Source organism: Protomyctophum parallelum, assembly GCF_964188405.1.
Source record: "Protomyctophum parallelum genome assembly, chromosome: 6".
NCBI lineage: Eukaryota > Metazoa > Chordata > Actinopteri > Myctophiformes > Myctophidae > Protomyctophum > Protomyctophum parallelum.
Window position 1 is genome coordinate 21,453,430 of NC_139701.1, and position 144,179 is coordinate 21,597,608.

Consider the following 144,179-nt stretch of genomic DNA (forward strand, 5'->3'; position numbering starts at 1 on the left):
AAAATGAAAAAATGAAAAAAACGATGGGTTATAGCCCATGTTTTTTGAAATTTTGAAAAAAATAAAAATCCTCGTTTTTCATCATTTTGGACCATGGGCTATAGCCCATATGGTACGGCATACTATAGCACGCCGTTTTTCATCATTTTTGAGGATTTGAAAAAAATGAAAAAATGAAAAAAACGATGGGTTATAGCCCATGTTTTTTGAAATTTTGAAAACAAAAAAAAATCCTCGTTTTTCATCATTTTGGACCATGGGCTATAGCCCATATGGTACGGCATACTATAGCACGCCGTTTTTCATCATTTTTGAGGATTTGAAAAACATGAAAAAATGAAAAAAACGATGGGTTATAGCCCATGTTTTTTGAAATTTTGAAAAAAATAAAAATCCTCGTTTTTCATCATTTTGGACCATGGGCTATAGCCCATATGGTACGGCATACTATAGCACGCCGTTTTTCATCATTTTTGAGGATTTGAAAAAAATGAAAAAAACGATGGGTTATAGCCCATGTTTTTTGAAATTTTGAAAAAAATAAAAATCCTCGTTTTTCATCATTTTGGACCATGGGCTTTAGCCCATATGGTACGGCATACTATAGCACGCCGTTTTTCATCATTTTTGAGGATTTGAAAAAAATGAAAAAATGAAAAAAACGATGGGTTATAGCCCATGTTTTTTGAAATTTTGAAAAAAATAAAAATCCTCGTTTTTCATCATTTTGGACCATGGGCTATAGCCCATATGGTACGGCATACTATAGCACGCCGTTTTTCATCATTTTTGAGGATTTGAAAAAAATGAAAAAATGAAAAAAACGATGGGTTATAGCCCATGTTTTTTGAAATTTTGAAAACAAAAAAAAATCCTCGTTTTTCATCATTTTGGACCATGGGCTATAGCCCATATGGTACGGCATACTATAGCACGCCGTTTTTCATCATTTTTGAGGATTTGAAAAACATGAAAAAATGAAAAAAACGATGGGTTATAGCCCATGTTTTTTGAAATTTTGAAAAAAATAAAAATCCTCGTTTTTCATCATTTTGGACCATGGGCTATAGCCCATATGGTACGGCATACTATAGCACGCCGTTTTTCATCATTTTTGAGGATTTGAAAAAAATGAAAAAAACGATGGGTTATAGCCCATGTTTTTTGAAATTTTGAAAAAAATAAAAATCCTCGTTTTTCATCATTTTGGACCATGGGCTTTAGCCCATATGGTACGGCATACTATAGCACGCCGTTTTTCATCATTTTTGAGGATTTGAAAAAAATGAAAAAATGAAAAAAACGATGGGTTATAGCCCATGTTTTTTGAAATTTTGAAAAAAATAAAAATCCTCGTTTTTCATCATTTTGGACCATGGGCTATAGCCCATATGGTACGGCATACTATAGCACGCCGTTTTTCATCATTTTTGAGGATTTGAAAAAAATGAAAAAATAAAAAAAAACGATGGGTTATATAGCCCATGTTTTTTTGAAATTTTGAAAAAAATAAAAATCCTCGTTTTTCATCATTTTGGACCATGGGCTATAGCCCATATCGTAAGGCATGCTATAGCACGCCGTTTTTCATCATTTTTGAGGATTTGAAAAAAATGAAAAAATGAAAAAAACGATGGGTTATAGCCCATGTTTTTTGAAATTTTGAAAAAAATAAAAATCCTCGTTTTTCATCATTTTGGACCATGGGCTATAGCCCATATGGTACGGCATACTATAGCACGCCGTTTTTCATCATTTTTGAGGATTTGAAAAAAATGAAAAAAACGATGGGTTATAGCCCATGTTTTTTGAAATTTTGAAAAAAATAAAAATCCTCGTTTTTCATCATTTTGGACCATGGGCTTTAGCCCATATGGTACGGCATACTATAGCACGCCGTTTTTCATCATTTTTGAGGATTTGAAAAAAATGAAAAAATGAAAAAAACGATGGGTTATAGCCCATGTTTTTTGAAATTTTGAAAAAAATAAAAATCCTCGTTTTTCATCATTTTGGACCATGGGCTATAGCCCATATGGTACGGCATACTATAGCACGCCGTTTTTCATCATTTTTGAGGATTTGAAAAAAATGAAAAAATAAAAAAAAACGATGGGTTATATAGCCCATGTTTTTTTGAAATTTTGAAAAAAATAAAAATCCTCGTTTTTCATCATTTTGGACCATGGGCTATAGCCCATATCGTAAGGCATGCTATAGCACGCCGTTTTTCATCATTTTTGAGGATTTGAAAAAAATGAAAAAATGAAAAAAACGATGGGTTATAGCCCATGTTTTTTGAAATTTTGAAAAAAATGTAAATCCTCGTTTTTCATCATTTTGGACCATGGGCTATAGCCCATATGGTACGGCATACTATAGCACGCCGTTTTTCATCATTTTTGAGGATTTGAAAAATATGAAAAAATGAAAAAAACGATGGGTTATAGCCCATGTTTTTTGAAATTTTGAAAAAAATAAAAATCCTCGTTTTTCATGATTTTGGACCATGGGCTATAGCCCATATGGTACGGCATACTATAGCACGCCGTTTTTCATCATTTTTGAGGATTTGAAAAAAATGAAAAAAACGATGGGTTATAGCCCATGTTTTTTGAAATTTTGAAAAAAATAAAAATCCTCGTTTTTCATCATTTTGGACCATGGGCTTTAGCCCATATGGTACGGCATACTATAGCACGCGGTTTTTCATCATTTTTGAGGATTTGAAAAAAATGAAAAAATGAAAAAAACGATGGGTTATAGCCCATGTTTTTTGAAATTTTGAAAAAAATAAAAATCCTCGTTTTTCATCATTTTGGACCATGGGCTATAGCCCATATGGTACGGCATACTATAGCACGCCGTTTTTCATCATTTTTGAGGATTTGAAAAAAATGAAAAAAACGATGGGTTATAGCCCATGTTTTTTGAAATTTTGAAAAAAATAAAAATCCTCGTTTTTCATCATTTTGGACCATGGGCTTTAGCCCATATGGTACGGCATACTATAGCACGCCGTTTTTCATCATTTTTGAGGATTTGAAAAAAATGAAAAAATGAAAAAAACGATGGGTTATAGCCCATGTTTTTTGAAATTTTGAAAAAAATAAAAATCCTCGTTTTTCATCATTTTGGACCATGGGCTATAGCCCATATGGTACGGCATACTATAGCACGCCGTTTTTCATCATTTTTGAGGATTTGAAAAACATGAAAAAATGAAAAAAACGATGGGTTATAGCCCATGTTTTTTGAAATTTTGAAAAAAATAAAAATCCTCGTTTTTCATCATTTTGGACCATGGGCTATAGCCCATATGGTACGGCATACTATAGCACGCCGTTTTTCATCATTTTTGAGGATTTGAAAAAAATGAAAAAAACGATGGGTTATAGCCCATGTTTTTTGAAATTTTGAAAAAAATAAAAATCCTCGTTTTTCATCATTTTGGACCATGGGCTTTAGCCCATATGGTACGGCATACTATAGCACGCCGTTTTTCATCATTTTTGAGGATTTGAAAAAAATGAAAAAATTAAAAAAACGATGGGTTATAGCCCATGTTTTTTGAAATTTTGAAAAAAATAAAAATCCTCGTTTTTCATCATTTTGGACCATGGGCTATAGCCCATATGGTACGGCATACTATAGCACGCCGTTTTTCATCATTTTTGAGGATTTGAAAAAAATGAAAAAAAAAAAAAAAACGATGGGTTATAGCCCATGTTTTTTGAAATTTTGAAAAAAATAAAAATCCTCGTTTTACATCATTTTGGACCATGGGCTATAGCCCATATGGTACGGCATACTATAGCACGCCGTTTTTCATCATTTTTGAGGATTTGAAAAACATGAAAAAATGAAAAAAACGATGGGTTATAGCCCATGTTTTTTGAAATTTTGAAAAAAATAAAAATCCTCGTTTTTCATCATTTTGGACCATGGGCTATAGCCCATATGGTACGGCATACTATAGCACGCCGTTTTTCATCATTTTTGAGGATTTGAAAAAAATGAAAAAAACGATGGGTTATAGCCCATGTTTTTTGAAATTTTGAAAAAAATATAAATCCTCGTTTTTCATCATTTTGGACCATGGGCTATAGCCCATATGGTACGGCATACTATAGCACGCCGTTTTTCATCATTTTTGAGGATTTGAAAAAAATGAAAAAATGAAAAAAAAGATGGGTTATAGCCCATGTTTTTGGAAAGTTTGAAAAAAATAAAAATCCTTGTTTTTCATCATTTTGGACCATGGGCTATAGCCCATATGGTACGGCATACTATAGCACGCCGTTTTTCATCATTTTTGAGGATTTGAAAAAAATTAAAAAATTAAAAAAAACGATGGGTTATAGCCCATGTTTTTTGAAATTTTGAAAAAAATAAAAATCCTCGTTTTTCATCATTTTGGACCATGGGCTATAGCCCATATCGTAAGGCATACTATAGCACGCCGTTTTTCATCATTTTTGAGGATTTGAAAAAAATGAAAAAATGAAAAAAACGATGGGTTATAGCCCATGTTTTTTTAAATTTTGAAAAAAAAAAAAATCCTCGTTTTTCATCATTTTGGACCATGGGCTATAGCCCATATGGTACGGCATACTATAGCACGCCGTTTTTCATCATTTTTGAGGATTTGAAAAAAATGAAAAAATGAAAAAAACGATGGGTTATAGCCCATGTTTTTTGAAATTTTGAAAAAAATAAAAATCCTCGTTTTTCATCATTTTGGACCATGGGCTATAGCCCATATGGTACGGCATACTATAGCACGCCGTTTTTTTATCATTTTTGAGGATTTGAAAAACATGAAAAAATGAAAAAAACGATGGGTTATAGCCCATGTTTTTTGAAATTTTGAAAAAAATAAAGATCCTCGTTTTTCATCATTTTGGACCATGGGCTATAGCCCATATCGTAAGGCATGCTATAGCACGCCGTTTTTCATCATTTTTGAGGATTTGAAAAAAATGAAAAAATGAAAAAAACGATGGGTTATAGCCCATGTTTTTTGAAAATTTAAAAAAAATAAAAATCCTCGTTTTTCATCATTTTGGACCATGGGCTATAGCCCATATGGTACGGCATACTATAGCACGCCGTTTTTCATCATTTTTGAGGATTTGAAAAACATGAAAAAAACGATGGGTTATAGCCCATGTTTTTTGAAATTTTGAAAAAAATAAAAATCCTCGTTTTTCATCATTTTGGACCATGGGCTATAGCCCATATCGTAAGGCATGCTATAGCACGCCGTTTTTCATCATTTTTGAGGATTTGAAAAAAATGAAAAAATGAAAAAAACGATGGGTTATAGCCCATGTTTTTTGAAATTTTGAAAAAAATAAAAATCCTCGTTTTTCATCATTTTGGACCATGGGCTATAGCCCATATGGTACGGCATACTATAGCACGCCGTTTTTCATCATTTTTGAGGATTTGAAAAAAATGAAAAAATGAAAAAAACGATGGGTTATAGCCCATGTTTTTTGAAATTTTGAAAAAAAAAAAAATCCTCGTTTTTCATCATTTTGGACCATGGGCTATAGCCCATATGGTACGGCATACTATAGCACGCCGTTTTTCATCATTTTTGAGGATTTGAAAAACATGAAAAAATGAAAAAAACGATGGGTTATAGCCCATGTTTTTTGAAATTTTGAAAAAAATAAAAATCCTCGTTTTTCATCATTTTGGACCATGGGCTATAGCCCATATGGTACGGCATACTATAGCACGCCGTTTTTCATCATTTTTGAGGATTTGAAAAAAATGAAAAAAACGATGGGTTATAGCCCATGTTTTTTGAAATTTTGAAAAAAAAAAAAATCCTCGTTTTTCATCATTTTGGACCATGGGCTTTAGCCCATATGGTACGGCATACTATAGCACGCAGTTTTTCATCATTTTTGAGGATTTAAAAAAAATGAAAAAATGAAAAAAACGATGGGTTATAGCCCATGTTTTTTGAAATTTTGAAAAAAATAAAAATCCTCGTTTTTCATCATTTTGGACCATGGGCTATAGCCCATATGGTACGGCATACTATAGCACGCCGTTTTTCATCATTTTTGAGGATTTGAAAAAAATGAAAAAAAAACAAAAAACGATGGGTTATATAGCCCATGTTTTTTGAAATTTTGAAAAAAATAAAAATCCTCGTTTTTCATCATTTTGGACCATGGGCTATAGCCCATATCGTAAGGCATGCTATAGCACGCCGTTTTTCATCATTTTTGAGGATTTGGAAAAAATGAAAAAAACGATGGGTTATAGCCCATGTTTTTTGAAATTTTGAAAAAAAATTAAATCCTCGTTTTTCATCATTTTGGACCATGGGCTATAGCCCATATGGTACGGCATACTATAGCACGCCGTTTTTCATCATTTTTGAGGATTTGAAAAATATGAAAAAATGAAAAAAACGATGGGTTATAGCCCATGTTTTTTGAAATTTTGAAAAAAATAAAAATCCTCGTTTTTCATCATTTTGGACCATGGGCTATAGCCCATATGGTACGGCATACTATAGCACGCCGTTTTTCATCATTTTTGAGGATTTGAAAAAAATGAAAAAAACGATGGGTTATAGCCCATGTTTTTTGAAATTTTGAAAAAAATAAAAATCCTCGTTTTTCATCATTTTGGACCATGGGCTTTAGCCCATATGGTACGGCATACTATAGCACGCCGTTTTTCATCATTTTTGAGGATTTGAAAAAAATGAAAAAATGAAAAAAACGATGGGTTATAGCCCATGTTTTTAGAAATTTTGAAAAAAATAAAAATCCTCGTTTTTCATCATTTTGGACCATGGGCTATAGCCCATATGGTACGGCATACTATAGCACGCCGTTTTTCATCATTTTTGAGGATTTGAAAAAAATGAAAAAATGAAAAAAAAGATGGGTTATAGCCCATGTTTTTGGAAATTTTGAAAAAAATAAAAATCCTCGTTTTTCATCATTTTGGACCATGGGCTATAGCCCATATCGTAAGGCATACTATAGCACGCCGTTTTTCATCATTTTTGAGGATTTGAAAAAAATGAAAAAATAAAAAAAAACGATGGGTTATAGCCCATGTATTTTGAAATTTTGAAAAAAATAAGAATCCTTGTTTTTCATCATTTTGGACCATGGGCTATAGCCCATATGGTACGGCATACTATAGCACGCCGTTTTTCATCATTTTTGAGGATTTGAAAAAAATGAAAAAATGAAAAAAACGATGGGTTATAGCCCATGTTTTTTGAAATTTAGATATTTTTTTTATCCTCGTTTTTCATTATTTTGGACCATGGGCTATAGCCCATATCGTACGGCATACTATAGCACGCCGTTTTTCATCATTTTTGAGGATTTGAAAAAAATGAAAAAGTGAAAAAAAAACGGTGGGTTATAGCCCATGTTTTTTGAAATTTTGAAAAAAATAAAAATCCTCGTTTTTCATCATTTTGGACCATGGGCTATAGCCCATATGGTACGGCATACTATAGCACGCCGTTTTTCATCATTTTTGAGGATTTGAAAAAAATGAAAAAATAAAAATAAACGATGGGTTATATAGCCCATGTTTTTTGAAATTTTGAAAAAAATAGAAATCCTCGTTTTTCATCATTTTGGACCATGGGCTATAGCCCATATCGTAAGGCATGCTATAGCACGCCGTTTTTCATCATTTTTGAGGATTTGAAAAAAATGAAAAAATGAAAAAAACGATGGGTTATAGCCCATGTTTTTTGAAATTTTGAAAAAAATAAAAATCCTCGTTTTTCATCATTTTGGACCATGGGCTTTAGCCCATATGGTACGGCATACTATAGCACGCCGTTTTTCATCATTTTTGAGGATTTGAAAAAAATGAAAAAATGAAAAAAACGATGGGTTATAGCCCATGTTTTTTGAAATTTTGAAAAAAATAAAAATCCTCGTTTTTCATCATTTTGGACCATGGGCTATAGCCCATATGGTACGGCATACTATAGCACGCCGTTTTTCATCATTTTTGAGGATTTGAAAAAAATGAAAAAAAAAAAAAAAAACGATGGGTTATAGCCCATGTTTTTTGAAATTTTGAAAAAAATAAAAATCCTCGTTTTTCATCATTTTGGACCATGGGCTATAGCCCATATGGTACGGCATACTATAGCACGCCGTTTTTCATCATTTTTGAGGATTTGAAAAAAATGAAAAAAACGATGGGTTATAGCCCATGTTTTTTGAAATTTTGAAAAAAATAAAAATCCTCGTTTTTCATCATTTTGGACCATGGGCTTTAGCCCATATGGTACGGCATACTATAGCACGCCGTTTTTCATCATTTTTGAGGATTTGAAAAAAATGAAAAAATGAAAAAAACGATGGGTTATAGCCCATGTTTTTTGAAATTTTGAAAAAAATAAAAATCCTCGTTTTTCATCATTTTGGACCATGGGCTATAGCCCATATGGTACGGCATACTATAGCACGCCGTTTTTCATCATTTTTGAGGATTTGAAAAAAATGAAAAAAAAAAAAAAAACGATGGGTTATAGCCCATGTTTTTTGAAATTTTGAAAAAAATAAAAATCCTCGTTTTTCATCATTTTGGACCATGGGCTATAGCCCATATGGTACGGCATACTATAGCACGCCGTTTTTCATCATTTTTGAGGATTTGAAAAAAATTAAAAAATTAAAAAACCGATGGGTTATAGCCCATGTTTTTTGAAATTTAGATTTTTTTTTTATCCTCGTTTTTCATTATTTTGGACCATGGGCTATAGCCCATATCGTACGGCATACTATAGCACGCCGTTTTTCATCATTTTTGAGGATTTGAAAAAAATGAAAAAATGAAAAAAACGATGGGTTATAGCCCATGTTTTTTGAAATTTTGAAAAAAATAAAAATCCTCGTTTTTCATCATTTTGGACCATGGGCTATAGCCCATATGGTACGGCATACTATAGCACGCCGTTTTTCATCATTTTTGAGGATTTGAAAAAAATGAAAAAATGAAAAAAACGATGGGTTATAGCCCATGTTTTTTGAAATTTTGAAAAAAATAAAAATCCTCGTTTTTCATCATTTTGGACCATGGGCTATAGCCCATATGGTACGGCATACTATAGCACGCCGTTTTTCATCATTTTTGAGGATTTGAAAAAAATGAAAAAAAAAAAAAAAACGATGGGTTATAGCCCATGTTTTTTGAAATTTTGAAAAAAATAAAAATCCTCGTTTTTCATCATTTTGGACCATGGGCTATAGCCCATATGGTACGGCATACTATAGCACGCCGTTTTTCATCATTTTTGAGGATTTGAAAAAAATGAAAAAATTAAAAAAACGATGGGTTATAGCCCATGTTTTTTGAAATTTAGATTTTTTTTTTATCCTCGTTTTTCATTATTTTGGACCATGGGCTATAGCCCATATCGTACGGCATACTATAGCACGCCGTTTTTCATCATTTTTGAGGATTTGAAAAAAATGAAAAAAAAAAAAAAAACGATGGGTTATAGCCCATGTATTTTGAAATTTTGAAAAAAATAAGAATCCTCGTTTTTCATCATTTTGGACCATGGGCTATAGCCCATATGGTACGGCATACTATAGCACGCCGTTTTTCATCATTTTTGAGGATTTGAAAAAAATGAAAAAATGAAAAAAACGATGGGTTATAGCCCATGTTTTTTGAAATTTTGAAAAAAATAAAAATCCTCGTTTTTCATCATTTTGGACCATGGTCTATAGCCCATATCGTAAGGCATACTATAGCACGCCGTTTTTCATCATTTTTGAGGATTTGAAAAAAATGAAAAAATGAAAAAAAACGATGGGTTATAGCCCATGTTTTTTGAAATTTTGAAAAAAATAAAAATCCTCGTTTTTCATCATTTTGGACCATGGGCTATAGCCCATATCGTAAGGCATACTATAGCACGCCGTTTTTCATCATTTTTGAGGATTTAAAAAAAAATGAAAAAATGAAAAAAACGATGGGTTATAGCCCATGTTTTTTGAAATTTAGATTTTTTTTTTATCCTCGTTTTTCATTATTTTGGACCATGGGCTATAGCCCATATCGTACGGCATACTATAGCACGCCGTTTTTCATCATTTTTGAGGATTTGAAAAAAATGAAAAAATAAAAAAAAACGATGGGTTATAGCCCATGTATTTTGAAATTTTGAAAAAAATAAGAATCCTCGTTTTTCATCATTTTGGACCATGGGCTATAGCCCATATCGTAAGGCATGCTATAGCACGCCGTTTTTCATCATTTTTGAGGATTTGAAAAAAATGAAAAAATGAAAAAAACGATGGGTTATAGCCCATGTTTTTTGAAATTTTGAAAAAAATAAAAATCCTCGTTTTTCATCATTTTGGACCATGGTCTATAGCCCATATCGTAAGGCATACTATAGCACGCCGTTTTTCATCATTTTTGAGGATTTGAAAAAAATGAAAAAATGAAAAAAAACGATGGGTTATAGCCCATGTTTTTTGAAATTTTGAAAAAAATAAAAATCCTCGTTTTTCATCATTTTGGACCATGGGCTATAGCCCATATCGTAAGGCATACTATAGCACGCCGTTTTTCATCATTTTTGAGGATTTTAAAAAAAATGAAAAAAGGAAAAAAAACGATGGGTTATAGCCCATGTTTTTTGAAATTTTGAAAAAAATAAAAATCCTCGTTTTTCATCATTTTGGACCATGGGCTATAGCCCATATCGTACGGCATACTATAGCACGCCGTTTTTCATCATTTTTGAGGATTTGAAAAAAATGAAAAAATGAAAAAAAACGATGGGTTATAGCCCATGTTTTTTGAAATTTTGAAAAAAAATAAAAATCCTCGTTTTTCATCATTTTGGACCATGGGCTATAGCCCATATCATAAGGCATAATATAGCACGCCGTTTTTCATCATTTTTGAGGATTTGAAAAAAAAAAAAAAAAGGAAAAAACGATGGGTTATAGCCCATGTTTTTTGAAATTTTGAAAAAAATAAAAATCCTCGTTTTTCATCATTTTGGACCATGGGCTATAGCCCATATCGTACGGCATACTACAGCACGCCGTTTTTCATCATTTTTGAGGATTTGAGAAAAAATGAAAAAAAACGATGGGTTATAGCCCATGTTTTTTGAAATTTTGAAAAAAATAAAAATCCTCGTTTTTCATCATTTTGGACCATGGGCTATAGCCCATATCGTAAGGCATACTATAGTAAGCCGTTTTTCATCATTTTTGAGGATTTGAAAAAAATGAAAAAATGAAAAAAACGATGGGTTATAGCCCATGTTTTTGGAAATTTTGAAAAAAATAAAAATCCTCGTTTTTCATCATTTTGGACCATGGGCTATAGCCCATATCGTAAGGCATACTATAGCACGCCGTTTTTCATCATTTTTGAGGATTTGAAAAAAATGAAAAAATAAAAAAAAACGATGGGTTATAGCCCATGTATTTTGAAATTTTGAAAAAAATAAGAATCCTCGTTTTTCATCATTTTGGACCATGGGCTATAGCCCATATGGTACGGCATACTATAGCACGCCGTTTTTCATCATTTTTGAGGATTTGAAAAAAATGAAAAAATGAAAAAAACGATGGGTTATAGCCCATGTTTTTTGAAATTTAGATTTTTTTTTTATCCTCGTTTTTCATTATTTTGGACCATGGGCTATAGCCCATATCGTACGGCATACTATAGCACGCCGTTTTTCATCATTTTTGAGGATTTGAAAAAAATGAAAAAGTGAAAAAAAAAACGGTGGGTTATAGCCCATGTTTTTTGAAATTTTGAAAAAAATAAAAATCCTCGTTTTTCATCATTTTGGACCATGGGCTATAGCCCATATCGTACGGCATACTATAGCACGCCGTTTTTCATCATTTTTGAGGATTTGAAAAAAAATTAAAAATTAAAAAAAAACGATGGGTTATAGCCCATGTTTTTTGAAATTTTGAAAAAAATAAAAATCCTCGTTTTTCATCATTTTGGACCATGGTCTATAGCCCATATCGTAAGGCATACTATAGCACGCCGTTTTTCATCATTTTTGAGGATTTGAAAAAAATGAAAAAATGAAAAAAAACGATGGGTTATAGCCCATGTTTTTTGAAATTTTGAAAAAAATAAAAATCCTCGTTTTTCATCATTTTGGACCATGGGCTATAGCCCATATCGTAAGGCATACTATAGCACGCCGTTTTTCATCATTTTTGAGGATTTGAAAAAAAATGAAAAAAGGAAAAAAACGATGGGTTATAGCCCATGTTTTTTGAAATTTTGAAAAAAATAAAAATCCTCGTTTTTCATCATTTTGGACCATGGGCTATAGCCCATATCGTACGGCATACTATAGCACGCCGTTTTTCATCATTTTTGAGGATTTGAAAAAAATGAAAAAATGAAAAAAAACGATGGGTTATAGCCCATGTTTTTTGAAATTTTGAAAAAAATAAAAATCCTCGTTTTTCATCATTTTGGACCATGGGCTATAGCCCATATCATAAGGCATAATATAGCACGCCGTTTTTCATCATTTTTGAGGATTTGAAAAAAAAATAAAAAAGGAAAAAACGATGGGTTATAGCCCATGTTTTTTGAAATTTTGAAAAAAATAAAAATCCTCGTTTTTCATCATTTTGGACCATGGGCTATAGCCCATATCGTACGGCATACTACAGCACGCCGTTTTTCATCATTTTTGAGGATTTGAGAAAAAATGAAAAAAAACGATGGGTTATAGCCCATGTTTTTTGAAATTTTGAAAAAAATAAAAATCCTCGTTTTTCATCATTTTGGACCATGGGCTATAGCCCATATCGTAAGGCATACTATAGCACGCCGTTTTTCATCATTTTTGAGGATTTGAAAAAAATGAAAAAATGAAAAAAAACGATGGGTTATAGCCCATGTTTTTTGAAATTTTGAAAAAAATAAAAATCCTCGTTTTTCATCATTTTGGACCATGGGCTATAGCCCATATCGTACGGCATACTATAGTAAGCCGTTTTTCATCATTTTTGAGGATTTGAAAAAAATGAAAAAATGAAAAAAACGATGGGTTATAGCCCATGTTTTTTGAAATTTTGAAAAAAATTTAAATCCTCGTTTTTCATCATTTTGGACCATGGGCTATAGCCCATATCGTACGGCATACTATAGCAAGCCGTTTTTCATCATTTTTGAGGATTTGAAAAAAATGAAAAAATGAAAAAGAAACGATGGGTTATAGCCCATGTTTTTTGAAATTTTGAAAAAAATAAGAATCCTCGTTTTTCATCATTTTGGACCATGGGCTATAGCCCATATGGTACGGCATACTATAGCACGCCGTTTTTCATCATTTTTGAGGATTTGAAAAAAATGAAAAAATGAAAAAAACGATGGGTTATAGCCCATGTTTTTTGAAATTTAGATTTTTTTTTTATCCTCGTTTTTCATTATTTTGGACCATGGGCTATAGCCCATATCGTACGGCATACTATAGCACGCCGTTTTTCATCATTTTTGAGGATTTGAAAAAAATGAAAAAGTGAAAAAAAAAACGGTGGGTTATAGCCCATGTTTTTTGAAATTTTGAAAAAAATAAAAATCCTCGTTTTTCATCATTTTGGACCATGGGCTATAGCCCATATCGTACGGCATACTATAGCACGCCGTTTTTCATCATTTTTGAGGATTTGAAAAAAAATTAAAAATTAAAAAAAAACGATGGGTTATAGCCCATGTTTTTTGAAATTTTGAAAAAAATAAAAATCCTCGTTTTTCATCATTTTGGACCATGGTCTATAGCCCATATCGTAAGGCATACTATAGCACGCCGTTTTTCATCATTTTTGAGGATTTGAAAAAAATGAAAAAATGAAAAAAAACGATGGGTTATAGCCCATGTTTTTTGAAATTTTGAAAAAAATAAAAATCCTCGTTTTTCATCATTTTGGACCATGGGCTATAGCCCATATCGTAAGGCATACTATAGCACGCCGTTTTTCATCATTTTTGAGGATTTGAAAAAAAATGAAAAAATGAAAAAAACGATGGGTTATAGCCCATGTTTTTTGAAATTTTGAAAAAAATAAAAATCCTCGTTTTTCATCATTTTGGACCATGGGCTATAGCCCATATCGTACGGCATACTATAGCACGCCGTTTTTCATCATTTTTGAGGATTTGAAAAAAATGAAAAAATGAAAAAAACGATGGGTTATAGCCCATGTTTTTGGAAATTTTGAAAAAAATAAAAATCCTCGTTTTTCATCATTTTGGACCATGGGCTATAGCCCATATCGTAAGGCATACTATAGCACGCCGTTTTTCATCATTTTTGAGGATTTGAAAAAAATGAAAAAATAAAAAAAAACGATGGGTTATAGCCCATGTATTTTGAAATTTTGAAAAAAATAAGAATCCTCGTTTTTCATCATTTTGGACCATGGGCTATAGCCCATATGGTACGGCATACTATAGCACGCCGTTTTTCATCATTTTTGAGGATTTGAAAAAAATGAAAAAATGAAAAAAACGATGGGTTATAGCCCATGTTTTTTGAAATTTAGATTTTTTTTTTATCCTCGTTTTTCATTATTTTGGACCATGGGCTATAGCCCATATCGTACGGCATACTATAGCACGCCGTTTTTCATCATTTTTGAGGATTTGAAAAAAATGAAAAAGTGAAAAAAAAAACGGTGGGTTATAGCCCATGTTTTTTGAAATTTTGAAAAAAATAAAAATCCTCGTTTTTCATCATTTTGGACCATGGGCTATAGCCCATATCGTACGGCATACTATAGCACGCCGTTTTTCATCATTTTTGAGGATTTGAAAAAAAATTAAAAATTAAAAAAAAACGATGGGTTATAGCCCATGTTTTTTGAAATTTTGAAAAAAATAAAAATCCTCGTTTTTCATCATTTTGGACCATGGTCTATAGCCCATATCGTAAGGCATACTATAGCACGCCGTTTTTCATCATTTTTGAGGATTTGAAAAAAATGAAAAAATGAAAAAAAACGATGGGTTATAGCCCATGTTTTTTGAAATTTTGAAAAAAATAAAAATCCTCGTTTTTCATCATTTTGGACCATGGGCTATAGCCCATATCGTAAGGCATACTATAGCACGCCGTTTTTCATCATTTTTGAGGATTTGAAAAAAAATGAAAAAAGGAAAAAAACGATGGGTTATAGCCCATGTTTTTTGAAATTTTGAAAAAAATAAAAATCCTCGTTTTTCATCATTTTGGACCATGGGCTATAGCCCATATCGTACGGCATACTATAGCACGCCGTTTTTCATCATTTTTGAGGATTTGAAAAAAATGAAAAAATGAAAAAAAACGATGGGTTATAGCCCATGTTTTTTGAAATTTTGAAAAAAATAAAAATCCTCGTTTTTCATCATTTTGGACCATGGGCTATAGCCCATATCATAAGGCATAATATAGCACGCCGTTTTTCATCATTTTTGAGGATTTGAAAAAAAAATAAAAAAGGAAAAAACGATGGGTTATAGCCCATGTTTTTTGAAATTTTGAAAAAAATAAAAATCCTCGTTTTTCATCATTTTGGACCATGGGCTATAGCCCATATCGTACGGCATACTACAGCACGCCGTTTTTCATCATTTTTGAGGATTTGAGAAAAAATGAAAAAAAACGATGGGTTATAGCCCATGTTTTTTGAAATTTTGAAAAAAATAAAAATCCTCGTTTTTCATCATTTTGGACCATGGGCTATAGCCCATATCGTACGGCATACTATAGCACGCCGTTTTTCATCATTTTTGAGGATTTGAAAAAAATGAAAAAATGAAAAAAAACGATGGGTTATAGCCCATGTTTTTTGAAATTTTGAAAAAAATAAAAATCCTCGTTTTTCATCATTTTGGACCATGGGCTATAGCCCATATCATAAGGCATAATATAGCACGCCGTTTTTCATCATTTTTGAGGATTTGAAAAAAAAATAAAAAAGGAAAAAACGATGGGTTATAGCCCATGTTTTTTGAAATTTTGAAAAAAATAAAAATCCTCGTTTTTCATCATTTTGGACCATGGGCTATAGCCCATATCGTACGGCATACTACAGCACGCCGTTTTTCATCATTTTTGAGGATTTGAGAAAAAATGAAAAAAAACGATGGGTTATAGCCCATGTTTTTTGAAATTTTGAAAAAAATAAAAATCCTCGTTTTTCATCATTTTGGACCATGGGCTATAGCCCATATCGTACGGCATACTATAGCACGCCGTTTTTCATCATTTTTGAGGATTTGAAAAAAATGAAAAAATGAAAAAAAACGATGGGTTATAGCCCATGTTTTTTGAAATTTTGAAAAAAATAAAAATCCTTGTTTTTCATCATTTTGGACCATGGGCTATAGCCCATATCATAAGGCATAATATAGCACGCCGTTTTTCATCATTTTTGAGGATTTGAAAAAAAAATAAAAAAGGAAAAAACGATGGGTTATAGCCCATGTTTTTTGAAATTTTGAAAAAAATAAAAATCCTCGTTTTTCATCATTTTGGACCATGGGCTATAGCCCATATCGTACGGCATACTACAGCACGCCGTTTTTCATCATTTTTGAGGATTTGAGAAAAAATGAAAAAAAACGATGGGTTATAGCCCATGTTTTTTGAAATTTTGAAAAAAATAAAAATCCTCGTTTTTCATCATTTTGGACCATGGGCTATAGCCCATATCGTAAGGCATACTATAGCACGCCGTTTTTCATCATTTTTGAGGATTTGAAAAAAATGAAAAAATGAAAAAAAACGATGGGTTATAGCCCATGTTTTTTGAAATTTTGAAAAAAATAAAAATCCTCGTTTTTCATCATTTTGGACCATGGGCTATAGCCCATATCGTACGGCATACTATAGTAAGCCGTTTTTCATCATTTTTGAGGATTTGAAAAAAATGAAAAAATGAAAAAAACGATGGGTTATAGCCCATGTTTTTTGAAATTTTGAAAAAAATTTAAATCCTCGTTTTTCATCATTTTGGACCATGGGCTATAGCCCATATCGTACGGCATACTATAGCAAGCCGTTTTTCATCATTTTTGAGGATTTGAAAAAAATGAAAAAATGAAAAAGAAACGATGGGTTATAGCCCATGTTTTTTGAAATTTTGAAAAAAATAAAAATCCTCGTTTTTCATCATTTTGGACCATGGGCTATAGCCCATATCGTAAGGCATACTATAGCACGCCGTTTTTCATCATTTTTGAGGATTTGAAAAAAATGAAAAAATAAAAAAAACGATGGGTTATAGCCCATGTATTTTGAAATTTTGAAAAAAATAAAAATCCTCGTTTTTCATCATTTTGGACCATGGGCTGCCTATAGCCCATATGGTACGATGGTAAAAAACGGTGTGCTATAGTCATACTATAGCACGCAGTTTTTCATCATTTTTGAGGATTTGACAAAAAATGAAAAAATGAAAAAAAACAATGGGTTATAGCCCATGTTTTTTGAAATTTTGAAAAAAATAAAAATCCTCGTTTTTTATCATTTTGGACCATGGGATATAGCCCATATCGTAAGGCATACTATAGCAGGCCGTTTTTCATCATTTTTGAGGATTTGAAAAAAATGAAAAAATGAAAAAAACGATAGCCCATGTTTTTTTTGTTTTTTTTTTATCCTCGTTTTTCATTATTTTGGACCATGGGCTATAGCCCATATCGTACGGCATACTATAGCATGCCGTTTTTCATCATTTTTGAGCATTAGAAAAGTGAACTTCACAGGGAATGTGTTCAGTTAGGGACAAGCATGCATGGCAGATCGAGGCTCCAGGAGGTAGAGTGGTCGCCTGGGAAACGGTAAGGTTCACAGTTCCATCCCTGTGGGACTCCCCCACTGTCGAGGTCATCCTTAATTGAGCCAGACACTTAACCCTCATTTAACCCATTTTGACCTGGGAACGATTCTACAAATGTCTTCTAAATCATGACAGTTTTCTGAGAAAAACCCCATGTTTTCGTTCTCACACATTCTCATGCCAAGGACCCCCAAAAATATATGAAATTGACCGCCGACCCCCATCTGAAAATATGTTGTTCCAGGGACCCCCCCCCCCCCCCCAGAAACAAAGATTTGAGTTAAAAATGTTAGTTCTGATAGAATAATATTCAAAGATTTGAGGTACATTTTCACGATTTTTCAAAAATAGCAGACCTACAAGCTTGTAGATCTGCTATTTTTCAATAGCTATACTATAACATAATCCTTAACACCAACAGGGGTTCCCGCCCAGAATGGATTAATTTGCTCTCTTGAGCAGGTTGGTGCCTTAATTGCGTCGATTCCATTGGCCGTCGGATGGTGTAAAGCTTTTGGGTAAAAGGTGCCATATAATAACTCAGAAACTACAAAAGATTTCAAAGTAAAACGTTCCAGCATGTGTCTCCACAGTAAGCTGAATAATAAAAAGTGTGAATGGAGTTTCTAGGTGAAAGTGATTTTTTGACGTGCCAAAATCTGCCATTGAGCCCCATGTTAAAAGTCTCACATTTGAAAGCACTATATTTCTAAAACCTTGACACCTTTCAAAGATTCCTTTTCAGGCAAACATGTCCACCGTAAGATGAACCTAAGTAGGCTAGAATGGGGTTGGTAGGTTTAAGTATGTAGGACTAGTAGCATGCCAAAGTTTGTGCTATTGCCATAGAGAATGCATTGGGCTTTTAAGTTAAATAACTCAGAAACTACAAAACATTTCAAAGTAAAACGTTCCAGCATGTGTCTCCACAGTAAGCGGAATAATAAAAAGTGTGAATGGAGTTTCTAGGTGAAAGTGATTTTTTGTGTGCCAAAATCTGCCATTGAGCCCCATGTTAAGTCTCAAATTTGAAAGCCCTATATTTCTAAAACTATGAAACCTTTCAAAGATTCCTTTTCAGGCAAACATGTCCACCGTAAGATGAACCTAAGTAGGCTAGAATGAGGTTGGTAGGTTTAAGTATGTAGGACTAGTAGCATGCCAAAGTTTGTGCTATTGCCATAGGCATAGAGAATGCATTGGCAGCTCTATAAGGTCAAAAATCACTTTCACCTAGAAACTCTATTCACACTTTTTTATAATTCAGCTTACTGTGGAGACACATGCTGTAACCTTTTACTTTGAAATGATTTGTAGTTTCTGAGTTATTTAACTTAAATGCCCAATGCAGTGCAGTAAATCCAGGCTTTCATTTTTCTCGCAGACGAAATGAAAGCCTGGGTATCGAGGCTAGTTTTACTGAGGTTAGGTAAGGTATACTTTACCGAGGTTAGGTTTAGGTATAGTTTTACTGAGGTTAGGGTTAGTGTAAGGGCCAAATGTGTACCAAGGTCAAGCACATTCATGTAACCTTGGGGTGGCGCTGTTGGTTACTTGAGTGTCAAGTTCACGGGTATGGTGAGAGGGAGGATTGACCCGGAAGGGGCAAATGGTTTCGACCGCAGGTATGCTACCACTGTCAAATGCTGTGTGGAGAAATGCCTGTCAGAGAATATTCGTTAATTGTTTGTGTTTATACTGATTTATTGTTTCATTTTGAAATCGCAGATACTGATGCCATGCTTGGAAATAAATGTGTCAAAGGCAAGAGCTGCCTGCCTGCGTGTTTATTACCGCATTGTGGGGCTGACACGCAGAGCAAACAGTATGGCATTTAAACAGCGCGTCGACCAGTTCAACTACGGGATCAACTCCTCGAGAGCTAAGACGGGGCTCTCACATTAGTCGAAACCACAGCACCAGTTGGACCTTCGATTCAAATCGTTTGTGCTGCGGGGGCTTGGCTGCGTTCACGACGGGCAGAGGCGACGCGAGAGGACGAACGAGCCAACGAGTGGATCGAGCTGCGGTGGCTGTCAGAGTTTTTAAGTTTCTACTGTTCACTGCTACGCCGGCCGCCGGGGGAACACGAACCGTATGCAGCCGTTCATGGTGGTAAAGAGGGGCTGCGGGGATGATCCGACGTTTGGCTGTGAGGCTGGAGCACTGAGCAGTATCGGACAGCAAGGACGGGAGGTATGTGTAGCTACACGGTATATGGCCATTTAGTTTGTGCGCGCACATTATTATAACTTGGGGGAGGATAGCATAAATCCATGGTTGCTGAACATAATTGACATTGACTTTTATCGTTGCGGGCTGATTTTGCACTGACTTTGTTGTGCGAGCTGCGAACTATCTCTCGACTGAATTGACTCACACTGACTATTTATCATGAGGAAGGGCAGTGTGGCGTCGTGCGTTGCCGTGGATACGGCTGCGCGCTCCGCCGTTAGTGGTGATGTCACGAGAAGTATTGCGCCACAGGCACAAAGTGATATTGGAAAACGGGTGGTGAAACCAACTGCAAAAGCACTTGCATTAAAATGTGAAAAGTATCAAATGGGCAGAAAGGCTAAGCTGAATATAGCAGCCAAATTAAGAGATGCTATTCAAGGTTTCATGGTCAAAAACGAAGTCACAAATGTACAAAATGCTCTCACAGAACTGATGCAAGTGTGTAATGAGGCAAAGTTCATGCATATCAATCTGTTGGGGTTTATGCCACCTGAGGAAAAGGATAAGCATGAAATATGGTTTAAAGCCAAAATGTTATCCAACAATGAGTGCATTTCAGAAGCAGGTATGTGGGTTTCAAACAATGAGGGTGATGATGATGATGATGATGATGATGGTAATGGTATGCACAATGAAAATGGTACAAATGAAATTTATGCAAATGAAATTTATGGTACAACAAATGAAGGTGTTTGTCATTTGATTGATGATGGTATTGGTCCTGATGATAGTGTGTCCAATATTGTCAGTGGACATTCAAAGGGGAGTGCAAAAAGTGGCCGTTCAAGTACAGCCTCTGCAAAGCTGATTGCAGCTGCTGATAGAGCTGCACTTGTTACCCGCGCTGCGTTACTTAAGGAGCAACATGCCCTGGAGGAGGAGGAACAAAAGCTGAGAAGGAAAAGAGAGCAGCTGGCTGTGGACGCAGAATTGGCTGCAAACTATGCAAGGATGACAGTTTTGCACTCAGAAAGTAAAGGTTCCTCCCATGCATCCTCAAAGGGTTCAAAATCAAATGCCATGAATTCCTATTTGGAGAAAGCTATAGGGAAAAGAGAAAATGTCCATGTAATGAATCCACAAGCAAAACAATTTCAACCTGGAACATCCATGCAACCAAATAAACCAATGCAATCAAATAAACCAATGCAATTTTCAATGCCATCAATTAACCAATCAGACGCAAGGCCAAAGGAATGTGGCCAATGGAACACTGCTGCTGCTAACCATATACCTCATCACAACCACAAGAAACAACAGGGAAGTAAAATGGGAACACCACAGCATGTGAAAGGTCAATCAGCAAATCAAATGAATCATGTTCAAACCAATCAACCTGCAACCCTACTAACCATTATGGAAAAACAGAATGAAATAACCTCTGCCTTGGTGCAACAGCAGCAGTTAAGATCTCTACCACCAAGAGACATTCCAACATTTCAAGGTGACCCTCTTCAATACAGGGCATTCATTAGAGCCTTTGAGCAGGGAGTGGAAGAAAAGGTGACAGAGGCAGATGCTTTGTACTACTTGGAGCAGTTCACAAGAGGACAACCACAGGAATTGGTGCGTAGCTGCCAACACATGGCTCCTGAGCATGGCTACACCGTGGCAAAGGCTCTTCTAAGTGAACATTTTGGAAACCAGTATAAAGTAGCAAATGCTTATATGCAAAAGGCCTTGGAGTGGCCAACAATTAAATCGGAGGATGTTAATGCACTCCAGGCCTACGCTTTATTCCTGCGTGGCTGTTGTAACGTCATGGAGGAGCTTCAGTACGTGCAGGAAATGGACATGCCTGTCCATATGCGAGCCATAATTGCAAAGCTGCCATTCAGGATGAGGGAGCAATGGAGGACAGTGGCTCATGACATCATGAGGAACACCGATGGAAGAGCCCACTTTTGGGACCTTGTGGTATTTATGGAGCGGCGTGTCAGTATCCTTTCTGACCCCCTGTTTGGGAACATTCAGGATCCCATATCCGGTGTGGTTGGCACAAAGGCTCCCACCAAGTTTTCATCATATCCATCAAACAGGGTGAAGGAAAATATTGTCGCCACAACAATAACTTCTGACAGAGATAAGGAGCTGACGTCGGTAACATCAGATTCGGTGGCCTGCCTTTGCTGTACTCGCAGTCACTCACTGGAGGAGTGCAAACAGTTTAAGGAGAAGACGCACAAGGAGAAAATACAGGTCCTGAGAGAGAGGGGCGTTTGCTTTGCTTGTTTATGCGTCGGCCATGTCAGCCGTTTTTGTGAAAGGCGCTTGACCTGCAAAGTCTGTGGTCAAACTCACCCCACTGTACTGCACATCAAAAGGCAACCACCAGCTTCAGAACAGGAACCATCCAATGAACAGCGGACTTCACAAACATGTGGACATACAGGGGCCGGTAAGGACCGGTGTGTCTTATCTATTCTCCCTGTATGTGTGAAAGCAGTTAAAGGAAACCATGTAATCCGAACATATGCCTTCTTAGATCCTGGCAGCTCAGCCACCTTCTGCTCTGAACATCTAATGCAGAAGCTGAATATCACAGGCAGAAGAACCAAGTTCTTGTTGAGCACCATGGGGCAAAAGGCAGTGGTTCCAGCATATTCCCTAACTGGGTTGGAGGTGGCCGGTTTGGACAGCAATGACTTTCATGTTCTGCCAGAGGTTTTTACACAGAGTGAAATGCCAGTTACTGCTGAGAGCTTGGTGACACCTCAAGAACTGGCTGAATGGCCTTATTTGTCCAACGTTCATATCCCACACATCAATTCTAATGTGGACCTGTTGATTGGGACTAATGCTCCCAATATATTGGAGCCTTGGGAGATTATCAACAGCCACGGGAATGGCCCGTATGCGAGTAGGACGGTGCTAGGATGGGTCGTTAACGGTCCACTGAAAGGAAGGAATGGCCTAGAGGAAGAAGAGTTTCCCTCCGTTACGGTGAACAGAATCTCTGTGTCCAGATTGGAAGAAATGCTGGCCAATCAGTACAATCACGACTTCAACGAAGTTGCGGGGAAGGAGAATGAAATGTCCAGAGAAGACCTACAGTTTCTGGAAATTGCGGAGAGTTCAGCGGTACTTCATGAGGGGAGGTACTGTCTGAAGCTGCCCTTTAAGAACAAGGAAGTCTGTCTGCCCAACAACTTTGCAGTGGCTAGGCAAAGGATCCAGGGTTTGAAGAAAAGGTTCCTCAATAACAACAGCTTGCAACAGGAGTATTCAGCATACATGAATAAGCTCATAACAAACAACTATGCAGAGCCAGTACAGCCACAATTGCAGGGTCAGAAGGGGAAAGTGTGGTACATACCGCACCATGGTGTCCACCATCCCAGGAAAGGAAACCTCCGTGTGGTGTTTGACTGCGCAGCCACGTTTCAAGGAGCATCTCTGAACAGTGAACTTCTGCAGGGTCCGAACCTTACCAGCTTACTGCTTGGAGTTCTAACTCGCTTCAGAGAGGAACCAGTGGCGTTCATGGGTGACATTCAAGCCATGTTCCACCAGGTGAAGGTTGCAGAGGAGGACAGGGATTTTCTGCGCTTTCTCTGGTGGCCAGATGGAGACGTCACTAAGGACCTTGTGGAATACAGGATGACTGTGCACCTGTTCGGTGCTGCATCATCTCCTAGTTGTGCGAGCTACGCCTTGAGGAAAACTGCTGAAGATAACCAGTCTGAGTTCTCGGATGAAGTCACACAATCTGTTAAGCACAATTTTTATGTGGACGACTGTCTGAAGAGCTCGGCCACTGAAGAAGAAGCTATCCAGACGATAACCGAGCTTATTGCACTGTGTCGCAAAGGGGGCTTCATTCTGGAGAAGTGGATCAGTAACAGCCGTGGTGTTTTGCAGTCCATCGTAGCAGAGCAAAGGGCCAAGGATCTAAAGGAGTTGGATTTGGACAGAGACAAACTTCCTATGGAAAGGGCTCTGGGCCTACTATGGTGTGTGGAGACGGACTCTTTCAGATTCAAGTTGGAGTTGAAACAACAGTCTCTTACCAGGCGTGGTATGCTGTCCATCGCCAGCTCAGTATACGATCCGCTAGGGTTCCTGGCACCAGTCACTTTGCGTGCAAAAATAATGCAGCAGGAACTATGTAGAAGAGGATGCGGGTGGGATGACAACCTACCACAGGACATCCTACACCAGTGGAAAGGATGGTTGGAAGAGCTGGAGCAGCTGGCTGCCTTTCAGGCAAGTAGGTGCATCAAACCAGTGGCCTTTGGAAAGGTTAGACAGGCCCAACTACATCATTTTGCTGATGCTAGTGAAGATGGATATGGAACCGTATCATACATGCGGATGTCAAATGAGGAAAACCACATCCAGGTCACCTTTCTGCTTGGCAAATCCAGAGTAACACCACTGAAGGCTGTAACTATTCCTCGGCTGGAGTTAACCGCTGCCGTCCTTGCTGTCAAAGTGGACGTGCTGTTGAAGGCGGAGCTGAAGTTCCAGTTGGAGGAGTCAGTATTTTGGACTGACAGCACTTCAGTGTTGAAGTATCTGAGCAATGAAGACAGGCGTTTCCACACATTTGTGGCCAATAGGATCTCAACCATCAGAGAAACATCTGAACCCTCACAGTGGAGACACGTCGGTTCCAAAGACAATCCAGCTGACGATGCGTCAAGAGGAGTGAGGGTCTCAGACTTCCTGAATTGCAGCAGGTGGCTTGAAGGTCCTGCATTTCTTTGGAAGCCAGAGGAGGATTGGCCCAAAACTGTGCTGGACGTCTCAGTGGACTCAAGTGACCAGGAAGTCAGAAAGGAGGCAACAGTAAATGCCATAAATATAGGTGACATGTCTAGTCCTACATGCCAACTTATGACCTACTTCTCAGACTGGAAGAGGCTGCAGAAAGCCGTTGCCTGGTTCCTCAGGTTGAAGGCCAGGTTGTTGGAGAGGGGCCGTCTAAGAAAGCAGGCTGAAGGTCAAAGGCCCACGTCAACATCCTGCAGTGGTACTTTGACGCTGGATGACCTGCAGGGGGCGGAGGTTGCCATCATTCACTACTGTCAGCTGCAGAGATTCAGTGAAGAGATTGCTGCTTTAACATCCGGGAAGGAAGAAGTGAGTCGACAGAGTCCCATATATAGGCTGGATCCAGTCCTTGAAGATGGGCTCTTGAGAGTTGGAGGACGATTGAGCAGAGGAGCAATGCCAGAGGAAGCTAAACATCCACTCATTCTCTCAAAGGACCAGCACGTTTCTACACTCATTCTCAAGCATGTACACCAGAATTTGGGACATGGTGGAAGGACGCACACACTGTCCAAAGTGAGGAAGAGATTTTGGATCACCAAGGCCCATGCGGCTGTCAGGAAGATCATTACTGAGTGCAGTTTTTGCAAACGTTATAACGGCAGAGCAGTGGAGCAAAAGATGGCGGATCTTCCAGCAGACAGAATCCTTCCTGACCTACCACCTTTCACCAACACAGGGGTAGATTACTTTGGTCCAGTGGAAGTGAAGAAAGGAAGATCAACCTGTAAGAGGTACGGAGTCATATTTACTTGTATGGCAAGCAGGGCCATCCACCTGGAGGTCGCCGTTTCATTGGACACCGACGCATGCATTAATGCTATAAGGCGTTTTATCAGCAGGAGAGGACAAGTGGCGCATCTACGGTCCGATAATGGTACCAATTTTGTTGGGACAGAAAGAGAACTGAAGGAGGCTCTGGCAGCTTGGAATCAGGACAAGATTCATGGAATTCTGTCACAGGCTGGCATTCGTTGGAGCTTTAATCCACCAGCAGGATCACATCATGGTGGTGTCTGGGAACGGATGATCCGTCTGGTGAGAAGGGTTCTCAGTTCTGTCCTACATCAGCAGAGGTTGGACGATGATGGACTTCATACAGTGCTCTGTGAAGTGGAGGCCATTTTGAATGACCGTCCAATAACCAAACTATCAGATGACCCCAACGACCTGGAGCCACTTACACCAAACCATCTTCTTCTCTTGAAGGGTAAACCAGCCTTACCACCTGGAGTGTTCGACTCAAATGACCAGTACGTGAGAAGACGATGGAGGCAAGTACAGTATCTCTCAGATCTTTTCTGGAAAAGATGGGTACGGGAATACTTGCCCTTGCTCCAAGAGAGGCAAAAGTGGAATCAGAAGAAAAGGAGTTTGGCAGCTGGAGATATTGTGGTCATCATGGACCCTGCAGCCCCCCGTGGGTCCTGGCCACTTGGCAAGGTTCTCGAGGTCTTTCCAGACAAACACGGTCTGGTGCGCTCTGTGAAACTGCAGACTAAAAGCAGCACTATTGAAAGGCCAGTGACAAAATTGTGTTTAGTTCATGAAACCTAACATGTTTGGCCCTTGTTTTTTCTTTTGTTTTGTTTACTGTTTGAATTGTTATACCCGCCTTAACAATTAGGGGCCGGTGTGTAAGGGCCAAATGTGTACCAAGGTCAAGCACATTCATGTAACCTTGGGGTGGCGCTGTTGGTTACTTGAGTGTCAAGTTCACGGGTATGGTGAGAGGGAGGATTGACCCGGAAGGGGCAAATGGTTTCGACCGCAGGTATGCTACCACTGTCAAATGCTGTGTGGAGAAATGCCTGTCAGAGAATATTCGTTAATTGTTTGTGTTTATACTGATTTATTGTTTCATTTTGAAATCGCAGATACTGATGCCATGCTTGGAAATAAATGTGTCAAAGGCAAGAGCTGCCTGCCTGCGTGTTTATTACCGCATTGTGGGGCTGACACGCAGAGCAAACAGTATGGCATTTAAACAGCGCGTCGACCAGTTCAACTACGGGATCAACTCCTCGAGAGCTAAGACGGGGCTCTCACAGTTAGGTTTAGTTATAGTTTTACTGAGGTTAAGGTTAGGGTTAGGTTTAGGTGTAGGCTGTCAATCACAGCGACTGGCCAGTCACAGCGCACCCTCTACGTCAATCTGTACCGAATACGAGGAAGGAACCATATCAGCATGGCAGGCACACAGAAGAATGACTATAAAAAAAATTGAATCAGGAACAAACTTAGAAAAAACCTTTTGATTACTGTATATTTCTATATTAAACAATAATTCTTAAGCAGTTCATCTGATGCAAACCCCTTCCAGTTAAAGCTGACCATCTGCCTTCATACGCATTGTTTCGTTTCAAATCAATGTACTGGAATGGAGTATTAGACAATACAATAACAAGCATGGAGAAAATCTTTGCTCACTTTTCTGTATAAAATAACTGATGGCAAATAGTGTTAACATGCAATACTGTAAGTATGGATATTTATTTTTGATTTATATCAAAAATAGCCTAGGTACAATTGCAACATATATTTACAATATATTGTACAAAAAAAGAAATAAGAAACTGCAGATACATTCTGCTTTTTAACAATGTAGGCTACGTGGAACTAAAACTCTTTGAACATCGACTAGTAAAGGGTACATACATTGTTAATCATATCCATTATTACAAGTATTTGTGCCAATATAAGTAACAATATTCTATATTATATACTATATATATATAGTAAGCAATATTCACATTGTTTTTATTCGTATTGAAAATCAAGTATTTATTTTGGGGAAACCTTCAAAAAGGCAACTATACAAGTGTATATACAATCATCTCAAAAGGATTTGAGGAACTATCAAATTAAAACAAACCTTTACCAAAACAATGTGGTTCATGAAAATAAAATAAAAAGGTGTGCCAGGCATCCATTGCAGCAGTGATATGTGCAGTGATAGAACATGCAGGCATGAAGAGAACAGCAGAGAGGCAGGCAGTCATATGTATGACCACTGTAACAACACGTTGCCGTCAGGCGGAAACCTTCCATCTCCATATTTGAAATTTTTGTTTTTTCGTAAATGAATGCCCTGTCATACTACAGCGTCACTCAAAAGTAGCAGATCTACAATTTGAATTTGAATCATGAAAAGGTTTGGACTTATGAGGTTTCCACCTGACGGAGACGATTATCCAAAAAATACCAATGTCTGGTGATGGATTGGCCAACATCAGATACAAAAGACAAGTAAACAGAAAAGTACAGCATCACCCATCAATCGGCATCAATCGGCATAACACTTTTCTCTCTTTTTTTTATTATTTAGAAACTTTAAGTTTCTGCACTAGTAACAACCAAAATAACACTTCTCTGAAATGAAAGTTATACAATCAATTTTGGCTTGTGCCAAAAACAAAAAATAAAAATCAGTGTGAAAGACTACATCGTACAGTCGTAAAAGTGGGCAGTACACAGTCCTAAAACAGAAATACAACGTTGCTATGGCCCATAGCAGGAATAAACCCCTCTTACACAAGTTGTCATTTCCAGTCATGATTTAACATTGGAATGGATCATGAACACTTGGGGGGGTAAATAAAAGCTCGATGCAAACTTTTTTTTAAATCGCTGCATTTCTTAAGTGCTCTCAAGAAATTTGAACGTGATAAAGAAAAGGCACTTTTTTTCATCAAACACAATTTACTTAAGTTTGCGGCTATCATAACAAAAACAGGAAGGTTGTAAATAAGTGCATTTATTTGTTTGGACTTTGGAGAATGTATTTTGCTTTCATGTTTTAGAATTTTTTTTATGTAATGTTCCAACGGAGTGGCGTGGCATTGTAGATGTTGGCAAAGACGTTTGTGACACCGGTGAGTCAGGGACAGAAGGTGTGTGTGTGTGTGTGTGTGCCATTGTCCTACTCCCCCTCCTCTTTGATGCGTTGCTGTTTGTTGCGTCGGGAGTCGAGGTCGAAGGAGAAGTCAGACCAGTCGTCGCGTGGCGGGAAGGAGATGGTCTGGCGTAGCGTGAAGCGAACAGCGTCGATGACCCGCTCGCCACGGGCCTCCGCGGAGCCCATGCTGAGAGAGGAGCCGCCGCTGGTGGTTCGCAGGATGTGGGGGGGTGGGGAGAAGTCCATAGTCTGCCGATGCTCCATGATGCCCTTCCAGATGGTGTGCTGGTACTCCATGGGGATCTTCAGACGGACCAGGTCCTGTTTGAATGAGTGAACAGAATATAGATTATAGAACATTACGCTCCTTGTAATGCCTAATGTATGCTACATCGTAAGACTGCGGCAAGGACCAACATTTTCTAATCTATAAACTCATTTATTTAAACGTTGTGGTCAGCTATTTGGTGTGTGACACTGTCATACAACAAAGTATAAATCAGGCTCAAACCCAGAAAGGAAAAAAATAAACTCACCTCCAAATTGTAGTTCTCAATCTGGTAGATGTTAGTTATGCCCTGTGCTGTGAAGTAGTCCAAGCAGGCTGCACAGCCCAGCCGTAGAAGGAAGCTGCAACAGGGAATTAAGGGGAAAATAGACTTGAAAACGGGTACAGGTGCCAACACTATTATTATTGTATAAATATGCAGATTATGAAGCTGTTTTTATACTATGCACTAAATGTGAGGAAAGGAGACTAATTAAGAGTCATTTTGCTATAGCAGTGAACTGTGGCAAAAGGAAATGTACTTCTAGCAGGAGAGCCCCCCTCCCCACCGGTGTGGTCAGGTACCTGGAGATGCTGCTGTCCATGGGGTATGGAGGAGGGGGAGTGCAATGGGAAGGTACCATGGGAAGCTGTGGCTGCAGTGCATGTGTGGGGCTCAGTGAACTCATGTCGGCGTGGGCGTTCATGGGGATGTGTCCCATCATGGGAGTCACTGGAGGAAACACAGGCAGCCACCATGAGCATTTAGTTTTTAACTTTCTCTGGAGATGACGTTAACTCCAACACAAACATTATGGGCTGGTGGATTCGGGGAGGGGGAAGGGGGCACGTGGTGCTGGCTTATTATACTCTCAATATGACAGATCAAGGCATTATAAAAGTGGGCCTGCGGGCCACAAAATGAGTAAAGTCTCACAGGGATCAGATTCTGTTGTTTTCTTTTTTTTTTTTCAAGAAGAAGAGGAAGCGGCCTGTCACAGTGCAGAGAAGTGTACAGGTCCCTCATGCCTGCCCAGGCAGGCTCCCCTCCTGATATCAGGAGGGGAGGGGGGGGGGGAGGGGGGGTGAAAAGGCTGGTGGCGAGGTTGAGAGGGGTTGGGGAGGGTTTGGTAGTAAATACGGCCTGAGACAGACATTTGGGAAAGCGAAACAAAGGGGGGGCACACTTACTGTCAGTCAGGCCTCCGGACATGCCTGATGGAGTCAGCGTGTTGCGCTGCTGGGGGTTGATGAGCTGGCTGACGGAGGGCAGTTTGTTTACTTTTCCGTGAGTCGGAGAGCTGGAGCCGTAGGAGGGTTGAGACGGCATGGAGTTCCTGGGGCAGGGAGAGAGGACGACACAAGGGGCTCATTAGTTCATCTCACCCCATCTGATCACATTATTTTAGCACGCTTGTTAGTCGCACTGTCGACTTCACAGTGTTAACCTTTCATGGAAAAAACATAGCATAGTGAGAGTAGTGTTGTATGGCATCACTCTATATGATTCGTTGGTCTTCTTTGTACAGGAAGAAAACAAGAAATGTATGTTATGGTTTTGGAATTTGGATCCTGAAAAACAAATAAAAAAGTGCAGTGTGTGTGTATAGTAGTGGCAATGAAAAGAAATAAGAGTAATAAGGCAAAGCAGTTTCAAGTTCAAGCAGAAACGAAAACATTTATTGGTTCTGACAGACGGAACAGCCACAGAAAATAAAGTAATCTGTTTCAAACAGAATGGTCACAGGGGCGAAAGTGACAGAACTCTGCTTTACACATAATCTGACGGACTGTATATCTGTAATTCCCTTTATTGAAAGACAAAATTGAGAAATTACTGTAATAAAAAAAAACACTCAAAACTGTCCTGCAGTGACTTTAAAAAACATGACCAGCATTAGCATTATCTTCATTTTAGTCTATTTATCCTCCCTCCCAAGATAACCACATATTTGAGTCCAGCTCTGATAATATAGCCCAAGCTAGCTTAGTAAGTCAAGTAACAGAAAATAAAATAGAAACACTAGAGCTTGGTTCCTGACCAACCTCAACCAAGTGGTGAAGAAGTCAGTTGAGATGCAGTTACTGTACACACAGTCTCTATGCAACGCTCATATGACATGTCCATAAAAATAAAACTAGGAGTTCCCCACATGACACTGTACACTTCTGTGGTTCCTCGAGAATGTCACATCATTAGGCAAATAGGCTCCCCTTAACATTTTTATGGAAAAAAAATAATCTGCATGCAACAAAACTAAAAAACATCACTGATAAAAGCATTACCAGTGAACTTAAAGGACCCCCTACTTCTAGACCCTAGGTCTGCATAAGCATATACAGTAGGCCTGTGCATGGGGAAGCCTTGTACTGGTAGCCTAGGCTGGCAGCCTACACGTTGCACCATGGTCAGATGCACTTTGCACCAGAGGTTCGAGTCTTGTAGCAGCAACTGAACATTGTTCATGGAACTCTACTAGTGTCAATAGTGGCACATCCTCGGTAAACCGTCCCAGCACCCGGGGAAAGAGGAAAAGGGGAGGAGAAGTGGAAAGAGGAGGCGAAGGAGAAATTCTGGGTGACTGGGAGAGGAGGTGGAAGAGGAGGAGGAATGTGAGGCAGACGTTCAGGAGGAACTGTAGCGCCGCCTCTGCTCTCCTGCAGGCTCCAGGAGCTGGCTACCAAGACGGGCTTTAAGCAGACTGCAGAGGAACCAGAAAGAAGAGAGAAAGAGAGAGCAGAAATAAGGGCTCACTAAAGGAGAAAGAGGCCTTAAGGCTCATTCATAGTCTGGATTTTTGGTGGTGGGGTGACCACCGAACTACAACATGACGTCACGAGCCGCGGGGAAGAGCAAACCACCGCCACCGCTCCCGCCCTTCTCTCCGTTTTTACTCACCACCGCTCAACGTTATTTCAGCTCCGGTGGTCTCCTCACCACCGGAGAGGTGGTCACCTCACCACCGGAGCGGTGGTCACCTCACCACTGAAAATCCAGACTATGAATGAGCATTTAGTGTTCACAAAAACACATGGAGACATGCAGCAGTGGAAAAGAAGAGGCATAAAAACACATGGACACATGCAGCAGTGGAAAAGAGGAGGCAGGGAGAGCAAAGAATCACCCTTAAAATTACAGGAAAAGATTTTGCGCAGAATGATCTGTGTCAGGGGCAGGGAGAGGGGTTGAATTTCATCGCAAAATGTAGTGCTAAGACAAGTGAAACATAATAGCCAAAGCCTATATCCTAACCTGCACTTATATCACTCACCAGAAGATGGCACTATTTGCCAACATAACATACTGTTGAATCACATTGGAATGTTCAGCTTGCTTTCATAGTTAGGTGTTGTTTATCCAATCCAATCCACTTTATTCATAGAGCACATTTAAAACAGTGAACCAAAGTGCTGTAGTGTACACTGACACGCTCAGTAACAAAAAATAAATATCTAGAGCAAAAGGGTCTAATGAAGTAGTAATCAAATGGATTAAATTTGGTAAAGTCTGAAGTAGAAACAACAGGGGTTAAGAATACAGCAGTCAATATGATGGGCACACAGGAGAGGGGAAGACGACAGCATACAAATTAGTATTAGAGAATACACAAAGATGTGAAAAATAATTGAATGTTCCTACTAAGTAAAGCAAATGCTGGAGTAGAGTATATGGTAGTGCTGTACTTTATAAAGATATTCTGAAGAGAATATTCAGTAAACCAAGAGATGCAATGTTACTGTTGATTATGTATGATGAATACTTAAGGTTCTGATAGCAAGCAACGGTAGCCTGTACAATCAAAAACAATAAAAAGAAGAATTACCTCACTGTCTGGCGGTCTGCCAGTTTTTTAATGGGAAACTATAACATAAGCAATAATTATCATCATGGGGCCGTCAAACTATCATTTACTTGCATCTACCCTTTTCCATGGCTCATGGTGAATGGGCGTGGACAAGGTAAAATGTGTGTGAATGTGTGTGTCTGAGACAGTTTTAATTACGCTCGAGCCAATAGGAGATGGAGGCAGGGATTTTGTGACTGGTGCTGTTGTGCAAACCTGGCAAAGCACCTAAAGGCGTTACCATCAATCTTTGGGAGCTTCTCCTCAACAAAGCGTAGCAAGGTACATTTGTCACGATTCATCAAACTTGGCTCATATCCCATGAGAGAGCAGGGGGGGGGGTTCACCCTCTAAGGCACAAGCGTGACGCAAATTCCAGATTCAACTTGTGAAATATTAAATAAAGAAATACTTGGAAAAAATAAGTGAATTGCTCATTCATGGTGTAATTATAGTCTTGTTATGCAAAACTGCAAAAGCAGCAGCTTTGTTCAAAGGCATATTATGCAGCCATGTTTTGCAATGCATAAACATTACCAGCACAACACAACTTTCCAGCAATAATTTTGTCTTATGAGATATACAACACTCGTCCAAAACACACATCATATAATTAGGGGCATTTTCTGTGATTGCTCGTCATTCTTCGCCAATCAGAATGCAAACAACATTTCACTAAAATGAAATAAAAAAAATATATAAAAGAATGCAAACAAAAAAATAGTAAATGAGCTCAGACAGTTAAAGGTGGTCACAGCAACAATTGATGGCATTCAAATGTGAGCGTTAATTTTAATGAACATATTCCATGCTGTGACTGTCAAAACAAAGGTGCACTTACTCAAGCCCACTAGCACTGGTACTCACTGTTTTTGTAGGAGATTCTGTTGCTGCTGCCTGTATGACTCGATAGTGTGCTGGGGCAGAAACTGCATGAGCTCCAGAGATTCCTTGATTTTCACCAAAATCTCATATATTTCACGACCTTTAATCTACAAGAGGTTGAAGAGAGAGAAATGTCAGTCTGCGGTTCAAGCACTATGAAACTGTAATGGCGTTCAAAAAATACCCGGAGTAGCTCCCATACAGACTATTACAGAGATGTAAACTTACAGGCAAACAAAAAACTTCCTCATCTGTGGATCTTCTCTTCTTGATGGAGGACATCTGAATGCCATGGGACACCTGGCGAAAGGCTGTGGAGGACAGAAGCACGATCAGTACCCTGTGGCGGCCTTCAGAAGAAGGTAGCCTCAGCAAGAACAGGACTGGGGTGAAAGAAGCACAGAATGGGGATGGCGTGTAGGAAGGCGAGGTGAGTGTGCAAGCAGCGTGCAAGCAGCGTGCAAGCAGTGTGCGAGTGTGTTAGTCCTTTGTAATCAGAAGCGCCTTAGATGACACCCATGAGCATGTCAGCCCTTCACCAGCCCCCGCGCTACTTACGGCGTTTCGTACCCTCAGTGCTTTTTGTGACGTCTGTTACGTTCTGCTTGCGGATGCTGTCCTCGTCGGCCTTGCGGTCGCGCCCCGGACAAGCGCAGATCCTGGCCTCAAAGCAGCGGCGACCCAGCACCTGGCCACTGGAGGGGAGACAGAGAGGCAGCGGCAAGAACAGTGGTCAGAGACAAACTTCTCAACTTAACAGGAAAGCGACAAGAGGCTACCACTGAAGACAGTCCAACTTCTTACTCTCGGTTTTCCAGAGTGACGATGATGAGGATGGGGCGTCTGTTCATTCCCCCCACGCAGCTCGAGTTGCACATGAAGTTGTACAAGATCGTAGTGAACTCTGTGCCCACCTGAAAGAAGAGTATTACATCATTACTCTTACTATCTGTGACAAAGGAAAAGGAAAACGTATACATTATTTGATCAGATACAGAAAACGACTTTATCATTATCTAATAGATTTGTGGTAATGATTTCATGCACATTTGGTTTTAGTCATCACTGTTATGTACAACTGTGTAATAGTGTTTTTGAGGCAATCTTGGCTGCTATGGAAGGCAGGTGAAACAACGTAATGTGAAATAGAAATTTACAGATATCACTGTAGACATGTAGGTATTGTTTTGCTTAGAAATCTTACTTTCTACACACAACCACAATGTTGCTGTTCAGGTGAGGGACATTTCAACGCCACTTAAATTGGTCACAAATTGCCATGTGACCTGCACAGTGATGGAACAACACCTGAAGCCTCAAAATTGAAGCGAGTGAAAAAGTCAGAGCCATTTCCTTTTATGGGTTGACAGAGACGTAGCTAGAGGCAGTGTCATGGTGTAATCCTATTGAGAAACATTTGCTGGCTGTGAGGATCGAGTTAGCGAGGGAGAGGTGTGTGTGTGTGTGTGTGTGTGTGTGTGTGTGTGTGGGGTGGGGGGACAGATAAGTCAAGAAGAAGCCTGTTAACACACTGTCTGTCACAGTCAGTGGTGAGATAGCGTTGACAGTGGGATGGAAACAGGCTTTCTCCAGGCACGGTGGGGAGGGGAGCACTCACCTGGGGGGGCTCATAGGGCACCAGGACGCTCTGGCGGCCCGTGATGGCGTCCTCCACATACTGGGCGTGGCTGTTGCCCTCCACACGAATCAGATGGCTTGGAGGAGCGATCTGGCCTGCACGCAAGATTATATCATAAAAGAGTGCATAAGAAGCTATGAAGTGAACAACAAAAACTTTCAACCAAGTGATGTTATGTAAAAAAATTTTATGGAGTACTGACCGTCGTTGAACTCGCGGCTGAGTTCATGGTTTGGGCAACGTTTGACCACCTCTGTGACGTGCTCGGCCTTCTTGTAAACAGGCATGGCCCGGATGACAGCGCCCCCTGGGGGGTTGGTTAGGACTTTGATCTGAATGGGACATGTCTTGGCGATCTGACAGTACAGTTTCTTTAGCTCTGTTGAATACTGTGGACAAAGGAAAAAAGAAAACGGAACAATCGTTAGATAAAGCCTTTTTATGTATAGATCAGTTTCAATTTAGACAATAAATCAAGGTTAACAAGGAAGGAAAACACCACAAGGTAGGAAAATACCACAATAACGGAATATTTATCAATATAGCTCGCTACATTAGTCTAGCCATCAAAACAGAGTTAGCCTGCATTTACAAGAGGCTCAAGGCTGGGCTCAAGGCTCCTTGCAACACCTGTTGCCTGGACCATGCACTTCTGTTTTCTCCCTGAAGAAAGCAAGGGTTAAAAGCAAGGCTGTGATTATGCACACATGCACACACACACACACACACACACGGTTGTGTATTGGGCAAACCTCACTGGCATCGTGAGCCTCTGGGACTTCCGAGGAGTCATAAAAACACCCCTCAAGGAGCAGTTAAAACAGGGACACAGGTTTCATCTACAGTACCTGTTCAACCTTTTGATGACCGCTATCTAGAGATCAAGACATTATATGAGCAGGTGGAAATGGACTCACCGCAGTCAATTAAGACAGGGTTAAAGCCATCACAGAACATAAATTATCATTGTAAAACAGACTAGCTAGAGTGGCACGCACACGCCAAAAGTGATGATTGCTTAACACAGCCTGGCTCACATACAAGCTTTCAAAAGGCATTATTGATAATGGATGTGTTTTTATTTTTTTACTGGTACTGTAAGCTTGGATATCCAGATAACCGCCAAAATAAAGGAGAGAATTGTTTCTAATAGGCAGGACACAACTGTGTCAACAAACCATTCAAATCACTGCTGTGTAAGCAGCAGATTCAAATCCACTGTGCAGAGGACACTGGGGGGGTGGGGTGCAGGGTAAGTTTTCCCTGTCAGGTTCATTTTCTGCGGGAAGAGAAGTATTCTGAGAACATTGTGAAAGCCGCTCGGGGCGGTGTTCTAGAACAATGGCACATAAAATTCCATCTCTATTAAGTTTTGTTCCAAATGAAAGGGAGCACATCCCAGCACCTGTCTGTGTTGACTTTTAATATTACACAAGCTTGGCAGGGACGCGAGTGCTCCATTCCCCAGGCACAAACCTTTCCTTTCATCACGACAAACTCCAAACAGTGCTTTCTCATGTCTGTCTGTCTCTCTCTCTCTCTCTTTCTATATCTATATCTATATATATATATACATATAGTCTCTCTTGCTGTTTCTATGTTCATGTTTCACCGTCCAGAAGTTGGGTTCCATTAATACAAGTCTGGTTATTAATAATCCTCAAGTAGGCTCCTTTCCTCAAGTGACCTCATTACTAAATGTACAATGTATGAGCACAGCAGGGACACAGCACAGTTTGAGTGTTGGAACTGAGATTTAAATTTCTTTGTATGAATTTACAGTATTGAGGACATTAAACAAAAATCCCAGCTTTTGAATGTTAAGTTTTAGTTTTCTGATGATTATGTCCAAGTAGGGGTGCTGCACGATTATGAAATTATGACCGACATCCGATTATTTGCAGGGTCATATCTGCCGATACCGATATTATACAGAGGACTACAATGGAAACAAACCTAGGCCCTATAGGGGCGGGGCTTCAAATCAATCAATAAATAACTACACTCTTTTCCAAGTGTGTGTTTTCACAACTGAATGACTACTGAATGAGATGAGTACACAAATTAAATGTAGAAATATGTAAAGTGTATTTCTTGTTAAGATTTTACATCATATTTGATTTGGCTTAGACTAGAGGTACTACACACTTTTGAACTCATATTGAACTCATTGATGATTTTCTACACTTTTACATTGAATTAGTTTTTGCTGGTTAAAACAGATTAAATAATCTGTATTATTTTGAGACCGTTCCAATACCATTTATAGCCAATATCATATGTCCAAGTAATTATTTCCTCTGGCTTTATTATGCGTTTCATGCTTACTGCTGTTGTGCCTACGAAACCTACATTTCAATAAAGGTCTAATAAATGTCTATCTAGCCATCCTTCAATCCATCCATCCACCTATACCAACCAACCATCCCTGCTAGTCTCTCATACAGTGAAGTCAAATTCAACTTGGGGGTCAACATGGTGGCTGAACATGCCCTTGCTTCTAAATCAAAGTAGCTTGCCAAAAGGTCTCATTTATAACATAAATCACACCTGTGTGAACTGAGTGTTGACCCCACCTCTCTCTTTCTCTCTCAATAGCAGGCAACAGTGCAGCACTATCCCTCTCTCTGTTTCTGGCACAACAGCGCCCCTACTGGTACTCAGTCATATACTGGTGCTCTTTAACGTCACATAGGTGCACGGGTGAACACAGACATTGCAGTTCCTTGGAGTGGTTGCACCACTCAAAAAGAAAACACCACAAGATGAATGGCCGTAGTTGTCGCCTCGCTCCCAACCTGATACTCCCTGTCAATCAGCTAAATGAGGTGGGGAAGCCAAGCAGAGAGAGACATGGAAGAGAGACCGAGAGAGAGTGAAGAGAGAGATGAAGAGTGTGTATAGTGTTTTGAATAATTACAGGACTATATTTTGTTTCGCTGAAGGCCAAAGCAGCAGAACAGCAGTGGTAACCTCAAGATAAAGTGAGACAGGTTAAGGGGAGAACTACAGTTTGCAGAGATTGAACACTCCCCGCCACACACACACAGTCTCACTCACACACACACACACACACACACACACACACACACTCTAGGGAGCCTGTCCTAGCCCTCAGGCTACAAACTTTTGAACACACAACTATGTGCTTGTGGTGGTGTGTTTGCTCAGCAGTGAGAGCTGGAGCTTGGCGACTGCTGAAAGCGGTACATGGCTAAAGCCAACACGGTGCAGGGTGGAGGGGCAGCCAGTTGACTGATGGGATTCAGTGGCTCACACAGGGCGCGGTGCTCAGGTGTTAACATGTAATTATGAGCCATTCATTGGTCACAATGTGAATTACACAGTTAGAGTACACACGCACGCACACACACACACACACACACACACACACACACACACACACACACACACAGCTAATCACATTTGTTTAAAAACAAAAAGGTTTGGAAGACTGCAAGCATGACACATTCTTCAACAGCCGACCGTGGCAATAAGATGGAAGCCAGTGATCTGTATAGGCTGTTTTATTTAGTTTTGTTTGTTTGTTTCGTTGCCTTTTTTATTAGATAGTACAGAGACAGCTAATTCAATTATATAGATCGGTTAGCTGCATCTTTTTTTTTAGTGGTGCAACGACTCCTATAGACAGCTATGTGTGTGGCTGTGTCCCTGGGTCTGTCCCGTTGTCCCCCGCTGTGTCCGAGCACGAAGACAGCGTTATAGCGTTTGTTCACCACCAAGTGTCACTGTTGCACAGCCTAACACACAGACACACAGGCCAGGGAGGGCTTGTACAGTACAGTACAACTCACTTCAGACTGATTTTTTTTTAATCCCCTACAGTATCTCTAAGTGAGAGTAAAAAAAAAAAAAAAGCTAAATCCAGACTGTTAATTCAACTCCGAGTGAGTACGTTTTTAGTACACTGTCGACAAACTTGACACTTGCTGCTTACTTACAGATTTACAATTAGGAAGCATGCTGTATGACGGAACAATAATCACACTGCACATATAACATACATGTGCAGTTCGGGGGGTCATGCACAGTGTTGCATGTGTGCATTCACTTTCTTCCACACACACAAGACGTTTTGAACAGAAGAATACACACTTCCACAGCGACGCAGGTTGAGACAGGCCCACAGCTGTAGCGTTCTACTCTCCCTGACAAGCGCTGCGGGCGCATGCAGGAGTCAAGTCCTGACAAACACAGACCCTTAAACAAGCACTGTTTGGCGCCTCTGGTCTTGTCTTCTTCATACCTGACATGTCCTATCTTGCCCCGGGCTTCTCCTCAACCTGTTTAATTCAACAAAAATGCAAGGGAGTTTTTTTTTCTCCCCCCCCCCCCCCACCCCCTCATCTTCCCCTCCCTACCCTTTTTTCCACAAGTGAGGAAAAACACCTGCTTCTTAGAGATGTTTAATGCAGAAGTATATAGGACGCGATCTGATATCGATATCAATCTGACTCATCCCTGACGTTGTGAGAAGTAGAGCCTGACCGATGCCAGATTTAATTTTTTGGGTCTGATCCTGATTTTGGCGCTAAATTATACAGACATTAAAGCTAAGAGTTTGGGACTTGTTTACATTGTGGACTTATGTATAATGTACTACGTAATTATTTATTTTATTATAGAAGAGATATCGTCTGCTTAATTGCCATGAAAAAAAGTTAAATAATGGCTGACTGCTATATTTGTTGGGCTCTAATGAGAAGATCATCAGCATATAAACAGCTTATGCTGCAGAGGGATCGGCATTGGTGAGACCTCACATCAGGCAGCAGAACATCTGCAAGCACGTGTGACGTCACATCGTGTTTATTTTTTAAGAGTGGCTTGAGATCTGCTAAATGGTGATAAGAAATTCACCGTCACCTTAGTGACTGCAAAAGAGTCCCCTAAAATAATATATATATATACACATTTTCTTTGTAGCTCTAAACCAGTGGTTTTCAACCAGTGGTCCGGGGACCACCAGTGGTCCTTGAGGCGGTTCCAGTTGGTCCCCAGCTAAATTGAGAGTTGGTAACCAAATGGACCCTTATAGATCTCTTGAGAGCGTAAAATGAAACCAAATGGACCAATCCATTTGGTTTCATTTTATGCTCTCAAGAGTTCAATTATTGTTAAACATCTTCATTACTTAATTTACAAGGTGGCTACAAAATTAGAGAATGTGGGAGAATTGTTCTTCTGATCAACGTTTGCATGGAATTGTGAACAAAACCTCGTCCAACGACGACAAAATATTCTTTTGTTTTGGGTTTGAGAGGCTAAATGTCATCAAATGGTGAATAAAGTATGGGCCTTGATATTAAAAAGGTTGAAAACCACTGCTCTAAACACAAGAATTGTATTTAATTGTATTTTGTTTTAGATAAACTATGAAATAGTTCGTTTGAAACTGGGATAAAATTACATGTGAAGATGGGATCGCTCACAGACAGGTTTTGTGTAATTATTCTGGTTTTCCCCTCTACTTTTCCCAAATGCCTTACCAGTGCCAGACTGTGAATACAAGTATCTTCTTTTTTCTTTTACTCAAAAATACACTTCCCACAACTCTGTTTAGGCTTTTTAATCACAACACAACACACAACAAATTACTTTTTGTTTTGGTTAGTGAGGATTCAAGAAATGGTGATCTGGTGACAGATTAATGACTCTGTTTTGTATTTATGCAACTAACTACCATTTCATTTTTTGGGTCATTGGTACTGTTGCATATTAGACGCAAGTACGCTAAGCCTGATTTTCCTTTGTAAAAAGTGAAAATAATCATAAATATCTCTCTTTTTTTTGCTATTATTGAGAAATCACGTCCGTATCACCAAAATCTTTGACTGTCTTTTTTTTTCACATAAAAATCCCAAAAAAAATTGTCCTCAGCTGTAGGTTTTAGGGCTTGCGTCTCTGTGACGGGCGAGTCTTGACAAGCTTCTTGACACAAACAAGTCTCGGCTCCATCTTGTGAGGCGTGGGACGGGCCCGCAGATGTTCCAGGGGCAAGCTGAGTCTTGCAGCCTTTCGCTGGAACACTCTTCTCTTTGAGCTGTTTCGCAGGGTACCTCCTCCTCCCGCGGCACAATGTGAGACGCAGCCATCGAGCTTAACTCTCTCTTGCTCTCTCAAAAAAGAAAAAAAAAAGACTAGAGCTCGCCCGAGAGCACAGGGTTCAGGAAAGAGGCAGAGAGTATTTACACAAGTATTATCTACAGGCCCTCAATCCATTACTGTAATCCCCCCTAGCTCTGCAGAGTCGCGGCGAGAGCCCAAACCATGACATTCCTCTCTTTTGAGCACTACCTGGTGGCAGCTAATATGCAAGGCAAACACAAGCTCCTTTTAGCCTCACAATGGTAGCATCAGTAGCCAACAATAGTTGCCTCATTTGCGACACACCATCAATTTAGTCGAGCAAAGAAGCAGAAGAAGAAAAAACACCTCCAACCCACACAGACACTATTTGCTGGGGCTGTGCACTTTAAACAAACAATTAAGGGTCGAGTGCTATGGCCAACCGCATGAATGAGAGACACACACTGCGGGGGCCATTCTGGGAAATGTTGACGCGTTATGCTTCTGTGTGCGTGTGTCACAGGCGTCCTAGACAGGAAGAGGTTAAGGTGTGGGCTTGGGATTAAGGTGTGTCTTCACAAGAACAGTCATCAAACAGCACAGTACACAGTCCACTAACTCCCAGTGGAAGATCCCACAGCCCTTCAAAAGGGGGGGGCTTTAGCAGATCTATTGGCAGAGTAAAGCTGTGGCGGTGACATCTTCTGTGGCACGCTGCCATCAGGCCATCAGTCCAGCGGTTGAGCTATTCTGTTGAGCTTATGGGGAGATTTGCAGCAGATCACCTGAGATCAGACGAAGGAGTCTCTGTCAGTTGGAGGTAAAGCTCCATTCTCATGATTCTCTCTAATTAAAGCAACTACTACGGAGACTCCTAAAAAAACTCTCTCTGAACGCCATTATGGAGATCATGATCATAACAAATTCAGCTTTAGAGGGAATGGGAGCCACAGGTAACCTAGTTGTAAGTGCTCAGCTTTGGTCAGGTTCAAAAGTCATTCAAGACCATTGGAGCCATGTGCACATTTTGAATATATAAAAAAACAACTTGGCTTTACTTTTAAAAGTGGGATTCAGTTTTGAAAAACACAATGCAAACAATATTTTCTTTGTGGGTTTAAATGGGCGATTTAAAGTTTACACACTACAACAATGACAAAATAGGCATCCATCAAATTTCCTTGTGATGTCAGACCATTCAAAGCAGTCTTGCATCATGTGTTATGACTGCGCCGTACACTGGACGGTTACGCTACGTGTGTTTATGATGAGGAGCCTTGAACCAGAGGCTTGTCCACAGGGAGTGGCACTCACACCCCACACTCTACTACCGCCACACAATTGCACATCAGACACTTTTGTTTTTTAGACCGTGAAAATGAGAGGGATGAGCGTCGCAGTGTGGGAATTGGGTGAATGTCACAATCCCACACTCGGTGTTGCCAATGGCGAACATGGCGAGATCGCCGAAATTCTGAGTTCCGCCTGTTTACTCAAGAGCCACAGTACATTAGTGCTGAAATTGATGCAATAAGCCCACAGGTTTTTCAACACTCCTTTCTGCCAAATTTCAGATTCATGGCTTATGTGGATTGTCAAAACTATATGTGCAACTCCTGATGTGAGACATTGGCAATATTAAATAATAGGTTTATGCTTAATTTAGACAACATTGTAGAGAGACAGGAAACCTAGGACAAAGAGGGGTGCTATGGAAGACTTGATGGGAGTTAGATTTGAATTCAGGGTCTAAGCATACGGTCAGAGCAGTAATGGGCTGAGGAAACCAGGAACCCAAAAGAAAAGAAAACTCATCACAAAAGTGTCAAAATGTCAATTACAACTCCATCTGGCGGTGACACATGCTTAACTTCGGTGACTGCTATAGGGCACACTAGCTTCTGGTATAAATGGCATCTGTCATTAACGCGTTCGAGTCCGTTACTGTGAGTTCTATCTGCAGTGCTGCGTCTGTTCACAGCAGTGCAGTGTACACAAATACACAAACCAAGCAGGTGGGGCTCTGACGCAACAGCTGTCCTTTAGTCCCCATCATCCCTAATGACAGAGCAAGAGGAGCCGGTTGTGTAGGTTTTACTGAACCATCACATGGTGACATCTAGCTGCACATGCCTTCACAACACCTGGACTAACTGTTTATGCCTGTTTACCTCTGTCATCAACAAGACCCCAGTGAACTCCACTCAACAGGTTGCTGGTAAACTGATACAAGGCCAGCATATGGTAATTCAATTCTCATTAGACTAGCCATTCTAAGGCATGTTGAGTATTGATCACACTAACCCTGTAGTTCCTATGTACTGTGAGATTGAAGATCAGCTATTTCTGAAAAGGGCTGGTGGTTAACATGTAAGTTTATGGGACCAGAATGTTACATTCACCAGAAAGTCAGGATCCAATATATTTAAAATGTCATGTCATACTCATAAATTACTTTGGATGGTTAAAGAAAGATTGTACTAAATTATCTGTGAATATTTACAGTGGGGAAACTTTTGTTGGGAATGTAGAGCATGCACATCAAGTATGGTGATCAGGTGCAGCACAAACAGAAGCTCAACATAATAATACAAATAAAGTCCACTAACAGCTCCCACTGTTTATTGTAGACAGAAATATCCATCCCATAAGGATCTTCATCAGGATATGAATCCCTGGGGATCGAAACGTTGATCTGCAATAAACAGCGGGAGCTAACAACAGTGTGTGTGGACTGCATTTGTAAATGTTAACCCCGTCATTTTGAACATTTAGTAGGCTACAACTGATTGTGATAGATAATGTAGCAAGATCATCCTCTGATGTCCAGATTCTTTCAGCATCTCAGACGCAATGTGTGGGGTGTAAAGAGAAATGCCTGAGGTTTTGTCTTGATTTGAAGTCTCACATCTTAAGTGATTTTTTTTCCTTAGCCGATGTGGTTGCGCAACTACATAGTACAGTCAGCAATGCATCCCAAATATGCCTGAAGCACAGATCACATAGATAAGGATCTTGTGGTTCAGAGATGTAGTGTGTTGCTTCTACCTTTGCCCTGGCAAATCACTGCATTAAACGATGACCTGTTATGATACAGCTGGCCCATAAATTTAAATTCTATGGCTACAAATTCACACGAACAATATACCCTGAGGGGCAACTGTATGTGCATATGCTTGGCACATGTTCAATGAAAACACATGTAATCAGACATACAGTAGGTGACATGGCAATACTTGTACAATAGATGGTTGTTTTGCCCTACTTAGGTGATTGGTGCTACAAATAATAGTGCAGAGGGTGTCAAAGTCAAGACAGTCTAAATAATTGACAACTTACCTGACATTATATCAAATGTCCTAGAACAAAGACTCCCTACAATTTAAGTGCCATGAATTATTTGCCAATGATATTTTTATAAATCAGTAGGGAAAAAAACATTCTCTTATGAAATCAAGGTTATGCTTCTAAAGGGTGCTGGATAGAGTCGGTGTTGTGTTGTAGTCTAATACTATAATAATTATACAAAAACAACAATAAACACAATATAATTGTTGATGGACGCAAACAACCTACACTTTGCACATGGCAAGTATTATCCTTGTGGAATTAAACAATAGGCTTTATTGATGCAATCCATAACATTTATTTGTGAATAGAAATGTTAACCACCAACTGCAGTAGTTGTACAATTATGATGCCTAGAACGTCCACACAGGTCTTATTAAATAAAACACCGGTTTTGGGGGAAAATGAAAGGCAGGAGTTTTCAGAGTAAAATCTCCCTCATCTGCTTGGCACTCTAGCGCCTTTATTCTGAAAAACTTCCTAGGTACCATAAGTGTTAATCAAATTGCTCTTCTATTGAGACATTTGTATCCTGTGGTTGTACTGGTTGAGGGTCAAAAGGTAAAGGGCTTTCTGTTATAGCTCAGAAGTAGAAAATTCAGTGCTTGTAAGGGGAACCCGGGCTCGAATCCTGGGTAGGACATAAAAGTTATGGATTGCAGATTTAAATACTGTGGGATTGGTTCAGTGAATAGAATTCTTACCGTCCATGTTGCAGACTTCGCCGTGCTGGACTGTTGGAATGACACATCGAATGTGTGCGTCCCAGCATAATCCGTGTTGGACGGAATTGCTGGGGAAGGAGAGAGTGCGTCGAATGTGGAGCTGGGCTGGTTGTAGGGCGACCGGGCGGTCACGTTCTGTGCATGGTCGTTGTAGGGACTGGTGGAGGTGGACCCCCCGTTTTGGATGCTCTGGTCCATGCTGTTCAGGAGCCCCAGGTTTGTATACTGTGACTGGAGAGAGAACAAAATAAGAGCATAAAATAACACATAATGTCAGAGAGACTGAAGCAATGGTTCAAACACAAATGTTTTGATTTATGTTTCAACAGCTTTCAACATAGCGTCCCTATTTTGGGATTTTTCAAACATTTTCTAAAATAGCAAAAACAGCGGATCGAAAAGTCCATGACAAGCATTGTGAGCTTGTAGATTAGCTATTTTCTCCAATCGTTGTACGGCTTAATCCATTCTGGCATCGCTTGGATGGATAAATGTACAATGTTGACAGAGATTGGTCAACATTTATCTCCATTAGGTTACTAAGGTTATTTCTGAAGCAAAATTGGACTTTTGAAGGGGGTTTTGCATGAGGTTAATTACACTGTGTGTAAATATAATTCTGCTTCAACAATCAAAAAGTAAACACATTGTGGTTACATGGAGAGTCTAAAAACATAACGCGTGAGATGTTATTGCCAGGAATGGAACTTGAGGATTTTGGGCACTAGCCCAGCACAGCAATTTGGCTTATATCATAATACCACCGCCATAGATGCCATTCAAATTCTGGCAAGTGAGCATTCATTTTACAGTAGTACAGAATTGTGAGCCAATGGCTAACATGCATTTTATTATTTCCCTATTCTCCTTTTACTGTAAAGAGCAACCTGGTAACACTATCAGACAGTGGATGTAGAGATGTTCTCACCCTACATTTCAATGAGTTTCAGACAGTAGCAAGCATGCCAACAAGTGGCTTCTAAAGAGTTAAATCTAGGATTAGGAAATGGATTTGTAGGCACATCTGCTAGTCAAATGATTAAACTAAGCGATTTAGCTAAGCTGAGCCAAAGAAAGACACACCAATTAAATAATTGGACATTGATCAGAAAGTTACTCAACACATCTGCAGACTCAGCGGAAAGACCTTCAAACGTTTGAGATACTTTCCTTATCGACAGGCTTGCATTTCATCTACTTTGACTGATGACTGAATCAGTAATCACGAATGACTAATAGCTGAATCAGCAATCCCGAATATGCGGTGAAGATGTTTATCAACCGTTGATGCTTTTTTCATTGTTTGTAAAAGTTCATGCTAGGTGATTAGTTACCACATCACACATATCCATGTAAAGTTGAATGTGGTTTAAATTGACTCAGAATGATAGAAGCTAATTATAGGGGGAAACTTTATGTCAAATAGATGAAAGGTGGAACATGCATTTATCACAGCCATCAAATAGGGTGAAAGGTAAAAGACAAAAATGTTTTTTCTGTAAATCAAAACTAATCAACATTTTCTGCAGAAGCAGAGACTTTGTGGCATGGTGCCAACCCCGAAACAAGCGCGTCTACCCTGCTGAGATCAACCAGATTGGCATTGATTTATCCAGCTGCAGATGAATCGTGCATTGCACTTGAGGAACCAGCTTTTCAACCAAGTAGGTGTACATATATCAGAGTCCATGCTTTACAGTCAACCCCCATCACCACTCACTCGCCTAGATTTTCTTTGGAGCAAAATCAAAATACAAACATAGCCTTAGCCTAGCGCTTGTTCCCAAAACCCAAACTATCCAGACGGGAGGAATGGAATTAAAATGTCTGCCTTTAAAACAGGATGCAGAGTTGGCCTGGGCTTTAGCCAACCGCTTCCTGCTTGCTTGCTGTGCTGGTCCATTCAACTCATTCCATTCCATTTATAAATGGCACATTCCTGGACTAGGTGCCATGGCTCTCGCTCTTTAGACGGTCATTAATCTCTCGAGGGCCTCTTGTTTATTTCAGGCACAGCCGACCACAGCTGCCCGGCTCACACCCATTCACACTGCACACAGGTGTTGCTTGTGTGCCAGGTGATCAACAAAATACACACAGCCACGCAACGACGTAGGCTACATGCCTATTACCCAAGTTGGTAAAATGTTAAACGCTAATCTTCCTCCATCAGACACACATTGACATTTCCACACATACACCCACACATGCACGCAGCACCTGAGAGAGGTCATTCAAGTCAACCACAGCATACCTCTGCAACAGTGCCACAGGGCGCATCGTTACTCTGTGTTGCTGTTGGATAAGGGTCAGTGTGTGTGTGTGCCACAAGTCTGCTTAACCTCCCCGGAAACAATGCCACCAGAGCTTATAAGAGCTTGTCTGGAGAACAATATACTGGGCATGCAGGTGTTAGGAGACAAGTGCTCTGTGAATGGAACACACACACACACACACACGTATCTCTACTCAGTTTAAACTCTCTGGCCTCTGGAAGGGAGAAGCTTTCACAAACACACGCTCCCTTACAATGGGGTAATTACAGACAGCTTTACACTGGACAGACTATCGAGTTGCCCTCTGTGTCTGATCTCAATACAGAGAGTCTTGGTAAAGTCCTCCTGGTTCAGAAATGTGTGCTTTGGTTTTGTGCTTCATGTTTACCTATGCCTATAATGATAATAATTAGTGCCATCTTTTCCGTCAGGTATGGAACACTAAAAACTACACTGTGACACAATTTCCTGTTTGGATGAATATTTTCCCGAATGTGGTGAGTCAGCAGTGATATCAGCGACCGATCTCATGGGCCGTGTGGCGCAAGATCTTCCTGCCGTTTATTGGAGCTTAACGGTAGCTTCACAGCCAATCACAGCGGACACTGCCTCCTACCTGATGCTGACGTTTTGGAAGGGGGATGTGACAGGGCATTAATTATCATTGTAAAATTATTCATCTAATGAAAAGGCTGATGCCGGCCTGTGAGCAAAAGAAATCATGGATCAAAGTGTCAAGCACAAAAAAGGTAAATTGAATGCGTGACATGATTGTCAATGTAAGACCATGGCCCATTCTTCAGTGTTCAAAATGAAGTTAGAGATCAAAGATAAAGGATGAACAGCTAAAAGCCTCTGAATGTTTAATTGACTGGAAGCTGGCTATTTACTTTTTACAAAGAGTTTTATGTGGGAGATTCAGGACTCTCTCAGATTCCTTAAATCAGATCTTATTCCACTATAATATAGCAGCCATTTAATAACCCCTTTAGTCGCTCTTAAAAATTCCTTCCGTTTATAGTCGGCTCTGTGGCTGTGCTTAGGTCTTTGGGACGTCAGGCTGCTAAACAGAACGACAATAAATCAGCAGCCTTGACATCCACGACAGCCTTTAATAAAGCTGGTGAAAGGTTTGCACAGTTTGTTCGCAGCCTGCGAGCGTTTCTTTGTCCGGGACACATGCTGGAGTAAGCATTTCAGGCCCACAGGAAAGGGACACTGCTGACCTTCAGAGTGATAGCCTGTTGATTCCAATGAAGGAATCCCGATTATGCATTATACATGTCACAGATATTTGTAATGCAAACAGTCGCTCTAATTAAAAGGGAATTCTTAATGTTGCCATCATACTACTGAATCATTTTGACAGGGAACACTGGCATAAGTAGTATATTCACACACTTTATCTATTGTTTTACATGTATTGGTGATGTAATGACGATTTGTCAGCTTTCAAATGAATGCCCATTTTTTCAAAGAGTTCTGCAGAGAGAAGTCCTAGAAAAGCAATACTAGATAACTCATTAGAGACTATTCATTCATTATTTTACCAAGTAACACATTTATTTTACCTGTGCCTGTAGTATTGTAGACCCAATTAATCAAGCCCACACTTTGAACTGCAATAAATGACAGGAACCAGAGAAAGACCTGGCCTAAGGGGTGGAATTGCTCCCATTCCAAGCTCTCTAGTGACCTGCTCTGTGTACCCTAGGTCGTCATAAGATTGTCTGTGGGGAGGGGGGGGGGGGGTACTGTGATGAGTGACCACAGGGGAGGGCGTCATTGAAAGACCCTACTCAGGATGGGGGTTGAGGTGTGGCCGGGTAGGGGTCTATCTGCACCTCATACATGGTGGGATGGGCAGACCAGGTGATTGCATCTACGTCAACACACCATTAAAGCAATTACGACCCTAGACTAAAACAGCAACGCCTGGTCAGCCACATTCTAATGGCCACTGCCACTGCCGCAACGCTGGGGGGTAAGCAGGGGAACCTGATACATCACACTGCAGCGATTGAGGTGGACACCACTTAAACATACCCCCCTTGCACCAACCCCCCGGCTCAACAACTTAAGACAGTGACCTGACACACCTGCTATCTGCAACCTGCAATCTGGAAATCTGTCACAGTTCTTTAGGGTGGACACTGTGTTTCGATGCAGCATCTGGTATGTGGTAACGACGGCACAAATATGAGGGAGGGCAGGGAGATGCCTGCATAACCATACACAATGCAGGGTTCTGGGTGTATTAGCCACTGAAGTCTTATGCTCTTTGTCGTACAACATACATTGGAATTTGGAAATAGCCGACCTACTGTCACACAACGCAAATTGTTTCTGTGTACGACAAATGACATGCCCAAAATGGGGACCCCAGGATGAAAGTGGTTAAGACATGAATAAAAGTGGATAAATCCGTTATTAATACGGATTTAAATAGACCTATACCGTATGTATGGTAAATGTGTCTCCAATGAAGATGCACTTGGCTCAAAATGATCACCCAAACCCAGAACTGAACTGAGCTGTGAACGCAGCAGCAGACAACCTCGACTTTGTGACTGACAGCAGAACAGTTGGCGAATAACACACAAGCAAAGCTGCAGTATTTTGACCTATGACCTCTGAAAGCAAGCTGAAATGTCAAAGCTATGGACTGCCCGCGTAAAGTAGGTGACAGCAAGAAACTTCTCCTCAAAAACAAGTAGAATAGTAAGTAAATGGGATAAATTAATTTGATTGAAGGGGGCATTAAACTTAAATATATTTAAGAAATAAGGTGTCGAGAAAGTAGCATATGTATGGCACTGTCATACATAACGTCAAATGTAGTTTTCCTCAAAATGTGAGAAAATAACATAACTTTTAAAAATGCACCCAGTGTTTACAGCAGAGTTGACACTGTTTGCAAAGAATTTGCAAATGAGACCGTCATTGGGCATTTTCTCACAATGCCCAATGACAGTCTCATTTGCAAAGAAATTGTGACTGAAATTGGAAAATGGAAACCTTTTGAGTTTTCTAACCAAAGAAACTAAAATTGTATTAGCAGATTAATGCATTGGAAAACCCTTCTCGTCCATTTTGATTTAACATGAATTCTTTAGAACAGAAACACCTCTAGGGTGTGAGAGTACGCTAAATCTATCTTTTAAATTAGTTAAAGAACACATTTTAAAGCACTATTGATATTGTAAGAACTGACAAGCCTCTGACCTTTTCAATTATTATTTAAAAAAAAATTATATATATAAAACTGAGCCATGCCGATCTCTGAAGCAAATGTTGGAGACTTGCTAAATAAATTTGAATACATTCCTGATTGCAATTAAGATTACAATTTCACACATCAGAACAATTTTCATTAAAATCCACTAAAGTAACATATAAGCCTATTAAGCCATTGATTTAAAAAAATAAAATAAAAAAATCACAGGATATAAATTAGTTTTAGTGGTCCAAGCAAGATGAACTAAGCAGCGTTTTCATTTTTCCATTGAGGGGATACAGTACGCAACAAACGCATACAAAACCAGCAATCACAGCAGCAGCAAGAGATCAACAGCAGCAGCAGCCATTTCATAAAACAACCACTCAGTCAGGAGACACTCCAGGTGTTTACATTCCCTTCCACTCTGTACACACATACACACTCACACATAAGCAGACATGCACAAATGCAATACCACTGATTCGAATCAAAAGAGGAATCTACCACACAAAAACTTAACTCTTAATAAGTTGAATTATTTCAACTTAATTTTGACCCATCTGAAAAATGTGTAATGATGACGTTCAAACTGCCAGCATTACACATCGAACAAGTAACAAACATTGCATAGCAAAACTGTTTAAGACAGACAAAATTTCCAAAGGTACGTTCTTGTTCAAGGCCATCATTCTCTACTATTCTTTGTTACTGTATTAATCGGTCTTATAGAAGCTTTGGGAAGTGGCAACGGATGAGCTGGTTTGATGCCCCGTTAGAAGCTTGTCTTTGGGCCTTACCTCGCTGTACGATGGCGCGGTCCCCGTCTCCAGGTACAACATGTTGGCACTGAGGTTGAGCAGAGCTGCTGCTGTTTGCTCCACTGGCTCCAGGATTCCACAACTATTTTCCTTCACTCAAAAGGAGTGATGTGGACTACAGATGTGAGGTGGAAAAGCAGAAGCCTCTATAGGATTCATTGGGAATGTCATATATACCGGGAAGACAGGAGAGGGGAGGGGTCTGAGGAGCTACCTTGAGTGTCGTACCTGAGTCCACACCCATCTTGCTGAAGAAGCACCCTCTCCTTAGCCTTTCCTTTGAAGTTCTGCAGGGCTCCTCAGAGGTGTAATGACCATAGCCAACCCAAATAGTAAGTTGTGCTACCTAGTAGCGAGGGATGCTTGATGCGGACTTAACATTTGCTTGCATCTGCCCAGTGCCTGCACTTTACCTCTAACATACTTCTCTCCACCTGCACCAAGTGTGATGAACTACAATGTAATAACAGAGAAATGTCAGCATAAAGACAATGTTGCTTAGTTTCATCTGCAGCCTGTAGACAGTTTAACGTCAATTAAGTTATCTAGAAAGATTCAGAATGTGACCTTTATAATAAATGAATGGATCATGCATAAAAAAAAAAAAGAGTCAAAACTATGCCAGGTCAGCCAACCCCAAAATGAGAATTCTGATGTCACTACCTGGCCTGGGAAAGTATTAACTATTATACCAGGTTAGTTAGCATACGAATTGACCCCTAGCCACCACAATGCATAGCCCCCGGTAACACAAAGTGACTCCTGTAGATAGCTTGTATCTATCAGAGATGACTGGTGTAGATCTGTTTTGGAAACATGCATTAAATCTCAGATACTGTAATGGTGCTGACGGTGCTCTTTGGAACAGTTGGGCAGTGATTTTTGTGTGTGTGTGTGTGTGTGTGTGTGTGTGTGTGTGTGTGTGTCACACAAACACACCCATTTCCCACAAAATGAGAAAAAACATGGATGTTTATGCTCATTTAAGTGTAAACAAAAATGCAATCATTAAAACAAAACTACTGAAATAAAATATAAAAATTACATCAACACAATACTCAGCTCTGCACGTTTGCCCTATGGTCAGAATAATTTTAAAGTTACTAACTAAACTGAGCACAATTCTGACCCGAAGTCTCTGATCACTGACCACACCCTGGCCAGGGCCAGAGGCTATAGTCCTGCAGGCCAGTGCACTCACAATAGCAAGAAACACTTTCAAAAGCCTATGCTAACGACCCCCCAAGAAATCCAGCCGCCACACAGAACCTAGCCTAGACTTTTATAAGTGCTAATTAGACGAGCTAAACAAACTCCTCATTATGCTAAAACAACACTGGCAGCCATGTTAAAATGAAGTTAGAGCACTCATTGTTATGCTGAACTCGTACAGTATTAGAATATATTGGTGCATTATTCAAACAAGCATCACAAAGGATAGACCTACAGTACATACCAGCTAAGAGCTCCAGTCTGTTGAAGCTTTCAAGAGAGGACTAAAGACTTTCATTTTTAATAAAGCATACGGTTAGCTATTCTGGTTTTTACCCCCTAGGCTTTTTGCCCCCATGTTTATATTTATTTATTTTTAGATGTTTTATGCAAATGTTTTTTTCCTGTACCGTAGCACTTTGAGTTCGTTTCAAAAATGCATTATCAATAACATGCATTTACTAGTGTTAATATTTTAAATATTTAACAATTTGGTAGTGAATGTTGGAAACCAATATGTTTGGTTATATTTGTTAAAGAGCCTAATGTCAGAGGATGAAACTGGCACTGAAAAAAGGTGCAGGTGCTGAGGTATGAGTTTATAAAATATTTAATGCTTTTGTTGCTCATTCTTCTGTGTCATATCCTTGGTCAAATAGTATGCAATGGTCTCCGTGATTTTACTGTTCCTCTGCGTCTGTGAGCGTGATGGATTATACAACGTGTCGGTTATTATTAATCCTTGTATAATGGTGATGGTGAGGAGACGAGGGCAAGGTGCAACAGCTGACCAAATAAGATGAATTGACAAGTTTCATGATTCAATAATTGTGAAGCATGAATCATACTTCTTAAATTACTTTCCAGCCTTGTATGTAAATGTAAACAGGCTGAAATCATGCCTACTACATTTGCCGTAAACGGTAATGGTCTCATAATCCAACATCAAACTTAACCTGACACTAGTTAACAAAGTTAGCTGAAGACTGCAACTCATGATTTGCACCAATTCTCTTCAGCATTCAGCCCCAAACCAGAAGCTATATGCGATACAAGTCACATCACTGTTTCCATTAGTGTTGCGAGATTCATGCAAAATCCAGGCCCGTTCAGACCTAAAAGGATGGCAGATCCCAGTGGAGCCTGGCAGCAGCTCAAACAATGACGATCCAGGGGCTCAGACAAAAGAGGCTTTGCTCAGTTTTTTCCCCTTTAAGAGCCTGTTCCTAAGTCAGCTAGATTAGTTCAGTATCAAGTGTCAGGGTGCTGTGGCTTCTACCACACAGACACCTGCCCTGAGCAGAGTGCGAGCGTCCATCCACACAGGACACATCCTTAAGTGATGCTTTCTAACACCTCAGCCCAGACACCTGTCACCAAATGTCTACAAAGTGTTAGTAAGAAGAGATGTTTGTCCATTAAACTAACATTTGTTAAACTACTGAAATATAATTTCTTAGTAGTTTTTACTGCTTAGGTGTCCCAGGCAAGGAGGAGCACACATTCGGTTTATCAAGTGGTAGATTAAAGAGGATGAAATCAAACTGGGAGACAATATCCCAATTTTATGCCATTTTTGTAACAATATACAGAGTATATCTTCACACAATATAGTAAATATAGCGTACAATGCAGTGAATATGAAGCTCTGAAGCTGAGTAACAAACTACTTAACAGGTGCTTAGCCCAGTGGCCATGTCAGACCTGGAGAGGAGAAACAGGCCGTCACACTGGCACTATTACTTTATGTATGACTATACACTCCTTAGTACACACCTTATGTATGGTATATTTGATTTTCTTCTTTTTACATTTTCCTTTTATTATCTTTTGAAACTGCAATTTGTTGAAGCTTGCACAGAAAATAAAACTTGCGATTTGACAAACTTGAAGTGGTGATGTCAGTTAGTCAGTTAGACTCAATATTAATGCATGGGCGCTGGTCCATGAAATAATATTCCAATTTCATTACAATGTTGTCAAAACTTATTCCATCTTGGTCCATTTAATTTAAACTTGATTGAAAATGTTATTTCACAGTATGCCAAATGGGTACATTTCAAAACTAATTCACAAGTCAATACAAAAACTGTTACTTTGTGGACGATCCATGATTAAGCGTTACACTTGTTATGTTTACCTACAGGATCCACCATTTTCAATTAATCAAAGTGTCACTGACAAGAGAAAGGTGATATCAGCTATAGTCTTAGTCAGAGAACCAACCACAACCAATGAATCAATATTCATGGAACATCAACATGTTCCATCTTTGGGTTTAATTCATTTGATCTTCATCTCTGATGAGAAAATTATCTCATGAACCCTATATTGCATTGTAATGCATTGTGTTGCGAGCACGTTGTTAAGACTGATTACTTTGAACAACTCATACTGCCCAAAGGCGACATACTTTGAATTAACAACACTGCATACTGCCTAAAGGCAACAGCCTACAATAAGATAGTCATCTCTGCACATTGGTCGAACGACCATTTAAAAAGCCAACACCAACATTGTGGTCAGAAACACAAAAAGAAGAGTGATCACTTTATTTCCAAACATTTTGGAATGTTATATACTGTATAGTTTAAAAAAAGAAAGAAAAAAAGATTAAAAAATATGTCTTAATTAAAGGATCTGTCCCCCCTGTTGCAATTTTCTTGAATCAATGTAAGACTAAGCTTTGGCTAAGAGATACAAGCCATCACCAAATGCAGTTGATTCATCAAGCAGACCATGAAAAATTTTATGTTTTCCTACACCTTCTTAGTGCGCCAGAGGCCAACTGGTGGGGCTGGGCTTAGCACACACACAATCAGGTCTGTGCATTCAATGAACATGTCAACTAATATCTTTGATTAAAAGGTAGGGTAAGGAAGTTAGTTAAAATAGGGGTGGGCGATATGGTGATAAATAACGTGGAGACGATACAATGCCTCCACGATATGTCTTTTCAGAGATATCGTACATCGTGATACAGCTAGTGCAGTGGTTCCCAAACTGTGGTGCGTGCACCCCTTGTGGTTTTATTTAGCTCTATATAGCTTATGCAATTTTTATTTTCATGTGGGGGGTGCGTCAACTAGGTCGGGAGGTAACAGGGGGTGCATGGCCCCCACCGCTGAGCTAGTGAATGCGCATTCTACGATTTGCAGTTCTATATATAATGGTTTTGTTAGCCAAAATGTATATATGCATTGTTTTGGTCCGAGTGGTCGGTTACTGCTTTTTCCTTTACAGACGGAAGGTCGGACACACATACACAAGGTCGGACACACATGGACAGGGGCCAAGTCTCAGCTATGCCTTCAGCCTGACAGACAACTAGATAAAGTGCCTTATCTAGTTGTCTAGATATTATCTTGGGGCACAGGTCTCCACCAGGGCAGGCCTCCTGGTGGCGCTATAATAGGCCAATATGAAAAGTATTGCATTTCTTCTTACACCTTGGATGGCAATTGGATGATTTGAGGCATTTTGTTCCAAAAATGTACCTGTTGGTGGTGCTATAACAGGGCCAATGTGAAAAGGATGGGATATATTCCTCAGCCTAGTAGTACAGTCTGTGAAAGATTTCACGTAAATTGCACGCTGTGTTCATGATTTGAGGCTTTTTGTTCAAAAGGGGTCAATCCTGCAAACTTGTTGAAAGCCAATAATAGTACAATTTTGCAGCCTGTACACTTTCTCAAACCCATAAGCTACATTCTTAGGATAGTTTGAGCGGTGCAATTACATACATTGTCAATGCAAAGATGAGACGTTGCGCGAACGGGACGACGTGAACAAAGCAAACCTTCGCTTCCCCCAACTCCACCCATTGCATCTTGACAGCCAATCAGTGTTGATTTTTTCCAGAGCACCAGAAATGTTTTGGCTGTCCAGCTCCAACTGAACTGACCCGGACTCAGCAAATGTGGAAAAACAATATTTGCAAAGACATAGGAACAAATTTTGCTGATCATAATGATATAGTAGCAGGAATTATGTTAAACATATTGAACTGAGTAGTTTCTAGCTCGGTCTGTCATATCAATAATATATCAATAATTAATAATATGGCCCGGGCAGCCGGCGTGGTGGTCTGAGCACCCTAAGCTGCAATGCCAGCCTGACAGCGTGACGCGGGTTCGAATCCCGATCTTGACGATGCTCGTCACTCCCCATTTCCTGTCAGTCTACTATGCCATCAATAAAAGGCATAAAAGCCCAAAAATAAATCTATTTTTTTTAAATAATATAATCCACCACTCGAAGGAGGGGGAAGAGAGCAAAGTGATGCTATTGAAGCGATTGGAAACAAATAAATATCTTCAGGTGTGAATGCACCTATACAGTAAGTTAATGCAATACAATATTGGATTATCAAAAGACTTCAAAATCCTATTAAACAAAGAAAGAAAGTCAAAGCCAAATAAAATTGTATAATAGGTTATAGGTAATTAACAGTTTAGATTGAAATGGTAAATTTATATAGCAACTTTATCCAAGGAGCTTTACAGAGATTGTGCATTACATTCACCCATTCATACACACACCGATGCCGGAGGAAACTATGCAAGGCACCAATCTGCAATTAGGGGTTCAGTGTCTTGCTCAAGGACACTTCGACACCAATTCTGGGGGAGCCCGGGATTGAACTGGGACCTTGCGGTTACCATCCGGTCACTCTACACCTCAGCCACTGCCGACCCCATTTCCACCTAACTGTCTGAGAGGAGAGAAATAATATGAACGGAGCTATAATTATCTTCATACGTTTTCCTGCTCCATTTGTGGACCCCAGGAAGAGTAGCTTCTACTAAGGTAGTAGCTAATGGAGATCCAAATAAACAAACTATTCTATGACATGACTTTTTAATACAAATGTTTTGAAAATTACAGAGCAGAAACATCTCAAACATCCCATCAAAGGAAATTATTGCAACACTGATGGCAGATCATGTTTCACTTCATCCTCATAATGACCGCAAAATGTGAGAACTCACTGTGAATGGTAGAAATACACTGTTTAGCTGCCGGGAGCACGTCACCAGGCTGCAACAGCAAATCACACTATAATGCCTGATTTATACTTGGTCTGCTTGCCTATTGCACACCAAACACAGCCGATCTATAAGCTCACAGCACGTCGTTACATGGCACCTTGTGAACTTGTAGATCGGCAAGTTTAGGTGAGCAACACCGCCACGCATCTAGATATAAATGAGGCTTAAGACCCCAGAGGTGTAAGCAACCAAACACAAACATGCAATTAGACGCCACAGAGCTGTGTCGACTGAGCTACTCTCCTGCACAAGTTGTTTTTCAACCTTCATCCTGTGTTTGAAAAGGTGCCTCTGTCTCCTAACTCAACACCGCATCTTCCACGCACAGCTGATCAGAGCGTTATCTGGGTGTAAAATCAGCTGTTTGGGGTAGGATATAGCATTTCTCCTGCCACCGTTTCTGCTACATTCCTTTGTGTTATTCTACCCAAGGCTTGGGTCTCTCTCTCTCTTACCTCTGCCCGCCCCCCTCCCCTCCTAGCTGTTGCATAGATGAGACACGTACTGATAGATGAGCTGGAGACCTCGGCAAGAGAGGCAGGTGCTGCGTTAAATTGTTGCCCTGCGGCTATGGGAAAGAGAAGGGGGGGTTGGGGGGAGGGGTTGGAGGGGGGGGGGGGGGGGAAGAAAACTTGGAGAAAAAAGGAATTTCAAATTAAACATAAAACCTACACAATACAAATAGGTTCCCCAGGGCACAAAACAACGAGTCACATTCTAATGAGTCATGAAAGAAGTGAACCTCGACGAGGGTGGGATGTCTTGGTGGTGGGGGGGGGGGGGGGGCTTTGCCCACTGTGGCACTTTCATCAGAACACGCAATGTGACGCAATAAAATGATCGGGGCTCGGTGATTGGCAGGCAGCCATGGCAGAGAGCCCTCCTCACACCCATGGCATGCCGAATGCCACGCCCCTCCCTGGTAGTGGAAGGTGGGTGGTGTGGTGGGGGTGGTGTGGGGGGGGGGGGCGAGGGGCGTGGAGACATTAATCACCAGTTCAAGAGAGCATAGGCCCCCTTGGGGGATGTGCAGGGCGGCGTTACTCAGCGCCTTCAACAGATTTTAGTTTTATTTGTGTGTGTGTTTTTTCCCCTTCATGCTGGCTGGACAACCGCATTCCAGGACTGGGAGTGGAGTGCCCACTTTTTCTTCACCAGTAACTTCTGGGATGACTGGGATCATGTGTCCTCACGTACAAGTCAGACATACTACTGACTTTATACCTCTACAGTTCAAAACCATGCAACATACTTACTACACAGTGGGGCGTATAGGAATCCATACAATATCAAGCGTACTTTGTTGTAGCCGCGTCGCATGACAAAGATAATCCATTTACAAGCTCACAATGCAAGCTCACAATGCAATGCACTGTGAGCTATAACGGCTATTTTTGGATTTATTTTACAATTTCTGCCTATACTAACAAAATAGGGACGGCAGGTCGAAAGTGGTTAAATTATAGGATTATGCTGTAAACTACAGCTCAACTCAAGGTTTTCGGTACAATGCTGCCATGCATAATATTCAAGCCGGCTATTCGCACCTCAAGTTATTTTTGTCCTCCTTAAAATAAAAAACAAAATGCAGTAACCACATACCACCGTACCTACAGCATATAAACAGATATGTGATTGCATCTCCAGACTGAGAGCTACCTGTCTCAGCAGCGGGCCACCCAGGTCAAGCACGGCTTCGATTCAACCTGATAACATCATCCCCTTACGAAGATGACACTAGATAAACTGGTGAACAGCCTGGCCAAACTCTAATCATTACTGACTGCTGTGTTGCGTGCACCATATCCTCCACACAACTCTGAAAGGGGAATTTCCATTGTTGTCACCAAAATACCCAGATTTAGCTAAATGCTGTACTGTATAATGTATGGGATTTACCACTGAAAGACCCATCCAGTCAAGAGTGAAATGAATCTTGGAAATATTGTTATTAAGGCTAGACTTTAATCAACTTGAACCGATTAAAGTCTATGTACTTCGTCGAACATCCAATTACAAAAATAGCCCATCTGCACTGCGTTGACAAACGTTTCAGGTGAGTAGATGTTTTTCCAAAATGTTTGCCCAGAATAGGGATGCTAGGGTTCATGTTCAAATATTTGTTACACTAAAATATTAGGAAAGTATCAGTGTTTTACACAGTGCTTATCACTAATTTTCTTCAACACACATCTATCCATAATGCACTGAACGGCTGTTATAAGTCAGATAACCTTTATCAGTCACATTATTGGCTCAGCAGCAGATCTGCTGCTGAGTCAGTTAAATGAAGCTAAGGGGCACGGGTGTACCACCTTCTGGAAATCCGGGACTACAGTTATGCACCGAGTCTGCCACTGAGAAACTTTTTCTTCTTGGAAAAGCTAAAATGATCGATAATAATTAGTTTCCATAATAATAATAATGGAAGAATTGGCATTCTTTCAAAACGATTTAATTTAGAACAACCCAGCGTGGGTGCACAGCCAAGTGCAGTAAGAGTTATTGATACTTAATAAATACATAATTAAATTCAAATTGTGCATGTTAATTTTATGTAATTTCCAGACTATCTTTTTTAGATTTTGAAGCAACAAATTATTGATATGTGAATGACATCCTATGAGCATGAGAGGCAAGTCAACTGTACTTACAGAAGGTGCTTCCTCTGGGCTATGCATGCTAATGCAGTCCATGCTGATCTGAATGGTGTTGCCTGCAGGTCCATCTGGGGGACCATCAGAGAAGTTGAGCTCAATGGGCTGGACGGAGTGGACACCATTTCTAAAACCCAGATGAGATGGGTCAACAACATTGATAATAAATTATGAAAGAGAAATATAATGTATGCTTTTGCACGGTCTTACTGGTCCAGAATCTCAATCAGCTGGTTGAACACATCTTGACTCATGATGTCAGATGTTGTAGACGACGGCTGTGACATGGTGGTGAAAAACGAATTATCTGTCCAGGATAATCGGGGTGGGTCTCGAAGTCTGCAGGGGGAAATAATCACCAAAGAGAATATTAATTCCACTTTTCATCAAAATATTCAGTTATGTTATGTTCAGTTGTTTTCAGTAGTACCAACAAATAACCATTTAAACCCTTATAGTTCATTGAACGACAAATCTAGCTGATCTATGTCACAATGCCTATAATAACATGGTAAAAATAGGTTGAAGGTGGTTAAAGTGTAAAAATCACACCTGTGTGAACCGAGTGGTGCAACTCTCTCTCTCTCTCTCTCTCTCTCTGTTTCTGGCAAACAGTGCCCCTACTGGTACTCAAACTGGTGCTCATTAACCAACACATAGGTGAACATCACGGACATTGCTGTTCCTTGGAGCACCACTCAAAAAGGACGGTTACATTAAATGAACACTGGAGTTTACTTTGCAGATTATTTCCCATCACATAAAAGTACATTAAGGACGGAATTTGCAGTTCATAAAAACAGAGGACCGTGATCCGCTGGGTTAACACGAACCGTTTCAACCACACCACCCCATGAAGGGGGGGAGGGCGAGAGGGAGTCCCGCTACAGCCACTCATGAAGAACATGTCTATTGTGAAGAAGCCAAGCTGCGTAGGGCCGAATATTTGTACTACACCATAATGGTGATTATGCTCCATTCAGAAGGAGGCACTTTGACCTGCTCCCCTGAAACAGGACACCTGCTCTGGGCTGAGCCTCCTATTGTTCTTGCTGAAGTGGCGCACGCTGCAGTCTGAGACAGGGGCGGAATTCCCCCCTCCGTCTATATGATAGCACTGCTGCAACTTCTGGTATGTGTGCAGCTGGACAGGGGCAGGGGGGAGGAGAGGTGGGGAAGGAGAGGAGGGGTGCATAATCTGAAGCTGGCACTATTTAAGGCTTCGGAATTCCCCGGCACCATGTGGTGAATGATATTAATACCCGACTAACAAACACGGGCATTTCTAATGAGGAAAATAATCTAAGATGATGTTTCAAAACAGGGACTTCTGCCCCAAATGTTGGATTTGGAAGAAAAGAAGAAAGATCCGAATGCGCGATACACAGTGAATGAGATGACTTGTAATGTCACTGATCCTACCGTGTTCCCTGCGTACAGATTTAATGACAGGCTGAGGCTGTGAAACCGTGTCCGTGATTGCATTAAGAGCACTGGAGGCATCTTAGACACACAAGCATTGCTTTATATTACGCTGACAGAGCAACTTGGCAATGTACCACAATGCACAAAAAACAAGATTTATGAAGTACAAATCAACATTTTGTTGCAGTTGTGTATGGGGGGTAAAACATTTTATAACCCGGCACCTATTTGGGGCAGGTCATTCTAGGCGAACATTTTCACAAAGATACCTGATCTGCAAGTTCACAATGAGTCACATTGCAAATGTGTGACGTGTTGCGAGCATATACATTGGCTATTGGTATTTTTGCTTTGAGTTGATAAAAAAAAAAAAAAAAGCTTACATTGGGAGAAAAGGCCACTGGAAGGAGAAAATATTATGTGGCGTCTTGGAGCTTAGACCCTAATCAATATATCCAAGTGGAATATAGGAGAAGGGTGGAGGTGAGGTGGTTGAGGACTATGGCTGCACATAATGGACCTGTCCTGTAGCCTATAGCTGCAGCTGATGGATGTCTGTCTGGCCTGCCGTGATACTTAATATAGGCTACATTTTGGCTCAACATCAACAATAGGATAAGCCAGTATGTCCTAAGTAGGTGTTGAGTGGAATCAGTGACAGTGCATTCCAGGTGAAAGTGAAATATACAAACAGAGAGGAGGTTGATGTTGTATATCTACAGCACTGGAAAATGTTCATTGCTGATGATATTACACATTGTAATTCAGACACTTTTGATGCTATACAAAAGGACTTCAGGAAGGGAGAAATCTTGGCAACAGACCCTCCTCATGGCCATAAAAATATATTTTAATTATACAGTTCTGGCCATGTAATCAGTGTAACACCATGGAAATTTAAAGTAAAATGTACACTAGACAAAACCTAAGTCATGTACAATATTGTATGAACTTGGAAATGTGAGGTATTGTGTGAAGAGATACCTGAAATGTGACATGCCTATTGTTTACCTTATGAATGAGCCGTGTCACATAACATTATAATTCCAAGTTCAACTTTACATTACATGTATACATCAGGTATAAAAGGAGAACATTTTATTTTGGTGCTGCCATTTGTAAGCAGATGCAAGGGAATTACAATGGTGTTCATCATAAGTATTATATTGAATGACATCACATAACCCCCATAATGTTAAATTATTGAGAAGCACAGTTGATCAGCACCACAGTCCAGTCCACTACTCTGCTGTATCAGCTCAGTGGTTACTTTTTGAGCCCAGGCTCACACTTGTGTTGTGTGATTTCTTTTTACAGCAGTGATACAGAGGTGATAACCCATGCCATTCATGTAAAGAACATATACAGCGAATCTCTTAGTTACAGCAACATTGTTCTTTTGAAGCAATTGTACTGTAAGGAATGAGCCAGTTCTGTCAAGGAACTCAGTGCAGTTGACTTATGAAAAACATTTTTTTTATATTACTCCTCCAGATTCTGCCCCAAAATCCCGCAAATCGTTACACACTATCTCTATAGTCATGTGTTCAAGATGGATCTGTCTGATATTTCATATTCCATCCTAATTGGCTAACATTGGCTTTCAAAGTTTGCAAGATTGGCTGTTTTGAAACAAAAAGCCTCAAATCATGAACGCAGCGTGCAATTTACGTGAAAATCACAGACATTCCTACTACGATGAGGAATATATCCCACCCTTTTCACATTGGCCTGTTATAGCGCCACCAAAAGGTGGATTTTTGCCTCAAATCATCCAATTGACATCAATGGTGTAAGAACAAATGGCACCCTTTTCACATTGGCCTATTGGACACGAGGAGGCCACAACCTGACCTGGCCTGGTGGGGAGTCAGACCTGTGCCCTGAGGGGCACTTTATCTAGTTTCATTCTCAGACTGGTTGTTTAAACTGGAAGTTTACACTCCTCCCTGCTTGCTTTTTCTACTGCTCTGCTCACACTGCTGTCTTGCTTAAAAAATGCTGCTCACCCTCCATCACCCTAACCTCGCGTCACCACCAGGCTTTCCACCTCGGAGGAAACCACCACCACAGCTAGCTGCAATTTGCAACTCTAGATTTTTGAGTGGTGCACCACTCCCTTACGGAGCTATGTGTGTGGGTGGCTGGCACGAAAACAGCATGGTTTATTTCACCACCTGTGCACAACCTAACACACACACGCACGCACATATTAACTGTATATATGGTGATTTCGGGTGTGCCAGTACAGTACAGTAGACTAGAGGGACCCCCACACGGTAACTCTGTCATTTCTCAACCATTTCGGAGAGGGGGGCTCGCCGGAATCGGGCTGGCACCCTGGGTGCGTTCCTGTGGGTCTGGAGCTTGTAAATTGCGGCTACAGAACAGCTACCTTTTGCTGTCGTTTTGGACCTGCTGTTTTATGTACAGGAGATTCCCTATTGTTGGGACACAGTTTGTCAACTTGACATTACATCAATGATGCCATCCAAATGTTCCCTTCGCCACTGAGTGAACACCAAATTGTGATTATGCAGATAGATTTGTTCATAAACAATTGGGAGTCTATTTGCTCTCCTAATGGTGAGAAATTGCTAAGAACCTTCGCACAGCATAGAGTAAACACAACAAAGTAATTTGTTAACTTCATGCTGCCACACAGAAAGCACCTAAATGAAACACATGTAAGTTCACAAAATCACAACCACAACTAAATGTTATTACCGTATCTCCCAATTCTGTTTAACGTGTCTGCTTGGAAATGGAACCGCTTCACTTAATTGGGCAAGTTGGCCACGTGTAGGCTAAACTTCAAACATTGCAACAGGGATAAGTTTCTTGTTTTCAAAACAAATCCTAGAATCGATTTGGTCTAAGAATGAATACTATTGTATTTCGTCCAGAATATATTTTACCATAAATTATATTGCAGGTTATGTGGAGACTGTAGTCATTAATGTGATCGAACCGTTAATAAAACAAAATAAATGGCCGCTGCAAGGCTGCAGCCAAGTACATGACAATCTACCAAAAACACGAAGGTGCATATTTGAACTGTAAAAACAAACAAACAAACAAAAACGCCAAGACATAACTGGTGAACCCTTTCGGTTTAGTCTCGACCATAATAAAGTTATTCCACGTTGCATAATATGTGGAATGTTATGCTGTTATTTTGTAAACCATTGGAGTTCATCATCCATCACAAATCAATGACCTGACTTTAGTCCAAACATTTACAACCGCACTGTGTACATCAACACATGTTTTTCCTCACCTGAGCCGTGGCGTACGTGTTGAGTTTGGTGTATTAATGAGATGAATTAACTTAATAATATTATGGATATGTGGATGCACGTGTTGGTGGTTGCAACGTTCACCTCCTGCTTCCTGATGCAATATGCAAATGAGCTGCTCACACGCACGTCACACCTTCTCACGCAGACGCAGTCAACAAACATCGAACATTACATAATTTTGTTGGCCAAATAAAATCACAACAATATTCTGTTTTATCTGTCATCTATATCACATTATCCGGAATGTTCGCCTTAAAACACGCTCGCACCATTTGTTTGTTAGTCGCATTATTTTAGTTATATTATTTTGACCCCTGACCCCTTTGGGTCACTCAAGTGACGCCAGTAACAACAGCAGCAATAAAGCGCCAGACCGACCCCTAGTGGCTAAGGTTTCCATTAAGAAATACAATTAATTATTCATCAGAGTAAATGTAAAATGTAGTGGCCTAATGGCCTATCATTATTCAACAAATAATAATAAATGTCACAAATAATTACAAAATTATATTTTTGTATAATCCTTTCCAATGATCATCATTCCAACTGTACATTTTTGTTATTGTTTTATTCAATACATGATGCTGATGGGGGATCTAGCCCCTGAGCCAATACAGTACATCGCACTACCAGAGGTACAATCTCTCTGTCTGGAATGTGTTTGTCCCTGCTGTGTATTTGATGTAGTTTTTGTTTATGTTTATAAATAATTGGTCAGGAGTCCAAAAGAGGACAGTCTACTCTCTACTCTCTTGTGTAGCAGATGACTGAGATTCTAATTGATTATTATACACATGTCCTTATGTTGCCTTTTGGTTTAGTTTTATAAACCAATTCACCTCTACTCTAAAAAATCCTGGTCTCAGCATTCTTAATTCTACATGGGCAGCAATTTATTTATTTTCTTTCTTTTTTCTTTTTTTTTTTACCAAACCTCAGTCAAATGAGTTGAACCCACTTCTGACTGTTGTTAGCCTGCTATTGGGTGTCTGGTTACCCAGAGAGTTATTCAGTTAGCCCGAGGCGAAGGCTGTTCAGCATCCACTTAAGGACAGAGCAGGCCCCTCCAGACGAGACCAGGCCAGAGGTCACCACTAAACAGGGATGGCTATTGTCTCTTGGCAGGTTGGGCACACCGACCGATGAAAATGCAATCAAAACAAACAGCCCAGCCGATCGGGGGGCTTCTCCAGTGTCCTTATTAATCATCCGTTCAAAGGCCTAAGCTCTTCTCCCCCTCATCTGTCAGCCCTGGCTGGAAGAGGGACATGACTGCTAAACAAAAGAAAGCCCCCAAAAGTTTATCCTCGTCTCTCCGTCCCCTCGCTTGGTGTTGGAAGTGAAACATTTTCAAGTCAATTCCTCTCTGGGGCGAAACGACAGATAAAAAACAAACTACCTTAGGGGGTTGAACATTGTAAACAAAACAAGCTGGTAACAGGAGAGAAAATTAAGCGTTGTAATTTCTAACTTTGCATAACTATTGTATAAGAAAGGTAAATCTATGTTAAGAAAACAAAACATTTTAAACATGTCCAGAAACATACAAGAACAAACCACAAATATAAGTATAAGTTGATATACAGGTCACAAAATATCCATTATGATAAAAGAGTAGTGAATAATATTTTTTCTTGCCTCCATTTCAACCACAGAAATAACCCAGTCTAACCACCTCGCATGAATAAACTAAGCCCTCACACTTATGCACCTGATGTGATACTAAGTCATTGTAATTTCAATTAAGCAACAAGCCAGGCGCAAATTATGAACTCAGGGAACTGCAAAGACAACACAACAGAGGAATAATTACTGTCAATCAAAGAAGATAACCTAATATGAACTGACCCAAAAACACAAATATACAACATGATGATTATGATGAGGTGTAGAACCGCCAACAACACTTTGGACTGCAAAGTGCTAAACTAGCCGTCAGCAGTGACAGTGAACAGTGCAAAGATACAAAACTCAAGATGCACGCACATGTCAGGAAGACAGTTGTCATGTGAAACTGTGAAATATGAAAATGCTAATCATAACCAGGAGGTCCCACACATTTTGTGGCACAGTGGTAGCAGCAATACAGTAAAACAGCCATGTAAACCTGTCATCACTTGGTATACAGTATAATGCAAACGGGAATGTCACAGCAATCCACATAGTCTTTGGATAGAAACACAAGTGCAGAGGATTTAACAGAAGCTTTATTGTTGTTCTTGTTCTTGTTATTATTATTAATAATAATAATAATAATAATAATAATAATAATAATTATTATTATTATTATAATAATAATAATTATAATAATTCCTAATTAATGGTTATGTAGTGTGGTATTGATTTTTGTTTTTGGTTTATGTATTTTAAATCTGGTCATTATTTGTTTGATTATTGAACGTTTGATTATTGAAACTATTTGAGTAACTCAAATATTGTTATTGTTAATATAAGCTTTCAGCTTCAGCCTATTCCGTTTGATCACCTCTAGCTGGTATGTCGTGTCTGTCCATTATGCAGGCTGACTCTCATGGGTCTGAGACTAGGCTTATCTAGACTCATCTCAGCAGGATGCTTTAGTACAATTTATATGATGAAATACAGCTCAAACAACATTGCATTAGCGTGTAACGTTCATTCAGTTAGTTGTTGACCAGTTGTTTTCAGTTTTTCTTTCTCAAGGCACACCAATGGGCAAGTCAAAAGCTCAAGGCACACCTGTATTCATAGCAAACATAGGCGTGCACAGGGTGCAACTCGTAAACTTGTAGATTGGCTATTTAAAAAAGTGATGCACGTAATGTATTTAAAATATCTGCCTAAATGTGTAGGGTGTAGGCCTTGCCTAATGAGCGAGCATAATAGTACTGTTACATTTTAAACTTTTTGGCATTTTATCCTTTTGACAAATATAGGTTCATTTATGCGTTTTTGTCAATAAAAAAATAATCAATTAAATCCCAAGGCACACCTGGACTTGGTCTCATGGCACACTGTTTGGGACCCACTGCTAAATGATTAGGCATATAGTTAGTACCCCCAGTACTCCGCTAAGAACCCAATTCACTTGCTAAGGCCCATGCCATTCACAAGTCCCTATACTGTAAGGATGAGGGGCCGTCTGATCTGGTGAGAGGAGGGTGTCATGTATCTGTCTGCTACTTCAGTCCTGATGGTCCTCTACAGTCTACACACGCATTGTTGCCATAAGTATGCCACACTTATAAATATCAGGACAGGCTGGCAGCTGAGGATCCAGGCAGACACAAGTGGTCAGTGGTCATTTTGGATCTCCAGTCCAGACAGCCTCAGTATAAACATTAGTCTTAACAAACATTGTGCAGACTTGTGTTTTTGTATGGAATGAATACAAAGTTTGTCCTATATCCACCTATGAATTGTACCACATGCTATGTGTGTTAATTCAGCGGAATATTACATTTTATTATTTATTGCAACATTTAGCTGCTTCTACCTGTGTAATAAAAAGTCTACAGAGACACAATCAGGCTTGCAGTAGGTACAGTATAGTACAGTACAGTACTTACCGGTGAAAGGGGAACTCTGGACAGTACTGCATAGCTGTGTGTGGTGAATTCATGGTCACAGGCCAAACTTCACTTTGCCGAACTCTTCAAAGCTAATCAGCAGGTCACATAGGCACAGGTATCAATAATGACTGTGCAAAAACCACATGGATAAATACAAACAGAATCTATATAAATATAATAAATAAACAAACAGTTCTGTGTTAAAGTGCTGGAGGCTGAAGTGCAGAGAGTGGATAGAAGCTGGAGGGATGTTTTGAATATAGGTATTCTTTCTTAAGCTGCCCTGTAAATAGGAGGGGCTTGTGCCAGCTCACTGACCAATCCCCTGCCACAGTTGTACAAGATACCCCTCACCCTGAGTTGCTAGGATATAGATATCAAGCAACACCCTTCACCCATCTGACCTGCCTACCCCTTCCAACATACAGTACGGAGTCTTGAAAGGCTCACTCCATTTGTTCTGCGATCCTGTTCTGAAATTTCCACCCAGATCCCCTAGTGGTTTTGCAGGCTTGCGAGCACGTCTCTCTCTTGCATCACACCGCCAGATATGTACCCCCGGAACTTCAACCTGCATGGTAGAATGTTTGCCATAAATACCCTCTGTGTGCGCACGTTGGTTGATCACCTGCCGATTCAGCAGAAAACCTGCACATTCATACAGTCATGCAGTTACATAGAGAATCCCCTCACCTTTTCACTAACTGATATAAAAGAAAACACTTTAATTGATTAAGGAAGGGAAACAGGACGTTTAGAACATGAGAGACGTCATGTCAAGACGGAGGAGAATTGTCCATTGAGACTGGCTGTGGCTGGCCGCCCTTGAAGTTCTCAGTCAAGAGGAACCTTCAATAACAAGACAACAGACAAAGGAGTCTCAGACTTGAAATGTCTTTACAGTAGCCTAGTCGACATAACCTGATCTTATTTAAGCACACACACAGAAAGCTCACCACATCCTAGCACATACCTCCATTCAGACACTCTCTCTCACCCAAGTAGTATGACACTGTAAACTTAGAGGTGTTCGGTGGTTTTTCAGAAATGAATATCAGATGAATCAGCATGCTAAAATAAAAGGCAGGGTCACAGAGGGGGGAATGATAATAAATAGATGTGGTGTATCCATGGGAACACAGGTTTCTAAGCTGGATCTTGTACCTCTAATAAAGACAGGCAGCCTCTCTCCTGTTTGGCTACCCACAATTTCACAATGGGCCTATGAGAGACAGGACATAGTGATGATGCCAGCAGAGTGTATACTGTAGCAGCTCAAATCCTCACTCTTTCTGAGACAATGCTCAGCTGAATAGAAATGCAACACCCACCAGACAAACACAAATACATACACATACAGGCACACATACAAATTACAATCACACAAGGCACGCATAGTTGCATACATTAGCCAATTTACACTTTTCTTCGGTTTGAATCCAGAAAAATAGTGGTCTTTGGACTAGCTTGTAAAATAGTCTTGTCCATGTTGCACTAACTATCTGTCTGTCTGTGAACAACTAATCTGAGGCACCACGGTGCTGGGCCGATCGGCATGAAACTTTTGCACACACTACCAGTAAGCCAAGGAAGAACGTACAACCCAAGTCCAATATCTGCCTGTGGAAATGTGGGTGTTTCGCGAGGCCTTTCTGGTGACCTTTTCATGATTGGTTCGAATGGTTGACAGCCTTCTTCCATTGCCGCTATCGCTTCCCATGCTCACTGGAGAGGCTCAGCCTGTCACAGATTCATGGAGTCACATCTGCCACCATTTTGCGTTTTCTTCATAACACACTTCCTACGCCTTTTTACACAAATTGGAACACATTATCTCTGGAGTCATGTGATCAAGAAGTATCTGTCAGATTTTTAAGATTAATTTTAAGATAGGCTTCCAAAGCTTATTGTGCAAGTAACCCTTACACAATATGCCACAAATAATGAATGGTTCAGGTTCAGGTTCAGGTTTATTTGTCATGTGCATAGATACAGTATAAATACAATGACATTTGTTTTGCTCAGAGCACTCTCAGTCTTACATACACAGGACATAAACAGCATCTATAGTGCAAGAAAAGACAAAAAACAGGAAAAGAAAAGTGCAAGTGAAGTGACAAAAAGTGCAATACAGAATGTAGCTTCTGTCAAGTTCTCGTAATATTCATAAGATTTATTACAAAGAGCTCCATCAATTATTACCGCTATACAATCTTGGATTTCAGATTTGGGATTACGTACAGCATGTTAATTGGACCAGAGTCTGGGGAAACATTATTATGGCATCTTGAAACCCAAGTCATCAGCTGATGATTATTCTTTTTCATAAAGCATGAAACTTTGTTCATTAAATGTAACTGTTACTTTCATGTATAATTATGATGTTGGAATGTCTCACACAGTTAAATGCTATTGGACACAGGTTCTATCCAAAGTTTAAAAATGCGTTTCTGGATGGTAGGAAGCACATGCATGCAGCTGCAAAATAGAAATTGGCAATTATGGCAACCTCCACATGATCTCCCTTCAAAGGGATTGTGACAATGTTTTTTGTAATTTTCTGTATTCTTTTTTTTGTTTGTTTTGTTTTGTTTTCTGAGCTCAATTGCACCCAAAAAAACCTGAACTTTTCACATTTTCTGGTTCAAACAAGTGCTCTGATTTGCCTGTGGACTGTGAGGTAAGAGTCCACAAATCCCATATATGATATAAGAATTTGCCAGCAATTGTCACTGTTGAGGGCATTTTGCCTGTTTTCATTGCAGCTCAAAAGGCTTCAGAACACACAGAGAAAACCCTGTAAATGGTTTTTACAGGGGTGAAATTAAGTTTGTTACTTATGATGATTATGAACTCAGTTGTGGAAGTGAATGAGTAATACTCTCCACCAACTAATGTCAATGTGCCCTTGAGAAATTAACTCTCACCTGCTTCAAGGAAGCTGCTCAGAGATCAACTGCACAGGACTGACTGCTGGGTTACTCCCCGCTGAGTGTGTGAATGCCTGTCTCCCTCTCAGGAACTACTGTACACCACAGCACCACTGTAAACGAGAATGCATTATAGTTGACTTAATCACATGAACCTAGCGTCCATATTCTGGGAACATTTGCTGAAATTATTTTGTGTAGAGGGAAAAAACTTAAAAGAGGGGGGCGGGGGGCTAGTATAGACCCCTGGGGGACTCCTGTCAACTCTGTGGGTGATTATGTTCTCATGAGATTCATGAGTAGTCCTTTCTAGTAAAATGGAATAATTAACACTGTGCAACTTTAGTTAAGTCCTCTCCTCAACGCAAGGACAAACTGACCTCCACATAAATATGATATTTACAAGGACACATGAAACCATTACATCATTAATTGCACTAAGGCTGGGGCAATGGGAACCTGTCACCAGACCCCCGATTACTTCATTTCAGATGCATGTGTGTGTTTATGGCATGTGGGTTACGTCAGTCACATCTCTGTTACCGCCATCAGTAGGGGGGAACGTATCTCTAATGTGCTTATTATTCTCACAAGGCTCAGATGTGTCCTGCCACAGTGCTAAGCTGGCTGGCTTTAATCTGTGGTCGTGGCAGCAGTCTGAGCCGTAGACGGCATACAGAGGTCGCAGGACACATCCTGTGTAACCCTAGATGCACATCCCCTTAATTTGTCTTTATGCGTCCATTTTCCTGGGTGGATCACGGGCCCCCCATTCAAACAGGCCTATTAATGTCTAGAGTTTACTTATGGGATGCCACGGAGCAGTTGGCGAGGCAGCTGATGAGCGAGGGCCTGTGGGCCGCATCCACGGACAAGTATGATCAGTGTCAGTCAAAGTACGCGCTGCACTCTGGCCAGTCAGAATGAGGTGCGTGGGCAATGACATGTGTGCATGTGTATTCCAGTTGGTGACTAATGTCGGGGAAATCCAGATGAGTCAAAACTACCAGTGTCCGGTGCAATGTCTGCGAGGTGATAATTTATGGCCTATGGAGGGGGCAGGGGCACTCCACTGAATGCACTAAACTGCCCAGCAACGTGGCATTGTTTATTATAAGATGCCTATTAGTGAAAGCTGAAACTTAATATGTGGACTGAAGTTCACAGGACAAGAAATTTTAACTAATATGAAGAATATAGCTTTAAATGAATTGGAATATCAGGAATTTAGTTCTGTTGCTATTTTTAAAGGACAGAAAAAAAAACATTGTGACCATGTCAAAAGTGTGCTATGATTACTGTACAATTGTAGTATTTTTTTAATCTTGTTTTTTATTTATTATAATTTCCTTTTTTGTTATTGTTGCTACAATGTTGAGAAGCCAAAACCGTTTTCCTTTTACTGGTGTAGCCTACATTATATAAGATGTAAAATCTTGCAGATTGAAATGTCATAAACCAGGCTGAGCTTTTTTGACATTGTGACCGGAATAACCTGTCTGTCCATAAACCACTTGATTATTTTTGTGGGATATTCAGTCAATCTAAGACAATTAAGCATGCTTTCCCACGCTGTGATTCAACACTTTTTTTCTTTTTGCCTTTTGTCACAGTCTCTTACTCTCTTCTACACGTTAGATCATACGTGTCACCATGGGAAAGCTCCTGTTGCCAGAGGCGAACAAAAAGGCAACGGGCCAGAGTTGAAATAAACCATCCTGTATGACAAGCTCCAGTGGGAACCAGATTGGATTACGGTGGCAAGGGATTTCTTAAGGTGGCTCAAAAGGTATAAGAAATTAAGGCATTAGTAAAAAAGTAGCATAACATAAAAAAGTAAATGTTAAACCACATGCATCCTAGTGTCCCTATTCAGGGGCAAACGTTTGGCTAAAATGGTAGATCTGTAACTGGCAGATCTGAGTTTGTGAATCTGACATTTTTGTCAAAGAGATTTGTTGTACAGGGGGAGAAAGGAGCTTACTGGGGAGGCCAAAAAGTGTTTCTTAAATAACAAGTCCATAGTTGGGAAGTGTGAAAAAGTGTCAGTGGCGTTGAAAAAAATCTAAAATGATTCAAGTAGAGCAAACTGTTCATTTATGGTGTTTCTAACTGCTCCCCCCTTTCTCTGAGTCACTTAATGCAAATGTTCAAAAAGACAAGACCACTGTTGGTGGTGATTCCTTGAACAAACCGTTGTGTTGAGTGTGTAAGTGTGATTTAATCCAAAGGACATAGGATTGCAGAATAAACAAAACACATAAAACCTTGGATCAAGACCTGTTCTGGTTCAAACGAGTACGACTGGTTTGTTCTGTTTTTCTTCCCAAGGGCACAGATCCCTATACCTGTGGACTGGAGCAGAGTACTTTTGGTAAACACAATCAAAGCTTTCCAGCAACCAGTCTCAGATCTGAGACACAGACATCCAGCGAACCACAAACCATCAATCACGGCTAAGCCAACTCTAAAACCCATCTTTGGCATCTTTTGATGTCAGTCGACATTGCTTATGGCACACAGTGTTGGCATTAAACGATCTAATTCCATATGCACCGTGGGGAAACAAACTCAAATGGTTTGAAAACCCAAAGAGCACATTCTGTTTAGTTTTTTTATATATTCTTTATCCCACAATTTTGTAACCTGTTATCCACCCCTGTGTCAATGATCTAATGTGATCCTGGGCTCTACACACCCTCTGCCAACCTAGTCCCCATTATGGGGGAGCAACATCCCCATATATGGGAGAGCAACGGACTTGAACTTTCTTCCTTCATGCCTGAGTGTCCAAGTTGCTCCTTTGCACCTGACGGGGGAGTTTCCCTGGTTGGATTTAGCGTGTGGAAGGAACACGTTATTCCTTTCTCCTCCATCAGGCGACCCGGCTGGCCAGGGGGAGGCAGTTTAGTGACCAGGATTACGGCATGTTTTTTGTGAGGGTACCTACCCTAGGGGACACGGGGAGAACATGCAAACTCCACACAGAAAGGCCCCTTTCACCAACCTTGCCTCGGGTATGGGCACTGATGCCGCGGAGGAGGAAACACGCCACCAGCACCCACAGCGTCCCGAGCGGGAATCGAACCCAGGACCTTCTAGCTGTGAGGCGACAGCACTACCAACTGTGCCAAGGTTCCCCCAGCACATTCTGTTTTGAAGATGCCCTCAAGACAACACAATAATCTGTTCATTAATTGATCTAGTCATGGACGCACTAATCACCCTGCACTCGTGACAAAGCAGGTGACTCTTGACTCCTAATTACTGGCAACAAATATGATAACGCGAGACGACGAGAGAAGTCACCCAAAGAGCCAATGATGACAGTCTTCATCTTCTAATAAAATGGCTCCAAGTTGAGAAACATACGTGTTCGTTTGCACAAGCAATCATTAATAGTATGCAGATTTGTATGCATTTGATATAGCCTTATTGTGCTCCGGCACTAATCAACGTTCGACAGGAATGCTCGGAGCATCAGATGAAGAAATGGTGGAGAGAGAGTGGGGTGATGATATGGTACACGGTTAGAGCAGGTGCTCCAGTCTTCTGCTTCAGCACTTCTGTGTGGTAATACAATCTTTCATCTTCGAACTTTCAGAAATATAGTCTATGATGTAGAAGTTGTGGACTGGTGTTTAGCAACCACACCGCAGGTATCCTGGCAACCGAGTGACAAGGGTGATTGGTCGGCCTCTCAACCTATTAAAAAGCATGTATGTGTAGTATATAATGATGTCTAGAGGCAGGCCAAAGACACACTATCCTCTATCTATGAGCTAACACCCGTCTACATGTAATCTAAGTGAGGGGCTGAAGTGTCCTTTGTCACTGGATACGCTTCAAAAATAAAACACGCCGTTGATATGCTTGGATGCTTGAATGAAAGCAAATATTTCAGAGACATTTTTGGGCTCTCTGATGAATAGACAAATGTGCATCTAAGACCACAATACATAGCAGCCTTTAAAAACTAATACAAATACAGAAATTCATCCTGTTGCATACCGGTAGTTAATAACTACAAATCAATCATGTCCATCAGAAAGATTTCTTTAATGAATTTTGCTACACATTGTGTATACAGATAAAGTGGGTCACCTAATACAGAGTGTTCACGTAAGCTTTATATAAAGTTGGCCACACCTGCTGATGATTCTACTAGAAAGAAGAATGTGGTGGGCTTAACAGCAGGGGAAAGTCTTGGTTTTATTGGTGCTTATTTCACTATTAAATTCCTATCATGAGTCACAGTCAGTACAAAAGCATGATGCTCAAGAGTCCAAAAATGATCTCTTCGCTTCATCAACCCTTTTGTACATTCTATAGGGGTGACGCTCAATTCAAATCTAATTAGCTTGTTCTAATTGGCCAGACTTAGACAATTAACATTGCTATGACAGCATGAAAGCTGATCCAGCACAGGGGAATGGGGACACAGGTGGGGTATTAGCAGTGTCAGGTAGGCCAGGTTTCTGCAGCATAACGTCACTTGTCAATCAGTCAGGTCAGCAACTGTTGAGAAGGGTTTATACTTGTACGTATGCATCTGTTTAGGTGTCACTGGGTAGGTGTGTAAATGGCAACGCGGCACGACCCGACTCTTTTTACGCAGTTGTAGAATGTTGGCCGGCAATGATCCCTGGATCTGGCACAGTCTACAATATTGGACATGAAGCAGGGCCAAAGGGTATGGGTGACGAGTGGAACATACTACATAGGTGATGTCGAGCTCTCAGAGCACTGGTGATGAAGAATGTGCATAAGCCTGTTCTTCTGGAAACTCCATAAGTGGAGGTCGATAACTGTGGTGGTCCACGTCACCTGACTCCACATCATCCTCTCAGTAATGGAGTCTGAGTCACTCTGCAGACTGGGGCTGATTGACACCTGGCACGGCAGAGTATAACAAAGTTAAACTGGCTTTATACTTTAACTTACCCGGCCTGCTTTGATCTTCAGATTCTCCAATTAAAGAACTGGAATAACCTACAGACTTTAAAGACAGAGAAGAAATGCATGCGCTTTCCTTTCGGAAAACGATTTTGATGCCACTGTGCGGCTAAACTGGTCTCAGAATCAGCCGTTTAGCACAGAAATAAATGTTATCAAACGGATTAAGATATTTAAAAAAAAGTAGTGATGGCACCTACTCCTTTTCACTACAGTATATTGGCAGAATCTGCTTTGATTGTCTTCACTGTGATTTTCAGACCTGGTTCATCATTCCAATTCTTTGCTCAAGGGGCACAGAAGGAACAGATTCAGACGATCGACAATATTTTGACTTATATCATTCATGCTCAGATACTGTAGTCGTACAACACAACAAAATATAGTTTTATTGTATTGATGACTAACACTCAGGGCTTTTGTGTAACTGTACCTTTTGCAAATTATTCATAAAGTATTCAATAAATAAAAGAAAAGGTTTCTGCCTATGTTCAAATGCATGATGATAGACATACATGTCCTCAAAATTAGTTGGGGACTCCAATTTCAGATGAGCTCTGGGAAGACAGCCTTGAAGAAGTTAATGCTTGCTCTATCAACTCCAGACATTGCCTTATTCAGTTTCGAGCTATACATAGACACCATTATTCCAAATTAAAATTACATAAAATATTCCCAGATATTTCTTCGCACTGTGACAAATGTAATGCAATAGATGCTAATCTTCTTCACATCTTTGCCCTTTGCCCTCGGATACAAAATTGGATTAAAATATGAGACAATCTCTGATATTTTGAATATTTATATATTGACCCCGATCCTGTACTAATTATTCTGGGTTGGTCATATGGTCTGATTACAGCAAAACATTAGGTGAATCCCAATTGGGATTCACCTATAGTCTTTTTTACACACTGGGAAAAGGAGGAGGCTCCTCCATTTAAACATTGGCTAAATTAAATGACTAGTACACTTCATCTTGAGAGAATAAGGTATTCCTTGAAAAACAAAGAGACAATTTGATAAGGTTTGGCTGCTCCTCGTCATTATTCGTTATTTGAGTAGAAGCACCTAATGGACAGGATACCACAGATGTGGTTAGTTGAGTATTTCATCATCTTACTATTTTATTCTATAGTATAGTATGTGGTGTCACTGAGCAGTATGGGTGGGAGGGATTGAAGGTTTTCTTTTGTCTTTTTTTCCCCTCTTTGTTTTTCATAAAAGAAAATAATTATACTGTTCATACCAATCATATAACAATTAAAAAAAAAGTCCTCTGGGACATGCATGTTTGGAACCACTTCCTACTACATACACCCAAACATTGAGAATTGTTGGAATTTAGACAAAACACGGGGAGAACATGCAAACTCCACACAGAAAGGCCCCTTTCACCAACCTTGCCTCGGGTATGGGCACTGATGCCGCGGAGGAGGAAACACGCCACCAGCACCCACAGCGTCCCGAGCGGGAATCGAACCCAGGACCTTCTAGCTGTGAGGCGACAGCACTACCAACTGTGCCACCGTTCCCCCAGCACATTCTGTTTTGAAGATGCCCTCAAGACAACACAATAATCTGTTCATTAATTGATCTAGTCATGGACGCACTAATCACCCTGCACTCGTGACAAAGCAGGTGACTCTTGACTCCTAATTACTGGCAACACATATGATAACGCGAGACGACGAGAGAAGTCACCCAAAGAGCCAATGATGACAGTCTTCATCTTCTAATAAAATGGCTCCAAGTTGAGAAACATACGTGTTCATTTGCACAAGCAATCATTAATAGTATGCAGATTTGTATGCATTTGATATAGCCTTATTGTGCTCCGGCACTAATCAACGTTCTCGACAGGCATGCTCGGAGCATCAGATGAAGAAATGGTGGAGAGAGAGTGGGGTGATGATATTGACATTGACATTGAGAATTGTTGGAATTTAGACAAAACAAAAAAACAGCAAGCTTTTCAGACACCATGGGTCTGTACTTGGCCTGCTCCTTTTTCCCCGTCTATGCCAGATATCTTTGCCAAAATAGCCATTGTACAAGTTCACAAGCATGTTACTGTATGTAAGCTTGTACATCTGCAATTTTTACAGAATGTTCACAGGTTCACTTACTATGACCCAAAATATTCTGAATAAGCCTTTGCTGGTCATACATACTCATAACATCTGTGATTGGTTACAACAATGCTCAGGGTGTTGGTCCTACTGCTATTGTTTGTTTGGCAAAACAGAAATCGACGTTGAACAAGTCAGAAAACATCAGGACTGAAAAACAAATCGGCAGTGCTCGGCACACTTGGCTGGCAGAGAAGGTTGCAGGACAGGTTTGTTGAGCCTTGAGGCAACTGAGGATCCTCCCAGACTCCTGAACAACCACCCCCTCTCCCCGACCACCACTCCTGAACCCCTAGGACGAGTCGCAAGTCACAGGAACATTTCAAACACTCAATATCCTGACAATCACTCATACACAACTCGGGGTAAGTCAGCTCCGCTCGGTAAGTGATCCCCAAGGATGTCAAGCCACGTCCCTCTGAGGGAAGTCAGCCAGAGAGGGGTTTGGGAGGAACACATTGAAGCAGCGATGACAAATGATGAGGGTTTGGTAGGTAACTTCAGTTGCAATGTATGCAGAGACTATGCATTTCAATGTCGTTCTAAATGTAGCTACAGTATATGTGTTTCATTTGGCCACCCTCTAATTCTCTTGTGAGAGTTAAAAAAAAACTGTGGAAAATGTGACGAATATTTTTGCAGTTTGCTTTCCAAAGTAATCCAAAAGACAACGATTTCTCCCAGTCAGCCCTGCCCCATCCCTTCAGCTCTGAACAACAGACCTTTCACCGCCCCAGTCCCAGCCAAATGACAGCAACACACGCTCACACACACACACACACACACACACACACACACACACACACACACACAGAGCTGCTCCAGCACCCTCAGGTGGACTGTCCTGAAAGCAGAGAATAGGGGAGAGAACAACCTCTGTGAGGTAAACAGACAGGTGAATAACTCATGGTACTGCCATAGAATATGTATGTATAGAATTTATGTATAGAATATACATACCTAGATATAGAATAATGTATGTATAGAGAATATGTATGCCTTAAAATAAAGCTGTGTACTATCCACAAAATGGTGACCTTTTGATATAACACAAATGTAACACAAACTTTTGATAAATAAAACAATTTAAACTAATATGAAACAAATCGGTAAAAATAAAATGCAAATTTATATTGAACCAATTATAAATAAATAAATGTATATTAACCAATTAAGTCCTAGTGTATTTTCAAAAATAGATGAGCATGACAATTCATTTGTGAGCTTGTAGATCTGCTCATTTTGAATGCATTTTTGAGTGGTGCAACCACTCCATTGAACAGCAATGTGTGTCCCTATGTATGTGTATGCGTGTATGTTTAGAGTACCAACAGGTGACAAAGTGACGCTGTTGAGCTTCACACTGTGCACAGGTGCATGATGGGAAGCTGAGTTTTTAGCAGCCATTACGTTATTTCGGGTGTGACACTGACAGTACAGTAGAGGGACCCCTTGGGGACCCCCACACGGTAACTCATCAGTAATTTCTTAACCGTTTCGGACGTGGGGCGGCTCGCCGGAACCAGGCCAGCCCCCTGGGCACGTTCCTGAGGGTCTGGATGTTCCGGGGACCCCCACACGGTAACTCTGTCATTTCTCAACCCCGAACCCGGGGTGCCACCCCGGGTGGTCTGGAAGTGGGTCCTGTCGGTCTGTAAGTTCCGGGGACCCCCACATGGAGTTGCACCACCCACTTCACACGGTGTGAGTTTTATATATTTTCTTTTTTCATCTATGACATGATCCACTGAAAGTGGTTAAAATCAGGACAAATCGGCTGCATAATTGCTCATACTGAAAAGTCAAATAATAGCCGATATATGTACAAAAACAATACACCGGTCGGGCTCTAGTTTCTTCTACACCTGATCACATCCCTTCCCCCCCAAACACAAATATTCATCCACACACACACCGCCTCCACATCACACACAAATCATCACCCATCCTACTCCTATGTCACAGTTAGTCATACAGAGTCATGATTGGACAGGGAATAATAAGTCATCTATCACTATGCAAGGCCTTTCAAAACACCACACTATCACTCTTATCAAAACAATCTTAAAAGGTTGTTGAATAGATCTCGGCAGAGCTCAGGGGAGCATTGAACTGTAATGCAAGTCATTCTGGACTTGGCTTGAAATCACACGAGCCATAGGATATCTGGGACCTGTTCTGTGAGTGTGTCCAAGTCTGTGCTCCATGGCAGGGTCAAAACAGAGAACAGTGGCCTGGCAATGCATGGTGCCACACCCATGTCTGTGGCAGCCCCCCTTCCCCATCAGGCTACACAGCATCGGAATGTAAACTCTGTGCCCATCCACCCATCATTCTGATCAGCACCCTCTTGAGTGCGTCTCTGTCACCACTGAGCTACATTGGTGACACCAGCAGGTATGGATGAGTGCTAGAATGAAAATAAAAACGGCATATTGAGACTTGAGATCATCATTTGTGCAGGGCAAGCATAAAGCTTGATAGTTAATATAGCCTGACAAGAAGAATACTTTGGTGGCAAATTACCTATTCTCAACATAGACGGTCTGCCTTTGAGCATTGAAGGTATTAGGTTGTGTTTATTTCTCTGTCACATTTCCAGCTGTGCTTCTTTTGGCACAGGGCAGCATCTCACCAAAGCCTGCCTCAGGACGCTGTAAAACACGCTTCTGAATGCGATGGTCATGCAATCCCTGGCAGCCCAACGAGCCTCATACGAGCTCTGATTTGTGAAAACAAATTTTTACTGCGGTCCGCCCATGTCCAACGAAGGTTGGCAACTACAGACATCTGGTGAAATCGTAGCCCACAGCTGTTGCCGGCCTGACATCTCCTTGCTCTCAAATTTATCTCCCGCCACTAGGACATCTGCTTACGGCGTGCCAGCCATATCGAGGACATATTTGAAAGCTGCGAGTGCGAGGAGGTTGCTGGGGACACATTGGCCAATACAGAAGCCACGGGCCAGGGTGTTGGGCGGAGCGGGTCAGGCGGGCGGGAGAAGCCAGGGCACTCACTTAGCGTCAAGCCATCACATTCTTGCGTCCTTCTCTCCCGGGGGTCAGGCTGGGGGACACTAAAAGGGGAGGAGGGGGTCTCAGGGGGCAGTGCTTGGTGCATCTCAGGATGACATCTTAACCTCACACATAAACTGCTCCCCTCACCCCTGAGGCAGAGAGGGCCACTGTGCTGCTCAGACTGCTGTGATTAACATTCTCAAAGGATAATGGCACTATTTCCACTCCTTTGGGGTTTTTTTCAGTTATGGCTCATTCGTCATTCTTACCTTGATCAACTGCACTGTGAGAAGTTAATCTCATATAAAACACATGTTGGATGTATGCTGTTTCTTTTTTATTGTCTCTGAAGAACGTAGGCTAACTACACTCAAAAATGGATTATACAAAAATAGCTGGAATTATCAAGTTGCTACAACTACTAGTACTACTGCTGCCACTCTAAAATATCTTACTCAAGTATTAATACGGTTTACTTAAGTTTACTTACGAGATAATAGGTTCAAAGTAATTTTAATAGAATATGCTGATTGTAAAATAATAGCATACCGGGCGGTAGGCTATAATTTGTCTTTTCAAAAGTAGTAAAAAAAAACCTACTTGTGAAAGCAGAATTACTGATTTAAGAATGAATTTAAAATGTCCACCAACTTTCCATTAGTAGCCTACTTAAGGCCTACTAAAAGTAAGAATAATAGCAATAACCTCTATCAAGATTGAAATGACATAGGTCATGAAGTCTAATCCAAATGATAAAATTACATATAGGCCCACTGCCCACAACTATGATAAAGAGAAACATTAGTTCAAAAAACGATTCTTTCTTTGCATTCAGTAAATAAGTAGTTACTCATACAAACCTGGGGCACTTGGAGCACCAATCTTTAGCAGACAAATTAAATACATTAGATGCAACGGCTGGAAGAAGACCTGTGTTTCTAATCCAAGTCATGCAAGACCTGTGCTGCAGGCTGTGCTTCTTCTAAATCAGGGGTGTCGAACTCAACTTGTAGTGTGGTACGAGGTGTATTTCCGTAGGATTTTTTTGCTTTTTTGGCTTTTATAGGGACCAAACTGTCAGAAAATGATGGGGTTCAAATTTTCCCGACCCCCACCCCTTATTTGGGGGGTCATATATTTTGGGACCCCCCATAATAGTACGCCAGACAATTAATGTCCGATTTTAATAATATTAGCGTTGTTTTATAGGTTTTTAAATATTCTGAGTTGATTTCTTACACTTTGAAAGTAGCCAGAATAATCTTTTCTGACTTTTGGTTGGGGTCTTTCTTCACCTGGGGCCCCCCGGACTCATCTCAGTACTCATTACATTCCTCGCTCTGCTCCTATTCCAGAACAATGTCAAATTAGATAATAATTTAAGCATTAAAAGTTTACAAAAATGAGTAGTAGTTAATACCAGGGGTCTTCCACAGGGGGCCGGGACTAGTTTTGCCCCTATAGTTTTGCCCATATGTGATTTGCAAGTATTTTGAATATTATTAGAATATCTTGCGTTTATGTACCTTTGAAAGTACTTTGATAGTTTATTAGTATTCTACCATTATTGTTGACAGATGTTACTGTAGTGGAGGATATTAATGACATGATCGTTCACTTTATGGTACAAGCACCAAATTTGGTACACAAGTGCTTCAGAACCTACTCTCTCAGAAAAGTACATTGTCCACTTGAAAAAACTAAATGGCCACCATTTGTCAAGATGGCCGCCAAATGAAAAGGGCCTTTTGTGGCGGTTCTGGACAACCGTGGGTCCGACCGACTCGAGACCGGGCACTGCACTCCCTGTGGGTGTGTGGAACGTGTGTGTCGAATTTGAAGTCGGTGGGGCGAACGGTTCTCGGGTTATGTGGATTACAGATGTACAGACACACACACAGACTTGAATATATGTCAATGGGCAATGCCCATTGGGTTTTTTTATAGATGATGGGTAAGAAGAGAGAGATGTGATGTCAGGTGGTGTAGGCTAAGAAGTGGTCAGGGCTATATGAGATGTACAGTAAGTGCAAAGAGAGATGGTGAGGGAGGGAGACATTCTTTTGTACCAATTGACCAGACAGTAGACAGTAGTGTAACAGGTTAAGGTGAGTATAGAGATGGAAATGTTCTAGCAAGAGAAGCCAATGTATTGATAATATGGGACATAGTATGTGTCAGGAGTTATTTGTGACAGAAGGCTACCAGTGAGAGGGAAGATGTATACGATGGTAGTGAGACCAGCCATGCCGTACGGTTGGAAACGGTGGCACTGATGAAAAGGAGGCACAGCTGGAGGTGGCAGAATTAAGGATGCTATGGTTCTCATTAGGAGTGAAAAGGAAGGACATTATCAGAAATTACTGAATTAGAGGATAAGCCCAGGTTAGAAGGTTTGGGGATAAAGCAAGAGAGGTGAGGTTGAGATGGTTTAGACATGTGAAAAGGAGGGATGAGGGAACATTGGGAGAAGGATGCTGAATATGTAGCTGCCAGGTAAGAGGATGGCCAAAGACGAGGTTTAAGGATGCTGTGAGAGATGACACGAAGGTGGCAGGTCACAGAGGAAGATACAGAAAACAAAACCAAATGGGGTCCATGTGTGGTCCAGCCCTATGGAATGTAAAATTCAAGCATGTGCTAATGAAAAGTATTTAAAATATATAGTTTTGATGCTCATCCTAGATCCTACTACTATAGGGGATGCAAAGCAATATGTCCGTTTATCCGTCCGACTTCTCCTACCAAATCACTCCGTTAGCACACATCTCTCTATGCACAAGAAATGATGCATGCCACAGAAATCCATCTGCACTACATTGCATCCATGTCATATTTACTGTACAAATATTGCTTTTGTATGACATACTGTTATTGCACAACATTTCACTGTGACACAAATTACATTACAATTTCCACATTAACCGACCCCTCCCCTTTTCCCTGCACGTGCACACACACACACACACACACACACACGGTACTGTACAGTACACTACAGTATGTTACAGTACAGTATGGTAAAGTACAGTACGGTACAATAACGTGCGGTACGGCATGGTACAGTATGATACCATAAAGTATGGTACAGTACAGTATGATGCCGTACAGTACAGTACAGTACAGTACGGTACAGTACAGTACAGTACGGTACAGTATGGTACAGTATGATACCATACAGTAAGGTACAGTACGGTACAGTATGGTACCATGCAGTATGGTACAGTACGGTACAGTATGGTACAGTACAGTACGGTACAGTATGGTACAGTATGATACCATAGAGTAAGGTACAGTATGGTACAGTGCAGTACAGTACGGTACAGTATGGTACAGTACAGTATGGTACAGTATGGTATCATGCAGTATGGTACAGTACGGTACAGTACGGTACAGTACAGTACAGTACAGTACAGTACGGTACGGTACGGTACGGTACGGTACGGTACAGTACAGTACAGTATGATGCCCTACAGTGCCGTACAGTATTATACAGTAGTATGATACAGTACATCACAAAGGTATAGCCAAATATATGCTGAAATGCAAAACCAGTCTAATTTTGGTGGCCATCTTGAAATATCACCGCCATATTGGATTTTTGGATGGCTCGGTTTAAAAAGTTAAAGAGTTGACCAATGGAATGTTCACGGCAAATGTCACGCTTGTATCACCAAGCTAACAACCGTTCCAATGATCTGCTAATTGCACAAATTCTGTGTGTGTGTACGTCTGTAATCCACGTAACTCGAGAACCGTTCGCCCCACCGACTTCAAATTCGACACACACGTTCCACACACCCACAGGGAGTGCAGTGCCCGGTCTCGAGTCGGTCGGACCCATGGTTGTCCAGAACCGCCACAAAAGGCCTTTTTCATTTGGCGGCCATCTTGAAAAATGGTGTCCATTTTGTTTTTTTTCAAGTGGACAACGTACTTTTCTGAGAGAGTAGGTTCCGAAGCACTCGTGTGCCAATTTTGGTGCTTGTACCATCAAGTGAACGATTCTCATGAAATATTGACTTAATATCCTCCACTACTGCAGGGAATAAAGGTATTGCAACTTCTCACTTTGGGCATGCAGAACGTGTCCATTTATTTCACACACTGCACTCACACTAACAACACAACACACACACACACACACACACACACACACACACACACACATATTGTTTGAGCAGCTGCACCGTCCCTTGCAACCTGCTTTGCAACCACATGTGATGAGCTCAAGTACTGCCTTTGGAGCAGGGAGGGCAAGACACCTGATTGGAACATACCCTCCACTATCTGAATTCCATCCATTTTGTTCGATTGGTGGAAGCTCAGGGCAATTTGTCAGGTATGAATGACTTATCCCGCATTGTGACGTAGTTGGCACAGAGGATATGTGGTAGCAGTGCAGCACGAGTGGGAGGTAGCATCTCACCCTCCAAGTTCTTTGACCGAAATAGTTCCCATCTAGTAATGGCAAGGTTGTTGGACCTTTTGTAAATACGGCATGCAAAATGCTCCAATGGTGAGGAAAGCTTGCCGTTAACAAGCTCAGGAGGAATGGAACCCATTCCAAGGTCCTTGAAGCAGTTAATGGCAGGAGCATCATCATCAAGCCTCAAGTAGGCATTGACCCATGTCTTCTTGGAGATTCCAACTAATTTTCCTACCCAGTCAGCACCAGATAAATTGTGTAGGCCCAGGAAAATTGTGTAGGCCCAGGAAGGATGTAATTTTTTGCCCCATCTGACACAAGCGCTGATGAAACCAGACTCTTCAATGGTGTGTTCTCATTGAACAGATTGCCTCCACAGTGCAACTCAATCAATTTACATTGCTTGAGAGCATTTTCTCTTGACCTCAATGCAATCTCTCCTGAGAGCTGATAATGTTCTTTCCTTGAAGACCTGGAAGCTTTTGGGAAGCTGTTGAGGTACTGATTCACTAGACCAGAAAGAGTGTGGTAGTGACTAGTCGGTCCAGAGCTGCTTCATCTCTACTGAGTCCAAACATCCCACCATGTCCCTTTAGCTTCTTGATTTCCTGCTCAAGGGCTTGATCTGTGAAGAGATGAGTGAATGGTATCTCTGACTTTGCCACCACAAATTCACCTGACTTCAGTGCGTTCCATGTTTCTGGGTCATCCTGTTCAAGAGCGTTCATTTGGGCAAGATAGACTGGCATCAGTCGAGCATATTTAAGGAGATCACGAGCAAAGAAATACTTGATGAGTTCCTCTAAGGATGACAAGTAGCCCTCCCAGTCACCTGACCGACGGCGACAACAGAAAGACAAAGAGAAAAGAGAAAGACAGCAGCAGCCTGGCTGATCTTTATTTAGCAGCAATATTTGCTACACTTGGGTCTTAGGCACCTTACTTTGAAAATAGCTGATCTACAAGCTCAAACTACAACCTTGTAGATCAGCTATTGTTGGCTAAAGTTCTCCTTGGAAAAGGGATGCTATGGTTCAAGTGGTTTAATGTAAAAAATAAATAAAAAAATAACCCCATCATTTTCTCATAGTTTGGACCCTATAGAACCAAGATCTGCAAAAAAATCAATTTTAGCACAAAAATCCTACGGGAGCTGTTTTTTTGACGCCTCGTACCACACTATTGGGGCGAGGGCCGCATTGGTCAAAAGGTCACTTGATGGGGGCCACAACCAGTTGCGCACGCACGCTCGATGTCAGTCACTGCTATAATCTATCTATCTGTCTATGTATGCTCAGACCCAGCCAGCCAGCCAGCCAGCCACACACACACACACACACACAGTGCTCAGACCCAGCCAGCCACACACATAGCTCCGTAAGGGAGCCACTCAAAATATCTTCAAAAAACTGAAGAAGCTACTGGAGATTGGAGAACCTGATTTGGACATGATCTGATGCAGGACAATGTCACTATGATAGAAAGAGAAGATGGGTCTGGCCACATTCATTCACCCCATAATCTCAGTGGAAATTGGGGAATATGTTGTCAATAGTCGACAGCTCTGCCGATTAATAATCGATTCATTGAACCCACCCCCCATATTAATCAATATCAGATACAACTTATAAGATTTTATATTATGCACATGCCATGGTCACATAACCATTATATGTTGAGTGCATGCTTTGATGGTTACAGTTTTATAATCAGTTTTGATGAGTAAACCTTTGTGGAGATCTTCTCAGTTCTCATTGTATGCTAGTTACTGCCATTCAGGATGGAAATTTAAATCCATTTGGATTTGGGGAGAAGTAGTTTCATAAGGGGCTGGTATGAAGTACTTGATAAAAAGAGAACATGTTCAGTTCACTAGTCTACACTCTACTCTACACCTGCCTTCATTTCATCTGATTGTCTGTCTGGCAGGCACTTAACAAGCGATCGTTAAATGTGTCTGTTAGAGAGAGGGGCAGAGAAGAGTGGCTTTGCTCAATTTGATTTATACTTATATTCTCCACTCTGATGAAGGTACATGTTCGATGTATCATGCAGCCTTACTTATAATTTATTTTATTTTGCTTGAGGCAGGCGGGCCGCATAAGACGACGTCGCGGGCCGCATTCACCAGTTTGACACCCCTGTTCTAAATCAATCACATAATCTGATTGAGGAAGTGAGGAGTTACTGCCCCCTGTTGGCAAGCAGTTGAACAATAAATTCCTTACCAGCAAACAAATGCAATGTAAAGATGACTTGATTTAAAACACAGTTGCTCAATTCTGAATGGAAAAATAAATCAAAAAAAAAATTGCTCACTCACAAGTGCATTATGGAATGCATGTCAACCGAGTCTTGTTGAACCCGGATTCCTCAGCGATCAGTCTCGCCTAAAGTGTGTTGGAGAAGTGCAGACCATGCAGTGGACTTTTCTTAGTCTTGATTATGGGTATCAGATTCCATAGAGTCATGGTGTGCATGCATATTAGAGAGTCACGGTGAGAATGTGTGGTTAGTGTACGACTGTACGTGCAGTTTGTGCGCGCAGTGCACGTACGTGTATGGAGGTGGGGGCTGGGTATGGGCTGGCAGACTCCCTGATCTCAAGGTGCGGCCCCTGTGTTGCTGTCTGTGCAGCCTCTCCAGTAGCCTGTCAGCAGTGCTATAGGTCGCCCAACCCACTTGGGGCCAGCCTAAAAGGAGGGAAGGGATGATTGACATGGCTACATAAACTGCTGCACAAGCAGGTTATACCAATCCCCCTCAAAGCAACATGCTCTTATGAACTTTGTGATTCTTTTTCAATTGTAAATTTGTCTTAGAAGTGGAATTGTTAGTTCATAATCCATGCACAAGGTAGGCACTTGCAGGCAACAGGTGGGCAGTAGTTTAGAATTTCCTGATTTTGTGTAGTTACAAGAACTCTCGTTACTATCTGTAGTACTGAATAGCTTTTTCATGTTTTTTGTTTTGTTTGTTTGTTTTTAACTTTTAGTACATTCTAAAAACAGCAATTCTCCAATTTAAGTACCGGTAAATGTTTCATGAAATATTGAACTGAACTGAAGTACCGGTATGTATACCCCACCTGCCAATACATTTGCACCTGCCAATACATTGGCAAATACATTGCCAATACATTGACAGGTGGGTTGCCATTGACAATTTCATACGATCAGGAGAACCTTCAATTTTATAGCGTTATAAGTTAAAGTTTTGTTTAAAAAAATAAAAAAAGTTAAAGTTTTGTCTGATTATTCCTTCTAATGTCCCTTGTTTATTCTGTATCCCGTATGAGATCTCTTTCCTGGTTGGATAAAATTGGTATCCCTACCTGGAAATGCAAAAAGTGTTACTAAAGTGTTGACTAAAGAGCTGGAGAGACATGGCGACCCCAGTTAATGGCTTACTGCAATTTTACCATCTGGATCTGAACCTGCAGATATAATCTCTTCTAATGGATGTTGTTATCTCAGCACTTGTGACATGCTGCAGACAGACTTTCAACACGGATACAAAATTCGACCACAAAAATGTTGGTGCAGATAAACAACTTGATTTCTGACATTGGGTTGTTGTCATTACTTAAACAGTGCGTCAGGACCCAAAGTGAGTGCGCAGGCGTATTGTGGTGAGTCATCACAATGTGAAAGAAGCCCTGCAGTGATAAATTAGCCTGTTGTCATTGAAGGGGGGGTCAGAGCTACGTAGGGTCCCCAGCTATATTTTTATGAACCGAAAGCACCATTCCATTTGTTTCCATCATTTCTACACTAACAGAGTGGATTTTACAGCGTAGATTGGGGTCACTGAGATAAAGATTGATCAAATGGGGTTCCATGGGCTAACGCATATCAAACTGGGGGTCCTGGTGTAATGGTAATTTGACTGAGTTCACAGGTCCACAACAAGCATACTGTAAACAAATGTCACAAGTACATACTGTACACGAGTACTGGTGTATGGTAAAGCTGCAGGTCATACGTAAGGGGTGGCGTAGTGCTGCACAATGTAATGTGCAGCACAGAATCCTGAGGATTAATTTAACTAATGATGAGACATTTTTACACTCTTGGATTTTAATGTACACACATTGTTGTACGTGTTTCAGTGTTGCGATTCTACCGTGTGCATGTCTGGGCTGTCAAAAGTACCGATGTCAAAGTGACTTTTGAACAGACATGGTAAGACTCAGAGGTTGAACAGAGGTCACAACTAGTGACCAACTAGGCTTATATAATTCCCATATCAATATATACAGTGTAGATATAGGGTATGTTGAAGTCTATAAAAAACATATTGTATTTGGATTGCAGTGTGTTAATATAAATTCTTCCAGAAATAATGTTTAAAATCTGTTGCGTTGTAGGATGCTACATATCTGAGTAAATACAGCTGATATATCATTAAGTATTGTATGACGCTAGATAGATCAGATGTGGATCATGTGGCAGTGATCTATGCAAACCAGTCCATATTTCCATAATTTGGTGCAGGACAGTTGGATGTGGGTGACAGTATACTGTACATCAATTAGGCAAAAATCACACATCCACTTACTGAAGGCCATCTAAATTAATTAATTTCTGGTAATGAAAATAAGCATTAATTTGTCAGTGAAAAATGTGATAGTCTGGCCACACAAGGCTATTAATTTGTTAAAGTATGAATTTGACATTTCTTTCAACTGCATAGCAAGGTTATTAGAGTTAAATACAAAGTGTGGAAAAAAATGATTTAACTGAAATAAAAAGTAGTCTTTAGAAAGAAACAAAATCTAATATCTACTACTTACAATACCAACATTACATACATTACAAATAGACAGATTAATTTAGTTAAATTGACTGTCATATTGGTGAAATCTGTCAAAACAGCAAGCATGAGGGAGACATTGGTGGAGTCAATTGCTTTCACAAAGTGATGCGTTTGTATAACCTAATGTATTTTCTGAACTTCTTAAATCTTGCCCCTTAATACGAATAAACTGAAACATTTATTGAAACTAATTAAAAATAAACCTAAAATTAACATTTACTGTAACTGAAACTAAACAGAGTAAACTAAAATGAATAAAATAATACAAAACTTGAATACAAACTATAATAACCTTGCCATGTAGAGGCACTTTAAAGATACAACATACAACGGTGATTAAAGAAACAACATTTCCTGCATGCTTTTGTTTTCCATGACAAGAATCCAGGGCGTGTTCTGGTCAACTAAACGTTCCACATAGCTGGGAGGGTGGATTTGACGTTATTCCAGGAGCCCCCTGAGTTCACCGTGGGGTTCCAGACACAACAGTGACAGCTGAGGGGTGGGGGGACAAACTGGGGGTGGAGGGGTGGTAGATAAATAACAACAGTATCTCTGCTCTGCATGAACGCAAAGCCAGACAGTAGCCCACATGCGTGTGCATGGAAAAAACATGCACACACACACACACACACACGCATGCAATGCATTGTACGCACAAACGTCTGGTGTATGTGTGTGCATGCACGCACACATAAACACACAGGGACTTTCACAAATACATTCGCTCCTTTACACTTCCTACAGTATCACTGCTGCAAGGGCAACAGATGGAAAAGACAGAGGTGCGAGGAGGGAAAGTGTCAACCAACATACTAAATGTTTTTGGACTTGCCCTGTTAGCAACCAGCATTCCTTTGACAGGTGTAACATGTTTACCAAACAAACAACACAGAGGAGACGTCAGAGAAAAAAAAGAAAATGGTGACTGGAGGTTGCATGACCTGTGAGAGAAACGCTTGGTATCCCAGTTGGCATATGCATGAGGGCTTTTGCAGGTATTTCAGAGAAGGTATTTGAGAAGTCTGCGTGCCACACCAGGATTGCAAGTGTCACCCAGACTTTATCTTATGTTACTACTCGCCTGAAGCATCTCAGGCAGCTCTGGGCCAAGCGGGGTCATGGGCATTGATGGAGAGCTCCTGGGCCTCTCACTTTCCCAATCAAATACCACTTGGGGGAGACGAGAAGAACCTCACCTCACATCACAAGCCAGCAAACGGACTGCTTGGGAGCTGCAAAAAGGAAAGGAGACATGGATGACCTCATGGGCGGAGCTTGAGGGGGTTCAGGGGGTGCACTGCACCCCCTGGCAAGAAAGAAAATAAAAAAATAAACCTTTTCTTTTTTTTTAAACTTAACTTCTGGCTTCTGACTGTAGTTTGTAATCATCTCTCTTATCATGATATGATGACTCGCTGTATGGCTGTAGTGCATGTGTGTATGTGTGTGAGCTGCTGTACTACCTAAATAACTCATTTAGGGGTTAGGGCATTGTAAAAACGCTAAAATAATAAAATAAAGGTCAAAGAAATCGCCAAGCAGTCGCACCCCCAGGCGTCAAGTTCAAGCTCCGCCTATGGATGACCGGGCTGCAAGTTGACCTATTTTGGGTATATCATTATTGGAGAAGCTTTCCAAAAATCTTCCAAAAGTTGCAGATCTACAACCTCACAATGTGTGGTGAACTGGTGATTCGGCGAATCACGATGCAACACTGTGTGAGCTAGTAGAGTGGCTATTTTTTAAAAGGGCTCTTGTGGTTAGAAATGGGAAGAACCAACCACACATACTGTACTGTAGGTACAGTAAATGCTGGTTTATCCAGTAATACACAACACTACCTCTCTCTCAATATAAAAGGCTTAGGCATTTACTTACTACGGTAATATTTAGCTTAGCTCATGTACAGTATAAAATTCATATGGCATTCAATTAGATTGCTCACACACCAAAGAAAATGAAGATAAAATTGCAGAATGCTGTAAAATTCTCTAGGGACTCTGGAATATTCTGGGAGTGTGAACACCTAAATGACATACTCCATTGACCACGGTCCCTCAGGAGTCTATACGTAGCTCCCTCCATTGTCGATCTACAAGCTCACAATGTGTAGCGTTGCAATGCATTGAGAGTTGTAGATTGGATACTTTTATAAAATGTTTGTCTATTTTTGTTTAATGTTCGCCCACAGTACATGCCCAGAATAGGGACGCTAGGGTTAATTTAATAGATTAAGAACACTGTACAGTGTACACAGTACAGCACAGTAAATAATAGCCTACACACCAAAAGACAATTAAGGTAAATTTCAGAGCTTGCCATAGATTTCTCTTGGGACAAACCCAACCTAAACAGAACTGCGTTGGATTATTGTGTGTATGTGTGTGTCAGTGTGTGTGTGTGTGTGTGTGTGTGTGTGTGTCAGTGGGTGTGTGTTAATGCCAATCTTTAGCAACTGTCAGCAGAGGTGCAGCAGCCTGCCAGTTGATCAGTTTGATGTTGTACCTGTGGAAAATAATTGGACGGCTAAGCCATATTCTTTAGCCCCAGGCAACAGCTTACCTTTCCAGAATGGAATGCACCCATTAGAAGGCCTTGAAGGTGATTAATTTTGTGAGTCTATGCAGTGCTTTTCACCAGTGCAATGATACAGTACACGCCTGAATGCACAGCAGAGTGATAAAGGTTAATCACATTTACACATCTTCTCTTGTAAATCAGTAAAATACTAAGCAGCATTCTTGACTCCATTAACAGAAGACATCTTGAGGAATTGATGCTTAATCACATTACACCAGGCATTTTGATGATTTCCAAACAAGTCATAATTCCAGTCATGAATAATTCATTGTGCATCGCAAACACTGTAAACATACAGTAGCTTGTGCAACTAAAAGTTATACTGAAGAAGGTGGAGAAAGTGAGACATTGGACTACCTACCGTAATCGTATCCCTAAGTCTTGTTCCTAACAAGACTGGGAAAGGAAGGAATTGCAGGATTTTTGAGCGGTGCCGCAGCTGCATTACGGAGCTGTGTGTGTAATCCTGGTCTCTAAACGGCCTCCCCCTGGCCAGCCGGGGCGCCTTATGGTCCAACCAGGGAAACTCCCCCCTGTCAGGTGTAAAGGAGCAACTTGAACACTCATGCATGAAGGAAGCATCCGTCCGTTGCTCTCCCCAGGTAGTCGGAGGGTGTGTAGAGCCCAGGATCACATTAGATCATTGACACGGGGGTGAAAAATGGGTTACAAAATTGTGGGATAGAAATGATTAAAAAAAATGTTTTACATAAGTTGCCTCCTGATAGCGCTATAAAGAGCAGATGTGAAAAATGCAGGTCAAAGGTTTTTCCTTGTGTACATAGTTGCATACAAAGTTTTACACAGATCGGTGCAATTATCAGTAAAAACACGAATGTGCCAGTTATAGCACCACCATGAGGCTGATGTGAAAACTTTCAAGTGGCATTTCTTCCTCTGCCTAGTGGGAATGTGCATGCAACATTTCACACATGATTTATTTATTTTGTTCAAAACGGACCAATCCTGCAAACTTTGGAAGGCAATCTTAGCCAATGGGGATTGAATATGGGTGGACAGGTCAGTTGATGACATAACTATAGAGATAGTGTACTGTATATAGATTTGTGTGATGTATGGATAAAATGTGTACGAGTAATGTAAAGAAATATGTTTTGCAAAAGTCAGCCTCATGGTGGCGCTATAACAGGTGTTAAAAAATTGGGGCAGAGGTTCGTTGTTGACAGCCAGGGAGGGTGTGTGCAATTTGGCATCAGCCGTGCCAACAGTGCCGGAGATTAGCTGTACACAGACGGACACGGGCGCGCGCGCGTGTGCGCACGCACGCACACGCGCACACACGCACGCACACACACACACACACACACACACACACACACACACACACACTCTCTCTCTCTCTCTCTCTCTCCCCATGCCTTCGGGCTGGTGGAGAGATAAACCATACTAGTTGGGCTCGCCCCCTAGTGGTCTGTTTGCAATGAATGGAATATTAGATAAGTCAGTATTACAGTTGCAACACCTAATAATTGATAGAAAAATAGATGTATCAATAATGGATTCTGTTAGGGTATGCTAAAATAACATACTAAAGATTTAGGGAATATTATGCCATCTTGAAAATGATGCCTTTCCAGAACTAAATGTTCCAAAAATTGTAGTATGTTATTTAGCATACACAACTAACAGAATACATTGAAAAATCTCTTCTATCAATTATTTGGGGTTTCAACCATATACTGACCTATCTTGGATTCATTGCAAACAGACCACTAGGGGTAGGGGGTGAGCCCAACACGTTTAAGACATTTTTGGAAAGCCTTATGCCCAAATCTAACACCATGCCAAAAACCTAAAACTTGTCAACAAGTGCACAATCTTCATGAATTCCCTCCCAGCTATCGGTACCCATATTTGTCACACAGTGTGACACTTAGTGAGCTTATAGAGATGCTACTTTCACTGAATGTTTGCCCCAGAATAGGGTTAATGTGCTTTATTAATTAATTGCACGTTTCACGTGAATTGGTGTGAAAAACACAGCCTACTCATTGCTTGTACATGCTAGGCAGCAGCCTAATAACAGTCATTTTGGTCTTGAACATAATGCTTCTGATGCAAAAGGTACATCTAAGGACAGGGTGAGAGGACACACCTATATTCTCTCACCTGAGTGCACTTTGCACACAGAAACGTACAGTACACTCCCATGCCTACCTTTTTATAACGCTTTTATAGCGCTATAGAAGCTAATCATATACTGTATACAGTTGATTTACGGCTGCGTGCTCTAGCACACCGACAAACAGCAGATCTACACGTTGTGAGCTTATAGATCTGCCAATTCTGGTGAGCAACACCAGCGTGCAACTAAGAATTATTATTAAGCACCCTTATCCAGATGTTGAGCCCTGAAAGAGATGCTAATAGCTATTCTCCCGATTAATTGAAAGTACAACTAAATATATCCCTCCCCACTCACAATCAGGAAGACTGAATTTGATATAAACAATAACCTAGAGTTGAAGAAGTAGTTTTAAGTACAGCAGGGGTTCATGAAGGGTTGTGCTCCATTCCTTTCCCCCTGCCTGCTGTAGTGAAGTGAATGCCAGCACAATAAAGGTTGGTTCCACATGATGACTGAAATTACTGTTATTATGCACAACCATGGAAACCAAAAGGTACACATCACCACTGAATGATAATGAAAGAGTTATTACGACAACACTGGCCATTGATGTTGTATCAAGTGTATCGCATCTAGTTATCTATCTCTCACACACACACACACACACACACACACACACACACACACACACACACACACACACACACACACACACAATGGCTAATGTGAACGCCTGCTCCAAGATGGCACGTCACGCAACGCCCCGATTAAATAACCTCAATATGGACAGAACATAGTAAAAATCTGGATGCATATTCAAAACATTTCAAGTGAGATATTCCTTTTTAAACCCAGTTGTGCAATCTTGCACAAAGTTATGATCTGGAGGCGCCCTCACTACATTACTTTATATGTTCTCTGGCAGCTAATCCATCTTTTCTTTGTACATCTTTTACAAGTCGAAGAGCAGAAATATGGATGAGGTGCTTTGCTCCGGGGCAGAGCAGCGGTTGATCCAGGATTAGAGGCACGGCCTCATCCTGGGAGGAAACGCGTTAACCCCTTCCAACCCTACGGTTATGATACATGATCCTCAAGGTGCTGAACTTAAACGTATACTTTACCTTTTGCAATAACAGCTGCTTGTGTTTGAGCGACCGTCTACTTGACCTTGTTTCCTGGCTGAGAATGGCTCAAAAACGACTTTGCCTTTGTTTGTTTGTTTTACATGTGTCAATCAGAAAAGGATGTGTTCCAAATTATGATGGAAATTAGTCACAAAATTGGTATTTTATTGGTGTAGTATTGCACTTTTAAACACTCAAAACATTGTGTATGAAAATGTGACCTGTTCTGCAACAATGGGTGTAAAAACAAATCTTGAGTGCACAAGATACAAATTACAAAGGGCAACTTCGGCTAAGAATGAAGGGAGAAAGACCCCACAAAGTGAAAACAAAAAATCTGTCTTTAGTCTTGCACAGTTTGACTCATACTTTTTGTAAGCAGTAAGTACGTAAGTATCTCCCCAATATAAATATTGAGGAGGATGTGACCATATTATGGTCACATCAGGATATGGAGAGTGAGCCAGTTCAGTTTGGCATTGCAGGGTGCCACAGTCAGGCTGTGGAACACTGAAAATACACATCATTTTATATATACTGTGTGTGTATGTATATATAAGAGAGAGAGAGAGAGAGAGAGAGAGAGAGAGAGAGAGAGAATAATTCACTATGAATGAATGATAAAAACAAAACAGACGAATGTGCCCCCATGCTCCAGTGAACCTCTAAGGAGCTGAGTGGCACAGGGATGGGCTTTTAACTTTTAACTGGGGGATGAAGAAGGGGCTCCCGTTGCGACTGTATTAAATTACCACATCACCGACGCGGCAGCGACTCAAAGCTCCTTGAGATCAGCGGGGAGCCATCATCTCTTCAACAGCTGGGGTGAAATATGGATATTTCCTACAGCACATACTGAGTGTATAGTGTAATTGAAAGATCATATAGCGCACTTTAGGGATCAAGGTTTACTGACGTATCTACACATTCCAAAACAGGAAAACAGAAAAATAGGTCTAACAAAACATTGTAACATGCATATAGAGAAGCATCCTAGCACCATCCCGCTATAATCTTTACACCGTAACTAATCAAAGATCTGCATATATAAAAATATTCACCGTATATCTGGCAGTAACTAGAAAAAGTCTTAACTGGAATGTAGAAAAGAAGGTCTTAGAATCCAATGTTCCCTCGGGCCAGGGAGTAGCCCAGCTTGTTCTGGTTGCCAATGAAAGACATGAGGCCTACATAGGCCTCAACGAGGATGGGCTGATTCAGCTCCAAGACACCGTTGGCCTTCCCAGGAACAGGCTTCAAGGCATGGGCTTTCTGGGCTGCCTCTTTGAGCTGCTCACGGAAATTCTGGATCTGTGGACCAAAGGGGAGAGAGGGGTCTCTGTGTCTGCCTATTCTTTTTACTCTAGACTCTAGAGCAGGGGTGGGCAACTTGGACGATGGAGAGGACCACTATATTTCCACACTCACTCCAGAGGGCCACTTTGCATATTTCTGTCATGGAAAAAAATAGCCGATCTACAAGGTCAAAATTCGTCACACTGCAACACCTTTTAACCTTGTAGATCAGCTATATTTGAATTGATATCCTGAATTACATTTTGCTATTTTTGAATTGAAATCCTGAAAAGTAACTGGATTAAATGCATTTAACATAAGTTAACTTAATGAACTAAATACAAATACATTAGACATAAAAAAAGACACTGACAAAATGACATTTTAATCCTAGTCATTAAACTATAGACTGAAGTAATTAAAGCAGGTCATGTTTGCATGTTTGGAAAATCAGTATTCTGATATTAACTTGGGGGCCACATTAAGTGGTAGTGGGGGCCGCATGTGGCCCCTGGGCCGCCAGTTGCCCATGTATGCTCTAGAGCGATCTTGGCAAATAATTATGCCATTGCGTCTTCAATAATCAATGGCATATTCTATCCTCCTCTGATCCATAGCAATTAATCATCTACTTAAAATACACCCCCCCCCCCCACAAAAGGTATATAAATAGGGAAATAACCTGGAAAACCAAAATCTCTCTAGTGTAATTTCTTTTAGAACAGACCAGCTCTGCCATCTAGAGGTCAGCTAGGAGGTGCTGCCCTGGCAGATGCAGGTGGAAAAAGGTGTGTGGGAAGAGAGACGGAAGCAGAGGGAGGACTGAGGCAGAGGCCAAGGGGTCAAAGTTGCTGTCAAATCACACGTCTGCTGTGACGCCTAAGTTGTCTGCGCTCAGGGTATTCTTTAAGGGGCCCTGTAAGGCACACCTCTCATTCTCAAGGACCGAGACACCCATTGAGCTGCATTCTTGCTCGATTGGCTTCCGGGTTTTTGCACATTGAGTGTGAGACTCTGGTATGACAAAGCGCCCAGCAGCATTAGACGCACTTGTTGAGTATTATTCTTAGTATTACCGTACCTGTGCCAAGGAGGTAATGTTTCCGCCCCTACCCCTATCCGTTTGTCTGTCTATTCGGCTGGGGACCCCCGAAAATGCTTTAGCCATGTCCCCCCCCATCCCACCATCAATACAAATTGGCCACTACAATAACCTTAATAATAGAGAAAATACATCACATATATACTAAAACCAGATATAATCATTAAGGAAAGCTTATGTGTGTACTATGTAAACTCTCAATTTCCATTTTCCAGCCATTCCCCCCCCCCCCCCCCCTTTTTTTTGTTGAAAATCATCTGGGGAACCCCAAAATAATTTCAGGACCCCCCCCGAGGGGTCGTGAGTGACCCACAGGTTGAGAACCCCTGGCTTGACTGACCGTTTGTCTGTCTGTCTGACTGTCTATCCGTCTATTAGTAGGACTGGATTTGCACCAGACATCATGGAAAGGTTGGTTATGGACCTGATTGACCAAAAGGTTGGTTATGGACCCGATTGACCAAAAACAAAAACAAAAAAAAATAATGAAAATGTAAACTTCCAGTTTTTGGAACGTCGCCAAAGGGGACATTGTGGAGTGACATCGGACTCGGATTGGAGTCCCCCACTAACCAGTCAGGACTGGAAGTTCTGCACTCTCCTGAGCACATATGTATTATTCTCTTACTGTACCGCAGGTACAGTAGAAACCTGATATTTATTCCATGGTACAAGTGAAATGTTATGCTATGCTTGGTTCAAGATACCTCATCTCTTTCCCAACTTCTACAATTTCAGTTTTGTACCAGCATCTTGTTTTATGCAGTTATTCCCAAACAGCATTTCAAAACAATGCATCACCTCTATCGTAGTTCTGTCAAAACAACGAGTTAGGAACTCACCGTGAACACAATGAATGTCGTATTGTCAAACATTACATTTGGTATAAGTGGCACTGCAAATAAACATGCAGCCCTCAGTTATGGTTAATTTCTCCTTTTGATCCGTTATCTGACCGCCAGTTCCAAGGAAAATCATTTCCTTAGGCATGCAAACCATGCAAAACATGTCATGGCAGATACATTACAAAAGATGCTGCGGATCAATGCTTTCTGTGTGACTAATCAAACTGTTGCCACACCGTGTCACTGATGGGTCTTTGACTTACATCACAGAGGGTGGTGAAGTTCTCGTTGATGTCCCTCACAGGGTGGTAGGTGAAGGTAATGAAGGGATAGTCTGTGGTGAAAGGGTTCCACCGTGAAGTGAAGGAGGGCTCTCTATTCCGGTCCCAGAAGATCCGCAGTCCCTCTCCTTCCCTCCTGACAAGAACCAAGAGGAAGCAACTACCATTATTATAATTTCATTATGTTTTTAAACCATTTGAATCATCAAGCAATACATTTTTACTTACCATAAAATAAGGTTATAAAAGAACAAAAATATAGTAAATGCTCATAAGTTATGTGAGCTCAAACAAGACATCTTACAATTGCGACAAGCAATTCACTCAAATGTGAATGCTCTGCATATTAGACATTTCTACATACCGGTAATACATCAACAGAATAATTGACTGAATTAGATAAATTGTAGGTTGATTAATTGTTTCTATTTACAGGTGATAACTTCACTTATAGTATATTGCCAATGTCAGAAAGAAATCTTGTATCTCCAGGTTTTATACAAATGTAATCAATGAAAAGTATTAACAAGCGCTAAAATAACTACACTGGATCCCTTGGAACAGTTTCATATTTCCTCATTCACTGAAAATAACAGTTTTGGACATACAGTACACGATTTCTGCACGTCATCGACGATGTCTATCGTGTTATCCAGCTATTTGTAAATTAAAGTATTTATGCAGAGTGCTTCATGTAGTCTTATTTGCCTACTGACCCCACGGTACCAATGCAAAGTTGCAAACGTCCTGACAAAATCTATAATCTTTGTTCAGGGCTCATGCTTAATGTGCACTCACTCTCATGTTTACTAGGATTAGAGGTAATCTACAGTGTGCTGATCATATATATATTTTTTCATCTTTTTGTCATTTATTTAATGACGATGCTTGGGTCATATCTCTTTTCAGCCAAATGAAACCTCTGAAGATGAGACTTCCAGTTGGCTTAGAGCAAAAATAGTTCTTAAACCCTGCAGAGTCCCTCTTTGAAATGATGTTGGCATTGGATTGAATCCTGTGAAGGTCTTATACAAAGCTCTATTTACTGTTCGTCAGTGGCGCTCTCGTCTCCGAGTAGAATAAGACTGCCATACTAATCAAAACAAACATACACAATCATTAAACACTAAAGCTCCATCCCCATACCATTTACCCTATTGTGCAGTATTTACATATAACATAATCTAAAATTGGATAGCCGCAAGAGTATAAGGTATACGTATATGAGATGATTTCCATACCTCCTTAAAATGTGGATTACATCAATTAATGCTTCAAGATATCATATTTCCCTTGAGCGATCATTTGAGCCATGTCAGAACTTGTTTTAGGTGAAGTTAATATTCAAGCACATTCCTTCACACGCTCACTTACCTTTTCACCTGATTGGACAGAAAGAGATGCCTTTCTTTCCACGTTAAAATCCCACATCTCTCTGCGAGCGAGGTGTAGGCTTTTGACTAATGAGATCATGCAAGTAAAACGTTGACGGTTAGACGGAGCCTGGCAGGTGCTTCAGGGAGCTTCTATGCTGCTAACTGAGCATCGATTATGTAGCTGTATGGTATGTATTGATTCCTCAGAGATCATTTTTACCATCATTCGCCCTTTCTTCCCTTACATCATCTTATGACAGTGTTACACGCCGAAAATGACATCTATTCTATATCTTTATATATCTATATCTACACAATCACAATGCATGGGTAGATCGTATTATTTCATATAATTTCAACATTACTGGTCTTGTATCGTACTACATGTTTTTCTCACAGAACGATGTGCTGTGCTCATTTCATTGTGTATAAATCAAGCATCTGAAAAAGTAAATCGGTCCCGAGTGGCAAGGGTATTTTAGCTTTGCATGTCTCAGTTTATTTTCCTCCGGACCTTGGGGTCCGGGCTGCTCTTCGGCTCGCTCGAGCCATTGAGTTATAATGGTAATTCCGGCAGTCTTCCGGGTGCTTCAAATTGCCACTGAGCAACTTCCATTGAAATGAATAGCGGGGGGCTGTAGCTCCGATCCTCCCTCTATCCTTTATAACTCTATGGTAACAAAGTGGTGCTGTTGAGCTTCACACTGTGCACTGTTAGCAGCCAGCCAGTACAGTACAGTACAGTACAGTACAGTACAGTACAGTACAGTACAGTACAGTACAGTACAGTACAGTACAGTACAGTACAGTACAGTACAGTACAGTACAGTACAGTACAGTACAGTACAGTACAGTACAGTACAGTAGTGACCCCTTGGGGTCTTTATCCAAGGCGCTTTACAGAGATTGTGCATTATATTCACACACACACATTCACACACCGATGCCAGTGGAAACCATGCAAGGAGCAATTAGGGAGCAATTAGGGGTTCAGAGTCTTGCTCAAGGACACTTCGACACAAACTCTAGGGGAGCCTGGGTTCGAACTGGAAAACCTTGCGGTTCCCATCTGGTCACTCTACCCGTGAGCCACTGCCGCCCCTCAGTACCTCATGAAATGAAGCGATCTTGTTGTCATCAACTATTACAACATTTGGGTGGAGTGAAAGTTTCCTTCAACAGGTTCAACAGGCCCACAGGGCTCTGTATAAGGTGCAATTATTTTTGCTGACATATACAATATATACACAGTAGCTTTGAGTAGATAACTTCAGAAAAGCCTTGCAGCTCAGGTGTGATAGACAACTAAATGGAACCTAATGATCACCCAGGAAATATAATATAGTAATATATAAAATTATATAAATTGATAATTATTAAATTACTCTCGACTGGGACAACATAAAAAGTTAAGATCATGGTCCGAACTGCTGTAGAAAAAGATGATGGAATTCAAGCATTTATGTATAATTTCAACAACACCAGCCATATTTCAGTAACTGACTTCACATGAATAGGAACAGATAACCATGGTTATCAGTAGTAATTGCAAGTAACTATTGGGAGGCACAACACACACACACACACACACACACACACACACACACACACACACACACACACACACACACACACACACACACACACACACACACACACACACACACACACACACACACACACACACACACAGTTCCAGGGAAACTCAAACAAAACTAGATTTTAGTATTACATCAGACGGCAATAAATAATAATCTGTGTAAATCCTGTGCATAGTGCATAAGATAAGCATGCACAAACACTGACTCTCTTACACTTCTCAGATTTTAAAGTAATTCCCCAACACTTACATACAGAAAAAACTAAATGTGTTGATGTTTATTCCACACATTTTTACAGCGTGGCACTGAAAGGGCCAAGACTGCTAGAAGAGAGTCTTGTGAGACAAATCAGGCTGTAACCTAGAGATGCCTGACATCATCCGACAGTACCCGCTGACATCATACTGTGTGGAATAGATGACTGACATTATAGACTGTCCACATCTGTCTATGGGCCACAAGACGTCCCACCCAATCCACATGGAAGCCATGGCGTTAATAGACACCAGATAGGAATAAATTATGTCAATGAAAAAGGTCTATCAACTATGTGACTAAATTGGTTAATTGCAGTATGGTCACTTTCTAATGCTAATTAGCTTGCACTTGCGCGCGTGCGTGTGTGCGTGTGTGTGTGTGTGTGTGTCTGTCCGGAGCTCTAGACTTCTCGCAAACCACTGGACCGTTCAACGAAAACCTTTGCAAATACACTGTGTAGTTTTGCATCTTTTGCATCTGCCTGTGTGAACGCAGCATTAGACTCACAAGTCTAAAGCCACGCCACTAAAGCCACACCGTTTCTATGTGGATTCCCAGATCTTCATAATAATTAAACAGTTATTAATTGACTGCTTCAACAAAAAATAACAAATACAATAATTAAATCAGTGTGAACAAATAAATGATGACTACTTCCTATAATGAGGATTATGAGCACCTATTGTTCTAAAGTTCTGTCCCTCTGACATTCTGATGTCCTCATTTCCTCATGTCTAGAACACACCTCGGGCCATAGTGTTTCCTGCCAAGCAGAATTAAACACCTGAGGCTAAACAATTGCACTTGTTGATAATGTCATGGTCCCAGGGAGGGGCTGAATTATAACGCAATTGTGTAACCCTGTTTACACAAGCACTTACTATATGACAATGCTGCTGCTGAACCCAGTGTGCTGCCTCCTAAAGCCACTGTTGTGCTGAGAGAAAGGGGAGGATAGCAGACTTCACAGTGGCACAAAGGCAAAAGCCCAGGCTAAAAAGACTGATTATATGTCACTGAGAGGGGGGCAAAGATGGGGGGGGGTGGTTTGTATACATTTCCCTTTGTGAGAGCACTGCGTTATTGCCCTTGTATAAATGGGGATATAAAAAAAAAGCTTTGGAGAATTCCACAGGTAAGCTATCACTAGGAGGGGGACCGGCCCAGACAGGCAGAGCAGGGCTGGGCTTTCCAGCCAGAGGCCTTGGATGTCTTCTGTGTTTATACGTACGGCAGAGCTGAGCTTTTTGGACTTTCACTGAGCCCTGCGTCCTCATGAAGGTCATGTCAACAGAGACAAAAAAGTAACTAACCACTCCTCAGGCCAGGTTAACCACACCAAATCTCAAGTGGGCAATATTTAGGACAGTCAAAAACCTCTCGAGCTACTCAGTGAGCTGTCCCAGTTGCACGATCAAATGAAGGGTCAAGTTGTGAAAGTCCACCTCCTTCCATGAGTCATCGGGGTGGTGTGAATGCAAAAGGCCACTCATTCGCGCATCACATGAGGCACTGTATTCTTAGTTAAGCTTTAGGGCAAATCACTAGAAATTCCTTTGCCTTGCTGCTGAGGGGCTCGGACTCATATGTCAACACACAAGATAAATATCAGGGCCAGCTCCAGTTGTCATGGCAAGTGTCCCACACTGTCTGACAGCCAACGAACAGATCCTCTGATTGCTCAATAGAGCCTGCAAGACTTTCAGTAATTCAACCATGGAGCCAGCGAACACGCTGCTCTACGATTTCCAGTTAATGTGATCTACATAAAAGGATTAAAGACATAGATAATGGGGGAGGTAGGTGGTGGGGTGGTTGACGGGCTAGAAAAGGTAAGAAAGAGCCACAGAAAAGGTGAGCAACTTTTACCACAACATACCATAAAAAGAAGAAGAAGAAGCCCTACTTACTTAGGATTATGTCAAATTAAATATGTCCACATGCAAGTATGACTTGTGCCTTAGCGCAGTTGTAAGTTCTGACACACAGATCACTAATTTCAGGGAAAGTACCCAAGGCAGCAGTGATCACATTGCGCTGTGCACAGTGCGCCCTCTGCTGTTTGATTTTGAAAGCATCTCAGACTTCTACTTTCTTCTGTGGTCAAGTTAGACACAATTGAAAGAGTGATTGTCATGTTTTTAACAAGTCTCCACCCTTTGGGAATTTAGAGATTAACTATACAACACAAAGATGACAAGTTAATCACCATCAGTGGATAAAGACTAATTATGTCAATTTAATAATTGAAAGTGCTGGGAAAAGCACTACCTACACCAACACTAATGCTGGTAAAACTCTGGGAATTTTATTTGAGGGAAGGGAAATAAATAGGCCATAATGCTTCATTGTTGCCTTATCTGATCTAAAGACAGACAACAGGACTGGGATTACTTCTCAACTTCATAAATGAGCTTTCTTTTGCAGAAGAAACTCCATGTGGGAGTTTCTTAAATCCCTGCACTCACACCATTTTAGATGAGGATAATAAAAAAGAAAAGTCACTGCAATGATGTGCAGGTACAGTACTGCAGTAATTACCTTGTCTAGACAGTTTGGAAACAAGATACTTTTGAACACATCTTTCTCCCCAAAGATGCTGAATATATACTGACTGCATTTCACTCCATGGGTACTGGGTAGGGTACACCTGGAGAATGTGGCATGAAAACATACACCACCATGGCTAAAAATACAGATCCTCCCATAAGGCCTTACTGTATATTGTATACACTACCACAGGTACGGGTGCAAACATTGGCACAGGGGAGGGTGATCACTGGCACACTGGCATAAGTGTGAGAGAAGTTTTTTTTCTTTTAAAATTAAATATTCCCAAAAAGTAAAGTAGTCAGTTAAATTAAGTCCACTCACATCTACAAATTACATGATAATTTACATCCTGCACATATTGTACATTCATTCAAACTCCTAACTCATGACTGGGGAGGGATTAGGTGGGTTAATGCTCTGATTTTAATGATCATTACATCCTGAAAATATTTCTAAGGTTATGTGTATCCTATGGACAATCAAAATCAGTTGGGAATATTTCATTGTGATGTGGTGTCATAATTATACGGTATATGGCACACTGACCATCACGGAAATGAAACCATGGCACTTGATGTGAAAAAGGTTGCAGGCCCCTGATACACACTGCAAAATCCTGTATCAAATTGACACTTAAAAATAACCAATCTGGGTATGACTTAGTTATGGCAGTCTGAAAGTGGTTAAATTGACACTAAAGATTTTAGAGTGCAGGGATAACTCTGGGCCCACATTCAGGAACTTGGAACAGGGAAGGAGACAGGCATCTGACCATAGACATACAGTAGAAGCCTCCTTCGGCTCCAGGGCATGTGTAACTCGACTGTCGAGAGTAGGCAACATGGAGGCAAGCTTTTGCAGAAGCTTTCCAAGCTTCTCATGCCAATAGCTTCTCATGCCAATGAAGCTCATTGTCTCCACCAGGCCGAAGGCATGGGGAGAGAGTATGTTTTGCACTCTGTCCGTGTGTGTGTCCGTCCGTCCGTTACCAGCTAATCTCCGGCACCGTTGGCCTGATCCATGCCAAACGGCCGACTTTTGTAAAACAAATTTTTTGCTATTACTCTTCCAGATTCTGTCCAAAAATCCCGCAAATCGTTAACACAGTATATCTATGTGCTCAAGACAGATCTGTCCGATATTTCATATTCCATCCTAATTGGCTAACATTGGCTTTCAAAGTTTGCAGAACTGGCCCATTTTGAACAAAAAGCCTTTCGCCAATGCGAAAAAAGCCTTTTCACATTGGCCTATTATAGCGCCATCAGGAGGCCACAACGTGACCTGCCCTGGTGGAGATGGAGACCTAGAATTGATAAGTCCCGGAAAAGACGCGCTGTGATTGGCCAGTAGTCACTTGAGTGGCAGCGACACAGCGTGCCTTCCGCACTTCTGCTTGACTTCCGCCACAAAATGCCGCAGCTCACTTGGTCTTCAACCAGCCAAAATTCTTACATGTCTCCCTCCTTCTCCATTGGAGCCACTGGCTCCCGGTCACTTCCGCACAGAATACAAAACTCTGATGCTGGCATTCAAAGCAACCAAAGGCATGGCTCCCCCATATCTTACAAGTATGATCGAACCCTACAAACCCTCCCGCGCACTCAGATCAGCCAACGCAGGGAAGCTGGAAGGAAGTTCCACTGTTACATTCTTAGCTTACGCATGTTTCATGATAACTACTTTTTATGTATGTGATGTATGCCATGCTTGTTATTTCTTAAAGATGGAGTGCCACAAGTTTTGTATTTTTCCAGTTTTTCATGTGTCTGTGAGGTGACAGTACTTCATTAGACACCCTGGAGTCGTTTTTATGTGCAATGGTGTATTAACTTTGTATTTAGGGTTTCTTCCTGGAAGCTGAACCCTTGACAGTCAAACGGGCCAATGAAATAAACAATAATATAGTGACACCACACTATCAGCCCCTCCCCTAACCCCTCCCCCTTTATCATACAACTACAGCTGTGGGTGCGGCTTCAGTTCAGGTGGATCACCACCCATCACCACCCACCAAGCAAACCAGGCATACTTAATGAACTGGTGGGCGTGTCCACATAAAAACAACATTTTAACAAATACTGTACACTTTTTTGAAAACATTATATAACAATAATAACTGATGAACTGATGTTTTAGGTACACTGGAGACAGCCAATGAGGCATCTATAGTTTTTTATATCTATGCATCTGAAAACACACCGAGTAAATGCGCGCCGGGAGCACTCGCCTATTAGTTTGTATAGGCACACTATCAGAACGCACCGTTAGTTGGATTACAAATTTTGAAAAGGTTTAAAAAGTAGTGAAAATAGGAGATCTACAAGCTCACAACGCGGCAGCACACACACACACACACACACACACACACACACACACACACACACACAACAAAAAAGTAAATGTGGAGAGACACATTTTGTTGGACTTTTGAAGCATTAGAACATGGGTTTTCAACAGGTGGTCCGTGGACCACTGGTGGTCCGTAGAGGTATTGCATGTGGTCCCTGACCATTCATTTAGTAATGTAGGATTGGTTGATTTTTTAAATGTTCTTTCCACTAGTTGAGAAACCGTGAACTGAATCACCTGGTGACCTATGATGAGTCCATCCATGTCGTCATTTATTGACAAGTTAGAGTTCAAGAAATTCAACAGAAAAAGTTAGAATCTCAAGAAGGGGAAAGTACACCGGATTGTCTGGTTGAGTCATTATTATTAGGACATTTTACCAGTAGTAGTCAACGGTTGAGAAACAGTGGAATGTATACACATAGGATGCATAGCAAGAGTTAACTTACAAAAGCATTAATCTTAGCCCATAACCCCATCCAACACAATAGTGGTCCCCAGGTTGATTCAGGGGAAGTCAGGGTGGTGGTCCCTGGTTCACAATCAGTTGAAAACCCTGCTGTTACCAGTTAAAGGGATTTGTTCTGGTGTCTGAGGCAGTGTTTTATCATTTATTGATAACATTTATTAAAGAAATGACAAACATGTGCGCCTGACAGTGTCTGGCACGCACGCACGAGAAAGGGGGAGAAACAGAGTGTGAGAGAGAATGAAGACAGAAGAGGGAGATTTGTTTGTGGGTTCAGCCTTTTTTCTAATTCAAAGTGTCTCTTTACTGTTGCACTCCCGGGTGGTTTCGACTAACATTATATTCATAATTGAATATGTGCGCACGCAGATAAAGCCTAGAACTATGGCCGCCTTCCCCGAGCACTTCACACCACATTACGTTTTATTCGTCAAATTAACTTTACTTGGTCTGGTGTCCCCAGAGCCTTTCTTTAAAAAGGTTGGGATGAAACAAAGGACTACATTAAGTTTGCCACTTATCAGTTCAGTGACAGCTATGCACTCCTCACCCCATAAAAACTCATCTCTGAACCACACCTAATGTTAGCTCCACCATTCTAGTACAGTTCTGTACATGCTCCCTTGTCCCACTAAACTCTTACCCTCTCCAGGCAGCCTTATACTTGGTTGCATGGAGTGTTGCGTATAAAGTATAAATCAAAACGCGCCGAAGCGTGACACTTTGAGCTTGTAGATTGGCTCAAGACACCAGCTCGCAACTTAAGTATATATTGGGCATTCGCTTTGCCTCATTAGTGTGATTGACTGAATGATTTAACTTTTTTATTTCACAGTATGTAGAATGGGTACATTTCAAACAAAGTCAATACAAAAACTGTTACTTTGTGGACGACACCATGATAAAGCACTGAGACTTGTTTACAACAGGGTCCACCATTTTCAATTCATCAGAACCTTTAAAGACGTACAGGGGTGGAGGCTTTAACGCTATCAATTTTATTCTGTCCAATTTACTTTTACTCTTTCTCCTACTTCATACTTTTTGAAATCTTCAGCTTCATTGGGAATGAGCTTCTTTTCACCTTTTTGAAATTTGGCGTAGTTTAAACAATATATATTTAACTTTTTAGAATCAGTTTAAGCATGGGCGGAGCTTGAGGGGGTTCAGGGGGTGAACGTAACTTCTGGCTTCTGAATGTAGTTTGTAATCATCTCTCTTATCATGATATGATGACTCGCTGTATGGCTGTAGTGCATGTGTGTATGTGTGTGAGCTGCTGTACTACCTAAATAACTCATTTTTAGGGGTTAGGGTAGCCATGGTTCATGACTCTCGTATTCATACGAGAGTCATGAAGAAACTTCACCCTGTTTTTGGCGAACGCTGCATTTACAAGATTTCCGTATATATAAACATTCAGATTTCAAATATAAAGTACTCACAATTTGTCCCACGGGTGTTAGTTAGTAGCAGCTCCAGCGATTAGAATTTCTGCATCCCGCGTTGTTTAATAAAAAGCATTTTTATCCGAGGTGTTATTTTTCCATTGGCTTTCAACTACGCGCCCCTATCGGTCGGGAGGAGGGTGGCACTCGGTGTGTTCGATATAGGTACGCTGACCGCTCTGCCAATACAGACTAATAGGCGAGTGCGCTCCCGGTGTGCAACTGTGGATTTCCCAAACGAACCCCGTTTGAAAAAGGTAGCCGGGGAGCTCGGACAAAAAAGCTTTTTATTAAACAACGCGGGATGCAGCAATTCTAATCGCTGGCGCTGCTACTAACTAACACCCGTGGGACAAATTGTGAGTACTTTATATTTGAAATCTGAATGTTTATATATACGGAAATCTTGTAAATGCAGAGAGCGCCAAAAACAGGGCTAAGTTTCTGCATGACTGTCATGATAATCATCATTGCAGTCATGTTTCAGGGCAAGGGTTAGGGCATTGTAAAAACGCTAAAATAATAGAATAAACGACACGTTGGCGCGTGTCGTTGGCCAAGCAGTCGCACCCCCAGGCGTCAAGTTCAAGCTTCGCCTATGAGTTTAAGTCTATGGTACACTCAGGCTATGATAAACTAGATTGCTGTATATCCTTGATTGGCCTGACAACAAACCAACCAAACAGAGCACTTAATTGGCCACCAGTAAGCAAATCCCAACAAAAATCTATCTGGGAGTGCTTGTTTTTGTTCACGCAACATCCTGCAACATGTGCACAGTTTTAAAACAAATGCATGACTTTTTAAATCACTTGAGATTCAAGAACAAGGCGAGCATGCCAGGCCTTGAGCTGCGCCTGAGTGACGAGAGAAAGAATGCAGTCGGACAAATTGTGCTGTCGGACAAAAGTCTTGGCAAATACCAACGACCACTAAACGGTACACAATCACTATATTATTATTCTTTGGTGAAACAGTGTCATGCAACATATAGTAGAAGGAATTATGTCACTGAGAAAGTTTCAGTTTAGTCTGGTGTCCCTACAGTATTTTGGGCAAGTAAAAAATTACTATTAGTCATAGTATTAGGTTACTTACTATTAGGTTTTAATAACTCTGAGAGTGGCTAACTCTCAGAATTACAGACCTGTATGGACCCATTTGGAACCCCTGGCCTCTAGTTGGACCCCCCTAGGTGGACCCGACTTTGACAAGCACTGGGTTATTATGAGATATCTCGTGTGCAAATGCGAAATGTACATGTAGGCTTGATGGGGTCATGGCGTCTTGTAGATGGCTTGCCTCATAGGAGCCACAGTGAGTCATAAGAAGGACGAATAATGAGATGTTGCAATGTCAATCAACTTCCTCAGTGTGGCCTCAGCATTGTGTAACTCTTCTGTGTTTGAAATAGACAAGAAGTAATTTGAGAGAGCAACGATTACCAGTTGTTGAATGTATAATTAGATATACAAACCTACATATTATGTATGTGACAGAACCTGACATCATATCTTACTTGGCTTGGCGGATTGTCCTTTGGGTGAGCGATAGATATTTTGTTTCCCATATGTTTCCCTGAATGCAAATGTGGTTACACATAATGCTGCAGTTGTCACGAACTTGACAGTGACAGACAAGTTAAAATCCTACGTAATTGCAGTAATCTGTCAGCCTGGATGGAAATACAGTAGGGTCAAGGGATGCCAAAATTGGACCAATTTCGATGCATGATGCAGATAATTTGGGTTAGGGTTAGAGGCCAATGTTAAAACTACTCTCTCGTGAATATATTAATGAGAAATCCTTTACCTGGATGTTAAGAGTGCAATAGTGCACACAGCACAGTAATAATAATCATTCCATTGTATAAAATACAGTATGCTTTTGTTGTGACAGCATATATTATATTCTAAATTATTCGATCAATTTCTTTTTGACGTGAAATACATTCTAATAGAATTTTCAAAATCAAGTAAATCTATTAGGCTGATTAACCACTTAAGCCCTACTTTATACCTTGTCGTACAATGCAGAGGTGGAAATAGGGTGAGGTTTGCGTCCCAAAACGCAGATTATTGATAATGGACCCATCCTTGTCAGGGTCTGGTCATAACTTCTGGGCACTTTTCCCAACACAATGACAGCACGAGCCACTTCCAATGTGATTAAACCAGCGATCATGTTAAATGATAAATTAAGCAAATTCACAATAACTTTCTGGTTCCAAGCGGTGTCCCTGTCGGCTGTCTACACCTAAAAGCGCAAATTTCAAATCCACAAAACATACGATTTTGTCGTCTTTACTTTTGTTATATCCATAATGGACGACATGCCCCCAGTCTCTTAACTTAATTTTTCCCTCCACGGACATGGGACAAAACAGATTATAAAGTAAATGATAAACTTTCATTTAAAAATACTTCGCGCCATTCACATCATAAACAACAGCACACGAGCAGGAGCCGTGATTGGTGCAAAAGCCAGTGACCTCACGGAAAAGATGCGATGTAATTGGCCAGTAGTCACTTGAGTGGCAGCGTGACGTAGCGTCAAGAGCGTGCCTTCCACTCTTCCGGTGTACTTCCTCCCCCAGTGTAAATTATTCCACCCCCCCGTCGACACACATGGCTCCAACGATCTATTTTTTAAATATCTATGCTGAGCAGTGAGCACAGCCCTCTATTGGCTCTGGGACTGAGAGATTTTAAGTACTGTATACCAAGCAGGCGTGTCATGTCAGCTGTCAATCATTCAACTCAATGAAAACCAATGGAGCTGATTTGGGCTGTAAAAAAAAATCAGCCCATTTTGTGTTTTTCTTGTAACTTTTTGATGCTGTTGCTGCTTTAGATTCTACCAGAATATAAAAGTATCTCTTCTAAAACATTTTAATAATTTCTCATCTTTCTTCTAATCTATAGGATAGGGGGGCTGAGCCCCACTTGCCCATTTATACCAGCCACCCCTGGAACCCACGTCAGTGCAGTGCCTGCCCGCATGTTTCCAACCACATATTGTACATTTTGATCGTACCAAAGAATGGCTTCAGATAAGAAAAATATCAAGATGAATGACATAATATGTTCAAGTTCATAAGAACACTCAACGGCCATATCTGTTCATATGCAGGTGTTTGATGTTGGCGTTGATAAAAAGGGAAGTAACCCTGTTGCTGAGAACATGCAAAGCTCAAGCTGCTCAAACATTTCCCTACTCAAATGACAAGCAGACAAAGAGCTGTTCATAAAGAACAACTAAACCGGCTGCGCCATACCAATGGACATGCATATGCAATAATGTACACAATTATTTGTAAACTTGTATAGTCTCATATTATATACATATTATATACATATTATTATGTATAGTATGTACAGTATCAATTAACGGCTAATGGCGATATTTTGCCTTTGACAATTTTGATATGAGTTTTTGTCTCTTATTGTCTCCACCAGGCCGAAGGCATGTGGGGAGAGTATGTTTTGCACTCCGTCCGTCCGTTTGTGTGTTTGTGTGTCCGTCCGTCCGTGTGTCCGTGAACAGCTAATCTCGGCCACCGTTAACCCGGTCGATGCCATATTTTGCACACACACTCCCTGGATGCCAACGATGAACCTCTGCCCCAAACTTTCCAGAACGGCCTGTTATAGCGCCACCAGGAGGCCGCTTTGTGCAAAACAAGTTTTTGCACAGTACACCTACAGATTTTGTCCAAACATCACGCAAATTGGTACACAGTCTCTCTAGAGCCATTCAACGAAACGGGTCTTTCACATTTATCAGACTCCATCCTGATTGGTTAAGATTGGCTTCCAAAGTTCACAGGAGTGCTCAGTTTCAAACAAAATGCTGCAAATCATGAACACATCGCGTGATTTCCGTGAAATTGTGCACCCACATTCCCACTAGGCCGAGGACGAAATGCCACATGAACAATTTCAACTCAGCCTCAAGGTGGCGCTATAACTGGCCGAAAAGTGTTTTTACCTCTAACTGCACGGATCTGTGGATAACCTGGTGGAGACCTGTGCCCGGAAGGGCACTTTTTCTAGTTTAGTATGAATTTGAGTCCTGCCACAAAATAATTTGTGCTGCTATACCTACAGCACACAGCTAAATCCGAGCCTTCATTTAACCCATTTTGACCTGAGATCAGATTAAAAAAATGTCTTCTACATCCTGACAGTTTTCTGAAAAAGCACGCTGGCACGCTATGAGCTTGTAGATCTGCTATTTTTCAATATCTAAAGCATAACATACTCAGTTAAGTTAAATTAAATGACCACTCAGGATTTGACTGTGCGCATTCCGGTGAAAGTTAATGAAGTTTTATTACAGTCTATTGTCTCATCTCTTCAGTTACCGATGCCGAACACCAGGACAAATACTGTACACTAGGTTTAAAAATGAGGAGTCGTGTGGTTGAAATGTGGGATACTCACGCTAGCAGGGAGCGCTCCGGGAAACTGAACGTCCCGTGGGAGACGCGGTCCACGAAGTTGAGCGGGACCCTCTGGATCTGCTCACAATGGAGCATCATGAAGTCGTACTTGCAGATGAGCAGGCTGTTGGCCGTTAGGACCAAAAGACGCTCCTTCTCATTGTTCCAGTGATCCACCCTGAAGGAGGAACAGGCAGAGGGAGTTACAGACCCACCGATGCCAGATTTGCGTGCACGACGCCAATCCTGATGACCCCCGACGTAGGCGAGTACTGATGTTTTGACTGATACTTTGTCGAAAAAGTTGATTTTCAAATAAATTTGATTTGGTTAAAGTTTAAAATGTTCACAACATTGAACTTACAAACAAACAAATACATTCAAATTAACAAATGACATCAATAACTATTATTAGTTATGGACAATCGCTTTTTGGGGTGGGATTTAGTGAAGGGCTAATTGCCATCAAATATTGGCCGATATATACCAACACAGTCGATATATCGGTCTGACACTAGAAGGAATGCAAGGCCTGGCAACAGTTTCACTTCATTTCCTTTGCAATGAGAATGACTGCAGCCCAGATGTTGGCATCCATATTTCCAGCACATATAGCCTTTCCAGTGTTAGCGAACCAACACAGCGCATTGTGTGTGCAGATGGTGACTGTCAGCAAGCATGATATCAGTGCGTAATACAAGGTGACGCGGTAGACAGATGGTCAGAGAGACTTTTCTTGATGCCCTGCACCGTTGACATGCTCTGCACATACAGTAATATGTTCGAACTGCCCGCATGCTTGCGCTGCTTACGTACTATTTGCGTGAAGTTTTTGTAAACTTATCGGCATCAGGGCCTGTATGTACATAGTATGCTGTACGAAAGCTCACCATATATAAAATACACTTCCATCTTCCAACACTGTACCAGTACCATATTTCTTTCGTTCTATAACGTACGGCCAGAGTTCCCCCATGCACCTGGCTGCATCTTCACTGCCAGAATCAATATTGAATTCTGTTGAATGTATGTACTGTAGATTAGAATATACCTGGGCTCCCCCAGAGTTAGTGTCGATGTGTCCTTGAACAAGACACTGAACCCTAATTACCCTGATGTGCTGGTTAGTGCCTTGCATGGTTTCCGCCGCCATCGGTGTATGACTGTGTGTGTGAATGGGTGAATTGATGCACAATCTATGTAAAGCGCGTTGGATAAAGGCGCTATATAAATGCACCATTTACCATATAATATATACATACAATATCTCAATTGTTGTTATGCACCAATGTCATCGAGTCAAATTCAATATTTTGAGTAGTTGGTGAATTGGGTGATCGAGATTCTGACTTGTCTGTTCTCTCTTGTCAGAGTATCTGCATTTAGGAATGTAGACCAGGCTGTGAGGGCACTTTGATAAAGTGTCAAAGACTGAAACACTACATAGCTGTCATGAGTCACTGAAGTATGGAAATCCAGGTTCACACTTGGGGACAGAATAAATGCATGGGTTCTGAGTATCAGATAAAGTATCAGATAAAAGCCTAAAGGTTATGTAGGTATTAGAGTTGTGGTGTGCTTAGTGAGCGTGTGTGTCTCTTGGGGGGGGGGGGGGGGGGGGGGGGGGGATTGAGTGTTCTGTAATCTGCACAAGCTCATTTTTAAATTGAAACAAAAAGCATGCATTCTCGAGTCACTCAATTATGTACAGCAAAAGCGTCAAAATCTCACAAAATGCCCGCGGCAAAAAACATGCAATATTCATTCAAGCATCACTGGGCCCCTGACGTTGTTTAACCAAAATCTACAGAATATTTCAACACCCATCCCAATGAATGAATAAAAGCGGCCATCCATCCATGTGTATCAAACTTTGGGCCCTATTTTCGCCAGTGCCTTACCCATTATCCCTAAACTTCTTTGCCTTTATTTACCATTTTGTAAAAACATTATAAAATTGTTCAACTAGCCGATCTACGTCGACACGTTGTGAGCTTGTAGATCAGCTATTTGTGTTTACTACAAGCCAAAAGGGCTATAGCCTTATCGTGGAAAAAGATAGGCAAACCCAGTATTGCTCAGTGGTTTAGGGAGTTATCATTGTGTCTTCCTCTGGAAAGAATTACTTATACTTTGAAGAATAAACAGAAGATGTTTGATAAGATATGGGGAAGGTTTATCCAATATATTACGGTTAATGATTTATCTTATTTAATGGTGGAAAGTGAAAATGTCTAATTGTATTAACTGCAGCTGTTTGGTCTTGTGGCCATAAGGACTCTGTTGTTGTTGTTACCATTTTAAGTGCCATTATTTTATTATACTGTACTTATATATGTATGTTATTGTTTTGTTTTGTTTGTTTTTCATTTTAAGTAATTGTATTGTATTGTCTGTATTATGTATTGTTTTGTTGTATTGTCTGTTTGTCAAAAAAAAGAAAATTCAATAAATATATTGTTAAAAAAAAAGATCAGCTATTTGAAGTTTGAACTATGTAAAAGGTAAAGAAGTTTAGAGATGTAACTTTCTACCTGTCTTCTCTATTTTGGGCATATTATACAGTACATTTTCTAAATAATTCAAAATGATAAGAGCAAAAATAGCAAATCTACAGTACAGTACTACAAATACTATTAACATTGAGGGACTGCAGATTCTTCCAGCTGTGAAATTTTATACATTTTATATTATTATTTGATCCTAGACTGGCTGGGCCGGTGAGCTTTGTGCACGTGGCCAAATGAGGCACTCTTAACCCAATTTGTGCCCAAGACGTCTCCAGACGTCCTGGGAATTAACTGCCGCAGCAAGTGATAGTCCCACAAACCAGAGAATTCACTGAGCATCCCAGGCAGCATAGTAAAGGTGTGGGCACTGAGACCTCTGACTGGGCTAAAGGAATGAGTTAACCTCGACTGAGCACAGGGGCCGTGGGGAGAGAGGTGTTACTAAGCTACAGGTCCAAGCTCCAGGCAGCAGAACATTCCGCTGGGGCTCAAGTATGATAGCAGAAAGTGCTTCTCATCAGACCTCTGAGGCCTGCAGTCATGCATCAGAGCGAAATGCTGCTTCTGGTGTGGAATATCAAAGTCAACCACGTCAGCCAGTTCACCATTCCATATTTCAATAACTGTTTGGTGTCTATTAATAATACTAGAATTTCCGCTCAAACTAGCGCAACGCGATGCGTTGCAAATGGGAAGAAGGCAATAGCGGGAGGGCAATGCGAGTGCTGTACTGTACCCCTTTGTACTGTACTGCTTAGTATTGCACTGTACTGTTCTGTACTGTACTTTACTGTACTTATTTGTTCTGTTCTGTACTGTACTGTAGTCCTGTGTACTGTACTGTTATTATTGTTCTTCTTATGATTAGTATTATTATTATTAGGGATGCACCGAAAATTCGGCCACCGAAAATATTCGGCCGAAAATGGCTAAAAATGTATTTTCGGCCTATTCGGTTTCGGCTCAAATAGGCCGAAAATATATCACCGAATAGTCAAAACACCGGGTCGGTATAAACACAACACGCGATTGTCTTGAACGTAACCAGAGCGCTCCGCATCTACCTCTCTCTCTCTCCCAACTTCAGTCTCCCCCCCACACACACACACACACACACACAGCGTCAAGTTGCTCTGTGCTGTGGCTGCGATGCGCTCCGCGAAATCTGCGAGCTCATCAACAGGTCCCAAAACATGGTATTTGTGAGCACCGCCACTGTCTATTCTTTTGTCGTATGACAAAAAATGCTCCCCAATGTCTGAATCTGTGAGTTTGCATGCAGGCTACGACGAACACTAGCAGTAGCTTGCTCGTTAGCTCCTCAAATCTGTTACACCTGTGTGTAATCTCAGCGGCGCATTGAAGTGGGCACAGGCAGGGCAAAAGCAGAAGCAGAACGTCCGTGAACGTTTTGCTTAACAATGATCAGTTGTTCAGTGCTGTTTAACTTTGGCATATGTGATACTAGAGCCTAGAGAACATGCTAATATGGCTGCTAAATAAGAACGTTTTCCCCTATATGTGTGTGTGTGTGTGTGTGTGTGTGTGTGTGTGTGTGTGTGTGTGTGTGTGTGTGTGTGTGTGTGTGTGTGTGTGTGTGTGTGTGTGTTTGTGCGTGCGTGTGCGTGCGTGCCCACACACTGTGTAGGACAGTGGTTCTCATAGTGGGAGTTCCAGCTAAATTATAGATAGTTAGGAAGTAAACCAAGTGGGGCCGGTCTGTAACAGAGTGCAAAAATTTAACCAAATACACTCTCAAAATTTACATTGATTTTTACAATAGAAATAAAAATAAATTGGGGTCCCAGAGATAGAAATGGGAAGAAAGACAGTCAGCTATACACAGTCAACATTACAGATTACAGTATCATTACAAGTACAAGGAATGGCAATGAAATCTAATTGTATTAAAAAGGGGGTAAAATATAAATTTTGAAGGAGTATTCATTTTTATTGTCTTTATTGTTAGTTACAACATGCCTACAATAACTTGAAGCATTTTTTTAAAGGTAATTGCAAAAAAGGGGCCATAATCCGATTAATCGTTTAAATAATCGCCCGATGAATCGATTATGAAAATCCATAATCATGTATTTTGCCATAATCAGGTAGCTTTACAACAAAGCTGTATTCGGCTATTCGGTATTCGGTTTTCGGCCAACTGTTTCCTATATTCGGTATTCGGTTTCGGCCAAGAATTTCCCTTTCGGTGCATCCCTAATTATTATTAATATTTGGGATGGGTTATTAATTATTATTATAGAAGTTCCGGCCGCTGTGCGGCCCTCACATATAGAGTTCGGGCCACTTCGCAGCCCTCACACACTGGCGACTGCTGAGCAACGCAATTTGGGGAAATATGGACAGAAGATATTTTGTCATAGGCACTTTTATTTTAGGAATTAAGGTGTAATAGTGATTTACATGAAATGACAGCATGAAAGAGTATTGAGTAACAGTGAGGTAGTTAGCAGTATTAATTGTGAGCAATGTAAAGGTGCAGGGAGACAGTGTTTTCAAAGAACAGTATAAAAATGTCTTCAAGAGTGAATGAATATCTTCAAGAATGAAGGGGAAGTAGTCCTTACGTATACAGGCAGTATAGGTAGGCAAAAGTACACTTACAAAGAATGAGACACAGTTTCAAGTGTTTCTATAGCAGTCTACCAAAACAAATAGTGAAAACCAATATGTAAGCAAGAGGGCAGTGTTTTTCTGCAGGCAAATACTGCAACACAATAAATGTATAATATTGGTTTATGTAAACACAGGGAGAAGTGACATACTATACACGTAGAAATGTGTGCAACATCATCAATAATAAAATAATTATATAAAGTGTAAAGTGTTTGTATAGCAGCAGTAGCAGTGAAAGTGTGTGCAACATGTTCTGTTATTGTCAAAAGAAGAATAGGCAGTCTGAAGTCTGATTTATAGATAATTAAAGGAGTTCAGTGTAAACAATGTTGTCAGTTTTGCCCTCATCATTATTGTCTATTAAAATTTGACAGCACTGGCTTTCTTTCCCCTAGAGAAGGCTGTGTACAGTTGGCCATGTGCGAACACAGGCTGAGGCAAGTAGATGCCAACTCTGTCATTTTCCTGGCCCTGACCTTTATTTATGGTAACGGCGAAAGCTAACCTGACAGGGAATTGTCGTCTGATGAAGGTGAAGGGAAACTCCTCACCTCTGTCATAGTGCGGGATCCTTGGGAGGAAGATTCTTTCACCTCTGTTTGTCCCTAGTGCAATTTCACACTCAAGTACTTTGTCCATCATCTGCACCAGCACCATTCTCGTGCCGTTCTTGAGAGTGCGGTCGCGACCTGATTGCAAGTTTCTTAGCAGCATGACAGGAGCTCCTAGTTTGAGCTTCAGGTTATGGTCAGGGATTCCAGAGGGTGTTAGTGAGTTGAGGAATTCTATAGGCAGAGAATCCTTGTAGTTGTCCTCTTTAACTGAGTCAGCTGAAAAGTAGATTTTCTCTTCTCCAGGGAACTCAGCTAAGCACCCGTTGTTGATTTCGCGTATGTCCTTTAATGGAGTGTATACAGTGCCTTTAAGAAGGTTGTCTTTGTGGACACAGCCATTGTGCAGGTCAGGAAAGGTGTATGAAATGAGAGTATCCATATCCTTTACCAAGTGCTGTGGTGGAATGTGGACCTGAATGGCAGTATCTCCATGTGTGATTTTGTCTTCCCCCAAGTCCAGGAGGTAGTTGGCGAACTCCCTCTCAGCTATGTCAGTCCTCATGTTGAAGTGTAGTTTGTGTTCTTTCATGAGAGGATAGAGTGGAGACATTTGGATGCAAGCTCTAACAATTTGGGCTCTGCTTGCTCTCTTGATAACGGGGAGTGTCTGCCTAGGGTCTCCACCTAACAGGACAGTTTTGCCACCCCAAGGTTGGTCAGAATGCATCAGGTCCCTCAGTGTTCTTTCCACGCACTCTACATTGAAGCGGTTAACACTGAAGATCTCGTCCCAAATTATTATGCTGCTTTCTTTGATTAGCTTAGCCAGGGAGGACTCAGCTTTTATGGCACAGACGGAGTCTTCAAAGATAGGGATTGGTATTTTAAATCTTGAATGAGCTGTCCTGCCACCCTCAAGGTTCTGAGCAGCTAAGCCTGTGCTGCCAACACACAGCACAATGCCATTCTGTGCTCTAATGTTGGCTGCAATGACCTTAAATGTAAAGGTTTTGCCATAGCCTGCTGGAGAGTTGAGAATGAATTGTCTTGTGATGGTGTCCTCTTTTGGTGCATTCACAATTTCTTCACTGTAGAAATTCTGAATGTCCATATAATCTGGAGTGTATATCTGCTCCAATTAATTGATTAGTCGTTATGGAGTTGCCGAGTGATTGGCAACTAATATAGTGATAGATTAATTTAATGGGCCTGAATAGATCTGTGTAGGCTGCAACAATTATTTCATAGAGCGTAGTTGAGGTGAATGTTCAAAACGTTTTGAACAGATGTCTTAATTGAGTAACTGAACGGGCGTGCTTTGTGTAAATGGCCATCGTGAGGTTCAAAGAGTACAGTTCCTTTTTAAATGGACATTCCACGGCACCAGCGCCATGGGGGGGGGGGCACACACACACACACTTAAATTGACATTCCACGGCACCAGCGTCATGGGGGAGGGAGGGGGGCACACACACACAGACACACACAAACACTGGGCCCAGCGTGTAGGCGTACTGTATGTAGTAAATATAGGCAACTAATAATGTACATGGAATGGATAGTGCATGTGGGTTCAGCGCACACTCGCAATTTCGGCTGGAGGGCGACGCGACACACACACACACACACACGGCGATATATGGATAAATACAGAGAGAAAGAAGCAACAATGCACAGGCGTGCAAACGATTAAGCACGCACAGGCAAATGTTTGGAGAAGCTGAGAAGCACACGCATGCAACATGCTGTGATTACCTGTTTTTGTTTCTTTTGCGTGACTGGCTCGCAAACGTTTGGCGTCACGCGTGTATTGAGAAAGTGCGGTGCGTTTTCTTCGTGGCATGATGTATTCCAGTCCAGTTGTTGGCGGTGGCAAGCATGAGTCTTGTTTGTTTGTTTGTTGTTGGTGGAGTGGGCGAGTCAGTTTAGTAGTACAGTGCAGTCAGAGTAGGTCACACACAGGAGCAGTGAAAGGGGGAGGAGGCTCGGATGGCTGGCCTCTGTGCTGGTGGAGACCTACCTTTGGAGAGTTTGGCAAACATGACGATTATGACGTCACAGAAAGTTGTTCCAGTTGGCCTGTGGGATCGTGTGGTGATGTAAAACAATATTTGTACAGTAAATAAGACATTTTTTGTGAATGCAATTAGCCTATATGTATTCTGGGAGTGTGCAGATTTTATTTTGCATAGAGAGATGTGTGGTAAAAGTGTGGTTCGTTCGGAGAAAGAGTACGGATGTGCTTATGTACCCCCTGTCTATTAGGGTAGCAGGATAAGGCAGCTCAGTGTTCCTGGAAGAAGTATCAAAAATGAAAACGTAGCCAACACACTGAATAAGAAAATGCAACCCCAGAGAAATGAAACGCACTATCACTGCAAAGGTGGATATTCTAGGAAAAAGTCATGACAGAGAGAAAACAGTTTTATCCATCAAGGTCATCAGTCAGAGCCCCGAACAATAACCAAACTGTAGGGTAACTGACTTCAATCTGTTCGTCAGTGTTGGGGTAGCCACCTACTCTGCTGTGCTACGCAATCTCATGTATAGATTTATGTATCTGAGTCATTAAATGACATCATTGATGTCATTATTAACCCAATACGAAGTTCTGTCAGGTTCTCCTCCAGACTGTGGAACCATTGGCGAACTTGTCTGTATGTTCGAAACTGAACATGGAACTCTTTTTATTGTAAGAGTTCCACTTTTTATCTATTGTATTGTTATTCTGTACTGTGATATGGATTCCCCTATCACAGTACAGTGTGCACACATGGGTTTTATTCTTATATTTCTTGCATATTTCCTGCACATATTGTACATTTTCACTATACGTAATGTATACTTTTGACAACGCTTCTGGTGAATGTATGCAGGCATTTCTTTCTTCCTCTGGATTCAGCAGTTATAAATCAGGAACAGGAACTGATGTAATTCCACATACAGTGCATTGTCTGTGTTTGCACTGTTGTTCACTTTATTACCACTGCACTGCTGCAATGTTTTTACTTGCAATATACCTTGTTTTTATTATTTCTTGTTTTATTCTATATTGTTAGCAGTCTGTGGAACATGTCACACTTTTATTCCACATACTGTACTTGTATGAGGGAGTAACAAATTTAAGCTTCTTGAATTTCCCCAAATATTACCACCAATTTCAAAAAGGAGACGGCTTGAAAACACTTCAATGAATAATTATCGCCTTCCAGCTAAAGCGGCCAACAAACGAGGTTGGCTTTGCAAAGTTCATCTACTTGACGTAAGTTCATCGTTACCTTGTATGACACTCCCTTGCCTCCCGAAGGGACACTAAGTACTGTGGCTGAAATGTCCACATAATGCACTCTTTGGTTGCACGAAAATACTTCCACAGCCACAGCACCAACTGCAGGGCCATTGTAGGACAAAAGTTAACGGCGTGTCAGACTGAGACGCAGAATGGCATGCATTATTCATCGTCAAAGGGCCCGCTTTTTATTTTTTAATGTTTCCAGAAACCTCACGTACGAGTGATACGGCCCGACATCCGCAAGTGCACTCGACAAAATGTCCTCCAGTCACGTAATTTGCCTTCTGTGTTCATTTCAGTGAAATGAGCAGCTCCCGTGCAATTGGTTTGTACTGTAGCAATACAGGAGTTTTGGGTTAGATGAGGATATTTGATAACTAGTTTGGTACCCAGTAGTGGGCTAGACGATGGGTCGCACACAATTAACAGGGGAGTAAAGGGGAAATATTGTGTTATTTAGTTCCTAAATTCATGCACAACTCAAAATGGAGGTTAAATATGTTATGTGAAACAGTTGAGAATCACTGGTGTGACAAAACTACACATACTGTACGTATAGTAAGTATTCCTTAAAAACTGTGCCAACAAATGTCATTAAGAAGTGTGTGGCACTCACTCCGCCAACAGCCAGAAGCTTTGTACTTCACCATCCACCTCTTTATCCACAGCACCACCGATGTCTTCAATGGCCTGCTGCAGAGTGCCAGGCTGGGAACAAAAACAAAACACACACATTGGCATTGAGGGTTATTTTACATTTTCACATTTTGATGTGACCGCTTTCAAACATCAAGTCCAAGTGTCAGTTCAGATTAACATTCAGTAAAAACATTCTACAAGCTACAAGCTCACAACACGTCACACTGCAACATGCTGTGAGTTTGTAGATCAGCTATTTTCAATTCAGCTATTTGCTATAGGGGGAAAAAAAGGAGTGGACAGGAGTGGACCTTTAGTATAGAGCCCTGGTGAAAGCCGATCAACTAAAGCATTTAGGGCTCCATTTTTGTCTCATCTTTCTAAAGCCACTATTTGGGGATTTAGGAGTGGGGAAAGGGTGTTGACCGGGTGTTCCCCCACTAAAGTTGGTATTTTGGTTACCTGTCTAAATCCCTTAACCCTCTAAATTTAACCAATCACCAGTCTTGGCTTTAAGAGATCCCTTTAAGAGATCCCGTTCGTGCCGTTTTTTCTCCACACGCACAGAGCCAAGAACACTCGTCTTTTCATTGAGTCACAACTCGCTCAGATTCTAAGTTCTATGTAAACTACGAAATTAGGGCTTTCATTTGGTATATAGATCGTGCGTGTAGGCCGTCTCTACGGAACGGTATGAAGCGAAAAGGAAAGTTCGGTCAATAAACCCCATTTGCTGCTATGGGGTGATCATGAACTGAAAGAGCAAATTGTTTTGCTCTCCGTCCGTCCGTCTGCGTGTGTGTGTCCGTCCGTCCGTTGCACACACACACTCCCTGGATGCCAATGATGAACCTCTGCCTAAAATTCTCCAGAACAGCCTGTTATAGCGCCACCAGGAGGCCGACTTTTGGCCACAACCTAACCTGGCCTGGTGGAGACCTGTGCCCCGAGGGGCACTTTTCCTAGTGTTATCTGCATGCAAAATAGTAAGCCAGATTAGGCATTTTTTAATGAGTCATAATTATATATTTAGTTTTCAGATGATGATCTAGGAACGGATTGGGGGTCTGTGCCCTGAAGGCCCTATTTGTCTTAATTTGAGGGCCTTAATTTGAGATGCTATCTTCAGTAACTTACAATGGTTGACTTGGTTGCCATTGCTAATCTCTTGACATACTGTCTGCAGTTGTGCCAATCCCTGACAAATTGACACATTGAAGGCAGTTTATTGAATTAGTTAATGACATCTTCCCTGGTTTGGCAGCTGCAATGTTTACAGTTTATTTATATATTTATTTGTTCATTTGAAAATGATCCCCATTAGCTGATGCCATGCCTTGCAAGCAGCTAGTCTTACTGGGGTCCACAAAAAAAAAGATAAAACACATAAAAACAACATTAAATTGCATTGTATTAATTCATTAATTCACATTACAGTTGCATTGATATAAATCTGCACTGCTTTCTTAACCCATTAAAACCTGATGCCAGTTCTATAATGGCTTCTAAATCAGTAGTTCTCACACTTTCAAGATGTTTCAAGAATGTTCAAAAATAGCCAACACAAACATCTAAAATGACACAGATCCTTTCCTGGTTTTAATGGGTTAAAGGATGATTTTCTATTAGACAAATGTCAAGTGGTAAATTATTCCAATAAACTATGGCTCTATAAATGACAACTATATCCATTAACAGTCCATCTTGTATCGTGATTATGTGTCATTACAAAAAACTCAGGTCAATCTGGTCATGGCAAGTGATTTTTGTGCAAATCTAATGCTTACAATCGATTCAGAATCATGAAAAACCCCTAGTTTGACACGTCACATGCTACTATGAAATTGGATGTTAATGGTACCCCAGCTTATTATGCGAATTATGAAAATTGCCCAACATATGCAAGTTAGCAGCCGCCAGTTTCTAAATGCTGGGGACCCATACTCAACATTAGGGTACTCAAAATGTCCGGGTTCACATTCTGGCAAGTAGACTATCAAGCTTGAGGTTGAGTGAGTCAGCCTTTGTGTTTTTAACACAAGAGTAAACAAATTCCGCACACTTGGGTGATCTAAATGTTGTTCCGAGAGCAATAACAACACACAGCGGAGCATACATGTATCTAATCAGTCTTGATTCTGTTATATTGAACTGTTGTTTGAGGTGCACCTGGGCATTGAAGTGGATACAGTCAGTGTACACAATCTTTTCATGCAGTGAAAGGTGTTTTTCTTTTTACCCTTAACACAAGGAACTTCTTCAGCTTGAATTGGTCCAGAGCTGACCTCCAGTGATTCTGCTTGGAGTCGGTATCGGTTGGCGGGGCAGGGTCCTCCTCCGTGGGGACCGTGGGGTAGAGGTCCTCCATGGTTCCTGCATGGAGGGCTGGCACCATCATGAAATATTAGTTGACGATGAATTTTCATCAAAGTAATTGCGATTCAACTATTGAATTATTAATTTGGCTTTGAATATTGGAACAGAAATAAAAATTACATTTCTGTTTGCCTTTAGGCTTTGTAAATAAGAATTGCACAGGACAGACATGACAAATAAGTTAAATACACAAAGACGTGAGTGACTGAGCGTGCAGGTGCAGATCTGATATTTTTCAACTGATGAATTTGTACATAAGGCAACTATTCTGACGATTATGCTAAATAACTGTGATGATCTCAAGTAGAGGTTCACAATAGAGTTCTACGTCGCACCGTGGATCCGACCAATATGTCAGTCATAGTTAGAGGCGTTGTCAAAGTAGCCGTCTGGCTGTGTCCATTTTGTGCCCATACAGTAGAGGATATGCGCATGACATCATCATTTCCGGAAGTTACGCGGGAATGACTACTGACTACTGACATACTAAGCATTTAAAGTATGAGATATAAAGTACAGCAGCCTTGTGTTCATATAATAGAAAGATTGGGTATTGGGTAAGACGGACGTTATGTATCTTTCAGGACCTTTCACTGCTTCACCTCAACCATTACTCTATGGTCTCAGCCTGTGTATGTTTTGACATTCCGTTTTTCTCCTAAGTTGAATGTTGCCACAACTGTTGGAGCAGACATAAACTACACAGATTCATCCCGATGTTCTGGGCATCTTTGTAAAGTTAGTGTTCGTGAAAAGACCAGCGAGTTTACACCACAGATATGTCGTCTCCGCCTACAGGAAATACGTTCGCTGCGACCAGGGGACTCGTTTCTGAATCGGTCTATACCCTCTATGGATGTCTCTGTAACTGTCAGTCCTTGTGCCTTTTATGCCCATAATCATATATGGAGATCCCTGGTGTCATCAGAATATGCACTGCCATGTTTGAAGTTGGTCGGTCCCATGATATATGCACATGTTCTGACCAAGCCCCCAAAAAGGCTGGCCAGACTTAGTGGTTGAAGCTGGAACTGCAGGCGTACCCGTGCATTTAGCACGAGGAAACCCTGGGCAGCTAGGGTTTAACATTGAGCACTCGTTTGCACTTCCGCAAATGCGGAAGTAGAAGGGCGCTCCGCTCCATATAAGCCATTGGATTGGCATAGCGGTCGGATCTGTGGCACTGGACAACCGGATCTCCATATATGACTACAGTATATACTATATATGGGTGTATCGGGTTTGTTCATGGTTAGTGGCATGGCATGCCTACATACATATGGCCATATTAATATAATATATTAATATGGCCCCTTATGCCCAAATTGCCCATATTATGGGCATATTATGGGCAATTTGGGCATAAGGGGTTTGTTGATGGTTGTGTTTGGGTGACATCCGCCGGCCCTCCTCCCATTAGCCAATTTTATTATAAATTTAGGATAATTGAGATTAAGTGATTCTGTACTCAGGCATACCTTTGTGTATGGGTTGACCCTCCTCCTCCTCCTCTACCTGGCTCAGCCTCTGAGGGGGATCATTTCCCTGAGTGCTGGAATATGAATCTGGAGACAGATCCACAGCTTTGAATTCTCCCTCCTCAAGCTCTGCCATCCTGCCTGACCTGTTCCAGACAGAGATAACAGTAAAATCAATGTTTATGTGCCGTCTAAACAAGGACGTATTATCGTTATCCGCACAAGTACTTAGCCGATCTAACCCTTTCTGCCACGCGTAGACAGCGTTTTGGGGGATGAAGTTGCTAGTGATGCTCTTGGGAACTCAGGCATGATAATACACGGGTGAAGTAATCAAGCAGGAACGTAGATCGGCTTAGTAGGGTTTATTCACCCATTTTGGGCCGGGAACCCCTTTTGGTGTTTTAAACATTATGTTAATAGCTATAATTTAGCTATTGAAAAATAGCAGATCTACAAGCTCTGGCGCGCTACGAGCTTGTAGGTCTGCTATTTTTGAAAAATCGTGAAAATATTTATTTCAGAAAACTGGAGGATTTAGAAGACTTTTTTTTCTTCTTTTTTTTTTATCCCACGATTTTGTAACCTATTTTTCACCCCTGTGTCAATCATCTAATGTGATCCTTGGCTCTACACACCCTCCACCAACCTAGTCCTCATATATGGGGGACAAGGGGAGAGAAACGGACTTGAACTCATGCTTCCTTCATGCCTGAGTGTCCAAGTTGCTCCTTTACACCTGACAGGGGGGAGTTTCCCTGGTTGGACGTAGCGCGTGGAAGGAACACGTTATTCCAACCAGAAGATTTTATTTTAATGTTGAGGTCAGGCCTGAATGGGTTAAGCAAGATGCGTCGCATACACGGACATAGTATCCACACAATATGATAGAGGCACACGCTGGTCCATCAGACCCTCCTCATTTATACTCTCATTTTGGCAGCTTTCTTCCCATTGTTTGCCTATTTTCATCATAGCAAGTCCTCCTTCCTGTCCTTCCCGTGCCTCGATCACAAGCCCATCCTGTTCACCTGTCGTTTCTTGATTAGGTGATCTTAATCTTTCTCTCTCTTCTCTTCTGTCGCCTTCTGGCAACTTCACATATTACTTTGAACATATTTATAAAGTTTGATTACTGATAGACTGTGTGCTCTCATTCCCCCTTTGTTCTGATGTTCTAGTTGGTGCCCTGTTGTTTTGGTAAACACCATTTTACCGTGGGCGAGCTGTTTGTTTGTTCTTTTTGTTCCTGTAATTGTGGCAACACTTTCTGGGTCTTCGGCTGCCGCCATGCTTAGCTGACCTATGCCCTTTCCATTACTGCTGTTAAAACTCTGGCCTTGGCCTGAGCTCCTGCATGGAGGCCCTCTTTTCTGCCACTACAGGGACTACAGGACTAACCGGTTCTTTTTTAAACCGTTTGTCACTCCCAGAGTGACAAACTTCGGAGACACTACTTTGTCACCTATTTGCTGAAACGATGACGCCATAGTCCCCTCACCCCCTTCAAACTAACCTCACGTCACCCGGCTTTCCACCTACAACAGATGGCTGTTTACAGCAACATGTAGGCTTGGGCAATATTGATTTTTTATATCGGTATTGATGCATTGAATAATATCGCGATAATCGGTATTATCGATTATCTGCCTTTTTCATTTGGCTGGAACCCGAAATGCTGCCATACAGCAGTATTTCCAGATGTTTTTTTACGAACCAACTTGCTAGGACTTGTTACTCTCACCGGTGCCATGTTTTGTTTGCTTTCCTGGGCGGAGGCGGTCCGACAATGCTGCTGTCGCCTCGTCAGTGCCAGTCAATGCATGGACACCAAGTTATTAGGCAAATTATAGTTGTTTAAAATGAAATACTCGTAAATTCATCACACACTGAGACACACACACACACATACAGTAATGTAGACGTTTATTCATTATTTCTTTTTCCATATTTACATGACGGTAAAATTACGATATTAGTATTATGACGGTATTCGGTATTATTTCTCCGTGATATTACCGATATTGATTTCAAATATTGCGGTAAACGGTAATATCGACAGGGTTAAACTCCCTGTCGGTGAACTACCGACAATAACCACTAGCCAGATATTATCCCTTACTTAACCATGATACAATGTTTTTAAAAATAAATCTTCTTTTCACCATGATTATGTAAGATGACAACTGAATTTATGTGAGATATATATAAAGCCCACAGCTGAATTAAAACAGTTGCACTGTTTTTGAAAGGCCGATTTGCTCGTCCACATACAAGGAGGTAGCCCTGGTCCAGTGCTTACAGCGAGTCTCTCACTGACGCCCTGTGGGAGTCCCTTCCGCAGCTCTCTAGCAACTTTCTCACTCCCGTTCAAGGGTTTACAATTCCCAGCAAATAAACAAAACGACGTAGCTACTCACCGACACAAAGCCTGCTAGACCTTGGTAAAAGTCTATTCTCAAAGCTGGGGAGTGTCTCAGGTCTCTAAAATACACTATTTTAGTCATTAAATAAAATGAATCCAACCAGATCGGCACAGGAAAAACCCAGAAATGCCGTAGTAGAAGAATGACTCTGTCCGGTAAATTCAGGGTACATTGCAAAATGGCACAAAGTGTATTTTAGAGAAGCTGGGGACCTGAGATGCTTCCCAGCTTCGAGAATAGACTTTTACCAAGGTCTAGCAGGCTTTGTGTCGGTGAGTAGTTACGTCGTTTTGTTTATTTGCTGGGAATTGTAAACCTTGAACGGGAGTGAGAAAGTTGCTAGAGAGCTGCGGAAGAGACTCCCACAGGGCGTCAGTGAGAGACTCGCTGTAACTAAACACTGGACCAGGGCAAGTATGGAGGTAACAAGGGAAAAGAAACATACAGTAAGGGGGAAAGGGGCGGGGGGATTCAGATTTTACGGGGGCCAGTTTCGAATTGGTACCGTAGGTGCCCTTTGAGAGCGGTTTTGAAGGAGTCAAGCCAAGGTATTCAATGGCTTAATGTCTTAATGGCTGTTGGTAGGGCGTTCCACGGTTCCACATTTTGGTGGCATAGGAGCTAAATGGATTTAGTCCCTTGTTTGTGCCGAATCTGGGTTGAACATGGTTTGTTGAAGTCCCTCTGGTGTTGTGGGTGTGAACTTCGATGACAATAAGGAAGTATTTAGAGTATTAGTGGACCAGAGTCACCAGACCCATTGAGGGTCTTTGGCTTTGACTTTTTACTGGGGCCAGTTTCGAATTGCAGTTTTGAAGGAGTGGGGATTCACGCTCCTTTAGGGAGAGTGGGAGTCTGGAGACCACCTCATTATACTAGCTCAACCATAACGACTGGCTAAATTAGTCCGGATTGCAGCTTTATTAGGCTTTAATGTATTCTAAACTCTATAGCGTGTGCCGTGCTCACTTCCCATCTTCAAAAAGCTCAGATGAAATACATTATGATTATGTTGCAAATTCTTTCATGGTTTCACTTGAAGGCAAGCATCCTACAGCCTAGCAGCCCTAGCTACTATTTTGTTAGCCATGGTTCATGACTCTCGTATTCATACGAGAGTCATGAAGAAACTTCACCCTGTTTTTTGCGCTCGCTGCATTTATAAGATTTCCGTATATAAACATTCAGATTTCAAATATCAAGTACTCACAATTTGTCCCACGGGTGTTAGTTAGTTGCAGCTCCAGCGATTAGAATTTCTGCATCCCGCGTTGTTTAATAAAAAGCATTTTTATCCGAGCTGTTATTTTGCCATTGGCTTTCAACTACGCGCCCCTATCGGTCGGGAGGAGGGTGGCACTCGGTGTGTTCGATATAGGTACGCTCACCGCCCTGCCAATACAGACTAATAGGCGAGTGCGCTCCCGGTGTGCAACTGTGGATTTCCCAAACGAACCCCGTTTGAAAAAAGTAGCCGGGGAGCTCGGACAAAAATGCTTTTTATTAAACAACGCGGGACGCAGCAATTCTAATCGCTGGCGCTGCTACTAACTAACACCCGTGGGACACTTTGTGAGTACTTTATATTTGAAATCTGAATGTTTATATATACGGAAATCTTGTAAATGCAGCGAGCGCAAACAGGGCAAAGTTTCTGCATGACTGTCATGATAATCATCATGGCAGTCATGTTCCAGGGCTACTATTTTGTGAGAAACGAAAGTGAGACTGTGTGTTTACTTCATCATACACAGTGCGCACTTTAGTCGGTAAAACGATGCATTAATTCCTCTTGCTAAATTATCCAATATATGACAATTTGGCAATTCGGTAGTCCACTCCTGGCTGTGCAAATATACTTACCTAAAATGATCGATGTCAACGACGTCGGTAGGAAATGAAACGAGGATGTAGAGACAGCATCAACACGACAGGTGCACAATGCACATTATAAACTTCCTTGTTCCGCTGTAAGTTTGTTTTATGGGGCGTGTACTGTACACACTACAGCTGCTAGGCACACCGCTTTATTATGATTCATAAGAAGTGGAATGTGTGTGTGTGTGTGTGTGTGTGTGTGTGTGTGTGCGTGCGTGCGTGCGTCGTGTGTGAGTGCAGTGGGTGGGGCTGTTTGGAAAAAAAGGGTGTCTCCCTCCTATCCCCTCTCACTGTGTTTGTGTCAATCAAGAGTGAGCACCACAAATCCCTCAGCTTTGTGTGTTTAGGTTTAACTTTGTACTAGGGAAATTATTTGATTGGCTGAGCACGGACTGTGATTTATGATGATGTATGTTAAATGATGTATTGATGATGTATGACGATAAGAACTGTGATTTTTGTGTATGTTCACGACTGTTCACAAACTTTCTTACAAACTAAGTCCTTGTCACTAGACTGGTGCCCAGCTGTAAGCACTGGTAACGATAGAAGTTGGAGATCCATGCCCGACCCGGCCGGCTATGCAATACCCATTGTAGTACTACCCGTGTCAGAGTTAATATATGGAGTTCTGTATCAGGCATGCCCAAATATGAAGTGTATGAATATGTTGTGATGTCAGAACAGGCCAGCTCCATGTGGCAGTTCTGGACAACCGTGGGTCTGAACGACTCGACACCGGGCACTGCACTCCATCTAGGGGCCTTTTATGGCGGTTTTGTACAACAGTGAGTCCGACCGACTCGACGACGGGCACTGCACTCCCTGTGGGGGTGTGGAACGCGTGTGTCCAATTTTAAGTCAGTGGGGCGAACGGTTCTCGGGTTACGTGCATTACAGCCATAGACACGTAGGCCTACAGACAGACGTATGATGATGTACGATGATAAGATCGCCCCTCACTTCACACAGGTGTGATTCTTTATCCTATGCCCAGCTTCACTTAATTTTTTTAAGTAAAATATCCCTTTAAATCACTTAATTAAAAGCCACAATTTCACTGTATGGAGCTGCCTGGAGAGATGCCGAGACGGAAATACAAAAAAACACATTGAGAGAATATAGAGCTATTTAATACAGCCTTAACACATCAGCAGACCTGTGTCAGAACAAATTAATAGAGTAATTAGTTAATCAACTCACTGGACACGTTCTCCTTATTGTTAGGTAGACAAATTGCACATTTATCCATTAAACAACATCATCTTGGTATAACTTGTAGAATTTGGACTAATTCAGTCATTGTGTCATTTACCTTAGCTAGATTCCTGTTGATATAGCAACCACATGCATGTAGGGGCAGGGGGAGATTAGACCAGGAGAACCCTGGTCAACATCTTAACAGGCAAGAACATTCAGCTAGTGTAATCATATTATAAATCACTTCAATTTTTTCTAATATTTCGTACACATTATTCTTAACAATAGCAATCGTTTAGAGAGAGGCTATAGGACACCTGGGAAACAGAAGGTCACAGGTTTGATTCCAGTTCCCAGCTAAACAGACTGCAAATAAATAATGATGAAACACTAATAGCCTATAATAGGCAGTGTTGGCAAAATATTACTTTAACACTAATATACTACTTATTACTTTAAAAAAAAGTAATAAAGTTATACTACTGAGAAAAGTAACTAGTTACTTATTACTTTTTCTCTCGCCCCCAGTAATTGCATATTTTGTCCCAAAAAGTCTTACTTTGCATTTTCAACATTAGCAGGCCCCCCTCCCCTATTCTGCAGTGTTTATTTAACTCATGATGATGGATCCATTTGTACACATAGATTAGAAGTAGATTTCGACGTGGAATATAGCTTCTTCCGTATGCACAACTTGCAGCGGACAATAATGTTCATCTCGTCTTGATCACGGACATACTCAAAATAATGCGAATAGTTCCAAGTATTGAATGTTATAACGCTTTGTTGTGCCGGTGTTTCTGTCTCCTCCACCTCCTCCATTGTTAGTTTATTTACATCTCTTCTCTCTAACAGTGCAGTCTAACGAGTTACACACACTAGTTTAGGTTGTTGTTCCGTGTTCCGGACGGTTTAAGGCCCGCCCTTCTGCATCGGATACTTCACACATACGTACCGACGAGTGTGCATCGTTTCCGTATCCTCTCTAGAGTCTAGATCTAGAGCGGATCAGCAGTCTGCAAAGCAACTTGACTTCAACCCAGTCTACCATTATAAACAAACACTCAAACCCACAGTTCCACCAAGGCTCGTGAAAATAGTAATAATATTACTTTTGAAAAAAAGTAAATGTAATATTATTACTCAAAATGTGAAAGTAACTAGTTAAGTTACATATTACTGGAAAAAAGTAATAATATTACTGAAAGTAGTATATTACTTAAGTTACTTGCCAACACTGATAATAGGATACAATTGTATTGTGTAGAGATGAAGCAGAGAAATTGGCAAACTTTTGTCTGGTCACACTGTTTCCAATTATCATTAATAGCATGATCTTCACATTCTCTCAAGTTCAGTCTATTATGTTTCGATGGCTTATTCTATTGCTTAAATTTCATTTTGCTTTGCATATTCCAATCCTTGGCTAACAGCTATAGGCCAGCTATGTACCAGTTCCCGAGTCTTAGTTCAGGAGCCTATCTCCTGTTTTCTTTAGCATGAGGCAGCTTGATAGAGTACATAGTACAGATACACTAGCCTGGCTAATAAGCCAGACCGAATCAGCCGTTGGCAAAAGAAAATTGCCTGCCGGCGGATTACGGTCTGGAGAGGCTCAATTGTACGTCCATTTCCTACACCAGAGAACTGGTGTGGCCAATCGGGACACGGTATGCAATATGGGCGGGCTTTGGTACAGTGACGTTCAATGCTTGAGACCTTTGACTGACTCTGACCAATTGCGTGAAAGAGAAAATGTTTGAACCCGCCCCCCGGGAAACAAGATCCATACACAGCATCTCCAGACTCAAATACCACACGACAGTGTGATTTGAGTCTGGCTTATTAGCCAGGCTACAGATACACCCCCTGGACTCGCAGGGAACCCCTAGCCTGGTTTAACCACTCTCCCTTGAAATCGCAAAGCATTTGATTCAAGGAAGAATGTAAAACCAGGCTAGGGACTCCCTACACATGTATGCTTCAAAATAATGTATCCAACATTTCTTCTGCAGACGGTATCTACCATGCTTTAGACACAAGCAGTAGTAACTGAACAGCCCTGTCTGCCCTGACACTGGCAGATCAGGGGTTCAATCCCTGGCTGAGTCGACCAAAACTATAAAATGGTACCCAATGCCTCCCTGCTTTGTGATCAGCATCAGGGGTTGAATTGGGGGTTATTGTTAGTTACTACTGTAGCCTATAGTGTCTGAGCATGGTATATTGTCCGTAGTTTTTTTTACTGCAGGCTGTGGATGACAATTTACTGTCGGATATGTTTACAATTATATAAACAATGTTTCTGGATACCCGACTCCTGCTTAGTTATGAAATAATTACTTTGGCCTGGATTTTCCTTCCTCAAGATTATGTCTGAGCGTTGACGTTTCCTAAAATACACTTGTGATTTAGCTGGACAACAACATAATCAGCCGATTGTGGAATAAACATGATAGTTGACAGCGATTTAACCCCCCCCCCCCCCCCCCCCACACACACACACACACACACACACAGGAAAACCTTGAATAGCTTGACTATTTAAACATCAGCATGCATTATAGCTAACAGTTTCTGACAGAGCACACTACAATACTACACATTCCTGTATGCCGTTCTCTCAAGGAGCTATTCAAATAACTGTCTCCAAGTTCCAAACCAACCCTGCTGTAATCTGGAGCCATCAAAGATGTTGACAGCATTCAAAACAATGACTCATTCAGCAGTATTGCTTTGCTACTCCCACAGCCTCCCTGCTTTTTCATGCTCTTTAGTATTCTGTGAATGGACATTTGTTTATGATTTTCATTTGTCTCTTTTGGTCCAGTAATAATTCTGCAATAAACTTCCTGGACTATTTAGTTATTCATTTCCATAAATGGTTCATTGCCAAATAGGACAAAATTGGTGTAGGAGAACCTTGAGAAAATCTCCATACAGCAATTCATTGTGGGAGATATCTATTCTGTTGTTAAATTGTTTGTACGGCAAGATCAGAACAGTGCTGCAATTACAGTAGTCTAAGCCAGTTATAAAAAAGTGTTAATTTCTAAAAAACTACTGTTATGATTCATGCCATATACAGCTAAGTATATCTGTGTACTGAACTTGAGATACAGTGTACTTCATAAGTTACAGTGCAGCTTGCATTGTGCTTGATAGCGAGATGTGTCTCTGTCTGCATTGTACTGTCTTGATATGTGAGGCATCCTGTTAGGTGGCACCCATAAGGTCCGCCTGGTATGCCGACAGTAAGGCTAGCCCTGTACATCGTGAGGTCAACCTTGTACAGTAAGGCTAGCCCTGTACATCGTGAGGTCAACCTTGTACAGTAAGGCTAGCCCTGTACATCGTGAGGTCAACCTTGTACAGTAAGGCTAGCCCTGTACATTGTGAGGTCAACCTTGTACAGTAAGGCTAGCCCTGTACATCGTGAGGTCAACCTTGTACAGTAAGGCTAGCCCTGTACATTGTGAGGTCAACCTTGTACAGTAAGGCTAGCCCTGTACATCGTGAGGTCAACCTTGTACAGTAAGGCTAGCCCTGTACATCGTGAGGTCAACTTTGTACAGTAAGGCTAGCCCTGTACATCGTGAGGTCAACCTTGCGCATCATCATGCCACGTTCCTATGCCGCGCATCTTCATATCTTACTGTCTCGTTTCTATGATCCAGCAGTATAACCTTTGTGAATCTATGGTGTGATACTGTCTCTGTGTCTCATCATTGGTTCTCCCGGGCCCGTCTCCGTACCAACAGAGGTACTTCAACTGGATCATCATCACACACCACCCAGCCTACACACACTATCTGCCTGTCAGAGCCAGACCGAGGTTCCATTTAGAGATCACAACAACTACTACACTCAGTAAGTAGTGTTTTTAATCAGAATTTGCTGATGATCATGTTGTTTTCTGGCATGTGTTACTGTACAAGCAAGTTTAAAGTAAATGCTTTTCAGAGCAGGCTTTGGTGTGCCTTTAAAAACATTTCAAAAACCTAATTTGCCTGAAGAAGGCTTTGTTGCTGGCTTTTCCTGAATACACCTGGGAGGAAAAACTTTTATTTTGTCTTCATTGTGAGCTTTCAATTATAAAAAGCGTGTCTGACAATTAATTATCATCATTACAAAATAGTACATCAATTGGGTTGGGTCATGACAAGCATGCAATTCATATCATTGCTGAAAATGTTTGTGTATTTCTGAACCAGACCCTCTAAATGTCTAATATCTATCCTATAGATTTATTTGTGATAAACACATTCAAAACACATTTTAATTTGAGCTGCTGCTAGTTTTCTGTAAACGTTTCTGCATCACTACAACATGATTGGATTTCTATACTGCTACAAACCAGTGAACTTACAAACCCTGGCCTATGCCCCATGATGCATCACATCATTCGGAGAAGCGAGGATCAGAATAATCCATATTGCTGTATCTAGGCCAAGTAATCAACACTGCATAACTGTAAATTCTCACTGTTGCGGGGGTTTGGGGTTGGGAGCCCTGTTTGCTAGACTTGAACAAGTTAATGCAGTTGAACATCTCATCATCTCTAATACACACATCGGACCATACAACCTACCTTCCATCTGGGACACTTATGTAAGACAAATTATACCGGTAATCATCATCTAAATGTATAAACTGCATGTAGGCAAAACACAACTTTAAAAAAATATATAGAGGTGAGCTTAGATAAACTTTTTTCTGCTATTAATCATCATACAATGAAGTTTATAGTAAAGCTGAACTGTCATTGTGTCGTAGATTGGCCCATGTCTCAGAACAGTGACATGTACTGAATGCTAATTATAAAAGTTTTTTCTCTCATATTGGCATTGATTGTTTACTGGAGGGAAACAATTTCAATTGTATTTGTTTTTTACAAGTCTCTTGACGTTTTGCTGCTGCTGCAGGTATTTGCTTCTTAAAGTTAAAATGCATTTTAGAACAAAAAAACGGATACAACTGGGACGTATCCTCAGTGATGTATCCCAAGGTCATCGGGGTTTCGGGTCTTCCAACATCATACCCCTCACTCGGCTGACCCAGCCGGGGTGATCAAGTCCCGACTTACATCCCAGTAGCTACCCTCGATCAGAAAACCAGGGACACACAATCCGCTGCTCCAGAACTACTCTGCCGGTACTGGGCGGGCCATCCGACGGGTACCGACTAGTGGGCCATCCGGCGCGTGGAGGGACTAGGCATTGTGGGTTGACTCCTGGCCGGGCACCTCCTACGTCTCACTCTCTGGAGTGGTGGATTCTGCAGGCTCCACCGGGGCCAACGGTGGTGCGGCAGGCTCCACTTGCGGCTTGAATGGCCCTCCTAAAGGCCTCACGTGGGTTTTTTGGGCGTCCTCCTCATGGCGGACACAGGCTGGGGCGCTAACCCGAATTGCTTACCCGGGTGCCGTCTACATTCTGGCTGCCAACCATCTCTCGGGTGGTCACCAGACTATTCCCGGTTGTTTTACTGTTTTAAATATTTAATATGAGAAAGCCTGATTGTTCACAATTGTTTATTTGTGGGGATAGAAAACACTAAGGGAACGCAAAAAACACCAAAACATTTTGAAAAGTTGAATTTCATGTTGTAGGACCTTTAATGGTTGCTCGTGCACGCACGCACGCACGCGCACACACACTAGCACTCCCAGCAGTCACATTTGTTTGTTTATTATGCATGTCCCCTCCGATATGCAGTCGTCGTCGTCGTCACCCCCCCCTCCCGCCCTTGAAGCCCGGTTTAACTCTCCTAAGAGATCATGCTCTGGATTCAGCAGATGTTACATACAGTAGACACCCCCTCTGCGTGCGTGCGTGCGTGCGTGCGTGCGTGCGTGCGTGCGTGCGTGCGTGCGTGCGTGCGGCAACTTGCTTGTGTAGCGACACTCAGGAGGGTTCATTAAGGTGCCTGGTGAACCCTTGAGGCGACACATGTTGATCAACTGGTGGCAGTAGGGTGCATGTCCCTCAACGCTTTCACTGAGACATGGTTGGACAACAAAGTAAATCTGATGTGAATGGCATTAACTTGTTCACAAGCTCTCATTCTGGGGTAGAGTGAAAATGACAAGAAAAGCTGCCATATTGGATATTGATATTATTCACACTTCATTTGTATCTAGGAGATCAAAACTATGTTAGGAAGCCTTTTCAAACATGCCTCAATGTTGTGTTATTGAAGCAGAGAAAGAGGCATTTTACATGGCTAATAAACAATTCAATGACAACATGATTTAACACACAGTACAAAGGCACATTGTGAGACATAACAGCCATTAGACGCCATATATGCTTTTCAGTTAAAATATCTAACGTACTGTAACATACTGTATACTGTACCATACTGTACTGTACCATATGGTACTGTACTGTACCATACTGCACTGTACTGTACAATACTGTCCTGTACTGTAGCATACTGTACTGTACCATACTGTATACTGTACTGTGCTGTATTGTACAATACTGCGCCGTATTGTACTGTACCATACTGTGCCGTACTGTACTATACTGTACTGGACTGTACCGTACTTGCTGCGCCCTGTGTATGTGTGTGTGAGTGTGAGTGTGAGTGTGAGTGTGAGTGTGAGTCTGAGTGTGTGTGTGTGTGTGTGTGTGTGTGTGTGTGTGTGTGTGCGTGCGCGCAGTGGAAAGGGGAGTGGCCTAAAATGTTATGTAATTTGCATCACCGTGAAATGTTGTGCAATAACATGGTATTTCATGCAAATGCAAACTGTACAGTAATTATGACAGTTGCATGGATACAACATAGTGCGTTATGTCTGGACAGGCATGCAGTAGGTAGTAGTAGTAAGGCGGACAGATAAACGGGCGCAGGGCTTTATTAGTGTGGCAAGATAATGCATGTTGAAATAGGACACTGTAATTGGGAGGCTATAAGCAGGGCCCCCCCTGCTGAGGGCCCCCTGCAGGTGCGGTCGCATCCTCTGCACCTCCTAGATTTATAATCATGTATGTTGAAATAGAACAGCGTAATTAGCAGGCTAAGTGGGCGGCCCCTGCTGTGGGCTCCCTGCAGGTGCGGTCACATCCTCCCTGCACCCCCTAGATTTACACCACTGATGTGTGATCAATGCACTCAGCTGGATGTCTCTGTTACGGAGATGTGAACCTGGTACATTTTATAAGAAGCTCAGATATTACTCGAGAAGCAAGCACGGCACGACGCGCGACGAAGATGCAGACTCCCATTTTAATTCCATCAATTTACTGGACAATTGTCTGCATAGGCGGATTATGAGAAAACAGTCCCCTGGGCACGTACAGGCAAAAGCCCCTGATTGTCTGGACAAGAACTACGTGTCTAACCAGAAGTGCAGGACTACAGGGATGTTGACTGGACAACATGTAATCCTGTACTTCCAGTTGCCTCATTGATTGAATAAAAGAAGGACTTTGCCTGGGGAAATGGAGCTCATTTCTTGTTCTTGATACATTAGGAAAATAAGGTGATAATCTACAGACCCCAGGAAGAAATTACACGACACTGCTATTTGACACACTGAGCAGTGCATGATTGTATGAATAATAATTATAATAAAAAGACTGTTAAATAAATAAATAGTAGTAGGCTATACTTGAAAAATACTTTGGTCCACACAGTGCATAAAACTGAGAAGTGTCTCCAGATCTCCAAATGCCTGATCTGAACTAATTTTCTTTTGCATGTGAGGAAAAGATCATTCAGCCACTATGTGGCAGTGTTGTTTCAGTGGTGACTAAAAACACGGTCAGAAGATGGATACCACAGGGAGCAAACGCTTGCTCTCTACAGTGAGATTACAACATGTTCAACATGTATTTACTCATCTCTCGTCCTTTGACATACTCATGCTGTTTGCCTACACCAGGCAACCTTAAACAACCCAACGGAAAAGACAAACAGAGCTAACCTGAGGTGACTCGTGTCACGACAATGACTGACTGCACATTGTGCACAAGAGCCTCGTATTTTAATCTTAGTCCCCCCTAACACTGGTGAACAGAACATTCTTGTCAGCACGTCTCATCCCTTTCTCACTCTCGACATCCTGATTCCGTCTTGTCTTTCTCACGTCGCTCCTGACTGTAAAATAGGCAGGCACTGTAGTCAGATGTTATCATCAATCTACTCCATTGTCTAGAGAGCGAGGCCTTGGATGTTGCCAGACATGTATTAAGTCATCATCAGCCTACACTGTTCGAGGTCACTGAGGACTCACAAGAGCCCTCACTTGACCTTCACCAAGCAATAGGAAACTTTCATCAGCTCTTTTTATAACTCCTTTCAAACCGTGATGTTTCTCGCTCATTGAAGTGGTGGTTTGGCCCTGAGCTTAGAGATTGAAATTGAAACATTGAACATTAGCCAGAGAAAATGTCTGCTTTAATGCCCGCAGCTGAGGAGGCCAACAGTCAGACATTGGGAGGTGATGACTGAAAGATGGTAAATGTTAAACCATCTCTGTCTGCTGTTGTAGTTTATATTACACTGATTTACAATAACAACTCTGTTAAAATAAGTTCTCCTTTCTCGTTTTCTACTCTTATATCATCGTACATCAAAATACAACATCTCATTCCGGCCAGTTAGAATTTGCGTCCTCACCTTCGTCTTCAATGTTTGTGTTAACGCAATGTTTGTGTTTACACAAACATGCAAAGCTGGCCATTCATTGTCAATGGCATTTAATGTTTGTGTTGGGACAATGACGTAAAACTGGCCATTCATTATCAATGGCATTTAATGTTTGTGTTGGGACAATGACGTAAAACTGGCCATTCATTATCAATGGCATTTAATGTTTGTGCTAAGACAATGTTTGTGTTTACACACACCCTCAAAGCTGGACATAGGAGGGGCTGGCGCCGCTCAAAAATATATTCATATTTCACATTAATGTTCTAAAAGTCAGATTTATACTTATAGCTGCCGTTTGTGGAACACTGATGACTAACTGTGACTGATATACAATCTCACTCACAATATAGTTTTTCAGCGTGCCACACCACACAGCGCATGATTTACTGTAATATTACTACACCTACACCACTTCAAAATGAAATTAACTAAAAGTGTTATTTAAACATTGTCTGACTTAGAGTATGTACGTTCTGGCTACTGAAATGACCACATTTTAACTCAGTGACTGACAGAGTCATAAACTCAAGTTAGCTTTACATGGGAAACAGAATATTGCCATGCATGCTTACGGCTACAAACACAAGAAAGAAGAAGGCATTGAGACTGTGGTGGGTTCACTCAAGGACATGCTCTCCCTGTGGTGTATTAAGAGCAGTGACCCGCTTTCTCTCTTTCTACCAGATGGCTTTACACGTCTGTTCACGGTGTTGAGGAGTGTGTCCCTTGGGGGCATGTGTGTGGAGGCCCCCAGGGCATCTATTTTACACTGCAAACACACTCACTCACTCCTTGTCAGAACACCAACAGCAATGCTGCAAACTCATGTTACACAAACATACATATCATAACACCCTTTCACCTCGATCTGACTTCAACTAAATTATTCAGCCGAGGTGTCCATATGTCACATTCCATACGATGCACACTGTTTCTTTTTGGTCTTGGGTTTGTTTGCCGAATTGCAGCAGCTATTCAGGATTCCATTTGCTCCACCTTTGGTTATCTAGTGCACAACTTCAAGAAGAAGTTCACGTAATTGTCATGCTGTACCTGCAGGAATATAGTGCATGCTCTGCCGCAAAATCGCTTTATGCTCCACTGACATTGCCCTGCCTGTTTATTTGGGTAGTGCACAGCCTAGTGTGATTTATTGAGCTTGGTTATGAGAAGAGCTGCAATTCAGTGCTTCCCTGCAGTTGTTCACAGTGTATAATATTAACATAAGAGCATCTGTTCCTTATTCATTGTCCGTTTCCTCGACTGCTTGGCATTTATCAACTGCTGCTGCTGGTATTTGTTTTCACATTTGTACAAATGGATAGTGTTTTTGCCCTTAA

The 144,179-nt window shown here is 41.1% G+C and overlaps 2 protein-coding genes across 9 annotated transcripts; both read right to left on the reverse strand.

The window, feature by feature from the left end:
• Positions 1-27,346: 27,346 nt before the first annotated feature.
• On the reverse strand, positions 27,347-89,111 carry tp63 (tumor protein p63). Of its 8 annotated transcripts, none has more exons than XM_083766321.1 (15): positions 89,100-89,111; positions 76,733-76,905; positions 61,015-61,143; positions 60,802-60,931; positions 45,550-45,801; positions 35,610-35,796; positions 35,387-35,502; positions 34,573-34,682; positions 34,327-34,463; positions 33,997-34,079; positions 33,751-33,875; positions 30,230-30,375; positions 29,624-29,771; positions 29,307-29,400; positions 27,347-29,091 (listed from the first exon to the last, which is right to left on the reverse strand). In XM_083766321.1, the coding sequence occupies exons 2-15, from the start codon at positions 76,852-76,854 to the stop codon at positions 28,795-28,797; spliced, it is 2,076 nt and encodes a 691-aa protein (XP_083622447.1). In that variant the 5' UTR covers positions 76,855-76,905; positions 89,100-89,111; the 3' UTR covers positions 27,347-28,794. The 8 variants fall into 8 exon arrangements, with proteins under 8 accessions (XP_083622447.1, XP_083622448.1, XP_083622446.1 ...); XM_083766322.1 differs by lacking the exon at positions 89,100-89,111 and adding an exon at positions 88,870-88,939 and having other exon boundaries at positions 34,339-34,463; XM_083766320.1 differs by lacking the exon at positions 89,100-89,111 and adding an exon at positions 88,870-88,939.
• Positions 89,112-97,310: 8,199 nt separating this feature from the next.
• On the reverse strand, positions 97,311-133,118 carry tprg1 (tumor protein p63 regulated 1). The gene is made up of 7 exons (XM_083766343.1): positions 132,964-133,118; positions 128,675-128,820; positions 127,060-127,205; positions 124,798-124,889; positions 115,190-115,366; positions 100,670-100,823; positions 97,311-98,474 (listed from the first exon to the last, which is right to left on the reverse strand). The coding sequence occupies exons 2-7, from the start codon at positions 128,808-128,810 to the stop codon at positions 98,280-98,282; spliced, it is 900 nt and encodes a 299-aa protein (XP_083622469.1). The 5' UTR covers positions 128,811-128,820; positions 132,964-133,118; the 3' UTR covers positions 97,311-98,279.
• Between the last annotated feature and the right edge of the window lie 11,061 nt (positions 133,119-144,179).

Bases quoted from the DNA above. Each gene is read 5' to 3' on its own strand.
- tp63 (XM_083766321.1), bottom strand. From the start codon at position 76,854: ATGATGTGGAGTCAGGTGACGTGGACCACCACAGTTATCGACCTCCAC. The intron at 61,144-76,732 runs GTAGTATGTTCC...TTCCCCCTGCAG, and splicing joins GAGAGCTCGACATCACCTAT to ACTTCGAGACCCACCCCGAT. The intron at 34,683-35,386 runs GTGAGTGCTCCC...CTCTTCTTTCAG, and splicing joins TGCCCTATGAGCCCCCCCAG to GTGGGCACAGAGTTCACTAC.
- tprg1 (XM_083766343.1), bottom strand. From the start codon at position 128,810: ATGGCAGAGCTTGAGGAGGGAGAATTCAAAGCTGTGGATCTGTCTCCA. The intron at 100,824-115,189 runs GTGAGTATCCCA...GGTTCTTGTCAG, and splicing joins CCGGAGCGCTCCCTGCTAGC to GAGGGAAGGAGAGGGACTGC. The intron at 98,475-100,669 runs GTAAGTCAAAGA...TTTGGTCCACAG, and splicing joins ACTTCACCACCCTCTGTGAT to ATCCAGAATTTCCGTGAGCA.